The sequence below is a fragment of the Ranitomeya imitator genome, chromosome 2, assembly GCF_032444005.1.
Source record: "Ranitomeya imitator isolate aRanImi1 chromosome 2, aRanImi1.pri, whole genome shotgun sequence".
Taxonomy (NCBI): Eukaryota; Metazoa; Chordata; class Amphibia; order Anura; family Dendrobatidae; genus Ranitomeya; species Ranitomeya imitator.
Window position 1 is genome coordinate 190,765,206 of NC_091283.1, and position 144,179 is coordinate 190,909,384.

Genomic DNA, 144,179 nt, shown 5'->3' on the forward strand with positions numbered 1-144,179 from the left:
CACAGGAACTGAGGCTCAGGGCACCTGGCAGCGGTTGCAAGCCTGGACACACGTGGAAAGTCATGCACCAGCTGCAGAGGACCTTGCAACCCATGGATAGCTTCCACAGTGGCAGCCAGGGACCGCACATGCAGATGGTCATGCAGCGGAGCAAAGACACAACATATGTACAGCTACGCAGCGGAGCAGGGAACTGAGCAGCATCCATACAGGTAACAGACAACAGTATCCCTGCTAGTTAGGGGGAGAGGAGCAAAGGGTTAAAGCAGAGACATGCAGAGTAACACCGGAGAAACAAGGTACAAACCCACCGGCGTTATACCTGATTCTTAATTTCTCCAATGTCTGTTGTAAGGCGAAAGTTTGGCACTCCCCTATACTTTAGATGGTCGACTGTTGGGCTTTAGTAATTTTAGTAAATGTTTTCATTGTAACCTGGAAATGCTGGTAAACATCAAGATGTTTTCATACTTTCACTTTTTGGCCCTTGTGAAGTTGTTAAATCGGTCAGAGGCTGTCAGCTCATAATTCCAACCTTGGACCTAGTTGGTGTTAGCAACTTCGTCAGGTTGATTGCAGAAGAGGTCCGACTTTCACCCTTTGACCCCTATAGGAGGATTAGGAGTTACTATGGGGCTCCCTGGGTTGTGTCCACAGAGTGAGTGTTGGCCAGAGGCGTGTGTCTAAGGCAAGGAAGGTCAAATGAGACCGGGTCTGAATCAGTAGGAAATCAACTGACAAAGACAACACCATACTCAGTGGAACATCCAAGGTCAGAGAGCACAAAGTCAAACAAAAACAAGGTCAGACAGGCTGGGTTCAAAATCATGAGGGGTAACAGATAAGAAAAGGTTAAGAAATAGCACCAGAGATGTCTGAGGTTAACCTAGTGCAATATCTGCCAACTGCCATAAAAATACTGGAAGTTTAAATAGGGTGTGGTGCTGCTCCATTGGCTACAGCAGGGAGCTGAATACTATTGCCGAGTTGCAGGACAGAACACACCCATTCAGCATGGTTGCACAGAGCCACAGGTTCCAGCTACATAGGTATATCTAGCAGGACAACATCTCCAGTTCATAAAGATGCTGGCTGTAATGTCTCCATCATTAGTGCTGCCCGAAGACTGAAAATGGCAGTGCCTTCCGACAGAAGCAGATATTGCTTGAGCAGGTCTCTGTGGTGATGTGACAATCACATAATTCAGATCACCAGAACAACAACTTGAAAGGAGGTTTCAGAAAACCCCGTCCGCATTTCTGCAATTTCCGGCATGTGCCACTCAGAGCTGCTGAACTCAGTGATTGGCTGCAGCACTGACGACGTGACTTCAGTGCCTCAGACAATAACAGACATTGGGAGCAGCAGGGGTTAGACCTGTCCTGGGCATCCTGGGCTTCGCTTACTTCTGGGTCCGCTCCCCTTTTTCGTGCTCTACGTCAGGTTTCACAGGTTGCCCATTAACACACACACAATCTTGGGATTGAGTTTCTAGACCTCTATGTTTTGTGTGTTCCACCTTGTGTGCATACTGTGCTGAGCTTGCTTCCATCCTTGTTGGGTTCCTCTTCATCCGTCCTGCTACTCTTCAGATTCCCGAGTGTGCCAAGTTCTCACTGCCAACGTGCATTTCAGCTTGCTGCATCAACACTCAGGATCCTTGTGCCCACCTGGACCTGGGGTTTAGAGGATCTACTTCACCTGATGAGCCTAAACGCAATGTCTTTTTCGGGTTGCGCTAACGCAATGTCTTTTTCGGGGTCGCGTTAAACGTCCCCGCTCTCGCAGATCCCCGATCTGCGAGAGCGGGGAACGGACCTCGGGCACGCCGCAGACGCTGCAAGCAGCGTCCGAGGCGCACTACAAAAGAACGGCACATCGCTAGCGCGTGCCGAAAATGACACGCGCTAGCATTGCGCTTTAACATTGCGGGCAATGGGAGCGCTAACGGACGCGTTGCACGGCGTTAATTTCGCCGTGCAACGCTGTCCGCTAGCGCTCACATTAAAACGCAATGTGAACCTAGCCGTAGCAGGGAAGCGCTGGACCAAGGGAGGATGAGTAAACTGCAACGGGGAAATGGGGTTTCTGAAACCGTAAAGCCCCTTAAACCTCATGCTGAAGAATATTACACCTAAAGTTTATAAATAAATATGAAGTTTTAATTAAAAGTGCAGAAGTTTTCTTTGAAATATAGAAATCTTGTATTCTATAAATAGTACTTAAATTACTTTATAATGTGTTGGAATTTCCTCCACAACTAATGATTTTCGCAATCTCAACTTTTGGGAAAACGTGCTTTCCAAAATGACTTTTCATAAATGGGTTCCTCTGCCAGTGCTTTCACTGTCCTCGATAATTTCCCTCACTCTTGAGAACTTGGCACAACCATTTATTTAATGTTCATCCCTTGATTTTAATTGCTGCTATGCAATACGACATTTTACCAAGGGTATTGTTTCCAGGCTCCAGCAGGCAACCTCTGGTGATGATAGAAATGCTTGGATATGGCATTTGCTTATCTTATAAATAAACCCCAAATATACATTTATATAACTGTGTAAAACCAGGCCAAAATAACATCTGTATTCTTTAGAAAAGTCATAAACCTCTCTTGGTCCTCATCCATACAAATAGTGTCTTAAACATTATTATGGTGCGGCTTACAGCATCATGATATGGATTATTTATTTAGCAACGTTGCATTTTCAAGTGCGTTACATTAACAATCCGTGCTTACTTAAATGTAGAATTTCTGACTGAACAACTGGTTTGTGGCAGAATATTTTTTTTTGTTTGTACTGCAGGCTGCTGCTTTTTTATGTGAGCCTATACTACCACCTAGTGTAACTGTGAGTAATACTTCCGCAGAGGAAATGGTGGCCAGTGTTGGTTCAGCTTTTGCTAATCTTCCAAAATATATTGTGGTGCTCACTAAAATACCAATTCTGCATTATTTTGTCACCTCTTCGCCTTGCAGCCATTATCACTTATTTGCTTTTTTTTCCCATCTACACCTTTTAAGAGCCACAACTCTTATGTTAACATTTTTTTGGGCAAGATGAATTATATTTTTGTGAAGGCTAATTTATTATAGAATGTAATGAAGAATGGAAATGTAGGATGAAATAGAAAAAAAATAAAGACAACATTTTCGCCGTTGTTTTATTAAACGTTCATTTCATTCAATAGCGATGAAGTGAGCCATCTTAGAGAACCGATCTACAACAACCAAGATGACAGAGCAATTCGAGGAACAAGGTAGATCAGTGATGAAGTCCATAGCTATATGACTCCAAGGAACGGAAGGCACAGGCAGAGGATGCAGGAGACCGGAAGGAAGTTGCCTAGGGACTTTATTTTTTGCACAAGAAGGACAAGAAGCGATGAATTTGGTGACGTCTTGTCGGAGAGATGGCCACCAGTAGTACCGAGAGATCAGAGAAAGTGTCTTCTTGACTCCTACATGTCCTGCAATTTTGGAGGAGTGACCCCAACATAAAACTCTCTCCTTGTCTTGATTAGCCACAAGAGTCTTGTCAGGAGGAGTTGAGAACACTCTTAGAGGAGCAAGAGTGACGATCTTCGCAGGATCAATGATGTGAGCCGGAGAATCCTCAATGTCTTGAGGCTGAAAGGATCTTGAAAGAGCATCTGCCTTGACATTCTTATTTCCGGGTCGGAAATGAAGTTCAAAATCAAATCGTCCGAAGAATAAAGACCATCTGGCTTGTCGTGGATTTAGTCTTTGAGCAGACTGAATATAGGCCAGATTCTTGTGGTCTGTGTAAATGGTGAATGGATGAAGGGACCCTTCAAGGAGATAACGCCATTCCTCCAAGGCTAGCTTGATGGCCAATAGTTCTTTATCTCCTATAGAGTAGTTACGCTCAGGAGCGGAAAAGGTTTTAGAAAAAAAACCACAGGTCACCAAACGTCCGGACGAGGATCTTTGCAGAAGTACAGCTCCAGCTCCAATAGAGGATGCGTCGACCTCAAGGACAAACGGTCTATTAGCATCGGGACGATGAAGCACAGGGGCCGTAGCGAAACTTTGTTTAAGAGACAAAAAGGACTCTTCAGCCTCAGGGGTCCAAAGACTGGAGTTGACTCCCTTGTGAACTAGAGCAGAGATTGGCTTGGTCATAGAAGAAAAATGAGGAATAAATTGTCTATAGTAATTGGCAAAGCCAAGAAAACGTTGGATTGCTTTTGTTCCAAGAGGACGGGGCCAATTCAGGACAGCAGAAACCTTCTCTGGATCCATCTCTAAGCCAGACCTTGAGACAATATATCCAAGGAAGGGAAGGGAAGATTGTTCAAAGACGCACTTCTCAATCTTAGCGAACAGATGATTCTCTCTTAGCCTTTGCAGAACACGACGGACATCTCGCCTGTGAGTGGAGAGATCCGGAGAAAAGATGAGAATGTCGTCAAGGTAAACTACGACTGAGGAGTAGAGAAGATCCCGAAATACATCGTTTACAAATTCCTGGAAAACCGCGGGGGCGTTGCAGAGACCAAACGGCATAACTAAATATTCGTAGAGACCGTCACGAGTATTGAAAGCAGTCTTCCACTCATCACCTGCTCGAATACGAACCAGATTGTATGCGCCACGTAGATATAGTTTGGTAAAAATTTGCGCACCCCGAAGACGGTCGAAGAGTTCCGGAATGAGTGGCAGAGGATATTTGTTCTTCACCGTGATGTTGTTTAGGCCTCGATAATCAATGCAGGGACGGAGAGAACCGTCTTTCTTCTTAACGAAAAAAAACCCTGCTCCGGCCGGAGAAGAAGACTTGCGGATGAATCCTTTAGCAAGATTTTCTTGAATGTACTCAGACATAGCTTGAGTCTCAGCAGGAGAGAGAGGATAGATTCTGCCCCTGGGCGGATTAGTTCCAGGCACGAGATCTATGGGACAATCATAGAGACGGTGAGGCGGAAGCTCCTCAGCCTCCTTCTTGTTGAAGACATCAGAAAAAGCGCTGTAGACAGAGGGTAAGGCAGAAAAAGAAGAGGTAGGAGAATTAGAGGAAGATCCCACAGGACGCACCGGCAGCAGACAACGTTCCCGACAAAGCTCACCCCAGCGCAAGATATTACCATTGCGCCAATCTAAAATGGGCTCGTGGTTCCGTAACCAAGGAAGACCTAAGAGCATAGGATGAGACAGACCCGCTAAAACATAAAATGCAATTCTCTCCTTGTGCAGAGCCCCAACCTGAAGTTCCACCTCAAGTGCACTTGAGTAATGGTCTCCTGTAAAGGTTTACCATCCACAGATGCAAGAATCACAGGAGCCTCTAAGGTTTTGACTGGAACGGAGAATTTCAAAACCTCTTCCAACCTGATAAAATTCCCTGCAGCACCAGAATCCACATACGCATCCAGAGAAATGCCCTTGCCCGCAATATGCAACAGCACGGACAAAGTAAGGGGTTGAGAGGGATCACACACACCTAGGGAGGCCTCTCTTACCTGACCTAGGCGGAGGAGTTTTCCGGACGTTCAGGGCAAGAACGCAATAAATGAGCAGCACTCCCGCAGTAAAAACATAACCCCTGAGTGCGTCTCTCTTTACGACGTTGTTCAGACATCTTAAGACGGTCCACTTGCATAGGTTCCGGTGTGGACGCCTGAGAGGAAGCTCTAGGCTGTGGGCTGAGTGGCTTACGGGCGGCAGGAGAAGGACGAAGAAATCTCCGCTCGCGGGTGCGTTCTTGGAACCGAAGGTCAATGCGGGTAGCTAAAGAAATTAATTCCTCCAACACTGTAGGGGTGTCCCGACCAGCTAACTCATCCTTTATGCGCCCAGAGAGGCCCCGCCAGAAAGCACCTACCAAAGCCTCATTGTTCCAGCCCAAGTCAGAGGAGAGGGTGCGGAACTGAATAGCGTACTGGCCTACGGATAGCGATCCCTGCTGGAGAGAAAACAGCGCCTCAGTAGTAGAGACCAGACGTCCAGGTTCGTCAAAGACCAGACGGAAAGTCTCCAAAAATTCTGACAACCGGGAGACTAGGGGATCGTCTCGCTCCCAGAGTGGATTAACCCATGCCAAGGCGTCACCCTCCAGATGGGAAATGAGGAAAGCAACCTTGGACCGATCCGTTGGGTAATGCTGGGGCAGAAGCTCAAAATGAAGACGGCATTGGTTTAAAAATCCTCGGCAAGATTTAGGATCCCCATTGTACCGGGGCGGTTTAGCCAAGTGGGGTGGAGGGTGAGAAGCAGGAGCAGAAGTAGAAGCGGCCGTCTGGATAGAAAGCAGCCGATCGTCTATTGAAGACATATAACTAAGTATATGGGCCTGGGTGTCACGCTGCTGAGCTAACTCTTGCTGTAAGCCAATGAGTAGAGCGGCGTTGCCAGGATCAGAGGGCAGGAGCGAAGACAAGCGAGAGTCCATAGCTTTCAAAAAGGACATTATTCGGGACTGATTCTCCCGCAAAAAGAGTAGTTCTTTTTGCGCAGCAGAGGCCCCAGCGGGGTCCATGGCCTTTGCTTACTGTAGGGATTCGAACTGAAATCTAAGAGTGGACCCTCTGGGTCGTGACTCTAGAGCCCCTGGGGTCGAGCGGACCAGATGGAGTCACCCCCTATACAGGGAGCGTTAGGAGCAGGACCTCGGGGGAATGGAGACACAACAGCTAGAGCCAAAGGGACGACCCAAGATAGAGACTACAGAGCTATTAGAATGACGGGGAATAATAGGAAAACAGGACTTAACTGATAAAGACAGGAACACAAGCGATGACGGGCAAGGCTGGACCACAGGACTTGGCAGGAGACGGCAGGAACACGGAACTTGGCAGGAGACGGCAGAAACACGGAACTTGGTGGAATACAGCGGGAACACGGAACTTGGCAGAAGACGGCAGGAACACGGAACTTGGTGGAAGACAGCAGGAACACGGAACTTGGTGGAACACAGCAGGAACACGGAACTTGGCAGAAGACGGCAGGAACACGGAACTTGGTGGAACACAGCAGGAACACGGAACTTGGCAGAAGACGGCAGGAACACGGAACTTGGTGGAACACAGCAGGAACACGGAACTTGGTGGAACACAGCAGGAACACGGAACTTGGCAGGACAAAACACTGAAACAAAGCGAAGACTGAGCAGGGAAACAGGAATGGCGAAAGGGAGCCTAGGACATAGGGACACTGACGGCAGACAGTGCACCTACAAAGCAAAGGCGTCTTACCTAGGGAGACGCCGGGAAGAAATACCCGATGGGCGCCGCCATGTTGGGGCGCAGCCACCGGGTCGCGACCTCCCAGAGGGCTCAGCGGCGGAGGAGACGCGACTGCGCATGCGCAGGGAGACTGGACGCCGAGAGCCGGCGAAGGAGGAAGCAGAGCGGCGCTGGACAGGAGAGCGAGTGCGCCGAGGGATGTGAGAAGCCGGGTAACTATGCGCAGCGATCGTAACAGCCTTAATATGTTTAGGTAGTTTATGTTGTGTTTCTTCTAAGATGTTAAAAATAGCCCACTGTGGTGTGAGTGGAAAGCTAATCCCACACAATCCCTGCAGCTCATTATGTACGATGCCCCACACCTCCTGAATCTTTGAACAGCTCCAAAGATGATGATATATATATATCTGTATTTCGTGTTTTACATTTGGGGCAAAAATAGAGAGTTGAAGGAGACATCTTAGATTGCAAGTATGGGGTAATATAGGCCTTATGCAATATCAATAGGGCCATGTCCGTATAGCTACTATATGTCAGGATCTTTCTTTGTACTGTAGTGGCATCAAGGAAGTCCCCCACCCCAAAGCCTGGAATGTCTGCTGACCATTTTGCTAAACCTCCCTTCCCATGACCACCTTTTACGTAGTAGAGAGTACATGCTACTTGTGGACTCCAGCTGTGATCTTGTATTTCTAATGAAGCCGTCCAAGTTATTCCTCTACTCCCCCACACCTCCACCTGGTAGAGATTTTTGTACCAAGCTGCGTGCTTGAAGGAACAAAAAGGGATTGTTGTTAAACAGCGGGAAGCGTTATGATGCTATATCAAAAGAGAGCATGGAGAATCCAAAGTCCATCAAATCTATTGCTTGTACACATCCCTGATCTGCTAGATGTCTATAAAATGGTGGTGGAGTACCCCCTAGAAACCCAGGATTACCTAGAAATGGTTGAAATGGGGACCACTCAGTGCGTAATTTGAAAAGCCGTCTGCATCGCCTCCAGGTCTGTATCGTTTGCCACATTGTCGGGTGTTCCCGAAGTTCGATCGGAAGCCCCTCCCCGCCCAGATGTAGAACTGCTGATAGCGAAATGTGTGGACATATTTGTTGTTCTAGACTGATGTTAGCGAAATGAGAAACCCCCCGTATCCGTGACTTGCTTTTTTTGTGAAAAAAATCGGAGATTTGGCAAAAATTTGGAAAATGTTTGCAATTTTTAAATTTTAATTTTTATGGTCTAAATCAGAGAGTTATGTCACATAAAATAGTTAATAAATAACATTTCCCACATGACTACTTTACATCAGCAAAATTTTTAAGGGACATTTTTTTTTGTTAATAAGAGTAAAAAGTTAACCAGCAATTTCTCATTTTTCCAACAAAATTTACAAAACCATTTTTTTAGGGACTTCATCACATCTGAAGTGAGTTTAAGGGGCCTATATGTCAGAAAATACCAAAAAGTAACACCATTCATAAAACCACATTCAGTAAGTTTATTAACCCTTGAGGTGTTTCACAAGAATTAATGGAATGTTGAAGGGAAAAATGAACATTTAACTTTTTTCACACAAATTTTACTTTAGACATAAACTTTTTTATTTTCTCAAAGGTAACAGGACAAAATGACCCCCAAAATTTGTTCTGCAATTTCTCCTGATTACGCTGATTCCCATTATTAAGGGAAAACTACGGTTTTGGCGCACAGCAAAGCTCAGAAGGTAAGGAGCTCCAATTGATTTTTTCAATGTAAAATTTGCTGGAATAATTAGTGGACACGATTTCGCATTTGGAGAGCCCCTATGTGCCTAAACAGTAGAAACCGCTCACAAGTGACAACATATTGGAAACTAGACCCCTCAGGGAACTTATCTACATTTGTTGTGAGCACCATGAACCCCCAGGTATTTTACCAAAGTTTATAACGTTGAGTAGTGAAAATAAAAAAAAAAATTTCACACAATGTTTTTAGCCCCAAATTTAGAATTTTCACAAGGGTAACAGGAGAAATTGCACCCTACAATTTGTTGTTCATTTTCTCCTGAGTACTCCGATACCCCATATGTAGGGGAAACTACTGTTTTGGCGCACGGCAGGCCTCGGAAGGGAACAAGCGCCATTTGACTTTTTGATTGTAAAATTTGCTGGAATCATCAGCAGATGCCATGAGATTGGAGACCCCCTGATGTTCCTAAAGAGTGGAAACCACCCACAGGTGACCTTATTTTAGAAACTAGACCCTTCAAGGAACTTCAGAATTCAGGAGAAAAACATGAGAGTAACTCAAATTAAGATATGTAGAAAAAGTATAAATTTTATTTAAACAAATATTTTTTTAAAAACACACATAAAGTGTAGTAAAGATTCAGGATATACAGTATACGGTAATGTGCACATGTAAGTCAAGGAGAAAGTAACAATACCTTCAATTTTACAATAATTATATATCGGGTAAGTACTGATATAGTTATAATTATGGCTACAACCCGCAAAAAGCAGGTGAAATCTAGCAAATAGCCAAGTGCGGCCCTAGTAGGCATAGATTAAGCACATATTGTGCTGTGGTGCAGAGCCCTATATAATTAGCCATACATGCTAAGTGGCACAATGCTACAATAGTTATATGTCAGGTAAGTATTAATATGATTATAATTATGGCTGCAACCGGCAATGAGCGGTAAGGGCAACAGGTAGAATCTAGCAAATAGCCAAATGCAGCCCTAATAGGCATAGAATAAGCACATATTGTGCTGTGGTGCAGAGCCCTATATAGCTAGCCATACATGCGAAGTAGCATGTGAATAACACTGAAACAATGTCAGCAGAGCTTACCGCTGTGTGCACAGGAACCCTCACTAGATGGTGAGTGACCCGACGCGCGTTTCGTGTCCACGCTGGACACTTCTTCAAAGGGTATACTGTGTTAGTATGTGGAAGGACCTTTAATAGTCATGGAAACACATCACGTGACACATCACTGGGTCGAAATAGACCAACTAGGGGATGGCATTGATGGCGCATGCACGTGCGTACCCCAGGTCCTGGCATGGTAAAAACCGAGCGTCAAGCATCACAGCACATGGGAAGGGAGGTCCCTAGGCAGGCGCAGGAGGCAGAAAAGACGCCAGGCACCATGTCGGATCCGGGGACAACAGCGCGCACGCGCAAAACCGTGTAAAGGTATACGAACATATGATAAATGCAATGTCAAAAATATCTATACAAGTGAATATTAATTATACATGATATATACATTATATTATGGAGGCGCGGCACACAATCCGTAGTTATAAATATAAACAAAGCGTCATTATGACAATATTGCACCTAGATCCATACTAAAGCATAATCAATGACCGTTACATATTTTCGTCCTCGAGAGTGATAAGACATGGTGAATATCTGGGATATTACGCAATCTTCATGGCGCGATGGTAAGGAGGAACTCCGATAAAGGAATCTTGACCATACATAAATATCACTAAATAGAAGAAATATTAAAATTAAAAAGATTTTTAAAAACAAAAAATACACCATCAGAGGGAACTATATTGAGCATTATATGGGCAAATGAAGAATCGGCGTGGAACAGAAAGTTTATAAAAATGAAGCAAAGCTGAGAGATTCATTTAGACCTTTCGGGGTCATGGTGTCCAGTGTTACAATCCATCTAGATTCTTTTTGAGCCAATATATTTTTATAGTTACCACCACGGATCCCGAGATGAATGACCTCGATCCCTCTCACTTTGAACGTTGTAGGATCACAATTATGATAAGCCTTAAAGTGGCGAGGGATAGATTTAAGGTCGGAAGAGTCGGCCACTGTCTTGGCCGCGCAAATGTCCCGCACATGCTCCCGTAATCTAACTCGTAGTTCTCTTGAAGTGAGGCCAACGTATATCATGGGACAACCACATGTAGCGTAATATATTACGTTGGTGCTACTACATGATATGCGTTGTCATATTTGGAATTGCCTCAGACCATCAGATGATTGAAAAGTGGAGCAGCGCAGGACATTTGCGCAGGCAAGACAGTGGCCGCAAGAAAAACACCCCGGGGTGGGTCCCCTTGTACTGAATGGGTTAGATATTTTCGGAACATAGTGACTATTGACAAGTAAGTCATTAAGATTTTTAGATCTTCTTGATGTCATGGAGGGAAAGCTACCAATGGATGAGCCAAAGGAGGGTTCGGCGCCCAGGATAGCCCAGTGCTTCATCAAAATATTTAGCATATTACTCCACTCATGAGTAAATGTTGAGATAAAGCGAATCTTTTGATTATCAGTCTTAGTCTTTTTTACTCTATCGTAACCCTTCCTTATGCATCTGTTGCTGTATCTGCGATTTTGAAAACGGACTTTAAGATCCGCTGCTTGTTTTTCTAAGCAGTCATTAGTGGAGCAGATCCGACCAGGACGGCACTGATGGTGGCAGGATTATGTGAAGAGCTGGCATGTATAAGTGAATTAACTGATGTCGGTTTTCTGCAAACGTCAGTCGGCACTGACCTATCAGTGTTGATTGTGAGGGAGACGTGGTGGTATTGAAATTATAAGTCAGTTTAATATTGAGTGTATTTTCATTCAAAGCAGACATGAATTCCTCGAGCTCCTGCGCCGTCCCGTCCCACAAAAATAAGGAACTTATCTAGATGTGTGGTGTGTACTTTGAACCCCCAGGTGCTTCATAGAAGTTTTTAATGTTGAGCGGTGAAAATAAAAAAGAAATCACATTCTCCCCACAAAAATGTTTTTTATTCCCAATTTTTTATTTTCTCAAGAGTAGCAAGAGAAAATTGACCCAAAAATTTGTTGTGCAATTTCTCCTAAGTATGCAGATATGCCATACGTGAGGGAAAACTACTGCTTGAATGCACAACAGGACTCAGAATGTATGGAGTGACATTTGGAATGCAGATTTTGATGGAATGTTCATCATGGGTGTCATGTCGCGTTTGGATAGCCCCTGATGTGCAGTGAAACCCCCCACAAGTGAACTCATTTTGGAAACTAAACCCCTCAAGGAATCTACTATATAATTGTCTAAGGGTCACTTCCGTCTTTCTGTCTGTCCTTCTGTCATGGTTATTCATTCGCTGATTGGTCTCGCCAGCTGCCTGTCATGGCTGCCGTGACCAATCAGCGACGGGCACAGTCCAGAAGAAAATGGCCGCTCCTTACTCCCCGCAGTCAGTGCCTGTCGCCCACATACTCCCCTCCGGTCAGCGCTCACACAGGGTTAATTCCGGCGGTAACGGACCGCATTATGACGCGGGTAACGCATTTCGTTACCGCCGCTATTAACCCTGTGTGTCCCCAACTTTTTACTATTGATGCTGCCTATGCGGCATCAATAGTAAAAAATGTAATGTTAAAAATTATATAAAAAAAAAAACAAAACTGCTATACTCACCCTCTGTAATCGCTCGCGCCGGCCGCCATCTTCCGTTGCAGGTTCCGGTTGCAAAGATGGTATGGGAGAAGGACCTGCCTTGTCATGTGACCGCGACGTCATCACAGGCCCTGCGCGCCTGCGCGAGAAGGACCTGCCATGACGTCACGGTCATGTGACCGCGACGTCATCACAAGCCCTGCGCGCCTGCGCTAGAAAGACCTGCCATGACGTCATGGTCATGTGACCACGACATCATCACAGGTCCTGCGCTCATACCAACCCTGGGATCGGAAGCTGCCCTCGGAAAGGTGAGTATATGTTTATTTTTTATTTTTTAACCTGTGCCAAACCTGGCTGGACAATATACTACGTAGCTGGGCAATATACTATGTGACTGGCCAATATACTACGTGGATCTGGGCTGTATACTACTTCGCTGTGCAATATACTACGTGGCTCTGTGCTGTATACTACGTCGCTGTGCAATATACTACGTAACTGGGCAATATACGTGGCTCTGTGCTGTATACTACGTCACTGGGCAATATACTACGTAACTGGGCAATATACTACGCGGCTGGGCAATATACTACGTCACTGGGCAATATACTACGTCACTGGGCAATATACTACGTGGCTGAACAATATACTACGTCACTAGGCAATATACTACGTAACTGGGCAATATACTACGTGGCTGGGCAATATACTACGTCACTAGGCGATATATTCTACGTAACTGGGCAATATACTACGTGGCTGGGCAATATACTATGTCACTGGGCAATATACTACGTGACTGGGCAATATACTACGTAACTGGGCAATATACTACGTGGCTGCGCAATATACTACGCAACTGGGCAATATACTACGTGGCTGGGCAATATACTATGTCACTGGGCAATATACTACATGACTGGGCAATATACTACGTGTCTGGGCAATATACTACGTCACTGGGCAATATACTACGTGACTGGGCAATATACTACGTGGGCTGTGCAATATACTACGTGGCTGGGCAATATGCTACGTGGACATGCTTATTCTAGTATACCCGATGCTACCATCTAATTTATCTAGAAGTGTGGTGAGCACCTTGAACCCACATGCGCTTCACAGAAGTTTATAACATAATTATATTTTTTCCCCCAAAAAATGTTCTTTTAGCCCCAAGTGTTTTATTTTCCCAGGGTTGCAGGGAAAAATAGACCCCAAAATTTTGTGTGTAATTTCTCCTGAGTGCACCAATACCCCATATGTGGTTAAAAACTACTTTTGAGATACGGTGCAATGCTCAGAAGGAAAGAAGCGCCATAATTGAGATTAGATTTTGCTGGACTAGTTTGAGGCTGCCATGTCATTTTGGTAGAGCCCTTGAGGTGCCAGGACAGCAGAACCCCCATAAGAGACCCAATTTTACAAACTACACCTCTCAATGAATTCATCTATGGGTGCAGTGATCATATTGACACCACAGGTGTGCCACAGAATTTTATACCATTGGGCAGTGAAGAAAAAATAATTGCATTTTTACCACTAACATTTTGTTTTATCCCCAGATTTTTACATTTTCACACTGGGAAATGGATAAACATGGCACCAACATTTGTTCCACAATATCTGCTGAATATACAGCCCTATATGTGGCTGTACAGTACTGCTTAGCCATACCGTGAGACTCGGGAGGGATGGAGCTCTATTTTCCTCCTGGAGTGCAGATTTTGCAAGAATAATTTGTGGACTCCACATAGCGGTAAAAATAGTAACAGAGTCTCTTAGTGCTAGAAGAGCAGAACCCCCCTCAAGTGACCCCATTTTGGAAATTATACCACTTTGGGAATTTATCTATAGGTGTAGTGACGATTTTGACTCCAGAAGTGTATATTACTGAGTGGAAATTGCAAACTGCCATTGTAGTGACGAGTACATTGCAGTCACCAGTACGTTGTAGTGCCCAGTACATTGTGACAAGCTCATGCTTCTGGAGACATGCACCTGTAAATTAGGTGGACTGTCATCGCTACAGAAATGCCAAACACGTGAACGCTATATTCGGATTAAGCACACTGTGGGGCTCAGAAGGGAGGGGGCATTTGGAGTTGAGAGTGCAGAATTTGCAGAATTTCTTTTGAGCTATTTCCCTTTTCCAGAGCCTTTGTACTACCAGTAAAGTGGAATTCTCCTATATTTCCATTACCAGATGATGGACCTGAGGGGGACTTGCTTTTATTATGGATTGAGTTGAAGCTTTTGTTGGGAACATTTACATACCATAATCTTTGGGATCACATTTATCCTGCGCTCTACGCTGAGCACTTACGTACATCGGGTTTACATCTAAATCTCGTGATTTAGTGAGTGGCGTGATTTAGATGAAACCCCTGAGGAATCCATTCACTGACGTTTTTATTGGTGCCATTTTTGGGCACGTGACATTTTTTGATCGCTTTCTATTACGATTTTTGGGAGCCAAAATAAACAAAAAACAGCAATTCAGGAATTGTTTTTTTTGTGTGTGCTGTTTCACGTGTTGTAAAATTGATAAACCAGCTTTATTCTTCAGGTCAGTACGATTACAGTGATGCCACATTTATATAGTTTTTTTATGTTTTGGCACTTTTACGCAACTATTTTATAGAAAAAATAATTATTTTTGCATTACTTTATTCTGAGAGCTATATCTTTTTTATTTTTCCTCTGACGGAGCTGTATGGTCAGGGCCGGCGTTAGGGGCAGGCAGACCTGGTCAGGGGCCCCCAGCTAGCGCCACTTCACGCAGCCGCAATGGGCCCCTGTGAGGCGGGGGGCCCGCCTGCCACCAGCGCCGACTCCCCCACCACTGCATTGAACTATACCGGTGTCTGCCAGTACAGATCAAAGCAATGATGAAGGAGAAAGCGTCAGCTGATTCATCCTCTCTCATCATTGCCTGCTCTGCCCCTGACACTGAGGGTGCGCGATGACATAATTGCGCACTCACTGTATGCCAGGCAGTGCAGCTGCTGAGACAGGAGCAAGGAGTAGCGCGGGCACGAGGAGAGGTGAGTATTGTATGTGGTTTTTTTTTTTGCTTTTTTTTTACTATAACAGTGAATACTGAACTGTGGGGCCATTCTCGGGGGGGGAGATGTGGGCTGTACTATATACTATGCGGGCTGTGTAATAAACTATGCGAGCTGTGCTATATACTACGTGGGCTGTGCCATATACTATGAGGGCTGTGCTATATACTATGCAGGTTGTGCTATATAATATATATAATATGCGGGCTGTACTATATACTATGCAGGTTGTGCTATATACTATGCGGGCTGTGCTATATACTATGCGGGTTGTGCTATATACTATGCGGGCTGTGCTATAAACTATGCGGGCTGTGCTATATACTATGCAGGCTGTGAATATTCTATGCGGTCTGTAAATATTCTATGCGGTCTGTAAATATTCTATGCAGGCTGTAAATATTCTGTGCGGGCTGTGCTATATTCTATGCGGGCTGTGCTATATACTAAGCGGGCTGTGCTATATACTATGTGGGCTGTGTTATATACTATACGGGCTGTGTTATATACTATGCGAGCTGTGAATATTCTATGCGGGCTGTGCCATATACTATGCTGGCTGTGCTATATACTATGCGGGCAGTGCTATATACTATGCGGGCAGTGCTATATACTGTACTATGCGGGCTGTCCTATATACTATGTGGACAGTGCTATATACTATGCAGGCTGTGTTATATACTATGCGGGCTGGGCTATATACTATGAGGCTGTGCTATATACTATGTATAACGTTCGGAAAGGAGGAACAAGAGTGGACCCTCTGGACCGTGAAAAGACCTACCCCTGGGCAAGCGGACCTAATGATAAACTGACCCCTATACAGGGGCCGTCAGGGGCAAGCCCAGAGATCACTAAACCACAGTGAAGTACCAAGAGGGAGGGCTCAGAAAAGGAGGAAGAGGATGAGAAGGAACGGAGGACAGTGGACCAAAAAACCTGATAGTAGGTACCAAACGAGGAACCAGGAAGGCGGACGTCAGACCAGTGAGCAGGAGAGCCGGAACGGAGGAAGCTGCGGGGAAAAAAGGAGGAGTTAAGAGAGAGCACAGAAGGAAGATAAACAGAAGCTGGGAAAACGGAGAACAAGACACGGAGCTCAGGGAAAGCGTAATGGCCAGACGCACAAGCGAGGCTATGTGACAATCAGGCACCAAGATGCAGGAAGGACTGCCTCTTATAGCAGAATCCCTACCCGGATTGGTTACTGTGAATTACTAGCCCCGGCGTCCGCAGGAAGGAGAAATGGTGAAGGTCCGCCTGCGCCCTCTGAAGAGCCCCGAGTGCCTGCGCAGACACCGCCCCCCCGGGAGAGCGAGACACCGGAAGTAGCGAGGAGGAAGACTGAGCTTGGACGCACCTGGACCCGGAAGCAGACATTGCAGCAGGAGGAGAGAAGTCGACGCGCCCGGACCCGGAAGCAGAGCGGCGGGGAGGCGCAGTAGCAGGAGGAACCAACATCCTGGCGCGCGGGGACCCGGCAGCAGAGCGGCGGGAACACGCAGCTGCGGGAATGGTAACACTGCGGGCTGTGTTATATACTATGGGGGTATATTATATTCTATGGGGGAAGCTGTGTTAAATATTATTGGGATATATTATATTCTATGGGGGAGGCTGTGTTATATACTATGTGGCTGTGTTATATACTATGGGGGGTACATTATAATCTATGGGGGACGCTGTGTTATATACTATGGGAGGCTGCATTATATTCTATGGGGGGCTACATTATATACTATGGGGATGTGGGTTGCATTATTTTCTATGGGGGCTACATTGTATTCTATGGGGGGCTGTATTAGATTTTATGAGGGAGGATTGCATCATACTCTTTGATGGGGCTACATGATATTCTATGGGGAGATGGGCTGTATTCTACTCTATTCGGGGCTACATTATATTCTCTAGGGGCTGTATTATATTTATATTCTATGAGGGGTGATTGCATCATACTCTATGAGTGGGCTACATTATACTATATGAGGGGGGCTGCATTATATTCTATGGGGGTTACATTATACTCTGTGGGGTGGTTGCATTATACTCTGTGGGGTGGCTGCATTATACTATATGTGGGCTGCATTATACTGTATCGAGGACTATGGGGAATACATTATACTATTTGAAGAACTATGGGGTGCATTATACTATGGGAAGTGAATTGTACTACATGGATGACTATGGCGATGCATTATACTATATGGAGCACTATGAGGAGTGTATTATACTATGTGGAGGACTGGGCATTGTATTTTAATATATGGCAGACTATGAGGAGTATATTATACTATATTGAGGACTATGGGAAGTGTATATACTATATGAAGGACTATGGGGCATATTATGTTATATGGAGGACTATGGGGTGTGCATTTTACAATATGGAGGACTGTGGTGCACATTATACTATGTGGAGGACTACGGGGTGTATTATACTAAACAAGAAAATGCTGCATATTCATCAAGTAATTGGATTGTTTATGCCGGTACAAAAATCATTGTTCTCAGCAGCACATTGTCGGTGTAAACTGTAGATATTGATAACTGTAGATACTGAACATGGGCAAAACAGAATTCATCATCTTTCCCCCATCTCACTCTACCCTTCCACCAGACCTATCCATCAATGCCAATGGCTGCTCACTTTCCCCAGTCCCACACGCCCGGTGCCTCTGGGTGATCCTCGACTCTGCCCTCTCTTTCAAGCCACATATCCAAGCCCTTGCCTCCTCCTGCCATCTGAAACTCAAAAATATTTCCCGGATCCGTGCTTTCCTTGACCGCGACACCGCAAAAACGCTAGTGCATGCCTTTATCATCTCCCGCCTCGACTACTGCAACCTCCTACTCTCTGGACTCCCCTCTAGCACTCTGGCACCGCTCCAATCCATCCTACACTCTGCTGCCCGACTAATCTACCTGTCTCCCCGCTATTCCCCAGCCTCTCCCCTATGTCAAGCCCTTCACTGGCTTCCTATCGCCCAGAGACTCCAGTTCAAAACCCTCACAATGACATACAAAGCCATCCACAACCTTTCTCCTCCATACATCTGTGACATGGTCTCCCGGTACCTACCTACACGCAACCTCCGATCCTCTCAAGACCTCCTTCTCTACTCTCCTCTCATCTCTTCTTCCCACAACCGCATCCAAGACTTCTCCCGTGCTTGCCCCATACTCTGGAACTCTCTACCCCAACACATCAGACTCTTGCCTACCATAGAAACCTTCAAAAAGAACCTGAAGACCCACCTCTTCCGACAAGCCTACAGCCTGCAGTGATCCTGAAGTTACTGAACCGCCGCGCAACCTGCCCTACCCTTTCCTAGTGTTTCATCACCCATCCCCTGCAGACTGTGAGCCCTCGCGGGCAGGGTCCTCCCTCCTTATGTACCAGTGTGCCTGTTATCTGCTCATGTTTAATGTATTTGTCTATATTTGCCTCGTATTCACATGTAAAGCGCCATGGAATAAATGGCGCTATAAAAATGTATAATAATAATAATATGCTGCTGATAACATGATACTCTATGGTGATCTGTTAGTGATCTATTAGTGATCACTCTGTCCCCATCATTCTTTCTCAGACGGTGGAAAGAGGTTGGGAAACAAGCGTTGAATGTTCATTTAGCGGCCTGAACTCAGCGCATGTAAATACAACTGAAATGCTTGTGTGCGATGTGCAATATGTTAGCATTTGGGGCCCCATTTTAAACTTTGCCTAGGGCCCCACTTTGCCTAAAACCGACCCTGTGTATGGATGCTTGTTTTTTTTGTGGCAGAAATACCATTTTTATTTACATTGCTCTTTTTGATCGCGTTATTTTCCACTTTTTGTTTAGCAGCATGATGTAAAACACTGCTTTTTTTTGCCTAGTTTTTTATTAATTTTTTTAACGGTGTTTGCTGAAGGGGTTAACTAGTGGGACTGTTTTATAGGTCAGGTTATTCCGAATGCGCAATACCAAACATGGTGTCACGAAGTGACAGTCCTGGCGTGACACGACCCAATGGGTGGTCGCTCACAAAACGGCGAAACATACACAAGGGTACACCGGGGACACTTTAACAACGGTAAGCCCTGTCGGTAGGGAACGGGGAATGGACACCTCCTGCACTCACCTGAGGATGTGCCCTGCTCTTACTACCATCCCTATACGGGTTCTTTCAACCCCTCTCCGACCAGGATACCTAGTCCCTCACTTGCCCTGCACCTATCCCTAAGTAGGGAACTGGCAGGTGAGAGCACTGGTCCCACCGCTGCACTAATAAAACACAAAGGGAAAGTTTAGACAAACAAGGTAAGCAAACAACACTTAGCTTATTGCTGCAAAGCACAGCGGGAAAGAAACACCAGATACACCGGACTCAGCTGAAGAACTACTGCTCTCAGCCAGGTCTTTCTCCAACTTGGTTGATCTCCAGAAGGACCTGTATAACCAACAGTCGGCTGATGCATCAGATGACCTTATGAAGGATGGTGGGAGTGGTCACCACCAACATCAGCTGACCCAGCAGCAATGCAATAACACCAGCGGCCATCGGGGGGGAGGGGCTGGGGGGGTAAACTGCATTAAACCCTGATGACCAGAAAGGAAAAAAGGTTTTAATCAAAGGAAAACCAGATGTGCCACAGATCCAAACATGGATCACGACAGTACCCCCCCTTTCAATGAGGGGACTCTGGACACTCAACACCGGGCTTCACGAGATAACAACCTACGGTGAGGATGCCTCGATCCACCACAGTTTACCTCGGCAGTCACTTTACTCTCAGATTTATGGCAAACGCGGCCTGATGAAAATGCCAACAATGTAGGCTCCGGAGGCGCCACAAATCTCCAGAGCGCCGACCTGGGGAATGAGTTGTGTACATGCATAGCTGGGGTAACTCCAACTGAAAAGTCCCCGGGCTGAGAACGGCCGACACTCGATATGGCCCAATCACCCTGGAACTCCAGGTCCCAGTAGAACACTTCTGATGTTTTGGGTGGACACCCATACGTACTCATTCACACACAGGTCCGGACCTAAATGTTTAATTTCACGCATACGTCTACCACAAGACGGTGAATTCTTTGAGGCATTGACAACAGAGGCATCCCCCTGTGTCACCACAGTCACACCCCCACCAAGCTCAGGGGAAACCACCACCCTCCCCTGACCCCTACTCCTAAGGGGACTACGACACTCAGGGTTAGCATGTGGTGAGGGTTGAGTCTTGCCCCTACTCCCTGGCAGCACCTCTGCTGCCCCCACTGGAGAAGAAGGGGTAGGTTGTAGAAGGACGGCAGAGACAGTTGCCCCTGGGCAGCAGCCATCACAAGACTGATCCCACTTCCCTTGACCCCCAATCTATGACCAGGTTGTGTTTTTCCAACCAAGGGAGTCCTAAAACAATGGGTGTTGGCATTCCCCCCAAGACGTAACACGACAGGAACTCCTCATGATGAGTCCCTATACGCAGGTGTATATCATCCACGACTTGGGTTACCCACCCCTGGCTGAGAGGTACGGAGTCAATGGCCTGGACGCTTAGGGGTTTAGGTAATGTCCTACACCTCAGGTGGGTCTGGATAAAAAGAGCATCCACCAGATTGACACCTGCTCAACTGTCCACAAGCACCGGTATACACTCAATTACCCTGCCAACCACTACTTCAGCTGACAGGGTACACTGAGGAGAAGAGATGGAGGAAATATACACTCCCTGGTCGCCTCCCTCCACACGACCAGGGGGATGCGGCTTCTTAGGTGGTAAAGGTATTTTGGCGCGAGCTGGTCAGACACCGATAAAATAAAAAGTCTGCCCACAGTAAAAACATGCCCCCACACCACGGCGAACCACAGGCAACCCTGTTTGTGAAACAACTCCTCCCACCTGCATGGGTTCGTCCACCTGCTCAGGTGTGTCCCCCTCCCTAGCAAGGACTACCGGGGGCACATTTGGTGTATGTCTCTCCCTCAAGCACCTATCTACCAGGATGGCAAGGGACATGGCGGCCTCCAATGACCTGGGGGCGGCGTACTGCACCAGAGTATCTTGCAACCTTGGGGACATACCCTCCACAAAATTCCTCCAAAGGGCAGGGTCATTCCACTGTGTATCTGTGGCCCATCTCCTGAACTCTGAACAATACTCCTCAGCCGGCCGGCCCCCCTGCTTGATCTTACGGAGTGACGGGATTCCGCCAGAGTGACGCCATCAGGATCACCATCCAGCAGTGCCAGAGCCTTGAAAAACTCATCCACCGACCGTAGAGATGGAGAACCAGTTGGCAGGGAGAAGGCCCAAGATTGGGGATCACCCTTAAGAAGGGAAACAATGATTCCCACCCATTGTTCCTCACTCCCTGATGAACGAGGGTAGAGCCTGAAGTATAGCTTACAGGCCTCCTTAAAAAACAAAAATGTATCTCTCCCTCCAGAGAACCTGTCAGGGAGAGATATTTTGGGTTGTGGTTGAGCCGAGGCCCAGAACCCCAACAACTGCTGCAGCTGTTGCACCACCTCACAACGCAGCACCTTAAACTCGTCGGTGAGGGTCTGAAGCAGTTGGGCAAAGGCCTGCATTTGAGCCATGGTTCACCAGAAGAAATGGGACGGTTGGTTATAATGTCACGAAGTGACAGTCCTGGCATGACACGACCCAACGGGTGGCCGCTCACAAAACGACGAAACATACACAAGGGTACACCGGGGACACTTTAACAACGGTGGGCACTGTTGGTAGGGAACGGGGAATGGACACCTCCTGCACTCACCTGAGAATGTGCCCTGCTCTTACTACCATCCCTATACGGGTTCTTTCAACCACTCGCCGACCAGGATACCTAGTCCCTCACTTGCCCTGCACCTATCTGTTATGATCCGGTGACCTTGGAGCAGCATGAAAACTTTCACTGGAGTAGGTGGTCACTATACTGACCGCAATCCTGAACTTAGCATCGCAACTAGAAGTAGCCGTGGAGTGTACCTAACAATCCTAGACACCTCGTCACAGCCGGAGGACTAAATACCCCTAAAGATGGAAATAGGAATACTATCTTGCCTCAGAGCAGATTCCCAAAGGATAGACAGCCCCCCACAAATATTGGCGGTGAGTCGGAGAGGAAAAAACATACACAGGCAGAAAAACAGGATTTAGCACAGGAGGCCACTTCTAGCTAAATAGGACAGGATAGGACAGAGTTCTGCGCGGTCAGTATTAAAACCCTTCAAAAATATCCACAGCAGAATATACAAAAACTTCCTGCATCTAACTAAAGATGTAGGAGCGTATATCTGCAACTCCAGCGAATCCTACAATCAGAGCAGGAATACAAACAAAAACAAGCACACAGCAGTGTGCCACAGACACAAAAAAACAAACACTTATCTTTGCTGAATTTGGCAGCTAGCAGGAGAAGCCAGAAAGTGATCCAACACTTCACAAGGAACATTGACAACTGGCAAGGGCTAATGAATCCTGCACACTTAAATATCCCAGTCAGAACAGCAATTAGCAGATACACCTGGCCAGGACTGTGACTCGGAGAAAACTGCATTCCCAGCAACAACCACTGGAGGGAACCCAAGAGCAGAATTCACAACACCTATCCCTAAGTCGGGAACTGGCAGGTGAGAGCACTGGTCCCACCATGCACTTATAAAACACAAAGGGAAGGTTTAGACAAACAAGGTAAGCAAACAACACTTAGGGTACCGTCACACTATAACATTTCGATCGCTACGACGGTACGATTCGTGACGTTCCAGCGATATCGTTACGATATCGCTGTGTCTGACACGCAGCAGCGATCAGGGATCCTGCTGAGAATCGTACGTCGTAGCAGATCGTTTAGAACTTTCTTTCATCGCTGGATCTCCCGCTGTCATCGCTAGATCGGTGTGTGTGACACCGATCTAGCGATCTAGCGATGCGATCCAGCGATGCGTTCGCTTGTAACCAGGGTAAACATCGGGTAACTAAGCGCAGGACCGCGCTTAGTTACCCGATGTTTACCCTGGTTACAAGCGTTAAACTAAAAAAAAACAAACAGCACATACTTACATTCTGGTGTCCGTCAGGTCCCTTGCCGTCTCTGCTTCCCGCACTGTGACTGCCGGCCGTAAAGTGAAAGCAGAGCACAGCGGCTGTGCTTTCACTTTCACTTTACGGCCGGCAGTCAGTGAATGCGGGAAGGGACCTGACGGACACCAGAATGTAAGTATGTGCTGTTTGTTTTTTTTTTAGTTTAACGCTTGTAACCAGGGTAAACATTGGGTAACTAAGCGCGGTCCTGCGCTTAGTTACCCGATGTTTACCCTGGTTACCCAGGGACCTCGGCATAGTTGGTCGCTGGAGAGCTGTCTGTGTGACAGCTCCCCAGCGACCACACTACGATTTACCTACGATCACGGCCAGGTCATATCGCTGGTCGTGATCGTAGGTAAATCGTATAGTGTGACGGTACCCTTAGCTTATTGCTGCAAATCACAGCACAGCGGGAAAGAAACACCAGATACACCGGATTCAGCTGAAGAACTTCTGCTCCCAGCCAGGTCTTTCTCCAACCTGGTTGATCTCCAGAGGGACCTGTATAACCAACAGTCAGCTGATGCATCAGGTGACCTTATGAAGGATGGTGGGAGTGGTCACCACCAACATCAGCTGACCCAGCAGCAATACAATGCAATAACACCAGTGGCCACCGGGGAGGGGAACTGCATTAGCCCCCGATGACCAGAAAGGAAAAAAGGTTTTAATCAAAGCAAAACCAGATCTGCCACAGATCCAAACATGGATCGTGACACATGGAAACCATCGGCATAATGAGATTGCATTACGTTGTGCCGGAGCAGAGAGAGGAGCTCTCTCCCTCTGCAATTCTGCAAATGTCGCCCATGATCGGTGCTAGCATCGATCATTGGCGTTGCTACAGGATGTCAGCTCTCTGACACCCCCATTTGATCCAGTGAGCCTGCGCTATCGTGTATCTCAGGAAGGGATTAAAGTTGCTCTGTCAGCAGGTTTTTGCAATTTAATCTGAGAGCATGAGAGCAGCATAAAATAGGGGCAGATAGCCTGATTCCAGGGATGTGTTACTTATTAGGATGTGTGCTGTAGTTTCAGTGCAAGTGTTTTATGAACAGGAGATTATCACTAGAGTACTAGGTCTCACATGCCAGGGAGTCCACTAATGTGTGTAACCCCGCCCCCACCACTGATTAGCAGCTTGCTGACAGTGTACACAGGAATCTGCCAATCAGTGGTGTGGGCGGGGTTATATACAGCTCAGCATTCCGAGCTCTGCTACATCTGCAGCAGAGAAAACAGGGATTGTATCAAAACTGCACCAACCACCCCAGTAAGTGACACATTGATGGAATCAGGGTCTTTCCCTACATCATACTGCTGTCAGATTATATAGAAAAACCTGCTGGCAGATTCCCATTAAAATTATATTTTTAATTATATTTTAGTGCCATCTAACAACTTTGTAAATCTTCTCAGTCAACTCAGCATGGATTATTTATGGAAATATATAGGCATAATTCATAATTATCGTTTTCTAGGATTTAATTAGTTTTTCTTTGATTAACATAATGTATGTTATTTTCTTTCTTTTTTTTTTTTTTAACCTTGGGAGGTTAATACACATTTTCGGGTTTGATAGGAATGGTTAATGTGTTGTCTTTGGCTGTTGTGGTCTTTGAGAGATTCCTAATGATGTGCAAGACTATAGGGAGCTACACATTCAACTGTTGATAACACAGGATCCACTGATCGCAGTTGGTGCTGTCACAGCTCACCCTGCTCCCTCCATAACGACTTTTGCAGACATTTCCACAACCAATCACGCCTTATTTTTACTCTGAAATGTGCTTTTGTGATCTATTCATTGCAGCCCCCTATTGATCCCTAGGACGCCCTCCGATCAGCACTTCTGCCTATTTGTCCATAACTTGTCCTAGTTTTTGAGGCTGGAATTTGTCTTTAGTAAAGCCTTTTGTTTCTAAATAGATGCAATTGAAAAAAAAAGATTTTTCAACTTATATAATTATTATTATTACTACGCCAAGTCTAATAAATCCAAACACTTAGCTGTTGTTCCGGGTTCCCTCAATCTTTATCAGCAGGATCACTTCCACTTTTGAGTTTATTCTAAACTTTTTTTTTTTTTTAAATTGTACACAAGGACGTATAATTAATGGCCAATCGGTTAATTGTGACTTTACCCATAAGAAATAGACCTTAGTGGCAAGAGATTGGCTTCCAAAGTCAGCTCACTAATGGGTTTTGTTCTTCACAACCTTTTGGGCTTATTATTTGTGTCAGAATTTGTATCTCTTGGAGGATCCTTTGATACTTTAGTGGATCTGTCCTGTTCTATAGAGTCCATAATTCATAGGCTCGTGTCATGTCTTACACCTAACGCTTATACATACTCCTTTCAATATTCTTCCCCAGACATGTTCCTACCTTTCGTACCTTAGTCACACAGTTGCTTTTTTTGAGTGACGATGATGATAATCAACCTCCGAGTCTACCCAAGTGTCTTCCGTGTCCATCAGTCAGGTAGCTCTGGCATAACCCCAGCTTCATCCAGCATCCATTCTACCATGTCTATTGCCACAGGTTTGCTCCCTAAAAATTTTCCAGCTGTCATTGCTATTCTGCAAAAATCCGCACCCAATAACCCCTCAGCCTCTATCGAAATAAATACTTCGCTGGCTAAGTAGATGCTATATCTTCAGGTGCCAACTCATCACTTTCTCAACTGATGACAAACTTAGTCCATGGTTTATATGGTTATAGGCCACTCGAGAATATACTTGCACCAATAACACAGCATGTACTGATGCATTCAATTTGAGGATCATAAAACGTCCACCCCCGTCTTGTAGGGACAAATAAGGAAGTGGTTGCACATTGAATGTGTAATTAAAGTTATATTTATTTACTAATTTATTTTGAATGAGTAGCTAAACTGTTATTTATTTTCGTTTTTAATCAATTTGTCCTGCATGGAAAGTTATGAAACTTTGCACACCACTTTATTAGGACGTTTTCTTCATTCTTGTAAAAAAAAAATCCATGTAACTGACTTCCAAACACTGGCTTTTCCCTACTCTATTTGCCTACCTGTATTGATATGAATCAGAACACAGAAGCGACACCTGTAGCGCTCACACTAAAACAAAACCTGCAGCAGATAGTATCGCGGAACCACCCACCCGCGAGAAATAGATAAATCTAAAAAGAAAAGGAAAATCTGCGCTGGAAAAATACACACACACTAGAGGACCATAAAAACTATAAAATGTTAATACATAGAACTCAAAACATGTAAACAAATAGAGAATAAGAAATTAATAAATAAAATAAAAATAAAAATAAAACCGGTGTAACAGGCCAGATTATACCCCCAGGCCAGACTATACCCGGGGTTAAAGTGGCCTAGGCTAGATTATACCCCGGGTATACTTTGGCCTAGGCCAAACTATACCCCGGGGTATAAAATAGCCTAGGCCAAAGTATACCCCTCCAGGCCAGATTATACCCCCCAGGGTAAGCTGAGGGAAAGCTGCTCATTCTTCTAGGTAACAGCTCCCCCTCCCATCGGGCACTGCTCCTTTTCAAGCTCCTCCACCTCTGGTGACGCCAGGGATCTCCCTTTCTAAGCCCCACCCCCTCCCTATAGTCACATGTGACATGAAATCTTCAGCCCTGCTCGGGCCAGCTCGTTGTCTTGGCGCCTTGGATATGCTTGGAAAAGGGCTTTGTATACCTAGGGGGCACTGACGAGCACTGAGGGGTGGGTGGGGAACCCCTTTACTGGTTGCTATGGGATATAGCATGATCACTCTATCCTAGCAACACCTTGGATACGCTTGGAAAAGGGGTTTATCTATCTTGGGGGCACCATTGCAGCACTGCGGGTGGGTGGGGAAACCTTTTACTGGTTGCTATGGGATTTTACATGACCAATTTATCCTAGCAACGCCTTGTATACGCTTGGAAAAGGGGTTAATCTACCTTGGGGGCACTCTCGCAGCACTTAAGGATAGGTGGTTAACCCCTTAGGTGGTTGCTATGGGATTTTACATGACCACTTTATCCTAGCAACGGCTTGTATACGCTTGGAAAAGGGGTTTATCTACCTTGGGGGCACCCTTGCAGCACTGCGGGTGGGTGGGGAAACCTTTTACTGGTTGCTATGGGATTTTACATGATCACTCTATCCTAGCAACGCCTTGAATACGCTTGAAAAAGGGGTTTATCTACCTTGGGGGCACTCTCGCAGCACTTAAGGATAGGTGGTTAACCCCTTAGGTGGTTGCTATGGGATTTTACATGACCACTTTATCCTAGCAACGGCTTGTATACGCTTGGAAAAGGGGTTTATCTACCTTGGGGGCACCCTTGCAGCACTGTGGGGAAGCCGGGGAACCCTTTTACTGAGGAAGGAAACAGCACAAAAATTCAAAAGCTGACTTAGGCCATAGTATACCCCCGGGGGATAAACTTTATACCAGGGGGTATAAAATAGTTTTTATAGTATTTCTCTAGGCCATAATGTTATCACTTCACTGTTTTTCTCACCCTATTGCTTATTTGTTGAAAAGTGTGCAGATCTGAACTGACAGTAGATGGCGCTGTCCTGTCAGTGCATAGTTAATGATAACTTGTTTTGTATGTTCTCTATGACACCTCTCTGCTCTCTATGACACCAAATCTTTTCCAATTTTGACAACCATGGAAGATCAATTGTATGACCAGCTTTTGAGATTCTACACTGCAACAGAACAAAGGTACCCTCAGTATACCTACGATCTACCTCCTGAGAAACGTGCAAATGCCAAGTCCCAGTTTAGACAAACAGCAAAGCCATATCGAACCCAAGGAGGAATTGTTTATCATAGGGAAAAGGAGGTTCTTACTAAAAGTCGACTGCCAAATATCCTGAAGGCCTGTCATGACAACCCAATATCTGGGGGCCATTTTGGCAGAGATAAAACTTTAGCCAAAATCTCTGACCGGTTTTACTGGAAGGGAATGAAAAATGACGTTCACCAGTATGTGAAAGCCTGTCAAAAATGTTTTGTTATAAATCCCAAAATCACAAAGGAAGCTCCACCACTCAACAGTATATCAGTGCCTGGAAAAGTATGGAGCTTAGTTGGGATTGATATGATTGGCCCTCTTCAGGAAACATCAAATGGCAACAAATATATAGTTGCTGCCACTGATCATTTCTCCAAATGGACTGAAGCAACAGCTGTCCCAGATAAGAGTGCCAAGTCAGTGGCAAATTTTTTGTACTCCGTTATCTGTCGCCTTGGCTGTATGGAGACTCTGATTAGCGACCAGGGACGAGAGTTTGTAAACTCGATCATTGACAACCTGATGGAACATTTTCAAACAGATCACCGTATTTCATCTGCATACCACCCACAAACAAATGGCCAGCGGGAACGTGATAATCGGACACTTAAAGAAGCTCTTAGTAAGCTTGTCAATGACCAAGGAAACAACTGGGATCAATTCATCCCTGGTGTTCTGTTTGCCTATCACACATCTGTGCATGCTTCAACCAAGGTTACTCCATTTGAGGTCATGTATGGACGGAAGGCCAAGCTTCCCATGGACCTTAATCCCTCAAAAGATGATACGGTGGATCCCATGCCCATTTCAGATCATGCCACCCCTGATGTGCTAAATACACTGTCAAGCATTCTTAAAAAGCTGCACTCAGACGTCAGTACCAACATCCACTCTGCTCAAGAACACCAGAAGTGTGCCTTTGATCGCCGACACAAAAGTAACAAAGAAATCACTGCTGGTACCATAGTTTATATCAAGAATCAGCGCCGTATTCAACGCATAGGTTCAAAGATGGAACCACGCTGGATTGGACCTTATTTAGTTGTGGAATCCTTGACCAAGGGACGAGTAAAACTTAAGAACAACAAAACTGGCAAGATATTAAGCAACACATACCACACCAGCAACCTAAAGATTTACCAGGATAAAGAGGCTTCTCCACCATCCGATGATGATTATTCCAGTGACTCTGCCACACAGAAAAATAAGCAAACTAAGGCTTTCAACCTACTACCAAGTTCAAGAAGGAAGTATCTTAGCACCACTCTTGGCCTTACGTTTAGTAAGGTTGTATACTGTGGATGCAGACGAGACCTTGAACAACCACGGCGTACATATAAAACCAAAGGTGATGGAAACTGCTTCTTCCGGGCCATCAGCTACATCTTGACAGGAACAGAGGACAACCATTCCCTTCTCAGAGATAAAGTCATCCACCATATGAAAACTGACTTGACAAAAAAACTACAGGACTACTTGAACCAAAATGTGAATGAATATGTGAACATCTCTGGAATCTCTCGTGATGGAGTCTGGGCAACTGATGCAGAGATCATGACCACGGCGAATCTGTTGAGTTGCGACATAATAATCTACACAAACGTCGGTGACTCCATGGATTGGTTGACATATCCTGCAAGCTTCAATCTGCAGTCAACAACTGAACATGCACTGTATCTTGAAAATAAGCACGATCATTTCAATGTTGTTATCAGTGTTTAGCTTTAAACATTAATTTGGTAGCAAGGACATGCTAGACTAAATGTCATAATACACAGAATGACTGTTGGGCGATTTGTTGCCCCAGATAATTGCATTGCATGATAAGTGACTTATAGCTAATGAGAAATTATTGCCCCCCCTCCCAAAAGTTTTGTATAGTGGGAGGTACTCTTTAAGAATTGTCAGTTTGGTTTCTCAATAAAATGTTGAAGCATTAAGTAATTCTTGTGTATATCACTCAATGCAAATGATTTCATTGGGGTATAATATGAGCTGAGAGGTATAAATTGGGCTAGGCAACTTTAACCCCAGATTAGTTACATAATCTGGCCTGGAGGGGTATAGTTTTTTTTCCAAGCGTATACAAGGCGTTGCTAGGATAAATTGGTCATGTAAAATCCCATAGCAACCAGTAAAAGGGTTCCCCGGCTTCCCCACAGTGCTGCAAGGGTGCCCCCAAGGTAGATAAACCCCTTTTCCAAGCGTATACAAGCCGTTGCTAGGATAAAGTGGTCATGTAAAATCCCATAGCAACCACCTAAGGGGTTAACCACCTATCCTTAAGTGCTGCGAGAGTGCCCCCAAGGTAGATAAACCCCTTTTTCAAGCGTATTCAAGGCGTTGCTAGGATAGAGTGATCATGTAAAATCCCATAGCAACCAGTAAAAGGTTTCCCCACCCACCCGCAGTGCTGCAAGGGTGCCCCCAAGGTAGATAAACCCCTTTTCCAAGCGTATACAAGCCGTTGCTAGGATAAAGTGGTCATGTAAAATCCCATAGCAACCACCTAAGGGGTTAACCACCTATCCTTAAGTGCTGCGAGAGTGCCCCCAAGGTAGATTAACCCCTTTTTCAAGCGTATTCAAGGCGTTGCTAGGATAGAGTGATCATGTAAAATCCCATAGCAACCAGTAAAAGGTTTCCCCACCCACCCGCAGTGCTGCAAGGGTGCCCCCAAGGTAGATAAACCCCTTTTCCAAGCGTATACAAGCCGTTGCTAGGATAAAGTGGTCATGTAAAATCCCATAGCAACCACCTAAGGGGTTAACCACCTATCCTTAAGTGCTGCGAGAGTGCCCCCAAGGTAGATTAACCCCTTTTCCAAGCGTATACAAGGCGTTGCTAGGATAAATTGGTCATGTAAAATCCCATAGCAACCAGTAAAAGGTTTCCCCACCCACCCGCAGTGCTGCAATGGTGCCCCCAAGATAGATAAACCCCTTTTCCAAGCGTATCCAAGGTGTTGCTAGGATAGAGTGATCATGCTATATCCCATAGCAACCAGTAAAGGGGTTCCCCACCCACCCCTCAGTGCTCGTCAGTGCCCCCTAGGTATACAAAGCCCTTTTCCAAGCATATCCAAGGCGCCAAGACAACGAGCTGGCCCGAGCAGGGCTGAAGATTTCATGTCACATGTGACTATAGGGAGGGGGTGGGGCTTAGAAAGGGAGATCCCTGGCGTCACCAGAGGTGGAGGAGCTTGAAAAGGAGCAGTGCCCGATGGGAGGGGGAGCTGTGACCTAGAAGAATGAGCAGCTTTCCCTCAGCTTACCCTGGGGGGTATAATCTGGCCTGGAGGGGTATACTTTGGCCTAGGCTATTTTACACCCCGGGGTATAGTTTGGCCTAGGCCATTTTATGCCCGGGTATAGTTTGGCCTAGGCCAGTTTATACCCCGGGGTATACTCTGGCCTAGGCCAAATTATACCCGGGGTTAATCTGGGACGGGGTTACTTTGGCCTGTTACACCGGCACCGTCAGCAAATGGAAAAAAGGAGAGACAGCCCAATACCACCACACTATATTTACTTATAAACGATAAACACTATTGTGTCACTACCTGATGAAATCGTCCAAGGAAGATAAAAATAGCTGCGATATAGTCACTTGGAATGTCCCAAAAAGTCCATGCCTTGCGGCCGATGTACAGGAAGACGATAGAGCAGATTGTTCCGAAGTCTTGGATGCTTGCGGTGCCCGAAGAAAGTCAGATGAGATGAGTATCGCACGTTCCCCACGTGATTGTGACGTCACATTAGGTCCTGCGATAGCAGTACACCTAACGGCTCCATTCAGTAGCGCGGACGCGCCATTTTACACGCAGGCTAACGCTGCCACCGGCCGGGGCAGTGCCTGCCATCGTGATCCAGATCAGGAGAATTTGCGATACTCATCTCATCTGACTTTCTTCGGGCACCGCAAGCATCCAAGACTTCGGAACAATCTGCTCTATCGTCTTCCTGTACATCGGCCGCAAGGCATGGACTTTTTGGGACATTCCAAGTGACTATATCGCAGCTATTTTTATCTTCCTTGGACGATTTCATCAGGTAGTGACACAATAGTGTTTATCGTTTATAAGTAAATATAGTGTGGTGGTATTGGGCTGTCTCTCCTTTTTTCCATTTGCTGACGGTGCCGGTTTTATTTTAATTTTTATTTTATTTATTAATTTCTTATTCTCTATTTGTTTACATGTTTTGAGTTCTATGTATTAACATTTTATAGTTTTTATGGTCCTCTAGTGTGTGTATTTTTCCAGCGCAGATTTTCCTTTTCTGTATTGATATGAGTCTATAAAGGCACGGATGATTGACCTCGTGGAGACCAAAACATCCAACACCGCGGAGACACCATCACGTGTTTCTCAACGCAGGCAGTGAATAGCCAGGCCTTTCCCCGGGAAGGAACAACCAAGGGAAGGGCAGCATCCAATAAAGGAAAACATCCAATAAAGGAAAACCACCTATGCCAAGCATGGTATCCATCCACAGACAGCTGTTTCGGGGTTTTTTCCCCTCTTCAGTGTGGAGTAGGAAACTGGCTATCAGGAGCAGTGCCGTGATGGTGTCTCTGCGGTGTTGGATGTTTTGGTCTCCACGAGGTCAATCATCCGTGCCTTTATAGACTTTCTACTAGGCACTGCTCCTGATAGCCAGTTTCCTACTCCACACTGATGAGGGGCAAAAATCTCGAAACAGATGTCTGTGGATGGATACCATGCTTGGCATAGGTGGTTTTCCTTTATTGGATGTTTTCCTTTATTGGATGCTGCCCTTCCCTTGGTTGTTCCTTCCCGGGGAAAGGCCTGGCTATTCACTGCCTGCGTTGAGAAACACGTGATAATGTCTCCGCAGCTCCTCTACATGTATTGATATGAGAACATATTCATTTGGAGTACAGATGATGGCAGTGAAACGGTCAGCTAAGCCCCTGTATCTGTTTCGAAAAGACCACGTTCAGTATTGGACGAAAAATACAGAAGTGGTGACTTGTTTCTTTTCCTCTGATTGTTCCACTCCTGGTTTTGGCTTACAAATACTGGTGGAAAATACCGACCAAATACTGCTAGTGTGAACATGGCCTAAGCAGAACACTCAGCGGGGGAGACGGGCTTCCTCATCACTGCCATCATCTGTACTACAGAGTATCTACTGTTATTAATGCAGCTGAAGGCAGGAAAATAGACTAGGAAAAAAAACGAGGTTTGGATGCCACTTATACGCAATTTTTTTTTTACAGGAATATAGACAAAGCCCCTAATAAAGTAATTTACAAAAGTTTCAGAATTTTCCACTCTGGACCTAATTCTAAAAAAAGATAGTTTAGTTACTTGTAGTGATGAGCGAACGTGCTAGGATAAGGTGTTAACCTTATTGAGTCCGTAGCAGTTTTCATGTCACTTGCAATGTCTTTACCCATGATTAATATTGGTTTAATTCCAATTAATTTGGTAAAACAGAAAGGTTTATGAGACTGAGTAGTAAAATTATCATCTATAAGTTTATCAAGAGATCATGTCTAAGTATTACGTATATACTTAGATAAACTTTTCTTTATTACTTTGATGTTTTCGAGAAGGATTTTGTGTAATTGAAAGCTTCCTTTTGTAACTGAACCCTGTTGAGATAATGACGGGCAGAAAAATCAGGAAATTGAATGGTTGAGATCAATGTCTCTTTCTCGCACATAATCTATAGCTCTGAATGGTCCCACTTTACCTTGATTGGAGTCATCATTATGACCTTTATGTCAGTACTTTCCAATGCTATGTATAACTGCATGCCTGATGATAATCTTTAAAATTAAAGATAATTCTTTTAGTAAGAAAAGCTTTGATGGAGAAACTGATCGAAAAGTATTATTACAGGACTCCATCTGCGTTCCGACTCAATGTGTTTGATACAGAAACATTTTATATATCTTTATGTTGCTCGTTTAATGCCCCTGTAATTATAGAAGAAGCTCAATGTAAAGCTCAGATGGACTGTGAATGTTTTGTCCTTTAGATATTACATTTCTCAGCTTACTTTGCATTTCATAAAGATCTAAGGCTATCTTTCTTATAATATGGAGCAAAGGATAATTGAGGTTTCTGGTCCTTTGTCTGCAAAAGCTTCTAAATGGTAAAATGAAGAGTGAAGTGTCTTAGCGTTAAGTCCTCATTATATTTTTCCCTTTTTCGAAACCCGCACCTGTGATATCTTTCAGCAATGTCCACAATGATGTGATCACGACTGCCCCATTGTCATTAACCCTTCTCATTTTGTATCACCTTCTTGCATACTCACAATACAGGAATCCATATTTTATCATATAAATCACGGTCCTTGAGGCTTCCAGGCTTATATCTTTGTTAGGTTCTTTGTAGGGATTAATTTTTGCTTTGGGCGCCCGTGACTTCATTAATAAGGATATCCCATGGATCTCTGAAGCTGTATATTGCTAAATGTTTTACTTCCATATCATGTGGCAGAAGTTGTATTAGCACCATAGAACAGTTATTGATCGGTATCGATCATTTGTGAGTCATAAGTCACTGCCTGCATATTGGCTCATCTTATCTGTCCAAGGCTGTTTTTAATGACAGCTTGATCCTACATGACCTTTAAAGGGGTTTTCCAGTTTTCGAAAAACACTTGTCCACTGGTTGAAGCTTGTTTCTTAAAAAAACAAACAAACAGAGCTTTACCCACCTTACCCAGGTCCGGCGCGGAGTCTCCTCCATGTCTATTATTGTCTGCAGTGCTGATGCTACATCAACAGCGCTGCGTGCAATCAATGAGCTCAGTGTCTGGAGCCACTGAGCTTAGTTATTGACTGCAGCACTGTTGGTGTCACTGAGTGCTAGACCTGGGGAAGGAGAGAAATATGTTTTTTTGATTAAAACAAACTGCAGAGGTTTTCCAAAACCTGAAAGCCCCTTTAAATTTGTAGTCTTAGGCCAGGAGAGGTAAATCTCCAAGTATAAGTTTTCATCTAAAAATGTCGCCACCAGGTCAAAATTGCGCACTAAGAAACTAAAATTTACAACGTAAGTATAGTCTGTATAGCAGCAAGATAGAAATTAGTGGCTTATCGATTGTATTTCCTCCAGGAAAAGTTTAAAAGCCACATGGAAGTGAAGACACTTAGGTGAACGGTGCCCATGAGATGTCATCATCCAATTGTGGATAAAACAGTTGACTTAACCCCTTCCCGACCTGTGACACAGCGTATGCGTCATGAAAGTCGGTGCCAATCCGACCTGTGACGCATATGCTGTGTCACAGAAAGATCGCGTCCCTGCAGGCCGGGTGAAAGGGTTAACTCCAATTTCACCCGGCCTGCAGGGACAGGGGGAGTGGTAGTTCACCCCCCCGTGGCTACGATCGCTCTGATTGGCTGTTGAAAGTGAAACTGCCAATCAGAGCGATTTGTAATATTTCACCTAAAAAACTGGTGAAATATTACAATCCAGCCATGGCCGATGCTGCAATATCATCGGCCATGGCTGGAAACACTTATGAAACCCCACACCCCACCCCACCGATCGCCCCCCCCAGCCCCCCGATCTGCGGTCCGCTCCCCTCCGTCCTGTGCTCCGCTCCCCCGCCCTCCTGTCCGCTCCCCCCGTGCTCCAATCACACCCCCGTGCTCTAGTCAAACCCCCCGCACTCCGATCCCCCCCCGCACAGCGATCCCCCCGCACAGCGATCCCTCTCCCCGTGCTCCGATCCACCCCCCTGCACAGCGTTCCCCCACCCCGTGCTCCAATCCACCCCCCCGTGTTCCGATCCACCCCCCCATGCTCCGATTCACCCCCCCGTGCTCCGACGCCCCCCCGTGCCCTGATCTCCCCCCCCCTTATACTTACCTGGCCTCCCGGGATCCGCCCGTCTTCTTTCCTGGGCGCCGCCATCTTCCAAAATGGCGGGCGCATGTGCAGTGCGCCCGCCGAATCTGCCGGCTGGCAGATTCGTTCCAGAGTGAGTTTTGATCACTGAGATAGGTTATATCTCAGTGATCAAAATAAAAAAAATAGTAAATGCCCCCCCCCCCCCCTTTGTCACCCCCATAGGTAGAGACAATAAAAAAAAAAAATAATAATATTTTTTTTTCCACTAAGGTTGGGGTAAGAACTAGGGTTAGGGGTAGGGTTAGGGGTAGGGTTAGGGGTAGGGTTAGGGTTTCGGTATGTGCACACGTATTCTGTTCCTCTGCGGATTTTTCCGCTGCGGATTTGATAAATCCGCAGTGCTAAACCGCTGTGGATTTATCGCGGATTTACCGCGGTTTTTCTGCGCATTTCGCTGCGGTTTTACAACTGCAGTTTACTATTGGAGCAGTTGTAAAACCGCTGCGGAATCCGCAGAAAGAAGTGACATGCTGCGGAATGTAAACCGCTGCGTTTCCGTGCAGTTTTTCCGCAGCATGTGTACAGCGATTTTTGTTTCCCATAGGTTTACATTGAACTGTAAACTCATGGGAAACTGCTGCGGATCCGCAGCATTTTCCGCAGCGTGTGCACATACCTTTAGAATTAGGCTATGTGCACACGGTGCGGATTTGGTTGCGGATCCGCAGCGGATTGGCCATTGCGGATCCGCAGCAGTGTTCCATCAGGTTTACAGTACCATGTAAACCTATGGAAAACCAAATCCGCTGTGCCCATGGTGCGGAAAATACCACGCGGAAATGCTGATGTTTTGTCCTTTCATTGTATTTTGAGTGAAATAAATTATGGATTTTTCACTATTTCGTTGAGCTGGATCTCCTTCTCTTTCCTGTTGTATTTTCTGCAGCATGTCAATTCTTTGTGCGGATTCCGCAGCGTTTTACACCTGTTCCTCAATAGGAATCCACAGGTGAAATCCGCACAAAAAACACTGGAAATCCACGGTAAATCCGCAGGTAAAACGCAGTGCCTTTTACCCGCGGATTTTTCAAAAATGATGCTGAAAAATCTCACACGAATCCGCAACGTGGGCACATAGCCTTAGGGTTAGGGTTGGAATTAGGGTTGTGATTAGGGTTGTGATTAGGGTTATGGCTACAGTTGGGATTAGGGTTAGGGGTGTGGGGGCTTAGTGTTGGAGTTAGAATTGAGGGGTTACCACTGTTTAGGCACATCAGGGGTCTCCAAACGCAACATGGCGCCACCATTGATTCCAGCCAATCTTGTATTCATAAAGTCAAATGGTGCTCCCTCACTTCCGAGCCCCGATGTGTGCCCAAACGGTGGTTTACCCCCACATATGGGGTACCAGCATACTCAGTACAAACTGCGCAACAATTACTGCGGTCCAATTTCTCCTGTTACCCTTGTGAAAATAAAAAAATGCTTGCTAAAACATCATTTTTGAGGAAAGAAAAATTATTTTTTATTTTCACGGCTCTGCGTTGTAAACGTCTGTGAAGCACTTGGGGGTTCAAAGTGCTCACCACACATCTAGATAAGTTCCTTGGGGGGTCTAGATTCTAAAATGGGGTCACTTGTGGGGAGTTTCTACTGTTTAGGCACACCAGGGGCTCTGCAAACGCAACGTGACATCCGCAGACCATTCCATCAAAGTCTGCATTTCAAAAGTCACTACTTCCCTTCTGAGCCCCGACGTGTGCCCAAACAGTGGTTTACCCCCACACATGGGGTATCAGCGTACTCAGGAGAAACTGGACAACAACTTTTGGGGTGAAATTTTCTCCTGTTACCCTTGGGAAAATAAAAAATTGCAGGCTAAAAGATCATTTTTGAGAAAATAATTTTTTAATTTTATTTTCATGGCTCTGCGTTATAAACTTCTGTGAAGCACTTGGGGGTTCAAAGTCCTCACCACACATCTAGATAAGTTCCTTTCGGGGTCTAGTTTCCAAAATGGGGTCACTTGTGGGGGGTTTCTACTGTTTAGCCACATCAGGGGCTCTGCAAACCCAACGTGACGCCCGCAGAGCATTCCATCAAAGTCTGCATTTCAAAACATCACTACTTCACTTCCGAGCCCCGGCATGTGCCCAAACAGTAGTTTACCCCCCCAAATATGGGGTATCAGCGTACTCAGGAGAAACTGGACAACAACTTTTGGGGTAAAATTTCTCCTGTTACCCTTGGGAAAATAAAAAATTGCAGGCTACAAGATCATTTTTGAGAAAATAATTTTTTTTTTTTATTTTCATGGCTCTGCATTATAAACTTCTGTGAAGCACTTGGGGGTTCAAAGTCCTCACCACACATATAGATTAGTTCCTTTGGGGGTCTAGTTTCCAAAATGGGGTCATTTGTGGGGGATCTCCAATGTTTAGGCATACAGGGGCTCTCCAAACGTGACATGGTGTCCGCTAATGATTGGAGCTAATTTTCCATTTAAAAAGCCAAATGGCGTGCCTTCCCTTCCGAGCCCTGCCGTGCGCCCAAACAGTGGTTTACCCCCACATATGGGGTATCAGCGTACTCAGGACAAACTGGACTGCAACATTTGGGGTCCAATTTCTCCTATTACCCTTGGCAAAATAGGAAATTCCAGGCTAAAAAATCATTTTTGAGGAAAGAAAAATTATTTTTTATTTTCATGGCTCTGCGTTATAAACTTCTGTGAAGCACCTGGGGGTTTAAAGTGCTCAATATGCATCTAGATAAGTTCCTTGGGGGGTCTAGTTTCCAAAATGGGGACACTTGTGGGGGAGCTCCAATGTTTAGGCACACAGGGGCTCTTCAAACGCGACATGGTGTCCGCTAACGATGGAGATAATTTTTCATTCAAAAAGTCAAATGGCGCTCCTTCCCTTCCGAGCCTTACCATGTGCCCAAACAGTGGTTTACCCCCACATGTGAGGTATTGGTGTACTCAGGAGAAATTGCCCAACACATTTTAGGATCCATTTTATCCTGTTGTCCATGTGAAAATGAAAAAATTGAGGCTAAAAGAATTTTTTTGTGAAAAAAAAGTACTTTTTCATTTTTACAGATCAATTTGTGAAGCACCTGGGGGTTTAAAGTGCTCACTATGCATCTAGATAAGTTCCTTGGGGCGTCTAGTTTCCAAAATGGGGTCACTTGTGGGGGAGCTCCAATTTTTAGGCACACGGGGGCTCTCCAAACGTGACATGGTGTCCGCTAAAGAGTAGAGCCAATTTTTCATTCAAAAAGTCAAATGGCGCTCCTTCAATTCCAAGCCCTGCCGTGCGCCCAAACAGTGGTTTACCCCCACATATGAGGTATCAGTGTACTCAGGACAAATTGGACAACAACTTTCGTTGTTCAGTTTCTCCTTTTACCATTGGGAAAATAAAAAAAATGTTGCTAAAAGATAATTTTTGTGACTAAAAAGTTAAATGTTCATTTTTTCCTTCCATGTTGCTTCTGCTGCTGTGAAGTACCTGAAGGGTTAATAAACTTCTTGAATGTGGTTTTGAGTACCTTGAGGGGTGCAGTTTTTAGAATGGTGTCACTTTTGGGTATTTTCAGCCATATAGACCCCTCAAACTGACTTCAAATGTGAGGTGGTCCCTAAAAAAAATGGTTTTGTAAATTTCGTTGTAAAAATGAGAAATCGCTGGTCAAATTTTAACCCTTATAACTTCCTAGCAAAAAAAAATTTTGTTTCCAAAATTGTTCTGATATAAAGTATACATGTGGGAAATGTTATTTATTAACTATTTTGTGTCACATAACTCTCTGGTTTAACAGAATAAAAATTCAAAATGTGAAAATTGCGAAATTTTCAAAATTTTCGCCAAATTTCCGTTTTTATCACAAATAAACGCAGAATTTATTGACCTAAATTTACCACTAACATGAAGCCCAATATGTCACGAAAAAACAATCTCAGAACCGCTAGGATCCGTTGAAGCGTTCCTGAGTTATTACCTCATAAAGGGACACTGGTCAGAATTGCAAAAAACGGCAAGGTCTTTAAGGTCAAAATAGGCTGGGTCATGAAGGGGTTAAGAAGGTCATGGCGATCTATGGTTCCACACAGCTTATCAAATTCCTGCTGGTCTTGACACACTAGATATTATTATACACATTATATAGCTCCATCATATTTCAGTGCACTTTACAGACATTACCGTCACTGTCCCCGTTGGGGCTCACAATCTAAATTCCCTATCAGTATGGTTTTTGGTCGTGGGAGGAACATGGGGAACATGCAAAATCCTTGTAGATGTTCTCCTTGTTGGAATTTGAACCCGGGACCCAAGCGTTACAAAGTAACAGTGCTGACCACTGAGCCATTGTGCTACCCAACAACTGAGCAACAAACAGTGGTATCCACTGAGGCACTATGCTGTCTACCTAGCCAATCCCTGGCTACAGCGGTGACCCATCTTCATCTGTGATCGACTGAGTAGTCACTTCCATCCATTTCCATTGGGACAAGGTGAGAACTGGAAAGCAGAGACCAGCAAAGACCCAAAAAGCATCAATGCAGAAGCCAAAACACGTACTTCTTTTATTATTGTTTTTAACTTAATAATTATCTCCTGGACATCACCGTTACATTTCCCGTGATACAAAAGGCACGTCACCCCATCCTTCATAAATCTGAATTTGTGAAATGACCACAGGGAAACCTACATGCTAATGAGGCAACAAATATTTTCCTTAACCCCATTCCTAATTTTTTATTTCCTCTCTCCTTACCCATGTATATACGACTTTTTTAAAAAAAAAAAACAATAAAAATGATTGAAAACCAAATATTTTAGTTGTCCACTTCTTGGACAACCTCTTCTGAATCCCTATGTTTTCCCTCCCGTATAATAACACTCATACTCACCTCCGGTGCCTTCCAGCGGTGGCTCTAATGTCTCTAAATTTGTCATCAGAAATATTGTTCTAGTCAATAATAGATAAAGGAAGACGTGCCAAGGCTAACTAGAGCGAGCCATAATCTATCAATGAAGACATTTGGCTTGGCTAAACTATGGATGGTTGTAGGGACACCTCCAGCGCTGCTCATCCCTGGGGAATAAAAGAGTCAGTCAATTAATCCCAAAAGGCAAAACAGGTTTTTGTTCCAAGAATGAATAGTATGGTTTTCCAAAACTTCTTTATCTTCATTCTCTCTTAAAATATCTCCATTAATGGAGCATAAAGACATTTCCTGTACAATTATGTAAAAAAAACAAAACAAATAATTAGCATTTTCCTTGTTTAGTGTCACCTTCTCTTCTTTTAGCACAGTATTGCGGTCACAAGGTTGGTAAATTCTACAAGTTAATATCATTTTAAAACTCCTCTATAAAATATATCACCAGCAAGATATTTGAAGTTTTTCTTCAAGTTGTTAAAAATGTTGTTTAGCCATCTCTAAGTTACGGATGTGTCTGCCCACCTTTACGTTTCTATGAATTTCACTAGGAAATCAAGTTTCAATATCAATAAATCACTGCACCATGCTAAGAATCCACATCTCAATCATTGCGTACATATATAAATAAAACTTGGCACTCAACTTAACGAGAGAATCCAAAGGAAATGTTTATTGCAGTCTGTCCAAGATTGACAAGAGACGTTTCGGTCCTGCAAGGACCTTCGTCAGTCTTTCAGTCATACAAAAAAAAAGATTTACAATTAAGCGAAAAATTACAAAACAATAAAGTGTCATAAAAAACAAGTAAACAAGAACAACTATGAGGACAACCATATGAGGTTTCAGGCCTGCAAGGACCTTCGTTAGTCTAGCAGTCATACAAAAAAAGATTTACAATAAAGCGCAAAATTACAAAACAATAAAGTGTCATAAAAAACAAGTAAACAAGAACAACTATGAGGACAACCTCATATCCTAGAGCCAAAAAAGCCATGCCAGGAGTGGAAATAAAGGGTAAAAGGGAGTAAGGAGAAAGGGTACCTCCTCCTTTATGCAGTTGGGTAGGTACCCTTTCTCCTTACTCCCTTTTACCCTTTATTTCCCCTCCTGGCATGGCTTTTTTTGGCTCTAGGATATGAGGTTGTCCTCATAGTTGTTCTTGTTTACTTGTTTTTTATGACACTTTATTGTTTTGTAATTTTGCGCTTTATTGTAAATCTTTTTTTGTATGACTGCTAGACTGACGAAGGTCCTTGCAGGCCTGAAACGTCTCTTGTCAATCTTGGACAGACTGCAATAAACATTTCCTTTGGACTCTCTCGTTAAGTTGAGCGCCAAGTTTTATTTATATATTCACTGGCCTGGGAACCTACTTGCGCACCACTTGCACAGCTGTGCTACGTTTCACACCGCACAATCATTGCGTATAGACACATGTAGCATAAAGTACCGCTAAACTTTTTCTTGTTTTTTTTTGTTTTTTTTAAAGCTGGTCATCTCGTTCAACTCATCTCTGGATATGTCAAGTCAACAGAAAAGATGAAGAAGGATACCTCTGTAGAGCTCAGCCTTTTAAAGGGTTATTCCTAAAATATCAAACGATCCCATATACCCAGTAATAGGGGATTACTTTATAGTCCCTATGGGTCCAACTGCTGGGATCCCCAGTGATCCTGAGAACAGGGCTTCCAAGGTTCTGATCTTGGGATTGCTAAGGTTCCCAGCGGTCGGACCTCCCCCCCAGAAAGCAGGAAGTTAATTCCTATGCCTTGGGTAGGAGATTACTTGTTATTTTGGGAATAACCCTTTAAGCCTATGTACTTAGCCTAGAAACCCAGAGAGTATGTCTTCCCAGAAGCATAATAAATATTTTTGTTAAAGGTATTCCTATCTACTATGAGCCATCTATTGTACTTCAGGTGGTAGGGCTGGTTACAATTGCTATCTATTCACCCCTTATGGCAGGGTTCAGCAACATTTGGCACTCCAGCTGCGGTAAAACTACCACTCCCCGCATTGCCTGATAGCCACAAGCTGAGAGACGGCTGTCAGGAAACGCTAGGAGTTGTAGTTTCACAACACCTGAAGTGCCTCAAGTTTTTGATCCCTGCTCTATATCTATGTCCCTGGGTTTACCGTGATTCCCATTCTCACGCATTAATTACATTTTCCATGCAGGAGTGTGAACCCTTCTCATACATATAACATCTAAAATGGCAGTCATTAGTGTTTACCTTATGGATATCCGCAATAGAACATAGCAATATTTATAGTAAAGAAATAGCTGAACAGAACGTAACCAACGATGTGATTGAAGGGGAAAAAAAATCAAAAATTTCCATTACTTTGTGACTTTTTTTTTTTTTTACTGTAAATGGAAATGTTTCCATGAACTAAAATGGTTGTCTACGTGATAACTGATGGATTATACAACAGCTGCAGGCTTCTACTTAAGGGCCTACTGAGAGCAGACAGCAGATGGCGCTGTGTTGACTATTATAGATGCGAAGTTCCTCTATATACTATATTGTGTGGCCTCTCTTGTCTTTTTCTTATGTCAGTTTCTTCACTGTATCGTCCTTGTATTTAATGACGAAGATAATGTTTTAGATTTGATGATAATGGTTACTGTATGTCCTATGTAAAATAATTCCTTTTCACACAATAAGTGCTAATGATTCTGCTGAAAGCTGAAATCCGCAACAAAAACTCAGGTCTTAGATTCTATGTATAGTTCAGGCTTCCTAAAAGACACATGAAAAATAAATAATAATTCAAGAACATATATATATATTTTTTTAGTTATATATTCCTTTCACTAAGGTGGTAAAAGACAACTAAACAACTGATACATTCCTGTGGCGACACCAGAACTTAAGCCGATGAAGGAGTCACATAGTAGCAGCCAGTTCAGCCAGGGCCTTGGATTAAGGACACAAGGACCTGGCGCTTGAACCTCCTGCTGAAGTCAGAAGATGGCCCGGATATTGCTAAGCGTTCATCTTACCTCGCGCTGCCCCCTGGCTGCCAGTGTGGTACGTGACCGAGTTCTGCTAGTAGTGAACTTTTGTTTAGCAATATGGAATAGTTCAGAACTAGCGGAATTCCAATCAAGGACCCACAGAGAGAGGGCAAGGAGGTGAATGAGTACAGGCAACGACGATGCTAAATCAAAAGAAGGAAGAACGACATCTCTTATTTGGCTTGCAATAATATTGACATTACACAATATGAAATCTTCTGCTACTTTCTTCAGCTTAGATTTTTTTTCTTTTAATCTGCTTGTGTTACTTGACAGCCGTGGCCGCTGATTTCCTTCTCTCCTGCACATCAGAACATGTCAAACCTTGAGTAGACCGACAGTCACTTGATTGCACTTTTCCGTTCTCATGAAAAACTAAACTGAATGTTGCAGAAGTTGCATGTAATCCTCGTGTGCCAGGCTTTACGTCATTCTATAGCAAGGGCCTAAGTATAAAGGAAGCCGATTCTACTTTCAATTGGACATTTTTTAAAAATATTTATATATATTTTTTCCATTTAATAAATATTTAAAGCTTAAATAAAAGATTCTGGACTCCAGAGTTAAGGATGGATTAATAAGTGACAACATTTCTGCAGTTAATGATAATTTGGGTCCTAGTTAATAATTACTAGTGCTCATCAATGACCCACAGAGAGTCTTCAACTAACCTTAAAATTCAGCCGTTTAAATATAACTTATTCAAGTTATACAGTTTTCCCATATACCTTCTGCCGAAATCCTTGTGTTTTTTAAGATCTTTCCTTGCTGTCATTCTGTAATAACCATTTATTATTTACGTACAAAGTTTAAAAAAACAATGCACAGGTCCGTGAAGTTCAATCTTTCTCAGCCAATTTACAATATATATCTCAAGATTATTTATAATAACCCAAAACAAGTAAAGCATCAAACCCTTTTTTTAAATGCTGATGTTGTGTCTACCATTGCTACCTATTCCAGTAGGGCATCCCACAGTCTGACTGCTCTAACTGTAAATAACCCTTTCCTAGTCTGACTGCTCTAACTGTAAAGAACCCTTTCCTAGTCTGAATGCTCTAACCATAAAGAACATTTTCCTAGTCTGACTGCACTAACTGTAAAGAACTTTTTCCTAGTCTGACTGCACTAACTGTAAAGAACCCTTTCCTAGTCTGACTGCTCTAACTGTAAATAACCCTTTCCTAGTCTGACTGCTCTAACTGTAAATAACCCTTTCCTAGTCTGACTTCTCTAACTGTAAAGAACCCTATCCTAGTCTGAATGCTCTAACTATAAAGAACCTTTTCCTAGTCTGACTGCACTAATTGTAAAGAACCCTTTCCTAGTCTGACTGCACTAACTGTAAATAACCCTTTCCTAGTCTGACTTCTCTAACTGTAAAGAACACTTTCCTAGTCAGACTTCTCTAACTGTAAAGAACCCTTTCCTAGTCTGACTGCTCTAACTATAAAGAACTTTTCCTAGTCTGACTGCACTAACTGTAAAGAACCCTATCCTAGTCTGACTTCTCTAACTGTAAAGAACCCTTTCCTAGTCTGACTTCTCTAACCATAAAGAACCATTTCCTATTATGACTGCTCTAACTATAAAGAACCTTTTCCCAGTCTGACTGCACTAACTGTAAAGCTCTCTTTCCTAGTCTGACTGCTCTAACTGTAAAGAACCCTATCCTAGTCTGACTTCTCTAACTGTAAAGAACCCTTTCCTAGTCTGACTTCTCTAACCGTAAAGAACCATTTCCTAGTCTGACTGTTCTAACTGTAAAGAACCCATTCCTAATCTGACTGCTCTAACTGTAAAGAACCCTTTCCTAGTCTGACTTCTCTAACTGTAAAGAACCCTATCCTAGTCTGACTTCTCTAACTGTAAAGAACCCTTTCCTAGTCTGACTTCTCTAACCGTAAAGAACCATTTCCTAATCTGACTGCTCTAACTATAAAGAACCCTTTCCTAGTCTGACTTCTCTAACTGTAAAGAACCCTTTCACTAGTCTGACTGCTCTAACTGTAAAAAACCCTTTCCTAGTCTGACTGCTCTAACTGTAAAGAACCCTTTCCTAGTCTGACTGCTCTAACTGTAAAGAACATTTCCTAGTCTGACTGTTCTAACTGTAAAGAACATTTTCCTAGTCTGACTGCACTAACTGTAAAGAACTTTTTCCTAGTCTGACTGCACTAACTGTAAAGAACCCTTTCCTAGTCTGACTGCTCTAACTGTAAATAACCCTTTCCTAGTCTGACTGCTCTAACTGTAAATAACCCTTTCCTAGTCTGACTTCTCTAACTGTAAAGAACCCTATCCTAGTCTGAATGCTCTAACTATAAAGAACCTTTTCCTAGTCTGACTGCACTAATTGTAAAGAACCTTTTCCTAGTCTGACTGCACTAACTGTAAATAACCCTTTCCTAGTCTGACTGCTCTAACTGTAAATAACCCTTTCCTAGTCTGACTTCTCTAACTGTAAAGAACACTTTCCTAGTCAGACTTCTCTAACTGTAAAGAACCCTTTCCTAGTCTGACTGCTCTAACTATAAAGAACTTTTCCTAGTCTGACTTCTCTAACTGTAAAGAACCATTTCCTATTATGACTGCTCTAACTATAAAGAACCTTTTCCCAGTCTGACTGCACTAACTGTAAAGCTCTCTTTCCTAGTCTGACTGCTCTAACTGTAAAGAACCCTTTCCTAGTCTGACTGTTCTAACTGTTAAAGAACCCTTTCCTAATCTGACTGCTCTAACTGTAAATAACCCTTTCCTAGTCTGACTTCTCTAACTGTAAAGAACCCTTTCCTAGTCTGACTGCTCTAACTGTAAAGAATCCTTTCCTAGTCTGACTTCTCTAACTGTAAAGAACCCTTTGCTAGTCTGACTGCTCTAACTGTAAAGAACCCTTTCCTAGTCTGACTGCTCTAACTGTAAAGAACATTTCCTAGTCTGACTGTTCTAACTGTAAAGATCTCTTTCCTAGTCTGACTTCTCTAACTGTAAAGAACCCTTTCCTAGTCTGACTGTTCTAACTGTTAAAGAACCCTTTCCTAATCTGATTGCTCTAACTGTAAAGAACCCATTCCTAATCTGACTGCTCTAACTGTAAAGAACCCTTTCCTAGTCTGACTTCTCTAACTGTAAAGAACCCTATCCTAGTCTGACTTCTCTAACTGTAAAGAACCCTTTCCTAGTCTGACTTCTCTAACCGTAAAGAACCATTTCCTAATCTGACTGCTCTAACTATAAAGAACCCTTTCCTAGTCTGACTTCTCTAACTGTAAAGAACCCTTTCACTAGTCTGACTGCTCTAACTGTAAAAAACCCTTTCCTAGTCTGACTGCTCTAACTGTAAAGAACCCTTTCCTAGTCTGACTGCTCTAACTGTAAAGAACCCTTTCCTAGTCTGACTTCTCTAACTGTAAAGAACCCTTTCCTAGTCTGACTGTTCTAACTGTAAAGAACCATTTCCTAGTCTGACTTCTCTAACTGTAAAGAATCCTTTCCTAGTCTGACTGCTCTAACTGTAAAGAACACTTTCCTAGTCTGACTGCTCTAACTGTAAAGAACACTTTCCTAGTCTGACCGCTCTAACTGTAAAGAACCCTTCCCTAGTCTGACTGTTCTAACTGTAAATAACCCTTTCCAAGTCTGACTGCTCTAACTGTAAAGAACCCTTTTCCTAATTTGATTAAGGAATTGCCTTTCCTCCACACGTACTGAATATCACCTGATCCTTTGGTAGAAATAAATCACGCGCCAATCCTTTGCATTGGCCACACATGTGTTTATTATCTTTTTACTAATCTGATTTATATGCTACTGTCTGGTGATGATGCCTTCATATATATCTGAATGAATTACTTTTTCTGGCGGTGATGCCATCATCTATCTATACTGACGGATTATTATATCTCTGGCGACGATGCCCACAATTTTCTGGCGGTGATGCCATCACTTGTACATAATTATTGAATATGGTAATTCTGGCTTCATTTTGGCGATGATGCCTACATGATTCTGGCGGTGATGCCGATTTTTTTGATGATACCCAAATATCTGAGATTTTGTAAACTGACAACAACCAATTGATATGCTATTATGCGTATGTAACTATTGGAGTATCTTAAAAATGGCTCTATTGTGGCGATGATGCCTATATGACTCTGGCGGTGATGCCGATATTTTCTTTATGACTAAGCATCTGAGGTCTTCTCTGGTAATTTTACCATGATGAGTGTATATTATCCTTGTTACCAACATAAGACGTTCTCTGAACAGGTGATCATACTCTTCATCTATATACTCTTCTAGTAGAACGTTTTACAGCGCTATATGAGATGTGTTTCCTATTGAAGTGATAAATATTTTTTCTACCGTCTCAGACAATCAGCTAATGACGGAGATACTCATCTCTTTCTACAATTAGTCACTGCTGTATTTATCAATAATAACGATATTAAAAGGGGAGTATTGTCCATTGTCTTATCCATACATCTCTTTAAAAACCCTGCTGTTGTCTTCGGTCAAAAACGACCGACCTTGAACTTCAATATTCTTTAAAATATTCAAGATGCGGCTCTGAAACCCGTGGCCGACCGACCCATCCTCATTTAAGTCAATCAACCACAAGTTTCAGAACCGCATCTTGAACACCCCAAAAAATACCAAAGTTCAAAATCGGTCTCCCCAGACCGAAGACAACAGCAAGGCTAAATCACTTATTCTCCTAGAATTACATGTTCATTATATAACGTATGCAGATTATTTGCGGTTTTATAGCGTTTTTATAGCGCAAAAACGCTAAAAAAAACGCAAATAATCTGCAACGTGTGCACATAGCCTTAAACTGACTCTAGCTTTTCAATATTCTTTTTAAAATGTGGAACTCGAAGCTGGATTCCATATTCAAGATCTAATTTATAGAGGGGTAATAATGATACATTTTTGGAGGAGTAATATTGTATTTATAGAGAAGTAACCTTATTTGTATAAAGGAGTTATATTACCTTTTATAAGGGGGTAATATTACACTGGGATAACAACATTGTATCTCCCATTTTAAAAGCTATAAAATCTTGTTGCCTTTTGCAGCAGCTGCCTGACATTGAGTACAGTTTACTTGTATCCAGAATACCCAAGTCCTTCTCATGTTCTGTAATCCCAGGTATATTTCCATTTAATGTATATTAATTAATAGAATTTCTGTATATTACCCACCCATGCAGACTTCTTATCCAGGTCGTACTGTAATATTATACTATCCCACTCAATTTTTATTATCCTACAAAGTTTTGTGTTATCTACAAAGATTGACAATTTACTCTCATCCCCTCCACTTTCAGGAATAAAAATCCGTCTCGGTCATTCGTGATGGACGGACGGCTCCTCGATTTGTTACGAGACACAGCGCTAATCGCTGTACTGTAACGAGCCGCGTTACAGCGTATCCATCACATATGACAAGAACAGATTTGTATCCATTGGGTGTAAACAGTAAAGGTTTCTGTTGAATGACAGCAGGCAGAAAGCTTGAAAAAACTGTGGGGAATTGACAAAAAAAAAAAAAGTATAAAGGAAAATTGTTTAACTTTTCCGTTATAGAAATAATAACCTTCATTAGCGGAATCAAGAATACAACTTTAATCTTAATTAATTACGTGGTTGGATGAGTTCAGTAGCGGAGGAGATTACTACATATAAATAGGAATTATTATCTGTTGTTTGGCCTCCGACTCACTTCCTACTGTCAGATTAGGATCAATATGAAAAAATCAAGGAAATCTCTACATCTAAGAACCCAACCATAATCTTACACAATCATCATAACAGTCAGATATTAGCAGGAGCACAATTCCCCAAAAGACTAACATTGGCATTGCTGATGAGCCCATGACAAGAGTAGGTTAGACACAGGAATTTGTAAACTTAAAGGGGATCTTCCAGTTTTACAAAAAAAGTGTAATATTTTTTGAAAAATGCCTAATAAAGTCACCCAGTGCCCTCTTTTTTTTGTACGCTTATACTTTTCATCCCCCAATTCTTAGTCTTTTCTTGTTTTCCTCCAGATATTACTGTAGCACTTCTCAGACTTCTATCACTGTGCAGTGATAGTCCGAGACACTCCCCTCTGCTCTGATTGGCCAGTGCTGCTATGCTAAAACATGCTGGCCAATCTGAGAGCAGGGGGGTGTGTCTCAGACTCCCTCAGTACAGTGTACACTGTGTAGGATGAAAAGCGCTGCAGCCAGGTAGGGGAATGAAAGAAAAGTCAGGGAATAGGCAGATTGGTGCAAAAAGCAGGACTCCAGATAACTTTACTAAGCATTCCTCAAATAATAGTATATTTTTATATCAAGCTGGACGGTGGCTTTAAGTTCCAGGACTGAGTAAAAAAAGTAAAATGCATCATGGTAAAAGTGACCAATTTTATGTTAATTTGCTGCAAGTAAAAATAATTAGTAAATTGACCGCAAATGCCTATATATAGGAAAAGAATGGCTCAAATCTCTATGTCCTATAAATGATTTTGCAAAGGCGCCATCACACAATGTACTTTGTCAAAACCTTTTTTGGCGTTAAACACTATGTCATGGTGATATTGCACTTTTGGTGGCTTCCCACCTCTTACCATCACCTCTGGGGTCAGTCTTGTCCTTTTAACACAAGCTACCCCTTGTCTGCTGACTGTCATTTATGGCTACCAAGGTCAAAACCCATACGCCCATATAAATTCTTATTTGAAATACCAATTCAGATATTTTTTTTTATCTCTAGTCTTCCAAAAAGCAGGTTAAAATATATGTTCATCTATACGTCCTTAGTAACATCCCGGCTGCTGTGCATGTAGCTGCGCTGTATACCCCCGGTACATTCTGTCCTGACCTGCAGCTTTTAGCTGACCCTTCGCCACACAGACTCCCTACCTTGCCCTCCTTTATTCACTCTGTATGTAATATTGCTATAGAAGATCTGTCACAATTCAAACTCCATTCATTAGTTAATAGATTCCTTAAACCTGATGGGGCCAGAAAACTTATGTTGAAAATTCTTGTTAGAATGGCTTCATAATTCTGATTTTAGTATGAGCATTGTATCAATTTTTTTTTCCATTTGGACTTATTTCGTTATTAAGCGGCACAAAATCGATTAAAAAAAAAAAGATTATAGGGTCATTGTGATGTGGATTGTCTCAGTAAGTAGTTCAGCCTCTTCAGGTCTAAGCGATCAATTCAAAAATGTATGTAGTTTGTAAAGTAAAATCCAGCGATAGATCCAACTTTTATACTGAGAGCTCAGTTAAAGGGAACCTGTCACCCCGTTTTTTCAAGAAGAGCTAAAAATAGCGTTAAATAGGGGCAGAGCTGGGCTTTACATTAGTGTGTTTTGGAGCCTTTATTCCCCACCTATGCTGCCGAAATACCTTTGTAAAGTCGCCGTTTTGGGCTGTCACTCACGCTGGTCAGGTCAGGTGGGCGTGGTGACAGCGCTGTTTCTCCCCCAGATCTCCGTTGGTGGCGTAGTGGTATGCGCATGTCCAAGTGGCGAATCCACTGCGCAGCTTCAAGGAAAATAGCACGATCTGCGCTATTCAGCCGTTTATCGGTGGGCGCGGCCATCTTTGTGAGGCCGCGCGTGCGCAGATGGTTCTTCTCGGCTTCCCGGGGCTTCAGGAAAATGGCCGCGGGATGCCGCGCGTGCGCAGATGGCGATCTCGACGGCCATTTTCCTGAAGCCGAGTTCGCATCTCGGCTGCAGGAAAATGGCCGCTGCGATCTCCATCTGCGCACGCGCGGCATCCCGCGGCCATTTTCCTGAAGCCCCGGGAAGCCGAGAAGAACCATCTGCGCACATGCGGCCTCACAAAGATGGCTGCACCCACCGATAAACGGCTGAATAGCGCAGACCGCGCTATTTTCCTTGAAGCTGCGCAGTGGATTCGCCACTTGGACATGCGCACACCACTACGCCACCAACGGAGATCTGGGGGAGAAACAGCGCTGTCACCACGCCCATATGACCTGACCAGCGTGAGTGACAGCCCAAAACGGCGACTTTACAAAGGTATTTCGGCAGCATAGGTGGGGAATAAAGGCTCCAAAATACACTAATGTAAACCACAGCTCTGCCCCTATTTAACGCTATTTTTAGCTCTTCTTGAAAAAACGGGGTGACAGGTTCCCTTTAATTCCTCTACTTTGTAGCTTAGATACAGAACATAATGCTAAATTGGGGCTGTAACAGCCTTTAAGTCATAAATTCGGAATTATTATAATTTTTTTTTTTTACATTTCCATTTGACATTGTTAATAAAGGAGTTGTCCATTACAGATAACCCGTTAAACCTGAGTAATACCGCTGGTTTTCCTGGGGTAGTTATCATTCGATTATAATTTTCACTACAGACTGGAATGGCCGAAGAGGTTGCTCTTTTATTACTTACACAAACCAGGTTTACCAAGGTGACAGATGCTGCCTACTTAAGCGGTCCCTCTCTTTATCTTTTTCTTTTGGGGTGCAGAGTTGAGGACCCCCTTCTAAATGGACATATTCACAGTGGTTACCCTGATGGGATATCTCTTTGAAACCCTTCATACCCCCTTATTCTTTTTTTGGCATCCCTTCTTGGTTTTTTTTTGTCCACATTGATAATATTTATAATAATTTCCGAATATATTAGTCTATTATATTATTTATCGGCATGTTTTGTTTGGTTCCTTTACCATTTTAGAACCTCATGAATTGCACAGATCCTTTTTTTGCACTTTGTCACTTCATCTGGTATGTAATATGCTGTATTTTCTACACTACGGGTTTGCCAGTATTTTTGACCCTGACACTCATTATTGTGTTTTTGTTTTGTTTTTTTGTGGGTCTTGTTTTTAGATTTCTGCTGTTCTGCGATCTTATATGTTTTTAATGGTGCTTTTTTGTGTTCCAAGCATTATTAGAATTGATCTATCTAAGAAGATGTATTAATTCTTTTTCATTGTGCTTGACCCATTTTACCTTTTTTCTTTTTCCTGTGTTATTTCTCCTTTAAACACTTGTTTGATAAAAAAAAAAAATACTACATTGTGCCCTTAAAAGGAACCTTTTCAGAGGGATTTAGGACCCTGAAGTGACACCAATCTGTTATTTAGTAGGGGCCCAATGATTATCTCCTTTATTCTCTGAGATTCAGCATAGGGTGGAAAAATACTGCATAAAAAATGCAGTAAGAGGTCATAGGGGTGGAGCCTCTCTTTGAAGAAGTCGTGCAGGCTGGCCCCCACCTGAATTAACATCCCAAATAATCCCAGGCTACCCCTAGCACTGTTTAGTACACGTGCATTAAGATTTGGCTGGCATATTGACTTTTACTGCATTGGATGCCCATAGAAGTGGCTTGTGATGGTATATCTGACCTGTGGGAGTTCAGTAAAGACAGGAGGGGGTTAGCATGACCGTTCCGGAAAATGACTCCACCCCTGTGACTCTTTACCGCAGTTACAATACAATTAATGGTTTTCTCCCTCATACCAACTTTCTTAGAAGATCATCGCTGAGAACTTCTTATCATTAGGTGGGCGCTAGTTTGGAGGTCTCACATGTTACCTTCAAAATTTCACCAAGGACGGAAAATAGGAAGTTCCTATTAATAATCCAATTATTATGAGAATTGCGTATTATTGTTTAAAAAAAAAAGGTCCTTCCAATTCTACATGCAGCAATTTCGATATTTGAAGGCATTTTTTTTTGTTCTTAAAATGACATTTTATAATCAGTAATCATTAAGTTTTTACTTACAGGGGTTGTCCAGTGAAAGCAAGGTATCACTTATCTACAGGATAGGTGGTAACGTCTTGTTTGGTTGGCGTCCAACTGCTGGGATCCGCACCGATCGGCAGAACGGAGGATCGTTATCCCTTTTAGAATGGAGCCGGAGTGCGGATGTTTGACCGCCGCTCTATTCATCTGCCGTGCGATGCGCTTGGCTTTTTCCAGCAGCCCCATAGAGAATGAATGGACTGGCTGTCGGGCATCCAACCATTTTGTAATGTGGATTAATTAAAATGCCCTGTCAAGAATAAAAATTTCCTGTTTTACCGATCACTTCAGGTCCCAGCAGTAGGATCCCCCGCTAATCAGTAAGGTATCAACTATCACTTGTTTTCAACAGAAAACCCCTTTAATTAAAATGTTTTTTCGTTTTTTTACATGTTAGAATAAGTTGACTGATCAGAATAGTCATTAACAAAACATGATTATTAGTAAATGCTACACAAGTGAATAACACTCTGTACACACTGGCATCAGTGGATGCCCTGATAGGATCCAAAATCTGTGACGGTACTGTTATGATCTGTCTTATTGTACTGTCAAATTTCAATTCTATTCTTTTTTTAATTGAATAAAGCTGCACGTTACACTATTAAAACGCATTGGAAGCATAATGGGAAAAGAACTAACGCAATGTGAACAGAGCAGAGAGGGAGCACAACGCTATGATGAAATGGTGGCATATGTTTATATATCAAGTCTTCCATGGAAATAAAGTATATATATATATATATATATATATATATATATATATATATATATATATATATATATATATATATATATATATATATATATATATATATATATATATATATAATTCTGTGTGCATTATATTAAACTATGTATAGAAAACTCTATTACATAAACTCAGGAGTGAATAATGTATGATTAATAGATTAAAAAAGCATAATAATTATAATTACTAATGATAATAATATGAATATAGCAAACTAAAAGTAAACTTGTAAGACTTTATAACAAATAAAAAAATTCTATTCTGAATTTTGTGTAGAATAATTTAAATGATATACAGTATATATTTATATATATATATATATATATATATATATATATATATATATATATACTTTATTCTATATATATTTATAGAACATATTTATTATATATGTGCAGTATGTATAGAGACACTTAATTATTTTAATTATTCCATTTTCTATAGATTGCATCATTCTCTCAGTTTCAAACAGATTGTCTCAATTAAAAATCAAATTGGCGCCGTATAAAATGAGTTCACCTCGGACATGAATAGTCGTTATTCCAGTTAATTACATATATATATATATATATATATATATATATATATATATATATATATATATATATATATATATATATATATATATATATATCTGGAATAACGACTATCTTATTTAATTTCAACAATATGGCGCTATATAAAATTAGTTCACTCTTGTCATAAATAATTAGTCATTATTCCAGTTGATAAACGTATCAAGTGGAATAACGACTATCTATTTATGATCAGGGTGAATTCATTTTATAAAGCGCCGTATTGTTCAAATTAAATAATTTAATAGAACAATATAATAAAAGTAATATTAAATTACATAATCAACTAAAACTATAATTGAATATGAAGGAAGGTGGTTCCAAGAGTTGGCAATATTTCTTTTTTTTTAAATAGTGGATAGGAATATATAAGCTCAGGATATAAGCAAAAAGAAGACCAACGTCTATTTTCTACTTGAAGTTGGTAGAAATATTTTAAAGTGTTTTGTATCATTTAATATTATTACCACGATTCATATATCATTAAATATTATTCAATTTCTCTCTGAAAACTTTTCTGTGATTTAACGTTAAACACAAATTTGCAGAAATGGGTAAAACATCTAGAATTGCAATGACAATTCTTCTATAACTTAATATAAAATTATGCGATGTAATAATTCATTTTGCAGAATCCTGAATACTATAATTCAACCAATTCCCAGATTGTTTACTCAGTATTGGGGTTGTTTACTTACTTATTGTGATTTTGTTACCTTTCCAGTTATTGCCATTATTTCTGCAGCTTTGTACCTCCGTTCCAGCTGAGATACGGTAAGACTTGTCCGTTTTACTCATCGCTCCGCTTCCTTCATTGACATTTGCCGTACGATTTTCCTCTGCTTTTTCTTTGCTCTCTTGACTTAGCCTAAATTTTAGAGCCCACGTCTCCCCAGCATGGCAGATTAAAAATTTCCTTAATCTTCCTTCCCTGGTCTGAACCAAGAATCCTCGGGGGATTAGTGACACTCATGGACATTTGATGTCAGTCTCCATCAGTCACTTACAGAAAGTGTGACACGTTTATAAGATTTGGGGGTCTTTGCACTAACTAGTTCCTAGAACAGAGCAGAAAGCGGAGATAATCTCAGGTGCATCTGTCAAAAGACATCTGCTAAGACCTTGAATTAATTTACTCCATAAAATGAGAGTTTCTAAGTCAAGGTGAAACCCTCAACCATTAGATGGTCCTTTACCATTGCATAATATCCTATTTCACAACAAATAGTAGACAAACATTAAGGGGTGTTCGGGGGTCAACAGAAATAGAACTGGACTAAGCAAACATTGAAAGTGCCCTCATTTCCTAAAATATCACCTGTTCCTATTCGGTCGCTGAGATTCAGAGAGGCAAATTGGTGCGGACAATCTTTTAGGAAACATTTCTTTGGATCATTTGGTGTAATTTTTCTTGTCCTTGAAAACCTCCTTAGTGGAATTTTTTTTATCTGTCCCAATTAGCTATGCAATCTTTCAGCCACTGGGGGCACTCTATTATTTGAACCTATGAATTGTATATATTATTCAGGCCAGTCTTGAGTAGATCATTAAGTAGGTCAAGAAATTTGTGACTTTATCCACATTTTTCTGAACAAAAATGAGACAAGAAGAAACTTGATAATAGTTTATACAAAGCCAAACTGATCACTCGTGCCGAATGTGCACCTTCAAGACATTTACATTTCATCTCCTGTAAATTGGACCGGTGATATATCATGCTTAATACTCTTAGTGTCAACTTAAGTGTAATATTTGAGCTCAAAGCCACCTATATTTGACAATAAAGTCAAACAAGCTACACTTTCCTTCAAACTAGCCCTCGCCTCTGCTAAACAGACCTATTTCACAAACCTTGTATCTTCATTATCCTACAATCCAAAACAACTGTTCAGCACATTCAACTCTCTCCTCTGCCCACCACTGCCACCTCCGACTCCCCTCATCTCTACCGAGGACTTTGCCACCTACTTAAAAAATAAGATCGACAAAACAAGGCAAACCTTTACTGTTCCATCACCCCAACCACTCCAAATACCAGACCTCTGCCCTTCCCTATTAACTTCCTCTCCAACATCACTGAAAGAGAGTTTACTCACCTCCTTTCCAAATCACACCTCACCACCTTTGCACTTGACCCCATCCCTTCCCACCTGTTCCCCAACCTCACTAACACGCTCATTCCAGCCCTAACCCATCTCTTCAACCTATCGCTCTCTTCTGGTACCTTCCCCTCTGCCTTCAAACATGCCACCATCACACCCATTCCCCAAAAAACTAACCTTGACGCAACTGCTATTCCCAGCTATCTGTTTGCATCCGTATTTTTGGATGGGTCAATTTCTACTTTTCAACTTAATTAGTTAGAAAACAAGCAGTTTATTGTGGAACCCTACCGATATGAGAGGCATTAATCTTTCTTTAATGATAATTTCTAAAAAAAATTCCAAATGAAAGTTGATAATTTTAAGGAAAAAATAAGTATACCAAAAATGTTGAAAACATTATTACCAAATAACTTTACAGAAAAAAAAAAACTAAATCCGTTCCTTTCGTCACCGGAAAATTGATTTAGATTTAGACTGGGTTGTCCTATTTTCAGCATATGTAGGGCATCTAACTAGGCTTCACATTATATCTGCTCATTTTAAAGCCTTAATCCTCAGTCAAGAAAGTGGCACCACTGTCCTAGAAAAAGTAAATCCGAAGTCTGGACTTAATCTGAAGCGCCTCGCAATTGTGATAGTGTGCTCGATTTTCTTACAAAATTATCAATACAAAAACATTTTTCTGCAATTGCCAGACATGTTGGCCATACTTGGTTGACTTGTTATAGCAGACATGTAAATTTTGGGTCAAAAGTCACGTGGCCTTCAAAACTTTCCCTGAATGTGTCTTGTAGTTTCACCTTTGATTAATTAGACAGTGATCAATTATGCAATGGTAGGTGCTTTAAAAAAAAAAGTTTCAGAGATAGAGGGTCATTAGGTCTTATGTCTTGATTTCTATTTTATGCTCAAATTTCACTTCCCCTAATTAACACAGTGACCCCAATTTCACAAAGTGAAGGGTATTAGGAAATGGACAGACATGGAGAAGATGAGATAGGATTTGGTTGCTAAGAAAGCACAAGCCATTGCCCTTCCTTCTCTCTCTCTTTCATTTAAGCAAGCTCTTATCCTGTCACCCAAAGTGTCCAGAAAAGTCATCCTTAACCTGCTCAAGTGACGTAAGCCCACAAGACAGAGTCGTAAAGATTGAATGCGGGAAAGGAGGGGGAGTGAAGTTAAAACTCATATGCCAATTAAGAGATAAAAAGTTTAAGGGGGCTTGAGCTAGTCTGTGAGTGTCTTGGCTAATCCATCTCAGCTCGGTATATAACTGGAGAGAGGTCACCCAATCACCCAACTAAGTGACAGACGGTTTAGTGAGCAAAGGAGGAAAGAACTTAAGGAAATAGAAGGCAAAGAGTAAAAGAACCAAAACTAGATCAAAGATATAGGAGAACCTGGTGTGAGTAAGGCATGGCGGTATCATGGAATGAAGCAGTATATGCTGCCCGGAGAAAGCATGATGAGGAAGACTCCACCAGAAGTAGTATCTTTACGTACACAAACAGCAACAACACAAGGGGTGAGTAATCCATACCATCTATCGGTAATAGTTACAGTATCATTTTTTACTCTACTTTTTAATTATTGTGTACAGTGTACTTTGTAAAACATTAGTTGCTATCCAAAGCCATAAAAATGGAAAATACAGTTATAATTACCGAAAATGTTGCCACCTATTGAGTGCTTAGCAGATTAGTGTTTACAGTGTAGAATTTAGGTAAGGTAATATCGAGGTGCATATGAGGTTAGCCCCATTTATACATTTTATCTTGGAAGATAGACAAGATGTGGAGAAAACCCTCAAAATCGGTCAACACAGTTGGTTTTTCCAATGGTAAAATTAAATTGGATGTACAGTACGTGTTATGGAAAAAGCCTAGTGGATCCTTGGTGGATTCATCTTTAGTTATTGCGCTGAAGAATTGTTCTTCTACTGTCTATTTATAGACAAGACAATGAAAATTTCATACTGCTATAATAAGCTGTAAGTAAGGACATCGATTACCTAAGCCATATCTAAGGTGAAATAATGAGGGTTTTTTTGGTCAAGTTCAGCGTTGAATATTTGTCTGGCTGCCATTTGAGGAAGTGAATTTGTTTTAATGGGGTTGTCCGGTGATAGCTTATTGATCGAGGGGATCCAGCTACTGGTGCTCTCACCGAGTGGTACTTTATTCTCATTAAAATGGAGCAGCAGTGTTCATGCTTGACTGCCACGCAATTCATTCCCTATGGGGCGGTCCACAGCTGCAATTGCCTTTTCCCGGCAGTCCCATAGAGAATGAATGGAGTGGTGGTCTCATGTGCACAGTCCCGCTCCATTATAAAGGGGATAAAAGTGCACTGGTCTGCCAATCGGTACAGTTTCCCAGCTGTCCAACTCCCACTGATTTAGAAATTATCCTGTATATAGGTGATGACTTTTCTATAGTGTACCAAGTGTAACTAAGTAAAATTCTTAACAGTGACCTCCAAGCAGATACCACCATTACAGTTCACAAATTTCCATGATACTGAAATTGCAAAGGGATCACCACATTGGGGAGTGCAACTGAAAGCCTTGGTTGAAGATGACATTTTGAGCAAACATAACAAGAACATGTGCAAAGCTGGACCTCGTATGGAACAGTTAGTGATCGCTGATTTCGTTTTTTTGAAGGGGTTGTCCCAACTTAGCAAGTCCTCAAAGCAGGGCTCTGAAGTGCCCCGATTGAATGGAGAGATGGTCACTCCGTCCATTGTCTCTGGGACTGCTGGAGATCGCAGAGCTCTGTACTGAATGGTTTCATACTTGGCTTTAATTCAGTACATCTTGATTTTGAAACTTTGGGTTGCGATCAGTTTGTAAATCTTACAGTACATTGTTGATTTCAGAATGTTTTTTTTTATTTTTGGAAAATATATATCATTTTTGGTGTTGGTCCCATGCCATTTGGTTGCTGAATGTAAGAATTAAGATGACCACCCAAAGTTTCATGGAAAAATTGCATTTTCTAGTTCAAGGGACACATTGTCAGACTTAAATGGTTTGTTTCTATCATTGGACATTTTCTTTTACTTAAATGCATGTATTTGAGGCTGTAAATCATTTTTTCCATTAGGTTTCATTAAAAAATTTGCAGAGTCTAGCTTCTACAGCTCTTTTTATTCTTGTACTTTCAACTTTGATGTGGTCTGTGATCACAGATCAGCTGAGAGGAGCTAAACACAGTTAGAAACTTTACTATTGGACTTTCAGATTGGGTTTACTGACAGATTCTGAGTAAACTCATTTTGCTGCCAGAAAAGAAGGTAAATGGTGAAAATATGTTAATGATACCCAATTACAAGAATGTTTTTAAACCTAAAAATTCATGCAAATAAGTTAAGGAGAAAAAAAAACTATATCAATGACCACAACAAAGCGGTATTGCCATGTGAAATTTTTATGGTACATTGAAAGTATATGCCATAAATGCAAGATAGGTGGTAGTTCGACTTTCAGAATGCCCAGCTACTGGGAGAACGGGGGTTCACACTATGTTTACACTGAAGAAAGGAAGAAACCATGCACGCAGCATGAACAAAGCTACACAAATGCATGGTCAACTCTCTACCTTTATCTGTTTACTGAAGAGTCCTTCTTCTAATATATGGGGATCCAAGATCAAACCCTTCCACCGCCTGCACGCTGCCCTCTTCTTCCTCCTCTCCCCGACATTTAAAATATATCAGAGAAGCCACCAGATATAGACAAGTATGTTGGGTGCCATAGAAAATGGTATTATGGGTGGCAGAGGGTGGTAGAGGAGTTGTTGTGTAAAAGAACATGACCAGGACATAGTATAGAACTTTACTAAAAATTGTCACTGGAAATTTAGCCTAGATAAGAGGGTCGTTTTCTTGAATTAGGTGGTCATTTGAAGAGGTTCTTAGTTGGTATCTTATTATGAGAGTGCAGTAATCTCCGGAAAAGGTAGAGATGTCCTTGAAGCTGTCAGCCAAGCGGATTACTTTCTGCTCTGTTCACAACTGTTGACACAAGAGTCATTAGATTAATAAGTGTCTAGTGTCACCACTAATCCCAGTCCAGGAGCCTATGGATAAGTAGAAGTCATTGCTATTGTCTTCTTCACAAATGGTGAACTAACTAGACGAGATAAGTGAACCCGCCTCTGGCATGGAATACCAGGCTGGAAGATGAATGCAATTTAATAAATGTAATAAATTTATTGCAATAAACTGAATCTAATTTTTTTCTTTAACCATTTCTAGGTCCCTTTGAAGGTCCAAACTATCACATTGCACCTCGATGGATTTATAACATCACAACCCTCTGGATGATATTTGTAGTAGGAGCTTCTATCTTCACAAATGGTCTGGTCATAGTAGCTACAATGAAATTTAAAAAGCTTCGGCATCCCTTGAACTGGATCCTGGTGAACTTAGCTATTGCTGATATTGGCGAGACATTAATTGCTAGCACCATTAGTGTCTTCAACCAGATTTTTGGCTACTTCGTCCTTGGCCATCCACTATGCGTTATCGAAGGCTATACTGTTTCAGTTTGTGGTAAGTCATGATGACGGCACTAAGTGGGCTGTATATTAGCATGTGGCAGAATATTTACTACATAATGCAGGTTGAAATTATGATCTGGCATCCAGAGACGTGGGGGTGATAGCATAGGATGGGGTAGTAAGTAAGTCTATATTATTATCTTTCTAGGAGAAGCAAGGCTAAATTAAGACATATTTTTCGTCAATACCTTCTCAACTTTCCCCCGACCAACAATCTTGGGAAAAAAAGGATTTGGTATGTTGTACTTCAACATCCAATCTTTTTGGATGTTGAACCGCCACCAGAGGCTGAGAATTGAATTCCTTTTCTGTATGAGAAGTCTCTTTTTTTTATTTCCACTTTTCAAATTCCATACAGCTTTCCTGATGGACCACGTTCTCTTTTGAACATTCTCTACATATATAGTCATTCCTTATTTATTCTCTTAATGGCAACATGAATATTGTCTACAGGCATTACCGCTCTCTGGTCCTTAACAGTAATTGCTTGGGAGCGATGGTTTGTGGTCTGCAAACCCTTCGGAAACATTAAGTTTGATGGAAAATTGGCTGCTGGTGGCATCATCTTCTCCTGGATTTGGGCAGCTGTCTGGTGTGCACCACCAATATTTGGCTGGAGCAGGTAAATAAACCAAAATTTCCCATTTTTGTTACATTTAAAGGAGTAATATTGCAGATTGATAAACGTTGATGTCCTCATAAGATCCTATCATAACCACCCATACCGATGAATGCAAAATGACCAGGAGACAATAAGATATTGCAGCATGGAAACATTGTCTGCTATCATAGATTACTTGTAATTATAGACTTATTTTTACCATGAAGGACTGGCTTTATAGACTCAACCGGTTATTCTACCGTCTACCTATAGGTACTGGCCCCATGGCTTGAAGACCTCTTGTGGTCCGGATGTGTTCAGTGGCAATAGTGACCCTGGAGTCCAGTCTTACATGCTGGTGCTCATGATAACCTGCTGTTTTCTTCCCCTGTCTCTCATCATCCTCTTTTACATAGCTGTATGGTGGGCCATTCGTAAGGTGAGTGATGATGTGTGAGGTAAAGCCTTTAGAAGACCTCTAGAATAGCTACAGCTTGCCTTTATCTTCCACAATACAACAAAACTGATGTTGGTGCACATATCAGTCTAATATATATATATATACTTGAAGATACTTGAAGACACAAAAAAGCACATTGAGGTAAAAAATACTCTTATGAAAAAAAAATCACAGTAATAAGCAAGTGCTTGTCAAAAGATGGAAAAAAAAAACAGGGTATTCAGTTGATACGTTTTTTTTTGCAAAAAAATGTATACTAAGCTGCTCTACCAATCGTCAAGGTATACACATATAGAGCAGTCCTACCTAATGTATATAATCCCTATCTGATGTATTTAAAAACCTGATCATCTGTATAGTACCTGTATGAGCAGGGTTCAGTGAGGGAATATCCATGTGGACATGCAGGATGGAACAGCTTAAATGTAAATGACCCACAGAGGAGTGGTGGACGCCCCAGTCTTGTAGAAACAAGAGAACAATTATAGAACCAGAAACACACGGGCTACTTGCACATTCAACAAGTCTGTAGGAACCTGTTCACACACCACCAAAAAACTCGAAGACACAAAAAAGCACATTGAGGTCAAAAATACTCTGTTATAAAAAAAAATCACAGTAATAAGCAAGTGTGATTTTTTTTTTACAACAGAGTATTTTTGACCTCAATGTGCTTTTTGGTGTCTTCAAGTTTTTTGGTGGTGTGAACAGGTTCCTACAGACTTGTTCAATGTGCAAGTAGCCCATGTGTTTCTGGTTATATATATATATATATATATATATATATATATATATATATATATATATATATATATATATATATATATAATATAAATATATATATATATATATATATATATATATATATATATATATATATATATATATATATATATATATATATATATATATATATACTGTAAGAAATATCCTAATTCTAATGCTCTGTAACTAGCCTTCCACTTATTTTGAGTGGTTGGTTCTTATATTTCATCCTTCCTCCAGCCCTATAGGTGCGTGAACTTTCTTCGCTTTTTAAAGTTGATCAGGACAGAATTGCATTTTAATAAACATTTTATAACCATTTATATAAATATTTTTAATTTTCAAGGTTGCACAGCAGCAGAAGGAGTCAGAATCCACTCAGAAGGCTGAACGTGAGGTTTCCAGGATGGTGGTTGTGATGATCATTGCTTATTGCTTTTGCTGGGGACCATATACAATTTTTGCTTGCTTTGCTGCAGCCAATCCAGGCTACAGTTTTCATCCACTGGCTGCCTCATTGCCTGCATTTTTTGCTAAGAGTGCCACCATTTACAACCCAATTATCTATGTCTTCATGAACAGACAGGTTGGTCGAATGATTTGCTATTTTCCTAGTTAAGCTTGTTTAGGAGAAATAAAATAGTCACTTTACCTTCTAAGCTTTTCACGCGAATAGGTCAAACATATTTAGATTGATATTTTTTGTATTATATTGGGTCAGAAGATAAAATCAGAAGACCATTCATCATATTGAGTTCTTACGCTTGCTTACATTGCGCCACCATACAGACATTATCATCGCTGTCCCCATTGGGGCTCGCAATCTAGATTCCCTATCAGTATGACTTTGGAGTGTGGAAGGAAATCAGAAAACCCAGATGAAATCCACGCAATAATGGGGAGAACATAAAAAAATCCTTGCAGATGTCGCTCTTGGTGGATTTTGAACGCAGGAACCCTGCGCTGTTAAGAACCGTGCTAACCACTTGGGCTACTTTCACACTAGCGTCGTTTGGGATACGTCGCAATGCGTCGTTTTGGGGAAAAAACGCATCCTGCAAAGTTGTCTGCAGGATGCGTTTTTTCCCCATAAACTAACATTAGCGACGCATTGCGACACGTCGCAACCGTCGTGCGACGGTTGCGTCGTGTTGTGGCAGACCGTCTGAACAAAAAAACGTTGCTTGCAACGTTTTTTTGAACGTCGTGTCCGCCATTTCCGACCGTGCATGCGCGGTCGGAACTCCGCCCCCACCTCCCCGCAACTCACAATGGGGCAGTGGATGCGTTGGAAAAATGCATCCGCTGCCCCCATTGTGCGGCGCTTCCACAGTATGCGTCGGTACATCGGCCCGACGCACTGCGACGGGCCGAGTACGACGCTAGTGTGAAAGTAGCGCCACCATGCTGCCCATTGATTAGCAGATCTAAAACATTGGGTTTTCAGTTTTTGGAAGATGTATTCTTCCAAGATTAAATTTGCTATATCTCACAGATTAGGGGCAGTGTTATCTAGGTGTCCAAGGAAAGCATTTGCAATCACTAGTGGTGAAAAAATGTTATTTAAAGTTGCAGTAAAAGTTAAAGTAAGTGTTTTCCAGTAGCTATCATCCATGATAGGAAATATAGACACAATTATTAGGCTTCATGCATATGTAGTATTATGGATCGTTGCTGTATGGATCCATATTTCCTACAGTGTCTAAGAGTCTGCAATAAAAAGAATGTTTTGTTTTACAGTTCCGGAACTCTATCTACCAACTATTTGGCAAGAAGGTTGATGATGGCTCAGAAGTGTCCAGCACATCCCGAACAGAAGTCTCATCGGTCTCCAACTCTTCTGTGTCACCTGCATAAACGTCGGGGAACACGTCTTCCGAGCTTCTTCCTATGGTCTGCACATATTGTAAATACTCATTTGCAGGAGCTGCTGTGACTTTCTGTCTCCAATTGACACATGCATTGCTTGCCCGTTTTCACTGTATATTGGCACACTAATACCATGAAATCTTGTAATTAGCCTGAAAGTTACCTATTAAAAAAAAAAATGCAATGAAATACTTTGCAGACAGCGGGACTGTCCATATATCGCACATTCTTGGATATTCAGTGGGGTCTCTTAGTTAGAGCTACTGTTTCACGAATGAACTCTGTTGTCTGTGAATGTGCAACTTATCTAAGGACAAGGTGAATTCAGTGATGGGAGAGGTGACTACAGACGAGATGGCAACGTATTTAACAGCAAGTTTGGCCGATAATGCAGCAGCTTGATCTTGGAATATTTTGTAGGCTTTATCAAAAAGTTAAGGTAAATGAGGTTTTCTACCAGTGCTTCACAACTAAGTCCTGGTAATCGAAAATCTGCAGCAAGGTAGGATATGATGATTTTGGTCTCCTCTTGGAATAAGCATTTTGAAGGGGTTGTGCAGGTTATAGTGGTCTACAGTCGGCCAACTATCTAAGATAGTCAAAGCGGGAAACCTCCCCTGACTCATACATGTGAAATTTCTGCTAATAAAAGAGCTGGAAAAATATGACTGGGCATAATGACTTTCTACCTGTCTGATCAGGGGGCGGACATATCATTGGTGCAACCTGTGCAGCCACACAGGTGCCCACGGGCTAAAGGGGTCCACTGTCATCTCCAAAGCAGCAAGAAGCTCCTGTCATAGGCAAATCTATTGGACTAACAAGGGCGCCCATATACTGTTTTTGAATGGGGCCCTTTTCTGCCTGTGTCCGCCACTGGTCTGATCCATATTTACCATAATGGCAGACATTGGAGAACGTCTGCTGTTGTCTATAGCCCTGACATTGTAGGGGATCCTACTGAAATCGGTGAAATTTGCTAGCAAAAGTCTCCAGTCTAAATTGAGAAGAGTGAACAATGAATGAGGGCTTTCCTAATTCTAGGGTGCAAAACTTGCAGTCCGAGGGCCACATTGGGGGGCCGGCAGTGCTGCCCTGATCATAGACATTGTTGTCCATGTCTGATGGCTACTCATGTATATATTCTATATCAGTGAGAATAGGAGCAAGTACGGGTATTTATTATTTTACTTGCTCATATAGCGCCAACATATTCCGCAGCGCTTTGCAGACATTGTCATCACTGTCACCATTGGAGCTCATCATCTGAGTTCACCATCAGTATATGTTTGGAGTAACTACTGAGGGTACATCTCTATTATCAAAAGAAATGGGGTCTTTTGATCCCTGTGTGGAGCAAATTAGGTGGCGAAACGTCCATGTGCGTGTGTGGCCATATTCATTGGGATTAGTGACATTTTCTGCGGTTTAGCAACTCACAACTACAATGGAGAAGATAACATGCATGCATGGTCTCTGAACAGGGGAGAAGAAGACCCCTATTCACCCCAAAAGTTGGAGCCCTGGAAGTGGAATTAACACCTATCAGACAATTATAGCACATACTTTCTATATTCCAAAAATATTCTATACTGGTTCAAGCTGACAATGTGGCTTTTACTTTTTGCATCGATGTTCTAATCCAAGGACCACAAGAAGATAAGATCTGGGACTAAGAAACTGTAGATACACTGATTTTTTTAAGTTGGGCGCTTTGCAATGCAATATTTCAGTTTGATGGGTCAAGAATCAGACCTTATATGTGGAATTATCCCAAAATTCTGATGACATCATAGGCTAGATGTAATCATAAATGATGTAATTGATTCTCTAGAACATCATGTTGGGTCATGTGTTATGCATTTATAATCATTGTGGTTAATATTCAGAATGAATAATAAAATCAAGGTGAAGAGTATCTCCTATACTTCCTTGGTAGACACAATAGAAAAATAAATTGCGATTGTAAAGATTCAGTTATTAATTAGGGTTTTCTCCAATTAATCCTTTTCTTCAAGTAGCGTGACTTCTTTGCAGGTAATAACAGGCCCACCCTTGGGTAGGTGACTATGCTGGATCCCTGCTTTCCGATGAAGACCCCCTGTGTGACTCCTATTTTGCATCCTTTATCATATCCTCCTACTATGGCTTTTTTTAGAGGCTGAATTATAACCCAAAAGCAATGACATGGATGTTGCCATAAACTTTGCAATGGGAATTCTAAATAAAAGGTTGTTCGATTTTCCATTCAGAGCGCCACATCTGCCCAAAGGCTATTAATGGTATCGCAGCCTATCCACATTCAAGTATAAGGAGGCTACATTGCAATTCCGGGCACTGCCCTTTGACAAATGTGGCGCTATTTCATACAGCACAACAGACCTTTTTTCCTAGTCTTAGACAAGCAAATGTCATTGCAACATCATTTTTGGTCCAATGAAATGTTGGTGTGCAGGACGCACCAGGAGAACCACAAAATGTCCATTAATAAATGATACCGTTGATGATGGAATTTATCCTGCAAATAGATCTGATATTCTTCAGCAATTTTGTTTGTGGATTGATTTATTCCAACGTGTCCCCTGGTTTTCTGTCCTGACCTCATGTTTTGTTTATTTTATGTTTTGAACATAAAAAATAAACCAATTTTTGATTTATCTTTAAAAAAAATGAAATTTTATATAAAATTAAATTTGCTGTAATTTTTTTTAAGGAAAATTAGATTCATTTTAACTTTGTGAACATTTAATATTCTGCCAAAAATTTCCCTGGACAGGAACCCCCTGGCCTCTCCACAACTCCAGTATTAATACTCATACTCTCTACTCATTAGCTCTTTCCATATTCTGATTGGTCAAGTCAATGATTGAGATGTCAATTTACTAAGGCAACGTTCACACTAGCGTTGTGCTAGTGTGCGTCGGGTTAGCGTCGGGCGACGCAGCGGCGACGCACGCGTCATGTGCCCCTATGTTTAACATGGGGGACGCATGCGTTTTTGCTTGTTGCGTTTTGCGACGCATGCGTCTTTTTTGCCGCAAGCGTCGGACCAAGAAAACGCAACAAGTTGCATTTTTCTTGCGTCCGATTTTCGGCAAAAAACGACGCCCGCGTCGCAAAACGCAGCGTTTTTGCGTGCGTTTTGCCGCGTTTTTGCGTGCGTTGTGCGCTGCGTCGCCGACGCAGCGGCGCACAACGCTGGTCTGAACGTAGCCTAATCAATCTATTTTACTGTAATTCTTTCCATTGTTTCTCATTACCTACTACCCAAAACTTTTATCAAAACACAAAAAAAAATCCAAAAATCTACATTGTAAATTCAGATTTTAGTTTTCTTTTAACTAGTGTAAGCTTGGATTTGTGTAAACTATGGATCAAGCCAGAACCCTGAAGATGTTACCAATCTTCTATTAATGGCACGGGTGCAGTAGTTTTCCACCCAACTTCATCATCCAAATGGTTGCCACATGTCATTGGTGGGATTCTGTTCATAAAATTACTGAAAATGTACACAGTTTTAGTGATAAGCCAATCAAATTCATATTGAACGTTATAAAACTTGATTTGCCAAAAAATTGACTGCCATTCACAGTGCAGAAAATTACAGTCGTAGAATGTTTACATGATCTCAGGATGGTTTACACAGGTTTCCCCATATTGCATCTTATCCAGCCAATCAGGAGGGACTAACATAGCCTATATAAAAGTCAAGGCAGGGAATGCAGTAGTCATTTCAGGGTTATTTTGATAGTGAGGACATCAGAGCTCACAGCTCAGTAATAGAAATAGAGAGTGAAATCCCTAAACATTGTATAAATACTCCAGGACAATAATATGTTGTACCCCTGCAGCAGTGATGAAAATGAGTGTAGTACAGAGTGTAAATCATAGAATCAGATGATAGACGAGAGAGATAAGAGGGCTGCCAGCAGCAGTGCCAGACTCAGTGTGATTCAGACTCAGTGTTTTTTATCATCTATCCTATAAATAAATAATAATAATAATACCACATTTGAATTACACATTTTTAAAAAATTCTTAATGTCTTAGAAAGCGAAAGCAAGACGGCGCAATATTTTTTACAGGAAAAATAAAATATGAAATCAGTGTCTTTACTGAGTTTTTGCATTTCTTATGCAATCCTTCTCATGAAGACAGAATAATTGCTTTTTTTTAAATAGAAAATTTCCCAAAATCCACACATATAACTGCGACTGTGTACCTCACAAAGTATGCCTCGCCAAAAAAATTTTTTTACACATCTGTTTTACTAGTCAAATTTTACATCTGTACAAGCCATATCAATGCAGCACTGTATTGCAGTTCCTGGCTTTTTGTATGTGTTTCTACATTTATTGTTACACAATTTTTGGGAAGGTGGTTACATTTTGTTAATAAAAAAAGAAAAAAACTATTAAAAATATAGACAATTAACTATGCATATGTTTTTGCAAACATGTTTTGCTAGTTCAATTTGACAACTATACATGTCACACTTATACTGCAGTCTGTTGCCATATTTTAATTTATGTGGGTTTACCTACCTACCTAGCATTTCTTGCTATGTCCTTTTTGACAAAATTTTAATAATTAGGTTTAAAAACATTGTCAGTAGCAAGCAAAATATCCCAGCGCTGCTCATCCACTAATTTTGCCTTATGGTTAGTACTTTACAGCAACTAAATCCCTTCATTGTTGCTCAGCAAAAGTTAGACAGTCATCGAAAATAGCTTCATACCCGAATTAGGAAAACATAATGGACAACATGAAATGCATTTGCGGTTTGTTTGCTCTCCCTATTCTATCTATGTGCCTTAAGTAAAAGATGATTTATACACCTACAGTACATTTGGTGAGTGCTACAATTTATTTGTCCTTGTCCTAACCTAAGTTATTGTCAAAAGTTAATTATAGTGTTGTACAAAATGTATGGTAAAAGAAAAAGTGGCAATGGCAAGGAATGAGGTAGTGTAGAAGTAAAAAAAAAAACATACCATAGCTAAGAATGTGGGAGCTGCTTGCAGCATAGGTACCAACACCATCACGGGAACCAGCCATTCTGGCAGCACTACTAACAACCGCAGGTCACAATTGGTGTGGAAGGCATTATGGAATAAATGGCATATCGCTTTTCTTAATCACAGCAGGATAATGTTACCTCTGAAAGCGACACCATCAGTTTTAGTCAGTGATTTGTACAAAATGGTCTTCCTCATCATAAATGACCAAAATAGATAATTTTTAGACCATCTTTATATTAAAAAACATGACTAGTTAGTCAGTGCGCTATGTTATTAAATGGACTGATGGTTACTATTGAGTAGAGATCCATTTCTATGGTGAGGTCACTTTGACATTTCTAAGGCTGTGTTTGTGTCAAAGAGATTGAAAGGGTTTAGATACAGTCCTTGGATACCTCAGTGTTTTGCGTTTCTCTTTTCAGCACAAATGGTGTTTTTTAAGTATTTTGATTCACGGCAAATCAATTTGTGGCAAATCAAAATTCATCAAATCTAATTAATTCAAATTTTAAAAGATTTGATCATCACTACAGAATTGAGGAAAATTATGAAAGGTAATTTTGTAACATGGAGTTATAATGTAGCTAGTTGTAGCCTGCAGGATTCTGCCGGATCAATGTGCCTCAGGAACACTATCGAACTACTTACCCCAATTCAAAACGCTAAACTTGTGGGTTGTAAGTGGGACCTGATTCAAAATTGCTTCTCTCTGTCTATGTATCTGGTGGGGGAATATAACTTCAGGAACAATCTAAGGCACATTTGCTTCTGGGAGACTAAGAAAGGTTTAACCTTCAAAAAATAAGTCCCAAGCTTCTTCAAATGCAGACATAAAATCATAATCATTAATGACCACATGAAAAAGAAGCATGGCATGAGAAACCAGCCGAGACCTCTGAAGGGTTGCTTGCTTCTGTATAAGACATTGAAGAACAAGCTGTAGAGAAACAAGATCTGCTAAAGAGAAGCAACCAATCAATTATTCAGGTCATCCTTCCATGGTTGCTATACATTTTCCTACTATTTGTATGGGTAGATTCTAATTCTATATTATTTACAATATAATTTTGAGTTAATTTACTCAAATATCAATTCAGGCATAAAAAAGTAACACATAGCGATTAGTTACATTTTTCACAATTGAACCTAATAAAAAAAATCACCAGTAAATGTATGGAAGTTGTCCAAGACAGAAAAAAATCCACCAGTTATCGGATTTATGGTATCCCACATTCTGCCCCCTGCTGGTGGGGAGGGTAAGTCACAATGTAAGAGAATACAATGATTGGATGATATCACATCTGTCATGGCACAGTAGCAAGGTATCCCAGGGCTAGTGGCTCCTTATCACTAAAGCGAGGGGCACCCTAACTATCCCTGCCCCCAGATTACTTCTGATGGTGAAGACATCAGGGTCACATGCCTTACTAAGCTCCTGAATCAGCCCTTATCTGTCCCCTCCACCACCGAAGAAAGTGGGGAGTTGATTTGTACATTTATACACAAAACTTGACTAAAAAGGGAAGACGTACAGGGATAAATTAAATTATCAATCATACAAATATGCACTCACAAACAACAGAGTTGAATACTGGGAAGTAAAGGGAGGGAAAACCAAATAGGAGAAGATGATGGTATGCACACATACAAATCACTACACAACAGTCTCCTGAAAAATACTCGAAAATGCCTTGACAAACAACCAACACCTTCACTTCCAATTCCAATCAAGCAGTATAGAGCTAACACTGGCAATCCCTGATTGCCAAAGACATACTGATAGAGAATTTAGATTGTGAGCCCAATCAGGGACAGCGATGATAATGTGTACAACCTGTAAAGCGCTGCGGAATATGTAAGCGCTATATAAAAATGAAGATTATTATTATTCCATAACTCTGAGTCCCTCTGAGAAAGTAGGAGTGCACTCCATAGCTCCACCCACTTAGTGATGTCACAACCAAGGGGTATAAGACCTTGAGAGCTCATTTTTCACTAGCCTTTGACCAGGAAGCTAGCTGAGAGACGCTCTGTTAGGTGTCGAGTTCCCACCTCTGCACAGGGGCAATCTCGAACCATCTCTGCTGTGGTCTCCCATTCTTCTCCAGCCGAAGTAGAGTCTGCTTAGCGGAGACGTCAGTCCCAGCATCTTGCTCAGTCTCACTCTGTGCATAGGGTTACTGCTGCTTTTCCTGCTTCTGCCATTGAAGCCAGTGCTGGGCAGCAGCGAGCAGACGCTTTTGGGACTAAGTCCTGCTTTTCCCCTTCTGAGCATGCCCAGGGCAAGATCTCCCATTGGAGATCGAGTGTCACATGCTCAGATACTGCGGCAGATCCCATTGGTCCTCCAGGAAGGTCGTGAAGGTGCTCAACTTCTGTGGCAGCCTCCCATTGGTCCTTCTGGGAAGATCATGTACATGCTGCAGCTATATAAGGTTCGCATGGCCACACGGCCATGCGCTAGTAAACAATTGTAATCGTGTGTGTGTTGATGAGTGCAAGTCGTTCCTTAAAAAACCCATCCCTTGTGTATGACTGTTCGTGTAAGGTGTATGGCTGCAATCTAGTGCCCGGCTGAACTCACAGCGTTAACACACGAAACAGCGCCTACTGCTGTGACCGCCAGTACGGCGCCACGCGCCATTAGAGCGCTTCTTTAGCCCAAGTCTGGGTGGTTTGTGGTGTCCGCCAGTACGGCACAGTTAGCACTCTCGTGCTATTTAATTATTAGTTTTGTTACGTGCGGTACTGCGGCCCTGTGATGCAACAGGATTCGCTTCCTTCACACAGGGTGAAGTTAACCCGTGTGTGTATTCACATTGTACTGCCATATAGTCCGTCATTACTTGGCAGCAGGTTCCATCTCTGCACGGTGGACCCCGGGCTGCGAACGCATCTTATTCTATCTTATTATTTGGTGCGTTCCGCTAGCCCTAACATGCTCTGTAATGCTTTCTTATGTTCGCCCCTCCCCCAGCCACATGGGTTGCCATTATCTGAAATGATATGAGACAACTGTAAGTGTTTTTTTTTCAACTTTAATTCCTTTTTATTTGTAATTGTTTGTACATACGATACTTGTCTTCTTTTATAATTTCCTTTTACTCTTTTGTAAACACTGCCTACCTTTTTGGAGTAAAATATATAAAATTATTAGCTGCGTTTCTCCTTGCTCTATAACGTACTGTCACATCCTCTGAAGCGAATTACGCTACTAATTTGGATTGGCTCCGGACCCATTGTTAATTAAGAAATCGTAGCTGGAGGCAGCAGATTTGTCCTGTGCGTTTGGAAACCTGGTAGCGATGGACGGCATTGATAATTATTGTTCCCGCCTGAGTGGGAGTAGTTATATCACCCTCGCTGCAGTGTGCCCATCAGCCAGTACAAAGTAAGGCAGCCTTAGGTGTAGTACCTCGTCTGACCTGAGGGTAAGGGGGGCGACAGAGAGATGCAAGTTCCCAACAGGATCGGGAATTGGGATATAGATAAATTCCCTTCAGATAAGAACTGGGGCAACCAAACAACCCCGGTTCATGACATATTAGTGTGAGCGGTGAGGATGATAAAGATATCCTCCCTGTGATCCCTGACACATCCTCCTTTCAATATGGTGCAGTCGTCCTGTCCCCTTTGCAGAAAAGCACCCTCAAAGTATGATGTTTCCCCACAATGGTTCACGGTTGGGACGATGTTCTTGGGGTTGTACTCATCCTTCTTCTTCTTCCAAACACGGAGAGTGGAATTGGTGCCAAAAAGTTCTATTTTGGTCTCATCTGACCGCATGACCTTCTCCTATGCCTCCTCTCAGGGCCGGCTCCAGGTTTTCGTGGGCCCTGAGTGAAAGAGTCTCAATGGGCCTCTTTAACACATACCACAATTCATGATACACAGATACAGAAGAGAAATATAGGTATAGTACAATGCCCAAAGATTTCACTTCTCACATTACATGAGTGATATCTATTGTAATTCTACAATAGCTCAGAAACCAGATAGTATACAGTAGTCCTCCTTGCAGTATTATGGGCATCACATAGTCCTATACACAGAATAATGAGCCCCATATATTGCTCCACACAGTATAATGAACCCGTTATATTGCTCAATACAGTATAATGAGATCCAAATATTGCTCATACAAAATAATGAGATCCATACAGTTAGGGCCAGAAATATTTGGACAGTGACACAATTTTCGCAAGTTGGGCTCTGCATGCCACCACATTGGATTTGAAATGAAACCTCTACAACAGAATTCAAGTGCAGATTGTAACGTTTAATTTGAAGGGTTGAACAAAAATATCTGATAGAAAATGTAGGAATTGTACACATTTCTTTACAAACACTCCACATTTTAGGAAGTCAAAAGTAATTGGACAAATAAACATAACCCAAACAAAATATTTTTATTTTCAATATTTTGTTGCAAATCCTTTGGAGGCAATCACTGCCTTAAGTCTGGAACCCATGGACATCACCAAACGCTGGGTTTCCTCCTTCTTAATGCTTTGCCAGGCCTTTACAGCCGCAGCCTTCAGGTCTTGCTTGTTTGTGGGTCTTTCCGTCTTAAGTCTGGATTTGAACAAGTGAAATGCATGCTCAATTGGGTTTAGATCTGGAGATTGACTTGGCCATTGCAGAATGTTTCACTTTTTGGCACTCATGAACTCCTGGGTAGCTTTGGATGTATGCTTGGGGTCATTGTCCATCTGTACTATGAAGCGCCGTCCAATCAACTTTGCAGCATTTGGCTGAATCTGGGCTGAAAGTATATCCCGGTACACTTCAGAATTCATCCGGCTACTCTTGTCTGCTCTTATGTCATCAATAAACACAAGTGACCCAGTGCCATTGAAAGCCATGCATGTCCATGCCATCACGTTGCCTCCACCATGTTTTACAGAGGATGTGGTGTGCCTTGGATCATGTGCCGTTCCCTTTCTTCTCCAAACTTTTTTCTTCCCATCATTCTGGTACAGGTTGATCTTTGTCTCATCTGTCCATAGAATACTTTTCCAGAACTGAGCTGGCTTCTTGAGGTGTTTTTCTGCAAATTTAACTCTGGCCTGTCTATTTTTGGTATTGATGAATGGTTTGCATCTAGATGTCAACCCTTTGTATTTACTGTCATGGAGTCTTCTCTTTACTGTTGACTTAGAGACAGATACACCTACTTCACTGAGAGTGTTCTGGACTTCAGTTGATGTTGTGAACGGGTTCTTCTTCACCAAATTAAGTATGCGGCGATCATCCACCACTGTTGTCATCCGTGGATGCCCAGGCCTTTTTGAGTTCCCAAGCTCACCAGTCAATTCCTTTTTTCTCAGAATGTACCCAACTGTTGATTTTGCTACTCCAAGCATGTCTGCTATCTCTCTGATGGATTTTTTCTTTTTTTTCAGCCTCAGGATGTTCTGCTTCACCTCAATTGAGAGTTCCTTTGACCGCATGTTGTCTGCTCACAGCAACAGCTTCCAAATGCAAAACCACACACCTGGAATCCACCCCTGACCTTTTAACTACTTCATTGATTACAGGTAAACGAAGGAGACGCCTTCAGAGTTAATTGCAGCCCTTAGATTCCATTGTCCAATTACTTTTGGTCCCTTGAAAAAGAGGACGCTATGCATTACAGAGCTATGATTCCTAAACCCTTTCTCCGATTTGGATGTGGAAACTATCATATTGCAGCTGGGAGTGTGCACTTTCAGCCCATATTATATATATAATTGTATTTCTGAACATGTTTTTGTAAACAGCTAAAATAACAAAACTTGTGTCACTGTCCAAATATTTCTGGCCCTAACTGTATATTGCTCCATACAGAATAATGAGCCCTATATAATGCTCCATACAGTATAATGATCCTCATATATTGCTCCATAGAGTGTAATGAGCCCCATATATTGCTCCATACAAAATAATGAGATCCATATATTGCTCCATACAAAATAATGAGATTCCCATATTGCTCCATACAGAATAATGAGCCCCATTGTTATGGCTGGCAATCAGGCAACACAGCGTGCAGTAATCAGCGCACATACAGAGATCTGGCAATAACCAAAAACAATAGGACGAGCTCTGAGACGTGGAATCTCTGTAGACTTGCAGTACCTGATCTATCCTCACACAACTATAAGCAGCAGTGGATTGCGCCTATCACTACCTATGCAACTCGGCACTGCCTGAGGAGCTGACTAGCCTGAAGATAGAAATACAAGCCTGACTTACCTCAGAGAAATACCCCAAAGGAATAGGCAGCCCCCCACATATAATGACTGTTAGCAAGATGAAAAGACAAACGTAGGAATGAAATAGATTCAGCAAAGTGAGGCCCGATATTCTAGACAGAGCGAGGATAGCAAAGAGAACTATGCAGTCTACAAAAAACCCTAAAACGAAAACCACGCAAAGGGGCAAAAAGACCCACCGTGCCGAACTAACAGCACGGCGGTGCACCCCTTTGCTTCTCAGAGCTTCCAGCAAAAGTTAATAGCAAGCTGGACAGAAAAAACAGAAAACAAACTAGAAGCACTTATCTAGCAGAGCAGCAGGTCCAAGGAAAGATGCAGTAGCTCAGATCCAACACTGGAACATTGACAAGGAGCAAGGAAGACAGACTCAGGTGGAGCTAAATAGCAAGGCAGCCAACGAGCTCACCAAAACACCTGAGGGAGGAAGCCCAGAGACTGCAATACCACTTGTGACCACAGAAGTGAACTCAGCCACAGAATTCACAACAGCACCCCCCCCTTGAGGAGGGGTCACCGAACCCTCACCAGAACCCCCAGGCCGACCAGGATGAGCCACATGAAAGGCACGAACAAGATCTGGGGCATGGACATCAGAGGCAAAAACCCAGGAATTATCTTCCTGAGCATAACCCTTCCATTTGACCAGATACTGGAGTTTCCGTCTAGAGACACGAGAATCCAAAATCTTCTCCACAATATACTCCAATTCCCCCTCCACCAAAACAGGGGCAGGAGGCTCCACAGATGGAACCATAGGTGCCACGTATCTCCTCAACAACGACCTATGGAATACATTATGTATGGAAAAGGAGTCTGGGAGGGTCAGACGAAAAGACACCGGATTGAGAATCTCAGAAATCCTATACGGACCAATAAAACGAGGTTTAAATTTAGGAGAGGAAACCTTCATAGGAATATGACGAGAAGATAACCAAACCAGATCCCCAACACGAAGTCGGGGTCCCACACGGCGTCTGCGATTAGCGAAAAGCTGAGCCTTCTCCTGGGACAAGGTCAAATTGTCCACTACCTGAGTCCAGATCTGCTGCAACCTGTCCACCACAGAATCCACACCAGGACAGTCCGAAGACTCAACCTGTCCTGAAGAGAAACGAGGATGGAACCCAGAATTGCAGAAAAATGGAGAGACCAAGGTAGCCGAGCTGGCCCGATTATTAAGGGCGAACTCAGCCAACGGCAAAAATGACACCCAATCATCCTGGTCAGCGGAAACAAAACATCTCAGATATGTTTCCAAGGTCTGATTGGTTCGTTCGGTCTGGCCATTAGTCTGAGGATGGAAGGCCGAGGAGAAAGATAGGTCAATGCCCATCCTACCACAAAAGGCTCGCCAGAACCTCGAGACAAACTGGGAACCTCTGTCAGAAACAATATTCTCAGGAATGCCATGTAAACGAACCACATGCTGGAAGAACAAAGGCACCAAATCAGAGGAGGAAGGCAATTTAACCAAGGGCACCAGATGGACCATTTTAGAAAAGCGATCACAGACCACCCAAATGACCGACATTTTTTGAGAAACGGGAAGGTCAGAAATGAAATCCATCGAAATATGTGTCCAAGGCCTCTTCGGGACCGGCAAGGGCAAAAGCAACCCACTGGCACGTGAACAGCAGGGCTTAGCCCTAGCACAAATTCCACAGGACTGCACAAAAGCACGCACATCCCGTGACAGAGACGGCCACCAGAAGGATCTAGCAACCAACTCCCTGGTACCAAAGATTCCTGGATGACCGGCCAGCACCGAACAATGAAGTTCAGAGATAACTTTACTAGTCCACCTATCAGGGACGAACAGTTTCTCGGCCGGACAACGATCAGGTTTATTAGCCTGAAATTTCTGCAACACTCTCCGCAAATCAGGGGAGATGGCAGACACAATGACTCCTTCCTTGAGGATACTCGCCGGCTCAGATAACCCCGGAGAGTCGGGCACAAAACTCCTAGACAGAGCATCCGCCTTCACATTTTTAGAGCCCGGAAGGTATGAAATCACAAAATCAAAACGAGCAAAAAATAACGACCAACGGGCCTGTCTAGGATTCAAGCGCTTGGCAGACTCAAGATAAGTAAGGTTCTTATGATCAGTCAAAACCACCACGCGATGCTTAGCACCCTCAAGCCAATGACGCCACTCCTCGAATGCCCACTTCATGGCCAGCAACTCTCGGTTGCCCACATCATAATTACGCTCAGCAGCAGAAAATTTCCTGGAAAAGAAAGCACATGGTTTGAACACTGAGCAACCAGAACCTCTCTGTGACAAAACCGCCCCTGCACCAATCTCAGAAGCATCAACCTCGACCTGGAACGGAAGAGAAACATCAGGTTGACACAACACAGGGGCACAGCAAAAACGACGCTTCAACTCCTGAAAAGCTTCCACGGCAGCAGAAGACCAATTAACCAAATCAGCACCCTTCTTGGTCAAATCGGTCAATGGTCTGGCAATGCTAGAAAAATTACAGATGAAGCGACGATAAAAATTAGCAAAGCCCAGGAATTTCTGCAGACTTTTTAGAGATGTCGGCTGAGTCCAATCCTGGATGGCCTGAACCTTAACCAGATCCATCTCGATAGTAGAAGGGGAAAAGATGAACCCCAAAAATGAAACTTTCTGCACACCGAAGAGACACTTTGATCCCTTCACGAACAAGGAATTAGCACGCAGTACCTGGAAAACCATTCTGACTTGCTTCACATGAGACTCCCAATCATCTGAGAAGATCAAAATGTCATCCAAGTAAACAATCAAGAATTTATCCAGATACTCACGGAAAATGTCATGCATAAAAGACTGAAAAACAGATGGAGCATTGGCAAGTCCTAACGGCATCACCAGATACTCAAAATGACCCTCGGGCGTATTAAATGCCGTTTTCCATTCATCTCCCTGCCTGATTCTCACCAGATTATACGCACCACGAAGATCAATCTTAGTAAACCAACAAGCCCCCTTAATCCGAGCAAACAAGTCAGAAATCAATGGCAAGGGATACTGAAACTTAACAGTGATCTTATTAAGAAGGCGGTAATCAATACACGGTCTTAGCGAACCATCCTTCTTGGCTACAAAAAAGAACCCTGCTCCCAATGGTGACGACGATGGGCGAATATGTCCCTTCTCCAGGGACTCCTTCACATAACTGCGCATAGCGGTGTGTTCAGGTACGGACAAATTAAATAAGCGACCCTTAGGGAATTTACTACCAGGAATCAAATCGATAGCACAATCACAATTCCTATGCGGAGGTAGGGCATCAGACTTGGACTCTTCAAATACATCCTGAAAGTCCGACAAGAACTCTGGGATGTCAGAAGGAATGGATGACGAAATAGACAAAAATGGAACATCACCATGTACTCCCTGACAACCCCAGCTGGTTACCGACATAGAGTTCCAATCCAATACTGGATTATGGGTTTGTAGCCATGGCAACCCCAACACGACCACATCATGCAAATTATGCAGTACCAGAAAGCGAATAACTTCCTGATGTGCAGGAGCCATGCACATGGTCAGCTGGGCCCAGTACTGAGGCTTATTCTTGGCCAAAGGTGTAGCATCAATTCCTCTCAACGGAATAGGACACCGCAAAGGCTCCAAGAAAAATCCACAACGTTTAGCATAATCCAAATCCATCAGATTCAGGGCAGCGCCTGAATCCACAAACGCCATGACAGAATACGATGACAAAGAGCACATTAAGGTAATGGACAAAAGGAATTTGGACTGTACAATACCAATAACGGCAGAGCTATCGAACCGCCTAGTGCGTTTAGGACAATTAGAAATAGCATGAGTAGAATCACCACAATAGAAACACAGTCTGTTCAGACGTCTGTGTTCTTGCCGTTCTACTTTAGTCATAGTCCTGTCGCACTGCATAGGCTCAGGTTTACTCTCAGACAATACCGCCAGATGGTGCACAGATTTACGCTCGCGCAAGCGACGACCGATCTGAATGGCCAAGGACATAGACTCATTCAAACCAGCAGGCATAGGAAATCCCACCATTACATCCTTAAGAGCTTCAGAGAGACCCTTTCTGAACAAAGCCGCTAGTGCAGATTCATTCCACAGAGTGAGTACTGACCACTTCCTAAATTTCTGACAATATACTTCTACATCATCCTGACCCTGGCATAAAGCCAGCAGATTTTTCTCAGCCTGATCCACTGAATTAGGCTCATCGTAAAGCAATCCCAGCGCCTGGAAAAATGCATCAACATTACTCAATGCAGAATGTCCTGGTGCGAGAGAAAACGCCCAGTCCTGTGGGTCGCCGCGCAAAAAAGAAATAATAATCAAAACCTGTTGAATAGGATTACCAGAAGAATGAGGTTTCAAGGCCAAAAATAGCTTACAATTATTTCTGAAGCTCAGGAACTTAGTTCTGTCACCAAAAAACAAATCAGGAATCGGAATTCTTGGTTCTAGCATCGATTTCTGATCAATAGTATCTTGAATCTTTTGTACATTTACAACGAGATTATCCATTGAGGAGCACAGAGCCTGAATATCCATGTCCACAGCTGTGTCCTGAAGCACTCTAATGTCTAGGGGAAAAAAAAGACTGAAGACCGAGCTAAGAAAAAAAAATGATGTCAGGATTTCTTTTTTCCCTCTATTGGGAATCATTGGTATGGCTCCTTGTACTGTTATGGCTGGCAATCAGGCAACACAGCGTGCAGTAATCAGCGCACATACAGAGATCTGGCAATAACCAAAAACAATAGGACGAGCTCTGAGACGTGGAATCTCTGTAGACTGCAGTACCTGATCTATCCTCACACAACTATAAGCAGCAGTGGATTGCGCCTATCACTACCTATGCAACTCGGCACTGCCTGAGGAGCTGACTAGCCTGAAGATAGAAATACAAGCCTGACTTACCTCAGAGAAATACCCCAAAGGAATAGGCAGCCCCCCACATATAATGACTGTTAGCAAGATGAAAAGACAAACGTAGGAATGAAATAGATTCAGCAAAGTGAGGCCCGATATTCTAGACAGAGCGAGGATAGCAAAGAGAACTATGCAGTCTACAAAAAACCCTAAAACGAAAACCACGCAAAGGGGCAAAAAGACCCACCGTGCCGAACTAACAGCACGGCGGTGCACCCTTTGCTTCTCAGAGCTTCCAGCAAAAGTTAATAGCAAGCTGGACAGAAAAAACAGAAAACAAACTAGAAGCACTTATCTAGCAGAGCAGCAGGTCCAAGGAAAGATGCAGTAGCTCAGATCCAACACTGGAACATTGACAAGGAGCAAGGAAGACAGACTCAGGTGGAGCTAAATAGCAAGGCAGCCAACGAGCTCACCAAAACACCTGAGGGAGGAAGCCCAGAGACTGCAATACCACTTGTGACCACAGAAGTGAACTCAGCCACAGAATTCACAACACCCCATATAATGCTCCATACAGAATAATCATCCCCATATATTGCTCCATACAGTATAATGAGCCCTATATATTGCTCCATACAAAATAGTGAGATCCATATATTGCTCCATACAGAATAATGAGCCCCATATAATGCTCCTTACAGTATAATGATCCCCATATATTGCTCCATACAGTATAATGATCCCCATATATTGCTCTATACAGTATAATGAGCCCCATATATTGCTCTTCACAACATAATGAGATTCATATATTGCTCCATACAAAATGATGAGATCCATATATTGCTCCATACAAAATAATGAGATCCATAAATTGCTCTATACAGAATAATGAGCCCCATATAATGCTCCATACAGTATAATCATCCCCATATATTGCTCCATACAACATAATGAGACCCATATATTGCTCCGTACAAGATAATGAGATCCATATATTGCTCCATACAAAATAATGAGCCCCATATAATGCTCCATACAGAATAATGAGCCCCATATAATGCTTCATACAGTATAATGATCCCCATATATTGCTCCATACAGTATAAGCCCCATTTATTGCTCCATACAAAATAATAAGATCCATATATTGCTCCATACAAAATAATAAGATACATATATTGCTCCATACAGTATAATGAGATCCATATATTGCTCCATACAAAATAATGAGTTCCATATATTGCTCCATACAGAATAATGAGCCCCGCATAATGCTCCATACAGTATAATGATCCCCATATATTGCTCAATGCAGTATAATGATCCCCATATATTGCTCCATACAGTATAATGAGCCCCATATATTGCTTCATACAAAATAATGAGATCCATATATTTCTCCACACAGTATAATGATCCCCATATATTCATTCATACAGAATAATGAACCCCATATAATGCGCCATGCAGTATAATGATCCCCATATATTGCTCCATACAGTATAATGAGCTCTATATATTGCTCCATACAAAATAATAAGATCCATGTATTGCTTCATACAAAATAACGAGATCCATATATTGCTCCATACAGTATAATGATCCCCCTATATTGCTCCATACAGTAGAATGATCCCCATATATTGCTTCATACAAAATAATGAGATCCATATATTTCTCCACACAGTATAATGATCCCCATATATTCATTCATACAGAATAATGAGCCCCATATAATGCGCCATGCAGTATAATGATCCCCATATATTGCTCCATACAGTATAATGAGCCCTATATATTGCTCCATACAAAATAATAAGATCCATCTATTGCTTCATACAAAATAACGAGATCCATATATTGCTCCATACAGTATAATGATCCCCCTATATTGCTCCATACAGTAGAATGATCCCCATATATTGCTTCATACAAAATAATGAGTTCCATATATTGCTCCATACAGAATAATGAGCCCCGCATAATGCTCCATACAGTATAATGATCCCCATATATTGCTCAATGCAGTATAATGATCCCCATATATTGCTCCATACAGTATAATGAGCCCCATATATTGCTTCATACAAAATAATGAGATCCATATATTTCTCCACACAGTATAATGATCCCCATATATTCATTCATACAGAATAATGAGCCCCATATAATGCGCCATGCAGTATAATGATCCCCATATATTGCTCCATACAGTATAATGAGCCCTATATATTGCTCCATACAAAATAATAAGATCCATGTATTGCTTCATACAAAATAACGAGATCCATATATTGCTCCATACAGTATAATGATCCCCCTATATTGCTCCATACAGTAGAATGATCCCCATATATTGCTTCATACAAAATAATGAGATCCATATATTTCTCCACACAGTTTAATGATCCCCATATATTCATTCATACAGAATAATGATCCCCATATAATGCTCCATACAGTATAATGATCCCCATATAATGCTCCATACAGTATAATGAGTCCTATATATTGCTCCATACAAAATAATAAGATCCATATATTGCTCCATGCAAAATAATAAGATCCATATATTGCTCCATACAATATAATGAGCCCAGTATAATGCTCAATACAGTATAATGATCCCCATATATTGCTCCATAAAGTATAATGAGCCCAGTATAATGCTCCATACAGTATAATGATCCCCATATATTGCTCCATACAGTATAATGAGCTCCATATATTGCTCCATACAAAATAACGAGCTCCATATATTGCTCCATACAAAATAATGAGATCCATATATTGCTCCATACAGTATAATTATCCCCATATACAGTATAATGAGACCCATATATTGCTTCATACAAAATAATGATATCCATATATTTCTCCACACAGTATAATGATCCCCATATATTCCTTCATACAGTATAATGATCCCCATATATTGCTCCATACAGTAGAATGAGCCCCATATATTGCTCCATACAGTATAATGAGCACTATATATTTCTTCATACAGTATAATGAGCCCCATATAATGCTCCATACAGTATATTTATCCCCATATATTGCTCCATACAGTATCATGAGACCCATATATTGCTTCATACAAAATAATGAGATCCATATATTTCTCCACACAGTATAATGAAAGTATGGAGCAACCCTCCCCAAAGAAACTATAGGTAAATCCCCATAATGTGGTAGTAATGATGTCAGGGGGTCGGCAGATGCTTACCGTTGGCTGGGGTGGACGGGTCCTGGACTGGGTGTGTGGAAAAAGCCTCCCGACGCGCGTTTCGCGTGCCCTACTGCCCGCTTTTTTTCCCTTGAAAAAGCGGGCAGTAGGGCACGCGAAACGCGCGTCGGGAGGCTTTTTCCACACACCCAGCCCAGGACCCGTCCACCCCAGCCAACGGTAAGAATCTGCCGACCCCCTGACATCATTACTACCCCATTATGGGGATTTACCTATAGTTTCTTTGGGGAGGGTTGCTCCATACTTTACCCGGCAGGTACACTTACTAGTGTCCCATTATCCTTTTTGCACCTTAGGAGCTGATTACTGTGGGGCACATATGGACTAGGGTTTTGGCGGGTCCTGTCGACCCTGGTGTGTTATCCTCTGCACATGTGTTGTTTTTATATGCTCTTCCTACATTATTACATGTATATTTTGTGTATTTCCAAATAAACTTTGTTATATTTTATATATATACCCAGTAGAGCTCGTATCTTTCTCCTGTTTGAGTATCCATACAAAATAATAAGATCCATGTTTTGCTTCATACAAAATAATAAGATCCATATATCGCTCCATACAGTATAATGATCCCCATATATTGCTCCATACAAAATAATAAGATCAATATATTGCTTCATACAAAATAACGAGATCCTATATTGCTCCATACAGTATAATGATCCCCCTATATTGCTCCATACAGTAGAATGAGCCCCATATATTGCTTCATACAAAATAATGAGATCCATATATTTCTCCACACAGTTTAATGATCCCCATATATTCATTCATACAGAATAATGATCCCCATATATTGCTCCATACAGTATAATGAGTCCTATATATTGCTCCATACAAAATAATACAAAAATAGGGAAAAAGGAAAAAAATGGGAAGAAAACAAGTCAGCTCACCAATCCCTCAACAGTGCAATGATGTCCATGCACGGAGCCGCCTTGGTCAAGGGCGTAGTCCAGAGCCAGCAATGAAAAAGAAAAAATAATCTCCAGCATGGATCTTCTAAAAAAGTCAATTTATTGAAAACACTTTAAAATGCAAACATTTGCAAAAAAAAAAAAGATGGGGGTCCCAGGTGGTCAACGCCGACGCGTTTCGACCATCAGGTCTTAGTCATGGCATGACTAAGACCTGATGGTCGAAACGCGTCGGCGTTGACCACCTGGGACCCCCATCTTTTTTTTTTTCTGCAAATGTTTGCATTTTAAAGTGTTTTCAATAAATTGACTTTTTTAGAAGATCCATGCTGGAGATTATTTTTTCTTTTTCATACACAATAATAAGATCCATATATTGCTCCATACAAAATAATAAGATCCATATATTGCTCCATACAAAATAATAAGATCCATATATTGCTCCATACAGTATAATGAGCCCAGTATAATGCTCCATACAGTATAATGATCCCCATATATTGCTCCATACAGTATAATGAGCCCAGTATAATGCTCCATACAGTATAATGATCCCCATATATTGCTCCATACAGTATAATGAGCTCCATATATTGCTCCATACAAAATAATGAGCTCCATATATTGCTCCATACAAAATAATGAGATCCATATATTGCTCCATACAGTATAATTATCCCCATATACAGTATAACGAGACCCATATATTGCTTCATACAAAATAATGATATCCATATATTTCTCCACACAGTATAATGATCCCCATATATTCCTTCATACAGTATAATGATTCCCATATATTGCTCCATACAGTAGAATGAGCCCCATATATTGCTCCATACAGTATAATGAGCACCATATATTTCTTAATACAGTATAATGAGCCCCATATAATGCTCTATACAGTATAATTATCCCCATATATTGCTCCATACAGTATCATGAGCCTCATATATTGCTTCATACAAAATAATGAGATCCATATATTTCTCCACACAGTTTAATGATCCCCATATATTCATTCATACAGAATAATGATCCCCATATAATGCTCCATACAGTATAATGATCCCCATATATTGCTCCATACAGTATAATGAGTCCTATATATTGCTCCATACAAAATAATAAGATCCATATATTGCTCAATACAAAATAATAAGATCCATATATTGCTCCATACAGTATAATGAGTCCTATATATTGCTCCATACAAAATGATAAGATCCATATATTGCTTCATACAAAACAATAAGATCCATATATTGCTCCCTACAGTATAATGATCCCCATATATTGCTCCATACAGTATAATGAGCCCCATATATTGCTCCATACAGTATAATTATCCCCATATATTGCTAAATACAGTATCATGAGCCCCATATATTGCTTCATACAAAATAATGAGATCCATATATTTCTCCACACAGTATAATGATCCCCATATATTCATTGATACCGAATAATGAGCCCCATATAATGCTCCATACAGTATAATGAACCCAATATAGTGCTCCATACAAAATGATAAGATCCATATATTGCTCCATACAAAATAATGAGATCCATATATTGCTTCATACAAAATAACGAGATCCTATATTGCTCCATACAGTATAATGACCCCCATATATTGCTCAGTACAGTATAATGAGCCCCATATATTGCTTCATACAAAATAATGAGATCCATATATTTCTCCATACAGAATAATGATCCCCATATATTGCTCCATACAGTATAATGAGCCCCATATAACGCTCCATACAGTATAATGATCCCCATATATTGCTCCATACAGTATAATGAGCCCTATATATTGCTCGATACAAAATAATAAGATCCATATATTGCTCCATACAAAATAACAAGATCCATATATTGCTCCATACAGTATAATGAGCCCCATATATTGCTCCATACAAAATAATGAGATCCATATATTGCTTCATACAAAATAACGAGATCCTATATTGCTCCATACAGTATAATGATCCCCATATATTGCTCAGTACAGTATAATGAGCCCCATATATTGCTTCATACAAAATAATGAGATCCATATATTTCTCCACACAGTATAATAATCCCCATATATTCATTCATACAGAATAATGATCCCCATATAATGCTCCAGACAGTATAATGATCCCTGTTATGAACTGGTGATTTAGAACCACAATGGACCTGGTGGTTAAGAGCACTGAAAATGACCTGATAGTTACTAATAACATAGAACGAGCTCTGAGATGTGGGAACTCTGCTGACCGCAATCCCTAATCCTATCACACCACACTAGAGGTAGCCGTGGAGCGCTCCTGACCAGACCTAGGTGCCTCGGGCACAGCCTGAGAAACTAGCTAGCCCTGAAGATAGAAAAATAAGCCTACCTTGCCTCAGAGAAATTCCCCAAAGGAAAAGGCAGCCCCCCACATATAATGACTGTGAGTAAAGATGAAAATACAAACACAGAGATGAAATAGATTTTAGCAAAGTGAGGCCCGACTTACTGAATAGACCGAGGATAGGAAAGATAGCTTTGCGGTCAGCACAAAAACCTACAAACAACCACGCAGAGGGCGCAAAAAGACCCTCCGCACCGACTAATGGTACGGAGGTGCTTCCTCTGCGTCCCAGAGCTTCCAGCAAGCAAGACAAACCAATATAGCAAGCTGGACAGAAAAAATAGCAAACAAAAGTAACACAAGCAGAACTTAGCTTATGCAGGGCAGACAGGCCACAAGAACGATCCAGGAGAGAGCAAGACCAATACTGGAACATTGACTGGAGGCCAGGAACAAAGAACTAGGTGGAGTTAAATAGAGCAGCACCTAACGACTTAACCTCGTCACCTGAGGAAGGAAACTCAGAAGCCGCAGCCCCACTCACATCCACCAAAGGAAGCTCATGGACAGAACCAGCCGAAGTACCACTCATGACCACAGGAGGGAGCCTGACCACAGAATTCACAACAGTACGCCCCCCTTGAGAAGGGGTCACCGAACCCTCACCAGAGCCCCCAGGCCGACCAGGATGAGCCAAATGAAAGGCACGAACCAGATCGGCAGCATGAACATCAGAGGCAAAGACCCAGGAATTATCTTCCTGACCATAACCCTTCCACTTAACCAGGTACTGGAGTTTCCGTCTCGAAATACGAGAATCCAAAATCTTCTCCACTATATACTCCAACTCCCCCTCAACCAATACCGGGGCAGGAGGATCAACGGATGGAACCACAGGTGCCACGTATCTCCGCAACAATGACCTATGGAATACATTATGGATGGAAAAAGAAGCTGGGAGGGTCAAACGAAAAGACACAGGATTAAGGACCTCAGAAATCCTATACGGACCAATAAAACGAGGCTTAAACTTAGGAGAGGAGACTTTCATAGGAATATAACGAGACGACAACCAAACCAAATCCCCAACACGAAGTCGGGGACCCACACAGCGCCTGCGGTTAGCGAAACGTTGAGCCTTCTCCTGGGACAATGTCAAATTGTCCACTACATGAGTCCAAATCTGCTGCAACCTATCCACCACAGTGTCCACACCAGGACAGTCCGAAGACTCAACCTGCCCTGAAGAGAAACGAGGATCGAAACCAGAATTGCAGAAAAACGGCGAAACCAAAGTAGCCGAGCTGGCCCGATTATTAAGGGCGAACTCAGCCAAAGGCAAAAAGGACACCCAATCATCCTGATCAGCATAAACAAAGCATCTCAGATATGTTTCCAAGGTCTGATTGGTTCGTTCAGTTTGGCCATTTGTCTGAGAATGGAAAGCCGAGGAAAAAGACAAATCAATGCCCATCCTAGCACAAAAGGCTTGCCAAAACCTCGAAACAAACTGGGAACCTCTGTCAGAAACGATGTTCTCCGGAATGCCATGTAAACGAACCACATGCTGGAAAAACAATGGCACCAAATCAGAGGAGGAAGGCAATTTAGACAAGGGTACCAAATGGACCATCTTAGAAAAGCGATCACAAACCACCCAAATGACCGACATCTTTTGAGATCCGAAATAAAATCCATAGAGATATGTGTCCAGGGCCTCTTCGGGACCGGCAAGGGCAAAAGCAACCCACTGGCACGAGAACAGCAGGGCTTAGCCCGAGCACAAATCCCACAGGACTGCACAAACGAACGCAAATCCCGCGACAGAGACGGCCACCAAAAGAATCTAGCCACCAAATCTCTGGTACCAAAGATTCCAGGATGACCAGCCAACACCGAACAATGAACCTCAGAGATAACTCTACTCGTCCATTTATCAGGGACAAACAGTTTCTCCGCTGGGCAACGGTCAGGTCTATCAGCCTGAAATTTTTGCAGCACCCGCCGCAAATCAGGGGAGATGGCAGACAAAATTACCCCCTCTTTGAGAATACCCGCCGGCTCAGGCAAACCCAGAGAGTCGGGCACAAAACTCCTAGACAGGGCATCCGCCTTCACATTCTTAGAGCCCGGAAGGGAAACCACAAAGTCAAAACGGGAGAAAAACAGCGACCAACGAGCCTGTTTAGGATTCAACCGTTTGGCAGACTCGAGATAAGTCAAGTTCTTGTGATCAGTCAAGACCACCACGCGATGCTTAGCTCCTTCAAGCCAATGACGCCACTCCTCGAATGCCCACTTCATGGCCAGCAACTCTCGATTGCCAACATCATAATTACGCTCAGCAGGCGAAAACTTCCTGGAAAAGAAGGCACATGGTTTCATCACCGAGCCATCAGAACTTCTTTGCGACAAAACAGCCCCTGCTCCAATCTCAGAAGCATCAACCTCGACCTGGAACGGGAGCGAAACATCTGGCTGGCACAACACAGGGGCAGAAGAAAAACGACGCTTCAACTCCTGAAAAGCTTCCACAGCAGCAGAAGACCAATTGACCACATCAGCACCCTTCTTGGTTAAATCAGTCAACGGTTTAGCAATACTAGAAAAATTATTGATGAAGCGACGATAAAAATTAGCAAAGCCCAGGAACTTTTGCAGACTCTTCAGAGATGTCGGCTGAGTCCAATCATAAATGGCCTGAACTTTAACAGGGTCCATCTCGATAGTAGAAGGGGAAAAAATGAAACCCAAAAATGAAACCTTCTGAACACCAAAGAGACACTTTGAGGCTTTCACAAACAAAGAATTCGCACGCAGGACCTGGAACACCATTCTAACCTGCTTCACATGAGATTCCCAATCATCCGAGAAGACCAAAATATCATCCAAGTATACAATCAGGAATTTATCCAGGTACTCTCGGAAGATGTCATGCATAAAGGACTGAAATACTGATGGAGCATTGGAAAGCCCGAATGGCATAACCAGGTACTCAAAATGGCCCTCGGGCGTATTAAATGCTGTATTCCATTCATCGCCCTGTTTAATACGCACAAGATTATACGCACCACGAAGATCTATCTTGGTGAACCAACTAGCCCCCTTAATCCGAGCAAACAAATCAGACAGCAGCGGCAAGGGGTACTGAAATTTGACTGTGATTTTATTTAGAAGGCGGTAATCAATACAAGGTCTCAACGAACCATCCTTCTTGGCCACAAAGAAGAACCCTGCTCCCAATGGCGACGACGACGGGCGAATATGACCCTTCTCCAAGGATTCCTTTACATAACTCCGCATAGCGGCGTGCTCAGGACAGACAAATTAAACAGTCGACCTTTAGGAAACTTACTACCAGGAATCAAATCAATAGCACAATCGCAATCCCTATGCGGAGGTAGGGCACTGGACTTGGGCTCATCAAATACATCCCGGTAATCTGACAAGAACTCTGGGACCTCAGAAGGGGTGGATGATGAAATAGACAGAAATGGAACATCACCATGTACCCCCTGACAACCCCAGCTGGACACAGACATAGATTTCCAATCCAATACTGGGTTATGGACTTGTAGCCATGGCAACCCCAACACGACCACATCATGCAGATTATGCAACACCAAAAAACGAATATCTTCCTGATGCGCAGGAGCCATGCACATGGTCAGTTGGGTCCAGTACTGAGGCTTATTCTTGGCCAAAGGTGTAGCATCAATTCCACTCAATGGAATACGATACTGCAAAGGCTCCAAGAAAAACCCACAGCGCCTAGCATACTCCAAGTCCATCAAATTCAGGGCAGCGCCTCAATCCACAAATGCCATGACAGAATAGGATGACAAAGAGCAGATCAAAGTAACGGATAAAAGAAATTTCGACTGTACCGTACCAATGGTGGTAGACCTAGCGAACCGCTTAGTGCGCTTAGGACAATCGGAGATAGCATGAGCGGAATCACCACAGTAAAAACACAGCCCATTCCGACGTCTGTGTTCTTGCCGTTCAGCTCTGGTCAAAGTCCTATCACATTGCATAGGCTCAGGTTTATGCTCAGATAATACCGCCAAATGGTGCACAGTTTTACGCTCACGTAAGCGTCGATCGATCTGAATGGCCGAAGACATAGACTCATTCAGACCAGCAGGCATAGGAAATCCCACCATGACATCCTTAAGGGCTTCAGAGAGACCCTTTCTGAAAATTGCTGCCAGCGCACATTCATTCCATTGAGTGAGCACAGACCACTTCCTAAACTTCTGACAATATATCTCTACCTCATCCTGACCCTAACACAGAGCCAGCAAATTTTTCTCTGCCTGATCCACTGAATTAGGTTCATCATACAGCAATCCGAGCGCCAGAAAAAACGCATCAATATCACATAATGCAGGATCTCCTGGCGCAAGGGAAAATGCCCAGTCTTGAGGGTCGCCACGTAATAAAGAAATAATGATCTTAACTTGTTGAACTGGGTCACCAGAGGAGCGGGGTTTCAAAGCCAGAAATAGTTTACAATTATTTTTAAAACTCAGAAACTTAGCTTTATCTCCAGAAAACAAATCAGGAATAGGAATTCTAGGTTCTAACATAGAATTCTGAACCACAAAGTCTTGAATATTTTGCACTCTTGCAGTGAGATGATCCACACAAGAAGACAGGTCTTTAATGTCCATCACTACACCTGTGTCCTGAACCACCCAAATGTCTAGGGGAAAAGAAAGACAAAACACAGTACAGAGAAAAAAAAATGGTCTCAGAACTTCTTTTTTCCCTCTATTGAGAAGCATTAGTACTTTGGGCCTCCAGTACTGTTATGAACTGGTGATTTAGAACCACAATGGACCTGGTGGTTAAGAGTACTGAAAATGACCTGATAGTTACTAATAACATAGAACGAGCTCTGAGACGTGGGAACTCTGCTGACCGCAATCCCTAATCCTATCACACCACACTAGAGGTAGCCGTGGAGCGCTCCTGACCAGACCTAGGTGCCTCGGGCACAGCCTGAGAAACTAGCTAGCCCTGAAGATAGAAAAATAAGCCTACCTTGCCTCAGAGAAATTCCCCAAAGGAAAAGGCAGCCCCCCACATATAATGACTGTGAGTAAAGATGAAAATACAAACACAGAGATGAAATAGATTTTAGCAAAGTGAGGCCCGACTTACTGAATAGACCGAGGATAGGAAAGATAGCTTTGCGGTCAGCACAAAAACCTACAAACAACCACGCAGAGGGCGCAAAAAGACCCTCCACACGACTAATGGTACGGAGGTGCTCCCTCTGCGTCCCAGAGCTTCCAGCAAGCAAGACAAACCAATATAGTAAGCTGGACAGAAAAAATAGCAAACAAAAGTAACACAAGCAGAACTTAGCTTATGCAGGGCAGACAGGCCACAAGAACGATCCAGGAGAGAGCAAGACCAATACTGGAACATTGACTGGAGGCCAGGAACAAAGAACTAGGTGGAGTTAAATAGAGCAGCACCTAACGACTTAACCTCGTCACCTGAGGAAGGAAACTCAGAAGCCGCAGCCCCACTCACATCCACCAAAGGAAGCTCATGGACAGAACCAGCCGAAGTACCACTCATGACCACAGGAGGGAGCCTGACCTCAGAATTCACAACAGATCCCCATATATTGCTCCATACAGTATAATGAGCCCCATATAATGCTCCATACAGTATAATGATCCCCATATATTGCTCCATACAGTATAATGAGCACCATATATTTCTTCATACAGTATAATGAGCCCCATATAATGCCCCATATAGTATAATGAGCCCTATATAATGCTCCATAAAGAATAATGAGCCAAATATATTGTTCCATACAGTATAATGAGCCTCATGTATTGCCGTATACATAATGTGACCCATATAATGTTTTGTACAGTATATGATGGGCCCCATATAATGCTCCATAGATAATGGGACCCATGTAATACTCTATACAGTATATGATGGGCCCCATATATTGCTGCATATATAATGGGCCCCATATAATGCTCCATACATAATGCGCCCCATATAATGCTTCACACATAAAGAGCCCCATATATTGTTCCATATACTGTATAATTGGCCCCACATAATGCTCCATACATAATGGGCCCCATATAATGCTCCAATATATGATGGGCCCCATATAATGCTCCATACAGTATATGATGGGCCCATATAATGTTCCATACATAATGGCCCCCATATAATGTTCCATGCAGAATGGGCTCCATATAATGCTCCAGTATATGATGGACCCCATATAATGCTCCATAGTCTTCTGGCTGTCTGCACTGTGACTGTTCAGAGCAGAGGGTGCACTGCACAGTAGTGATGTCATCGCTCCCTCTGACCTGAAATGTCACAGAGTCAGAAGACGCAGCACCAGAGAAACAGGGAAAGGTAAGTATTGCAAATACCGGGGCCCTGAGCAAGGAGGGGGGCCCATTGACAGGCGCAGGCACTGGGCCACCATAGTGCACCAGTGTCTCCAATGGCGAATGAACCCCCCGTCTGCTTAGGGCCCGACACTTGCCTGGGTGCGCCAGGTTCTGACGCTGGCGCTGCTTCCTCTGGATCATGCAAATGGTCATTGGTGAACTTCCAATGGGCCTGGACTTGTGCTGGCGTGAGCAGGGGGACCTTGCGTGCCCTACAGGATTTTAATCCATGATGGCGTAGTGTGTTACTACCAGTAATATTTGAGACTATCTTCAGCTATCTTCAAGTCATTGACCAGGTCCTCCCGTGTAGTTCTGGGCTGATTCCTGACCTTTCTCAGAGTCATCCTTGCCTCACGAGGCGAGATCTTGCATGGAGCCCCAGACTGAGGAAGATTGACAGTCATCTTGTGTTTCTTCCATTTTTTAATAATTGCACCAACAGTTGTTGCCTTCTCATCAAGCTGCATGCCTTTTTGTGCTGTAGCCCATCCCAGCCTTGTGCAGGTCTAAAATTTTGTCCCTGGTGTCCTTAGACAACTTTTTGGTCTTGGCCATGGTGGAGAGGTTGGAGTGTGATTGAGTGTACGGACAGCTGTCTGTTATGCAGGTAACGAGTTCAAACAGGTGCAATTAATACAAGTAATGAACCCAGAGTAGGAGGCTTCTTAAAGAGAAACTAACAGATCTATGAGTGCTAGAATTCTTGAGGTTTTGGTCGATGATCAAATACTTATTTCATGCAATAAAATGCTATTACAGACTTCTCTATTATTCGACATTTCATCAACTTATGTGCTTCATTGTGGTTGTCTCGATAATTTCATTGATATATGCTCTATCCTGATATATGCTCTATTCCTCCTTTTCTTTTTTTACTCCTCTCCATGTCACGGAGTTTTGTCTGTTCTTATATATTGCATCCCCGCAGTTTTCATACTCACTGGTGCCCTCTGACGCTTGCCCACACTTTGTCCAGTAAGCAACATGGCCGCCGCGCCGCGCGCCTGCGCGGTGTAGTCCCGGATATACCCGCATCACTAAAGGCATCCTTAGGACCCGGCGCGGGTCTTTGACGTCAGAGGAAATGTTTTCCTTGACCCGCGCCGAGGCCCGGACGGCCGGATGTGGCGGCGGGCGCCGTGGGCAGCACTGCGCATGCGCCGAACCTCGCGCGGCGTCTTTGGAGCAATTAAGGCGGCGTCTAATTGTTCTATTTAAATCGGGCACCGGTGGTACATTTACTATGGTCCCCTGAGGAAGCCATCGTCGCGAAACGCGCGTTGGGGCCGTTCCATTCAGCCTGCCGTGGTCTCTCCCTGTCCTTTTCCCACATGGGTAAGCACTTTGCATGTAGTGTCCGATGAATGTAGTGACTTTAGAGTCACCAGCTAGGGTTCACATATACATAGAGGCTCTCTGGGTGATTACTTTTTATCTCTGTTTATGAGATGCCGGATTGTAACCCACATTCCTGAACCTACATATAGGGATGGACTTTTTTCGGTAGACTGACGCTGTTTTATATATGTGTGTTTTCCCTCGTCGTCTTATCATGTTTTTGTAACATTTGGGCTTTTTTTTAGCCGTTTTTTGTACTGTATTAAGAGCTATGTGTCTAATAAATATTCACTTTTGAACATTACTATTTGTAGACTGTCTGGCTCTATATATATATATATATATATATATATATTTTTTCTTCTATATTTATACCTTATGAGAGTATACTCCGGTTCTTTTGTAGGTTTAAAATGTTTGGTGGAGTCGCGGTTGCGCTCTCATTTTTTGGTCATACATTATAGGACCATATTTACTTGATGTATACCCAATATGTCAGTCCCTGTTAACCCCTTCCCGACCTGTGACACAGCGTATGCGTCATGAAAGTCGGTGCCAATCCGACCTGTGACGCATATGCTGTGTCACAGAAAGATCGCGTCCCTGCAGATCGGGTGAAAGGGTTAACTCCCATTTCACCCGGCCTGCAGGGACAGGGGGAGTGGTAGTTTAGCCCAGGGGGGGTGGCTTCACCCCCTCGTGGCTACGATCGCTCTGATTGGCTGTTGAAAGTGAAACTGCCAATCAGAGCGATTTGTAATATTTCACCTAAAAAAATGGTGAAATATTACAATCCAGCCATGGCCGATGCTGCAATATCATCGGCCATGGCTGGAAATACTAATGTGCCCCCACCCCACCCCTCCGATCGCCCCCCCAGCCCCCCGATCTGTGGCCCGCTCCCCTCCGTCCTGTGCTCCGCTCCCCCGTCCTCCTGTCCGCTCCCCCCGTGCTCCAATCACACCCCCCGTGCTCCAATCAAACCCCCCCGCACTCCGATCCCCCCCCGTGCTCCGATCCACCCCCCCTGCACACCGATCCACCCCCCCTGCACACCGATCCACCCGCCCGCACACCGATCACTCTCCCCCATGCTCCGATCCCTCCCCCCCCCGTGCTCCGACGCCCCCCCGTGCCCTGATCTCCCCCCCCTGTGCCCTGATCTCCCCCCCTTATACTTACCGATCCTGGCGGGGTCCGTCCGTCTTCTTCCCCGAGCGCCGCAATGTTCCAAAATGGCGGGCGCATGCGCAGTGCGCCCGCCGAATCTGCCGGCCGGCAGATTCGTTCCAATGTGAATTTTGATCACTGTGATATAATCTATCACAGTGGTCAAAATAAAAAAACAGTAAATGACCCCCCCCATTTGTCCCCCATAGATAGGGACAATAATAAAATAAAGAATTTTTTTTTTTTTCCACTAAGGTTAGGGTTAGGGTTAGGGGTAGGGGTAGGGTTAGGGGTAGGGGTAGGGTTAGGGGTAGGGTTAGGGGTAGGGGTAGGGGTAGGGTTAGGGCTAGGGTTAGGGGTAGGGGTAGGGTTAGGGGTAGGGTTAGGGTTAGGGTTTCGGTATGTGCACACGTATTCTGGTCCTCTGCGGATTTTTCCGCAGCGGATTTGATAAATCCGCAGTGCTAAACCGCTGCGGATTTATGGCAGATTTACCGCGGTTTTTCTGCGCATTTCACTGCGGTTTTACAACTGCGATTTTCTATTGGAGCAGTTGTAAAACCGCTGTGGAATCCGCAGAAAGAAGTGACATGCTGCGGAATGTAAACCGCTGCGTTTCCGTGCAGTTTTTCCGCAGCATGTGTACAGCGATTTTTGTTTCCCATAGGTTTACATTGAAATGTAAACTCATGGGAAACTGCTGCGGATCCGCAGCGTTTTCCGCAGCGTGTGCACATACCTTTAGAATTAGGCTATGTGCACACGGTGCGGATTTGGCTGCGGATCCGCAGCGGATTGGCCGCTGCGGATCCGCAGCAGTGTTCCATCAGGTTTACAGTACCATGTAAACCTATGGAAAACCAAATCCGCTGTGCCCATGGTGCGGAAAATACCGCACGAAAACGCTGCGTTGTATTTTCCGCAGCATGTCAATTCTTTGTGCGGATTCCGCAGCGTTTTACACCTATTCCTCAATAGGAATCCGCAGGTGAAATCCGCACAAAAAACACTGGAAATCCGCGGAAAATCCGCAGGTAAAACGCAGTGCCTTTTACCCGCGGATTTTTCAAAAATGGTGCGGAAAAATCTCACACGAATCCGCAACGTGGGTACATAGCCTTAGGGTTAGGGTTGGGTTGGAATTAGGGTTGTGGTTAGGGTTAGGGGTGTGTTGGGGTTAGGGTTGTGGTTAGGGGTGTGTTGGGGTTAGGGTTGTGGTTAGGGTTACGGCTACAGTTGGGATAAGGGTTAGGGGTGTGTTGGCGTTAGAATTGAGGGGTTTCCACTGTTTAGGCACATCAGGGGGTCTCCAAACGCAACATGGCGCCACCATTGATTCCAGCCAATCTTTTATTCAAAAAGTCAAATGGTGCTCCTTCCCTTCCGAGCCCCGACGTGTGCCCAAACAGTGGTTTACCCCCACATATGGGGTATCAGTGTACTCAGGACAAACTGGGCAACAATTACTGGGGTCCAATTTCTCCTGTTACCCTTGAGAAAATAAAAAATTGCTTGCTAAAACATCATTTTTGAGGAAAGAAAAATGATTTTTTATTTTCACGGCTCTGCGTTGTAAACGTCTGTGAAGCACTTGGGGGTTCAAAGTGCTCACCACATATCTAGATAAGTTCCTTGGGGGGTCTAGTTTCCAAAATGGGGTCACTTGTGGGGGGTTTCTACTGTTTAGGCACACCAGGGGCTCTGCAAACGCAACGTGACGCCCGCAGACCATTCCATCAAAGTCTGCATTTCAAAACGTCACTACTTGACTTCCGAGCCCCGACATGTGCCCAAACAGTGGTTTACCCCCACATATGGGGTATCAGCGTACTCAGGACAAACTGGGCAACAATTACTGGGGTCCAATTTCTCCTGTTACCCTTGAGAAAATAAAAAATTGCTTGCTAAAACATCATTTTTGAGGAAAGAAAAATGATTTTTTATTTTCACGGCTCTGCGTTGTAAACGTCTGTGAAGCACTTGGGGGTTCAAAGTGCTCACCACATATCTAGATAAGTTCCTTGGGGGGGTCTAGTTTCCAAAATGGGGTCACTTGTGGGGGGTTTCTACTGTTTAGGCACACCAGGGGCTCTGCAAACGCAACGTGACGCCCGCAGACCATTCCATCAAAGTCTGCATTTCAAAAGTCACTACTTCCCTTCTGAGCCCCGACGTGTGCCCAAACAGTGGTTTACCCCCACATATGGGGTATCAGCGTACTCAGGAGAAACTGGACAACAACTTTTGGGGTCCAATTTCTCCTGTAACCCTTGAGAAAATAAAAAATTCTGGGCTAAAAAATTATTTTTGAGGAAAGAAAACGTATTTATTATTTTCACTGCTCTGTGTTATAAACTTCTGTGAAGCACTTGGGGGTTCAAAGTGCTCACCTCACATCTAGATAAGTTCCTTTCGGGGTCTAGTTTCCAAAATGGGGTCACTTGTGGGGGGTTTCTACTGTTTAGGCACACCAGGGGCTCTGCAAACGCAACGTGACGCCCGCAGACCATTCCATCAAAGTCTGCATTTCAAAAGTCACTACTTCCCTTCTGAGCCCCGACATGTGCCCAAACTGTGGTTTACCCCCACATATGGGGTATCAGCGTACTCAGGAGAAACTGTACAACAACTTTTGGGGTCAAATTTCTCCTGTTACCCTTGGGAAAATAATAAATTGCAGGCTAAAAAATCATTTTAGAGAAAATAAAATTTTTATTTTATTTTCATGGCTCTGCGTTATAAACTTCTGTGAAGCACTTGGAAGTTCAAAGTCCTCACCACACATCTAGATTAGTTCCTTTGGGGGTCTAGTTTCCAAAATGGGGTCATATGTGGGGGATCTCCAATGTTTAGGCACACAGGGGCTCTCCAAACGTGACATGGTGTCCGCTAATGATTGGAGCTAATTTTCCATTTAAAAAGCCAATTGGCGTGCCTTCCCTTCCGAGCCCTGCCGTGCGCCCAAACAGTGGTTTACCCCCACATATGGGGTATCAGCGTACTCAGGACAAACTGGACAACAACATTTGCGGTCCAATTTCTCCTATTACCCTTGGCAAAATAGGAAATTCCAGGCTAAAAATCATTTTTGAGGAAAGAAAAATTATTTTTTATTTTCATGGCTCTGCATTATAAACTTCTGTGAAGCACCTGGGGGTTTAAAGTGCTCAATATGCATCTAGATAAGTTCCTTGGGGGGTCTAGTTTCCAAAATGGGGTCACTTGTGGGGGAGCTCCAATGCATAGGCACACAGGGGCTCTCCAAACGCGACATGGTGTCCGCTAACAATTGGAGCTAATTTTCCATTCAAAAAGTCAAATGGCGCGCCTTCCCTTCCGAGCCCTGCCGTGTGCCCAAACAGTGGTTTACCCCCACATATGAGGTATCGGCGTACTCGGGAGAAATTGCCCAACAAATTTTAGGATTCATTTTATCCTATTGCCCATGTGAAAATGAAAAACTGAGGCGAAAATAATTTTTTTGTGAAAAAAAAAAGTACTTTTTCATTTTTACAGATCAATTTGTGAAGCACCTGAGGGTTTAAAGTGCTCAATATGCATCTAGATAAGTTCCTTGGGGGGTCTAGTTTCCAAAATGGGGTCATTTGTGGGGGAGCTCCAATGTTTAGGCACACGGGGGCTCTCCAAACACGACATGGTGTCCGCTAACGATGGAGATAATTTTTAATTCAAAAAGTCAAATGGCGCTCCTTCCCTTCCGAACCTTACCATGTGCCCAAACAGTGGTTTACCCCCACATGTGAGGTATCGGTGTACTCAGGAGAAATTGCCCAACACATTTTAGGATCCATTTTATCCTGTTGCCCATGTGAAAATGAAAAAAATTGAGGCTAAAAGAATTTTTTTGTGAAAAAAAAGTACTTTTTCATTTTTACGGATCAATTTGTGAAGCCCCCGGGGGTTCAAAGTTCTCACTATGCATCTAGATAAGTTCCTTGGGGCGTCTAGTTTCCAAAATGGGGTCACGTGTGGGGGAGCTCCAATTTTTAGGCACACGGGGGCTCTCCAAACGTGACATGGTGTCCGCTAAAGAGTGGAGCCAATTTTTCATTCAAAAAGTCAAATGGCGCTCCTTCCCTTCCAAGCCCTGCCGTGCGCCCAAACAGTGGTTTACCCCCACATATGAGGTATCAGCGTACTCAGGACAAATTGGACAACAACTTTCGTGGTTCAGTTTCTCCTTGTACCATTGGGAAAATAAAAAAAATGTTGCTAAAAGATAATTTTTGTGACTAAAAAGTTAAATGTTCATTTTTTCCTTCCATGTTGCTTCTGCTGCTGTGAAGCACCTGAAGGGTTAAAAAACTTCTTGAATGTGGTTTTGAGCACCTTGAGGGGTGCATTTTTTAGAATGGTGTCACTTTTGGGTATTTTCAGCCATATAGACCCCTCAAACTGACTTCAAATGTGAGGTGGTCCCTAAAAAAAATGGTTTTGTAAATTTCGTTGTAAAAATGAGAAATCGCTGGTCAAATTTTAACTCTTATAACTTCCTAGCAAAAAAAAATTTTGTTTCCAAAATTGTGCTGGTGTAAAGTAGACATGTGGGAAATGTTATTTATTAACTATTTTGTGTCACATAACTCTCTGGTTTAACAGAATAAAAATTCAAAATGTGAATATTGCGAAATTTTCAAAATTTTCGCCAAATTTCCGTTTTTATCACAAATAAACGCAGAATTTATTGACCTAAATTTACCACTAACATGAAGCCCAATATGTCACGAAAAAACAATCTCAGAACCGCTAGGATCCGTTGAAGCGTTCCTGAGTTATTACCTCATAAAGGGACACTGGTCAGAATTGCAAAAAACGGCCAGGTCATTAAGGTCAAAATAGGCTGGGTCATGAAGGGGTTAAAATTATTTGTAGGTGAGAAAACTTTCAAAATCAGCAGTGTATGAAATAGTTATTGTCCACACTGTATATAGTGCTGGCAGAATGCTGATGTTTAAAAAGTGTGAATGGCAAGTTACAAAGCATGAGAATTGGGACAGTTCCTGGACATATTACATTGGTATGTGCACCAAGAGCATCGTTAATCTTGTGTGGGATAAGGGCAGCAAGATCATGCTTTTTAGAATTTTTTTCTTAAAGGATAACTTCCTGTGTTGAATTTTAATTACTGTCATCATATTTTGGTCCAGCATACATAATATAGAGTGACTTAATGTACGGACTGCCCATCATTTTTTTAAAAGGTCTGCTCTTTCCAGAATCAGTGCCGCTCTATGGGCCACGTTTGGTACTACAGCTGTACCTTTTGCCCCAATCTGAAACACCTCTTTACATTTCCTAATATTGTATCACTATGATGATCTTGTCTGTACACAGGAAATGATGGATAGCACATGTACACTGGATAATAACAGACTTTAATAAAATAATTAACGAACATGCAAAAACAGAACAGAGTAACGAAATAACGAGGGGTATGGGCTTAAGACATGGGGTGTCAGTGTGATTACTTGCAAGTGCATTGTTTTGGGTCATTCACTGGTTTTGTTTAGCCCTCAATTAGTAGTTCCCAGGCTTCTTCCAATGCAGATGAAAAATTGTAATTATTAATGAGTCTATTGATAAGATGCATGGCATGAGCAACCGGCCAAGACCTCCGTAGGGTGTCTGACACTGCGCTCCAGTGCTTGAGGACGCCATATACAAGGGTCAGTGTCAATGTGATGTAAATGGCAGGTGTATTGAAGGGGATGAAACTTATGGAGACTGCACATAGACATGTCAGAAGGACGATCACAGTGACAGTTAAGCAGATCATCATGACTTTGCAAAAGAGTATTTGGCTGATGTTAGTCAAAAGGGTTGGCAAAAGGTTCTTGACTTGGCAGCTGGCGTCTTTCCCCAATGACGAACTATTCTGCTTCTGCTCGGTCTCAATTTTAGAAAGGCGACTATGGAATAGTCCCATCTCATCCTGTAATAAGAGAGATATGTAAAAATATCATAGAGCCAAACTTCTCAGTCTGTGCTCCTTACGTGTACTCCAGGGCTACAAGCCTCGTCTATGGGGCCGATCAGCATTGAGCATGCTTTCCCCAGCTGCAGTATCAGAACGTACACATCTGGAGCGCAGATGCTGGATCCTTTTTACAGATGTGCTGTATATAGAGAATAGGAGCGGTGCACTGACCCAGATGTCTCTGCTGTGCTCAGTGCACTGGTAGGCTATATTTTCCTCCATGAAGAAAATCACCTCCTTCATATTTTCCATCTCCGCGTTCTGTTGCTCCTGTAGGTCGTTCATATTTACCAGTAGCTGGTTGTACCTTATTGAATGAGCAGGGAACAAATCTCAGCAAACTATATGTCAAATATCACAGCTGTGGGGGGTGAAGGGGGTCATGTTAACAGCCCTCTGTTGCCCCCTATCATAGTTACATAGTTATATAGGTTGAAAAAAGACCATAGTCCATCAAGTTCAACCTTCCTCCACCAATTGTACATTTTGTCACTAAATTAAAGGAACGCCGAGGACAGACAGTGGTAGGTAAGTATGTAGTGTTTTTTTTTTTTACTTTTAGGATGGTATCCAGGGTAAACATCGGGTTACTAAGCGCGGCCCTGCACTTAGTAACCCGATGTTTACCCTGGTTACCGGCATCGTTGGTCGCTGGAGAGCTGTCTGTGTGACAGCTCTCCAGCGACCAAACAGCGACGCTGCAGCGATCCGGATCGTTGTCTGGATCGCTGCAGCGTCGTTTAGTGTGAAGGTACCTTAAGTCCTATGTCGTCCTTTGTACTGACTATATTTATACATGTAAATGAGATCTCTGAGGCATCTTTTTTTCTGAGCTAAAGAAGCCCATCTTTTCCAACCTCTCACCATATGACGGGCCTCCATTCCGTGTAATGTTCTAGTTGCTTGTCTTTGAACTGACTCTATCTTCTGAATATCCTTTTTAAAATGTGGAGCCTAAAACTAATTCCCATATTCTAGATGTGGCCTCACCAGTGATTTATAAAGGGGTAATAATAAGTTGAGATTGCGGGATTTTATCTCTCTTTTTATACATCCTAAAATCTTATTTGCTTTTGCAGCTGCATCTTGACATTAAGTGCTGCTGCTTAGTTTACTTGTAACCAGAAGCCCCGTCCTTCTCCTGTTCTGTAGTCCCGAGGATTCTCCCATCTAATGTATATGCAGCAGTAGGATTACTCCGTCCTAGGTGCATTACTCTACATTTATCTACATTAAATCTCATTTGCTGAGTGTTTGCCCATCAGACATCTTATCTAGATCGTTTTGCAATATTGTAAAGTCAAGGTCAGATTTTAATATCTTACATAGTCTGGTGTTGTCAGCAAAGACTGACACTTTACTCTCAATCCCATCCACTAGGTCATTAATAAAGAGGTTAAAGAGAATCAGTCCCAGTACAGATCCCTGTTGACCCCACTGCTTCCTATATCCCATTTAGAGAACATACAATTTACAATGACTGTTTGTTTCCTGTCACTTAGCCAGTTCCTTTACCCATCTGCATATAGTTTCCCCCAGTCCTTGCTTCTGTAGCTTCAGTTTAAGTCTGTTATGTGGTACAGTAGCAAATGCTTTTGCAAAGTCCAGATAAATCAAATCAGCCGCATTACCAACATCCAGATTTGTACTTACCTCCTCATAGAAACCCAACATCAGACATGACTTATCCCTCATGAATTCCATGCTGGTTGTCATTTATTATATTATTCTCTGCAATATATCTCCACATGTCATCTCTTGTAATGCCCTCAAAAACTTTGCACACTACTGATGTCAGACTTACCTGATAGTAGTTGTCTGCATTCACCTTCTTACCTTTCTTAAATATCGGTACCACATCAGCCATCCTCCAATCCTGTGGCACCACCCCTGTTACAAGAGTGTCTCAGAATATGAGATACAGTGGTCTGTCAATTACTGTGCTCAACTCCCTTAACATCCGTGGGTGAATGCCATCTGTGCAGGGGATTTGTCAATATTTAATTTGCTTAGATGCATGTGTACTTCTTCTTGTGTTAAACTAGTTATATCAGATGGTGAACTTTGATTTTTGTTGAATGATCTTTGGAACAGTCAGTGCATTGGTGAACATGAATGAGAAGTTCCTGTTTAATATCTCAGCCTTTCTTTGTCCTCTATAATTATCTCATTATTATTGTCTTTTCAGGGGCCTACACAATCCATTTTTTTCTTTTTGGTATTGATATATTTATTACATTTTTGGGGATTTATGGTATTTTAATGTCGCTGGCGATTTTTTTCTGTAGATAACATTGCAGTTTGATTTCTTTTTCACATTTCTTAAGCTAGTTTCACATTTGCACTCAGAGAGGGCTGCGGATGGCTGCGTACTTCCTCCTTTCTTCCTCCCTGAAGCTCCGCCTACTTCTGTATGCATCCTGTGTACCTATCTTTAAACATTGGGTACGCAGGGACATGCGTTGCATGCGGATGCGTCCGCATGTGGCGATTTGACGTGTGCGGCGAACGCACAGAAACGCTAAATTTTGTGTTTTCATGCGGTCGCTGGGCACGTCAAATCGCCGCATGTGGAGGCATCCACATACAATGCATGTCCCTGCGTACCCAATGTTAAAGATAGGTACCCAAGGAAACGCAGGACGCATACAGAAGTAGGCGGAGCTCAGGCGGAGCTTCAGGGAGGAAGAAGGGAGGAAGTACGCAGCTATCCGCAGCCCTCCTGAACGCAAATGTGAAACCAGCCTTATTGAGATCTTTATTCTCCTCAAATACTATTTCTATATTCTCGGCCTTCTTTTTATTACCAGAGGGCATAAGTTTTCTACAGGACTCTAGTGAGTTGTTTAAATCCACTTTTGCTTTTTACTTATTTAGTTACAACAGGTTTTTTTTGCTTATTTTGTTTCTTGTAGGTTTTGTGCGCTTTATGGCCAATGTGAACATGCGTTTATGTGCTGCATGTATACCAACTTAATCATAGCTCAATTTTTGTGTTTTTCTTTGTATTTTTGCATTTTGTGCAAGCCGGGGCGTGGCCTCGCTTTTCTGAGCCGGAAATTACATTTAAAAGCTTCCCTAGACTGGTGTCCATAGATTGGGATCCAGTCCTTTTGTCTGCCCTTATTCACACACTGAGGTCAACGCTGACACATGGTAAGGTTTATAATATTAGACAGCGTAGGACCGTCCTGATCAGGGCACCTTGATGATGGTGGGATGGCGTTTATGCTATTTTTGATCAAAAACAGTATTACTAAGTTATTTAAATGCACTTGCTTTTTACTAATTTAGTTACAGCAGGGATTTTTGCTCATTTTGTTTCTTGTAGGTTTCATGCGCTTTATGGCTAATGTGAATATGCGTTTATGTGCTGCATGTATACCAATTTAATCCATGCTCATTTTTTGTGCTCATCTCTTTTACCCCCCTCAAAAACTTTGCACACTACTGATGTCATACTTACCTGACGATAGTTGTCTGGATTAACCTTCTTACCTTTATTAAATATCGGTACCACATCAGCTATCCTCCAATCCTGTGGCACCACCCCTGTTATAAGAAAGTCTAAGAATATGAGACACAGCGGTCTGTCAATTACTGTGCTCAACTCCCTCAACATCCGTGGGTGAATGCCATCTAGGATGGGGGATTTCTCAGTGTTTAATTTGCTTAGACGCATGTGTACTTCTTCTTGATTTAAACTAGCTATATTAGATGGTGAACTTTGATTTTTGTTCAATGCTCTTTGGAACAGTCAGTGCATTGGTTAACATGGATGAGAAGTGCTTGTTTAATATTTCAGCCTTTTCTTTGTCCTCTATAATTATCTTATTATTTTCTTTGAAGTGGCCTATAAAATCATTTTTTTTTCTTTTTGGCATTGATGTATTTATTTAATTTTGGGGGATTTATTGTAATTTAACCCCTTTACCCCCAAGCTTTTTTTGGTTTGGCATTTTAGTTTTTCGCTCCCCTTCTTTCCAGAGCCATAACTTTTTTGTTTTTCCGTCAACATGGCCATGTGAGGGCTTGTTTTTTTGTGGGACGAGTTGTACTTTTGAATGACGCCATTGATTTTACCATGTTGTGTACTAGAAAATGGGAAAAAAATTCCAAGTGCTGTGAAATTGCAAAAAAAGTGCAATCCCACACTTGTTTTTTGTTTGGCTTTTTTACTAGGTTCACTAAATGCTAAAACAGACCTGCCATTATAATTTTCCAGGTAATTACGAGTTCATAGACACCAAACATGTGTAGGTCTTTTTCTTATCTAAGTGATGAACAAAATTCCAAACTTTGTTAAAAAAAAATAATTTATGCCATGTTCCAATACCTGTAGCGTCTCCATTTTTCATGATCTTGGGTTGCATGAGGGCTTATTTTTTTGTGCGCCGAGCTGACATTTTTAATGATACCATTTTGGTGCAGATATGATCTTTTGATCGCACGTTATTGCATTTTAGTGGAATGTCGCGGTGATCCAAAAAATGTAACTTTGGCGTTTTGACTTTTATTCTACGCCGTTTAGCGATCTGGTTAATCTTTTTATTATTGATAGATTTGGCGATTCTGAATGCGATGATACCAAATATGTGTATGTTTGATTTTATTTGTATTGTTTTATTTTGAATGGGGCGAAAGAGGGGTGATTAGAATTTTTATATTTTTAAAAACATTTTTGTATATTTTTAAAAATATATTGTTTTTTACTTTTGGCATGCTTCAATAGTCTCCATAGGAGACTAGAAGCTGCTATAACCCAATCGGCTCTGCTACATAGAGGCGATGTTGAGATCGCCTCTATGTAGTAGAGTTGCTGACTTGCTATGAGCGCCGACCACTGGGTGGCGCTCACAGCAATCTGGCACTGACAACCATAGTGGTCTCCAGGAGATCTCGGGTTGTCATGCCGACACACCAGTGACCCGCGATCACATGACGCAGGTCACCGGTGTGCGTATTTCCGGCGCGATTGCTGGAAGCGCCATTTAAATGCCGCTGTCAGAGTTTGACAGCGGCATTTAACTATTTAATGGATGGCGATTTCACACACAGCTATTGCGGTCACATGTCAGCTATTCAAAACAGCTGACATGTCTCAGAAAAGATGTGGGCTCAGCGCCGGAGCCCACATCAAAGGGAAGGATACTGACATTGGTGTACTATTACGCCCGATGTCGGTAAGGGGTTAATGTCACTGGCGATTTGTTTTTTTCTGTAGATAACATTGCAGCTTGATTTCTTTTTTTACATTTCCTATTGAGATCTTTATTCTCCTCAAATACTATTTCTGTATTCTCGGCCTTCAAGATTTTGAATGCCCTTTGTTTATTAAACTTTGTGGTGTCTTATTTATCCATAATGGTTTCTTTTTATTCCTGGACTTTTTATTACCAGAGGGTATAAGTTTTCTACAGGACTCTAGTAGTATTTCTTTAACCCCTTAACGACCGCCGATACGCCTTTTAACGGCGGCAGTTAAGGGTACTTAAACCACAGCGCCGTTAATTAACGGCGCTGTGGAAAAAGTGAATAGCGCCCTCCAGAGTCAGATTTTCTCTGGCATCACGGTTACCGGGGGTAGCCGAGACCCCAGAGAACATGGTTCTGGGGGGTTTTACTGACCCCCGGGTTGCAATCACCGGTAATTAACCGTTTACCGGCGGTCACAAAGAAAAACAAAACGCGATTTCCCATTTAATTTCTCTGTCCTCCGATGTAATCGCACATCAGAGGACAGAGAAATGGGGTCCCCCATCCGCCCCCAATACTCACCTGTCTCCCCCGGTGCTCCTCGTGGCTCCCGATGGCTGCCGCCATCTTGTTCCGGCCAAAAAATGGCGGGCGCATGCCCGGCACTCGGAAAATCTTTGGGGTCTCAGCTGCCGGGGGTAGATGAGACCCCAAAGAACATGATCGGGGTCAGTTTTTACCGACCCCTGTTTTGCGGTCGCCGGTAATTAACTGTTTACCGGCGACCGCAAAAAAAAAAAGCGGTGTGTTATTCTCTGTCCTCTGATGTGATCGCACATCAGAGGACAGAGAAATAGGGGGATTCAGGGACCCTGTTATACTTACCGGTGTCCCTGGATCTTCCTGTGTCCCCTCCTGCCCGCCGGCTTCTTCATCCGGTAAGAAAATGGCGGGCGCAGCTAGAGGAGTTGGGGCTAAAATTAGGGTTAGGGTTGGGGCTAAATTTAGGGTTAGGGTTGGGGTAAATTTAGGGTTAGGGTTAGGGTTGTGGCTAAATTTAGGGTTAGGATTAGGGTTGGGGCTAAAGTTAGGGTTAAGGTTGGGGCTAAATTTAGGGTTAGGGTTGGGGCTAAATTTAGGGTTAGGGCTAGGGTTAGGGCTAGGGTTAGGCTTCTTTCACACTTGCGTCTGTACGGGGCCGTCGCAATGCGTACCGACGCATGTTGTGAAAATTGTGCACAACGTGGGCAGCGGATGCAGTTTTTCAACGCATCCGCTGCCCAGTCTATGTCCTGGGGAGGAGGGGGCAGAGTTACGGCCACGCATGCGCGGTCCGAAATGGCGGACACGACGTACAAAAAAACATTACATTGAATGTTTTTTGTGACGACGGTCCACCAAAACACATCGGATCCAGTGCATGACGGACGTGACGTGTGGCCATCCGTCTCGATCTGTCGGCAATACAAGTCTATGGGCAAAAAACGCATCCTGTGGGCACATTTGCAGGATCCTTTTTTGTCCAAAACGACGGATTGCGACGGATGCCACATGATGCAAGTGTGAAAAAAGCCTTAGGGCTAGGGTTAGGGCTAGGGTTAGGGTTGGGGCTAAAGTTAGGGCTAGGGTTGGGGTTAGGGTTGGGGCTAAATTTAGGGTTAGGGCTAGGGTTATGGTTAGGGCTAAAGTTAGGGCTAGGGTTGGGGCTAAAGTTAGGGCTAGGGTTGCGGCTAAAGTTAGGGTTAGAGTTGGGATAAGGGTTAGGGCTTGGATTAGGGTTGGCATTAGGGTTATGTTTGGGATTAGAGTTAGGTTTGGGATTAGGGTTAAGGTTAGGGTTGAGATTAGGGTTAGGGGTGTATTGGAATTAGGGTTAGGTTTGAGGTTAGGGTTGAGATTAGGATTAGGGGTGTGTTGGATTTAGGGTTTTGATTAGGGTTATGGTTAGTGTTGAGATTAGGGCTGTTTTGGGGTTAGGGTTGTGATTATCGTTAGAGTTGTGATTAGGATTTTGGATCGGGTTGGGATTAGGGTTAGGGGTGTGTTGGGGTTAGGTTTGGAGTTAGAATTGTTTTTTTCCCACTTTTTAGGTACATCAGGGGGTCTCCAAACACTACAGCCAATTTTGCGCTCAAAAAGTCAAATTGTGCTCCCTCCCTTCTGAGCTCTGCCGTGCGCCCAAACAGTGGTTTATCCCCACATATGGGGCAACAGCGTACTCGGGATAAATTGGACAACAACTCTTGGGGTCCAATTTCTCCTGTTACCTTTGTGAGAATAAAAACTTGGGGGCTAAAAAATCATTTTTGTGTAAACAAATGCGATTTTTTATTTTCACGGCTCTACTTTATAATCTTCTGTGAAGCACCTGGGGGTTTAAAGTGCTCACCACACATCTAGATAAGTTCCTTAAGGGGTCTAGTTTCCAAAATGGTGTCACTTGTGGGGGGTTTCCACTGTTTAGGGACATCAGGGGCTCTCCAAACGCGACATGGCGTCCAATCTCAATTCCAGCCAATTCTACATTGAAAAAGTAAAACGGCACTCCTTCTCTTCCAAGCTCTGCGGTGCGCCGAAACAGTGGTTTACCCCCACATATGGGGTATCGACGTACTCAGGAGAAATTGTACAACAAAATTTATGGCTAAATTTCTGTTTTTACACTTGTGAAAATAAAAAAAAAATGGTTCTGAAGTAAAATGTTTGCAAAAAAAAGTTAAATGTTCATTTTTTCCTTCCACATTGTTTCAGTTCCTGCCAAGCACGTAAAGGGTTAATCAACTTCTTGAATGTGGTTTTGAGCACCTTGAGGTGTGCAGTTTTTAGAATGGTGTCATACTTGGTTATTTTCTATCATATAGATCCCTCAAAATGACTTCAAATGTGATGTGGTCACTAAAAAAAAATGGTGTTGTAAAAATGAGAAATTGCTGGTCAACTTTTAACCACTCCCTAACAAAAAAAATTTTGTTCCCAAAATTGTGCTGATGTAAAGTAGACATGAGAGAAATGTTATTTATTAACTATTTTTTTTACATATCTCTCGGATTTAAGGGCATAAAAATGCAAAGTTTGAAAATTGCAAAATTTTAAAAATTTTCGCTATATTTCTGTTTTTTATAAATAATTGCAAGTAATATCGAAGAAATGTTAACACTAACATGAAGTACAATATGTCACGAAAAAAAACTATTTCAGAATCAGCGGGATCCGTTAAAGCGTTCCAGAGTTATAACCTCATAAATTGACAGTGGTCAGATTTGTAAAAATTGGCTCGGTCATTAAGTACCAAATTGGCTCTGTCACTAAGGGGTTAAACACACCCCATTAATGGTCGGTATCCCCAATTACCATGACATGGTTCCAGTCTACACAATTAAGCTCTTCCCTTAATTTGTTGAAATCAGCTTTCCTAAAGGTACAGGTTTTTGCATTTCCCCTTTTGTGGGTTTGTTTGAAAGTGAAACTTACCATATTATGGTCACTGCTTCCCAAATGCTCCTGGACCTGTAGACCTGAAATTGTATCTGGTCTACTTGAGTCACGAGTATCTCACGCCAACCTGGGAGATCTGGGATTAGAAGATTACTACGTATTGTGAGTCGCAGATATTCCGTTTAGTCTGTGTGCTTGTGTGCCATATTAGATGAATTTGGTTTCCTTTGGTGCTGAAGAGGTTAACGACTCTTTCTATGCTGGTCAGAAACATGCAGCTCCATTTCAGCTGTTTCTGAGCTGGTCATTAACTCTTCCTATAACACCTGACCATACCCTCTCTGTCTTGCCAGTGAAAGCTTTGCTTCCTTGCCCTTAGGAGACACTGTGCTGAATAGGAGGCTGTTGCTATTTGAAATTTGTCTTTCTGTGCGGTGTACTTAAGCTCAGTGTTTTGGAGAGAAGTTGTTGTAGAGGTGTTGTGTATTCTATGTGTGTTCATCTCCTCATCCCTGTTTCTCGTTTAGTTTATTCCTCCCTGTCCCTATCCTCCTTCCTATTGTTGGTTACTGCTAATGTGTGATAGAGGATTTCTGTTATCCCTGTTCTATCTTGTGTGTCTTATTCACATTACATTTCCATGAGGGTCGATGGGGGTGGGGAAGGGGACAGACCAGGGATTAACAGGAGCACAGTAACGTCGGAGATACGGTCCTTTCTACCATCAAGAGTACCCCCGGGGCAGGGATAGTTAGGGTCCCAGTTGCAGGGACAGTTTGAGGCCCCCCTTCCTTAGGGTACCGTCACACATAACGATATCGTTGCTTTTTGTGACGTAGCAACGATATCGTTAACTAAATCGTTATGTATGACAGCGACCAACGATCAGGTCCCTGCTGGGAGATCGTTGGTCGCTGGGGAAAATCCAGCACTTTATTTCGTCGCTGGATCTCCCGCTGACATCGCTGAATCGGCGTGTGTGACACCGATTCAGCGATGTCGTCACTGGTAACCAGGGTAAACATCGGGTTACTAAGCGCAGGGCCGCGCTTAGTAACCCGATGTTTACCCTGGTTACCGTTGTAAATGTAAAAAAACAAACACTACATACTTACATTCCCGGTGTCTGGTCAGGTCCCTCGCCTTCAGCTTCCCGCACTGACTGGTCAGCGCCGGCCAGCCGTAAAGCAAAGCACAGCGGTGACGTCACCGCTGTACTTTACGGCCGGCGCTCAGTCAGTGCTGGAAGCTGAAGGCGAGGGACCTGACCAGACACCGGGAATGTAAGTATGTAGTGTTTCTTTTTTTACATTTACAACGGTAACCAGGGTAAACATCGGGTTACTAAGCGCGGCCCTGCGCTTAGTATCCCGTTGTTTACCCTGGTTACCCGGGGACGTCAGGATCGTTGGTCACTGGAGAGCTGTCTGTGTGACAGCTCTCCAGTGACCAAACAGCGACGCTGCAGCGATCGCCATCGTTGTCGGTATCGCTGCAGCGTCGCTTAGTGTGACGGTACCTTTACTGAAGACATCACAGCGTGACAATTAGACAGAACCAGATCCAGCAGATTATCTCTCCAGTTGGATGATCTACCAGCGGAGAGAGGTAATTATCTTGAATTGTTGATAAGAACTTACAGCTTTTAGCACGACCAGAAGATTCTATGTCCCACTGAATGTTTGGATAGTTAAAATCCCCTATAGTAAGGACCCTATTATAATGTGCTGCATTTTTAATTTGTTGTAGCATTTCATCTCTACCTGTTCAGCTTTATTAGGAGACCTAGCATCAATATCATCCGAACCATGAGCATTAGTCAATAGATATCTCACTTGGCCATAAGCCTCAAAACTGACCAGAACAAAATGTCCAGACGGACACTCCTAAATGAATAGTTCCTACAATGGACAGGGAGTACAAGTCCACTACTGTGTTCAAAATTACATAAAACATTTATTGATAATTTATAAAAAGACAGGATGAATCACATAACATAGATTAAAAAAGTCCTATTGCAAAAACACAGTTGTTTATAGCCAAAGGTCCATAACAAAGTAACAGGCATGGACAGTGCAGATCCTTATCCCCTTAACAACCATGGGTATTTCAGTTTTTGAATTTCTGTTTTTTTGCTCCCCTTCTTCCCAGGGCCATAACTTTTTTATTTTTCAGTCAATATGGCTGTATGAGGGCTTATTTTTTGCAGGACAACACCATTAGTTTTAACATATCTTGTACCGGAAAACAGGAGAAAAATTCCAAGTGTGGTGAAATTGGAGAAAAAAGTGCAATTCCACAGTTGTTTTTTTTTTTAAATCATGTTCACTGACCTGCAATTATTATTCTCTAGATCATTTAGGTTCCTTTTATTTAACCCCTTTCTGACCTTGGACAGGATAGTACGTCCGAGGTCAGAACCCCCGCTTTGATATGGGCTCCGGCGGTGGGCTGTTTTGTACAGCTGACATGTGCCCGCAATAGCAGGGGGTGGAATCACGATCCACCCGCTGCTATAAACTAGCTAAATGCCGCTGTCAAACACTGACAGCGGCATTTAACTAGCGCTCACGGCCATCAGGCCAGAAATGAGCACATCGCTGACCCCCGTCACGTGATCGGGGGTCAGCAATGCGTCGGCATGACAATCAGTGGTCTATTGAAGACCTCTATGGTTGCTAATGCTGGATTGCTGTGAGCGCCACCCTGTGGTCGGCGCTCATAGCAATGCAGTAAATCTACATAGGAGTGATTTGAGCATCCCTCCTATGTAGCAGAGCCGATCAGGTTATGCCAGCTTCTAGCCTCCTATGGAGGCTATTGAAGCATGGCAAAAGTTAAAAAAAATGTTTTGAAAAAAATAAAAAAAATAAAAGTTTAAATTACCCCCTTTCGCCCCATTCGAATTAAAACAATAAAAAAACCTACACATATTTGGTATCGCTGCGTTCAGAATCGCCCGATCTATCAATAAAAAAAGGATTAACCTGATTGCTAAACAGCGTAGGGAGAAACAAATTTGAAATGCCAGAATTACGTTTTTTTTGTCGAAACGACATTGCATTAAAATGCAATAACGAGCGCTAAAAAGATCGTATCTTCACCAAAATGGTGTCTTTAAAAACATCAGCTTGGCATGCAAAAATTAAGCCCTCACCCAACCCCAGATCACAGGGGACCTTCATCAGTTACGTACTAATGTGGTTGATAGAAATACGTGAGGATTAATCATAAATCTGTAGCCTTATGCTCTGATTACTTAGAGTTAACTGTCCATCTAGCCAGATGGATGAAAAGAACTGTGCTTAGTGGTGAAGAGGTCCAGTGTAAAATGCCTAGTCCACCGCTTGTCTACCTCAATGGCATGTGCATGTTCATTGCTCACAGCAGGTCCTCTTTCTTCCCCCACAACCTCGGTCTTCTGGCTACCGGTGTTCTGCGCTTCAGCGTGGAGGGAGCTCAGTCGCAGCTTCCCTGCAGCTCTTTACTCTCCTGTGCCTCTCTTCCCCTTTCAGTCTCCTACAGACTGCTGTGTTCCTCTCTCCTTCCAGGAGCTGCAGATCCACTCATCTGCACGGCTGTTATGATCTGGTGGCCTTGGAGCAGCATGAGACGTACTCTGGAGAAGGTGGAACCTGTACTGACCGCAAACCCTGAACTTAACAGCGCAACTAGAAGTAGCCGTGGGGGGTATCTAACACTCCCTAGAACCCTCGACACAGCCTAAGAAATAACTACCCCTAAAGACAGAAACAGGAAACCTATCTGCCTCAGAGAAAATCCCCAAAGGAAAGACAGCCCCCCACAAATATTGACTGTGAGAGGAGAGGGAAATAACATACGCAGAAATGAAAACAGGATTTAGCATAGGAGGCCATACTAGCTAAAAAGAAAGAATAGAACAGAGTACTATGCGGTCAGTATTAAAACACTAGAAAATATCCACCACAGAAAATACAAAACACCACATCTGACTAAAGACATGGGTATATCTGCATCTCCAGAGAAATAGCTAGGCTGCAAAAAATCCTTCACAGACTAAGCTGGAGGAGACAAAAACATGAAAATGCACAGAACTATGAGGTCCACAGCAGGTGGACAGCAAAAACAAAGCCAGGACTTATCTTTGAAGAAAAGCACAGCAAACAGGAGAGACCAGAAGGGATGTGGATCCTCCAAAAACAATGGACAACTGGCACTGACTAAAGGATCAAGCAAGGCTATATAGCCCAGCCCAAATTGAAAAAAATAGATACACCTGATAAATGCTGCGATCCAACTACCGCAGCACTACCACTCATAACCACCGGAGGGAGCCCAAGAGCAGAATTCACAACACACGGCCTCAGCTTTCCGCTCTCAGACTCTCTCTGTCTGCTTCCTCTCTTCTCTGTCCCTCTGACAGAGTCCTCTCACAGACTTTCTAAGTTACTCCTCCTCCAGCCAGAATATATAGGGAAGATCCACTGAACCCGGGCTCCACCTTCTGGCCTGGAGTCAGAACAGTGTTGCATGTACTGGTTACTTGTTAAAGGGATCCTTCTTTGCTTCTAAGCATGGCATCACCCTCCCCGAGAGGAAGGCAATACCACTTTAACAACCGGTTACCTGGGGTGTTACACATAATTCTGGTATTTTGAATTTTTTTCTCGTTACGCCATTTAACGATCGGGTTACTTTTTGTTATATTGATAAATCGGATGATTCTGACAATACCATATATGTGTATACTTGATTTTTTTAATTGTTTTATTTTAAATGGGGCGAAAGGGGGGTGATTTGAACTTTTATATTTTTTATTTTTTAATAATTTTTAAAAATATTTTTTTTTTACTTTTTGCATGCTTCAGTAGTCCCCATGTAGCCATGGGAGTCTAGGATCTGCAATACTTCGATCATTTCTGCTATATACAATATATATATAGGCAATAATCAGATCGCCTGTGTGTATCAGAAACACTCACTTGCTATGAGCGCTAACCACGGGGCAGCGCTCATAGATATCTGGCAATGACAATCATAGAGGGCTGCTGCAGACATGCCGACCCATTGATAACCCACAACCCCATTGGTAACACATGCATTCATGGGAGAGTAAGGTAAAAGAAATGGTCAGGTATTTCTGTAGTAATAGTCCATATATTACCATATTATGGAGGGATCAATAAATAAAATGCTAGTGCATAAACTATAACGTCATGTTTTGAATATGAATAAATCTAATAACATAACTGTGTAACAACATAATTCTATATAATCAACATGATACACCAAAAGCCACTAATCCCTCATATATACACCGTGTTCCAAATTATTATGCAAATTGGATTTAAGTGTCATGAAGATTTAATTGTTTTGTTTTTCAAATAAACTCATGGATGGTATTGTGTCTCAGGGCTCAATGGATCACTGAAATCAATCTTAAACACATGTGATAATTAGTTTTCCAGGTGATTCTAATTAAAGGAAAACTACTTAAAAATGATGTTCCACATTATTAAGCAGGTCACAGGTTTCAAGTAACATGGGAAATAAAAAGGATCTCTCTGTTGCCGAAAAGCATCAAATAGTGCAATGCCTTGGTCAAGGGATGAAAACATTAGATATTTCCCAAAAACTTAAGCTTGATCATCGTACTGTTAAGAGATTTGTGGCTGATTCTGAGCACAGATGTGTTCGTGCTGATAAAGGCAGAATGAGGAAGGTTTCTGCCAGACAAGTCCATCGGATATAGAGAGCAGCTGCTAAAAAGCCATTACAAACCAGCAAACAGATATTTGAAACTGCTGGTGCCTCTGGAGTCCCTCAAACCTCAAAGTGTAGGATCCTTCAAAGGCTTGCTATGGTTCATAAACCTACTATTTGACCACCCCTAAACGGTGTTCACAGGCAGACACGGTTGCAGTGGGCCCAGACATACATGAAGACTAATTTTCAAACAGTCTTGTTTACTGATGAGTGTCGAGCAACCCTGGATGGTCCAGATGGATGGAGTAGTGGATGGTTGGTGGAGGCCACCATGTCCCAACGAGGCTACGACGTCAGCAAGGAGATGGAGGAGTCATGTTTTAGGCCGGAATCATGGAGAAAAAGCTGGTAGGGCCCTTTAAGGTTCCTGATGGTGTGAATAATAATAATAATAATTTTTATTTATATAGCGCCAACATATTCCGCAGCGCTTTACAAATTATAGAGGGGACTTGTACATACAATAGACATTACAGCATAACAGAAATACAGTTCAAAACAGATACCAAGAGGAGTGAGGGCCCTGCTCGTAAGCTTACAAACTATGAGGAAAAGGGGAGACACGAGAGGTGGATGGTAACAATTGCTATAGTTATTCGGACCAGCCATAGTGTAAGGCTTGGGTGTTCATGTAAAGCTGCATGAACCAGTTAATTAATTTTTTTTTTTTTTTTTTTTGTGAAAATGACCTCTGCAAAGTATACAGAGTTTCTGACTGACAACTTTCTTCCATGGTCTAAAAAGCAGAAATGTGCCTTCAGGAGCAAAATCATCTTCATGCATGACAATGCACCATGCTGCAAAGAATACCTCTGAGTCATTGGCTGCTATGGGCATAAAAGGAGATAAGCTCATGGTGTGGCCACCCTCTTCACCTGACCTCAACCCTATAGAGAACCTTTGGAGTATCATCAAGCACAAGATCTATGAGGGTGGGAGGCCATTCACATCAAAACAGCAGCTCTGGGAGGCTATTCTGACTTCATGCAAAGAAATACAAGCAGAAACAGAAACTCTCCAAAAACTCACAAGTTCAATGGATGCACGAATTGTGAAGGTGAAATCAAAGAAGGGGTCCTATGTTAACATGTAACTTGGCCTGTTAGGAGGTTTTGGAGTTAAATAGCTTTTTTGTTCAGAGAATGTGACCTCCTAATGCTGCAAATTCCACAAATGAGCATTTTCAGTTCTTTAAAACATATCAAATGTTTAGAAATTCTACTGTGCCTAATAATTTGGAACAGTGCATTTTGAGTCTTTATTCATTTTGGAGATTTTACTGTTATCATTGGGAGGTTTCTTCAATAAAATTCGATGTATAATCTAACGCAGAGGTCTCAAACTGCATTCCTCGAGGACTGCAAACAGGTCATGTTTTCAGGATTTCCTTGTACTGCACAGGTGATAATTTAATCACCTACACACATAATGATTCCAGCACCTTGTGCAATGTGAAGGAAATCTTGAAAACACGCATGGTTTGCGGCCCTCGAGGAATGCAGTTTGAGACCCCTGCTCTAACGGGTGATGACTTTTATTAGACTGAGTGTCATTTGCACCGACCATTTAGGAAAATCCGAGAAAAATATAATTTGCTTAATAATTTGGAACATGGTGTAGGAACATAGATTAGAATATAAATGCGGACAGCGAAAAGACAATTCTTAGTCTAGATACATACAAGGAGTCACTGTGTCCATCATTTGCCTGCACAGATCTGCTATGACAGCAGCCGCTGTCATTGCAACAGACTTTTTAAATATGTGTTATGTGATTCAGCCTGTCTTTTTGTAAATTATCAATACACTTTTTTGTATTTTTGGAAACAATAGTGAACTTGTACTCCCTGTCTATTACATTAGGAGGATTGTAGTAAACTCCAATTAGCAGTTTTCCATTATTGCCATCCCCATGTACATTTTCCCATAGTGACTCTATATTGTCGCAGCTGCCCCCAGTGTCATCATTGAGGATAGATCTTAAGCTGGCTTTGACAAAAATACACACCCCTCCAACTTTTTGTCTTTCCTGTCCTTTCTAGATGTAGTGTAACCCTCTACATTTGTCAACCAGTCAGGCCTTTTGTCAAGCCAGGTTTCCGTAATGCCCACCACATCGTAATCTGTGGCCGGCATATGGGTCTCCAATTAATTCATTTTGTTTGCTAGACTTCTTAAATTTTCCTGCAGACATTTAATACTATTAGCACATTTGTTACTCATACTAACCTCCCTACTGTCCTTGCATATCCCAGCCACTCCTAAACCCCTACTGTCTCACTCTCTCTGCCTACTCTAGTTATCCCCTTTTTAGCACATATACCCTCGCTTCCCCCCAGATTCTAGTTTAAAAGCTCCTCCATCCATCTGACCATTTTTTCCCCAGCACAGCTGCACCTTTCCCATTGAGGTGCAGCCCGTTCCTGCACCTATAGCGGACAGAGACGTTGGCCCAGTTATCCATGTACCCAAACCCTTCCTTCCTGCACCAATTCATAAGCCACTTATTTATCTCCATAAGCTCCCGCTGTCTTTCTAGTGACGCTCATGGCACCGACAGTATTTCTGAAAACACCACCTTGGAGGTCCTAGCCTTCAGCTTCTGTCCTAGTTCCCTAAAATAATTTTGGACCTTTCACCTCTCTCTAACTTTGTCATTGGTACCAATGTATACCATGACTGCTGGGTTTTCTACAGACCCACCCAGCAATCTGTCTATCCGATCCGCAATATGCCGAACCCGAGCACTCGGTAGACAACAAACTGTTCAGCATTCAGAGTTCTCATTATAGAGTCCTCTGCCACCAACATCTGTCTGGACTTTGCCGCACTGCTATCTCCCGTCATCCTACACCAGCTGTTTTCCTTGTTGCTAGGAGCATTGTCCTGCTATAGTGATCATAGTCCAGGTCCTGCTGTAGTAATCCTGGTCCTGAGCTTGTATTCCTAATATCAGCCAGACAGACATTTTTACTAGCTTGTATCAGATCAGGCCTGGGCTCAATGGCACTTTTCCACCTACCCCATATTCTGTTACCAAGCTACCCACTGATCTTCCACACCTCCACCCTCCTCCATATCACTGGCCCCAGCCAACACATGCTCAGTGAGCTATAAACACTCCAGTTTGCAATGGTCATTAGTGTTGCCAGCAGCACATTTAGATCCATTACCTGGGCTTCCAAACTGATAACTTGCTGACATCAAGCACAGATATAGTTACCCTCAAATGGCTGTTCAAAGCATGTATATATGTCACAAGATAATTTACAAATTTCCAGATAGCAAATAGACCCTAGCTAAAAATTCTGAGATTTAAAAAATTTAAAAAATAACTTTTATTGAAAGAATAATAATAATAATAATAATGTGTGCTGATTTAAAAATACAGAGTCCACATTGGATAGTAATGTCCTAACTTACGGTATTAGCCATTTGGGGTAAATATGATTCCTCCTCTCACAGTGAAATTGATGTTCCAATTGAATTTGCATCCTCATTTCCCTGAGGAAGCCACCAATGGTGAAACATGTCAGGGAGGAAACTGTTTAATTTTTACAGCAGTCAGTCCACATTAGTGATAAATGCCATAGAGTATTCCATGGCCACCAGGGCTAATACACAATTAATATTAACAAACAATATCCTGTTGCTGTTGATAGGCCTTACATGGGGAAGCATTGAATAATATTTACCCCCCTAAGGCTAACTAGCCAGTGAAACTGATCACTACAATTATCACAAGGGGAGGGATTGAATAATATCTACCCCCATGTTAGAGAGCTTATCAAGATAAAATCTATCAAAAGGGGAAGGATTGAATAATACTTGCCCCAATAATAGCCATTAGGCAGTGGAAATTGGAACAGCAATTTCACTGTGAGAGGAGGAATCATATTTACACCGAATGGCTAATACCGTAAGTTAGGACATTACTAACCAATGTGGACTCTGTATTTTTAAATGAGCACAAATTATTATTATTATTGTTTAATTAATTAAAGTTATTTTTTAAATTTCAGAATCGTTAGCTGGGGTCTATTTGCCATCCGGTAATTTGTAAATTATATAGTTAAACCATACGCTGATTCTGTATGAACATATTTTGGGTATATCTCACAAAATGCGCACCTATTAGCATTGACCATAGACCGCATATTAAATGGGGATAAACAGTACACATAAAAGCAGAAAAACAATGGAAAACTAGTAAGGAAAACACCAAACTATGCGCTTGTGTTAAACTATGATATTGTGTTTAACTATGCACTTATCTACAGCACTGCACTTCAAATGCAACCCTCGTTCCGCTCAGCATCCTCGCTTAGAGTCCTTGGAACTTGTAGCCCTCCAATCAGCACAGTACAATTACACAATTGATCGACGATTAACAGAGGAGGCTGCTAGAGGCTGTTACCACTACTAGGCCGATTATTGGAGAACTCACAGTGAGCATATGATAAATATTGTGTACAATCGATTCCAACTCAGACACCATACCAACTACCAAACCAAACATGTAGCTTATTGTTCAACCTCTTTTGGTATCAGCCTCTTTGTTGGGCAGAAATTTGCTACAGATAGCTCAAAGTAGGCAGAATATTTCAGGAGCCCAGTCTCCAGTCTGTATGCAGGTTTGTGTATTAGGGATGCCACCTGCAGAGAGGAACAAAGATTCACAGGTCCCCACTAGATGCAGGAGAGAAAATGCTAATGTAGGCCTGATTACAGTATGGTCCCTGAAAAAAGGCTGGGGGCTGACACTCTGCTACAATGGGTTCAGGGACAGGTAGTGATTCAGACAGCAAGAGTTTCATTAATAGGTTCTGGTTGGACCTGGCAACTGACTAGTTGCGCAAAACTAATTAAATCAAGGTGGTTGCTCGGGTACCTCCCTACTGGGGAGCATCCCTTATATGCTTGATACCTCCGAGCTCTTGGCTGTGGTAATTTCCAAAGTGTGCGAGCTGGTCCTTTAAGAATCAGGGAGTGTGTTGTTATGACCTGGTGGTCAGGACAATAATGGACCTAGTGGTTAAGAGCACACGGAATGACGTGATTGTTACTGATAAATAAGGACGTGCTCTGGGATGTGGGAACTCTGCTGACCGCAATCCCTAATCCTATCACGCACACTAGAAATAGCCGTGGATTGCTCCTAACGCTCCCTATGCAACTCGGCACAACCTAAGGAACTAGCTAGCCCTGAAGATAGAAAAATAAAGCCTACCTTGCCTCAGAGAAATTCCCCAAAGGAAAAGGCAGCCCCCCACATATAATGACTGTGAGTAAAGATGAAAATACAAACACAGAGCTGAAATAGATTTAGCAAAGTGAGGCCCGACTTACTGAACAGACTGAGGATAGGACAGGTTGCTTTGCGGTCAGCACAAAACTCTACAAAAAGACCACGCAGAGGGCGCAAAAAGACCCTCCGCACCGACTCACGGTGCGGAGGCGCTCCCTCTGCGTCCCAGAGCTTCCAGCAAGCAAGACAACAATAAAAATAGCAAGCTGGACAGAAAAATAGCAAACCAAAGAAAATACAAGCAGGAACTTAGCTTCTGCTGGGAAGACAGGTCACAAGAACGATCCAGGAGAGAAATAGACCAATACTGGAACATTGACAGGTGGCATGGAGCAAAGATCTAAGTGGAGTTAAATAGAGCAGCCAGCTAACGAATTAACCTCGTCACCTGTGGAAGGAAACTCAGAAACACCCACCAGAGGAAGTCCATGGACAGAACCAGCCGAAGTACCATTCATGACCACAGGAGGGAGCCCGACAACAGAATTCACAACAGTGTGTGTACTAGGTGCGCCACCGAGAAACCTGCAAGGCGTGCACAGGCCCAGATTTGAGAATCACAGTGCATGCTGGGATACTCAAACGGTCACTGCCGCAGCCTCCCTAAAACAAAGCTTCATCAGTAACATTCGTTTCAGGGGCTGGGCTAATCTCTGTGCGATGTTGTCACTGTGTGGTGTGCACAAAGACAGTGCCCTCTCTCGCTGGCTCAGATCAGTATTCTGCTACAGATGGATCTGGATAAGTTGGAAACTTGGGCTGAAAGGTGGCAGATGAGGTTTAACAATGATAAATGTAAGGTTATACACATGGGAAGAAGGAATCAATATCACCATTACACACTGAATGGGAAACCACTGGGTAAATCTGACAGGGAGAAGGACTTGGGGATCCTAGTTAATGATAAACTTACCTGGAGCAGCCAGTGCCAGGCAGCAGCTGCCAAGGCAAACAGGATCATGGGGTGCATTAAAAGAGGTCTGGATACACATGATGAGAGCATTATACTGCCTCTGTACAAATCCCTAGTTAGACCGCACATGGAGTACTGTGTCCAGTTTTGGGCACCGGTGCTCAGGAAGGATATAATGGAACTAGAGAGAGTACAAAGGAGGGCAACAAAATTAATAAAGGGGATGGGAGAACTACAATACCCAGATAGATTAGCGAAATTAGGATTATTTAGTCTAGAAAAAAGACGACTGAGGGGCGATCTAATAACCATGTATAAGTATATAAGGGGACAATACAAATATCTCGCTGAGGATCTGTTTATACCAAGGAAGGTGACGGGCACAAGGGGGCATTCTTTGCGTCTGGAGGAGAGAAGGTTTTTCCACCAACATAGAAGAGGATTCTTTACTGTTAGGGCAGTGAGAATCTGGAATTGCTTGCCTGAGGAGGTGGTGATGGCGAACTCAGTCAAGGGGTTCAAGAGAGGCCTGGATGTGTTCCTGGAGCAGAACAATATTGTATCATACAATTATTAGGTTCTGTAGAAGGACGTAGATCTGGGGATTTATTATGATGGAATATAGGCTGAACTGGATGGACAAATGTCTTTTTTCGGCCTTACTAACTATGTTACTATGTTACTATGTTACTATGATCAGCAGTAACAAACTGGCACCATAGCACACTGTCAGTGCGGTTTATCAAAATACACAACATGCAGAGACCACTGCTGCTCACATGAAGTCACTTGCAGAGACAACCCTGGACTCTATATGCCAGGTATTCTAACAAAGCACACTGACAGTGCACTCTGTTACCGGCTTGTCAGTGCTGATCTGAGCCGGTGAGAGAGCGCATTGTCTTGGTGCACACACGCACATCCACACGGCATTGTTATGCCACCTGAGCCTTTATCGAGTCCAGTAGCGGCCCCTGAAACAAAGTTCACTGATGACAGTTCATTTCAGGGAGGGGTAGAGGCTGCAGCAGTGACCACAGCCTGTGCTCCTGATGACGGTTTGTTTGAGTATCCCAGCATGCACTAGGATTCTCAAACAAAGCATCATAAAAAATGAAGTAGGTCAAAAATAAAAGAAAAGCAGTTAGATAGTGTAGTTAACGAAGAATGGGGAATTTTTAAGTCAAGTATATTATACAAATAATTTAGATTATGGCACTAAATATATAGGGATTCAGGATGAAAATTAATTTGTATTTCAGACCACCCCTTTAAGACTTGGGAAACATCTTGAGATAATTCTTTTGCATATGCGGATCACCTGCATCCATGAGGATGAGACTGGAGCAGTGAGTAACAATGCTAACAGAGTGGTATGTAATAGTCACACTTTAAAAATAATGCATCAATGGACAATTTGCCACGAAAAATGCACTTACTCCATATGCAGCTGCTACATCCAGGGCTTTATTGGTGACCATACCAGGGATTGCTGCTATGGGAAGAACCAGGTCTATTTAGGGTAATATTTCATTAGGCAAAAATCTATATAAGATGGCAGTGGCATCAGACATCATGGATACAGGAGAAAAGTCACTCAGAAAACTATGGTTTTCACCAGAGTCTTCTATTAATACCATTCCAACCTACCTGAGATGTTGTTCTCGAAGTAACTCCCTAATAATATTATTGTCCGTGTATCTACTACTTAGTTGTAGACACTCATTTTCTAGGAAATCTTGTCTGTTCTTCACGGCAGTGATTTCCTTCATGAGAGTTTCATTATTGCAACATTTCCTATCCAATGGTCCAGATATCGGTGTTCCTCCCACTAGGTTGGGTAATGCGGGGGATTGGATCACTGTCAATGATGATTCTTTATCATGAGTGTACGAAACCTTGTCTTGCACTGTATCAGACAAAGTCCCTTCACTCGAGGTGAGCTGGGTAGAAGGGTTTTGAAGACCGTCTACTGATTTCAGGTCAACATCTTCTTCATCTACGGCTTTGTTAATCTTGGATATCTTGTTGTTGAGGTAGACTTCTTCTTGTTCCATAGGCTTTTCCTGACGAACTTCCAGATGGGCAATCTCTACATCCATTGGATTGTTCACTTTTTCCAGTTCTGGTTGAACTTGAGAATCCTGATACTGATAAGCATTAGGCAACACATGCAGATAATCAGCTTTGTTCTCTAATTCAATAGTCTCTTCCGTGGGTAATTGTCCCGATAGATCTAACATCTTCTGCATAAAATATGACTTCATGGAGACATCCTCAGCCCATCCTGGACCGTGCAAGTTGTCGAGATGATTGGTTACTACCTGGGATGAAGTGGTCCGATTTACTGCAGTTTTGCTTGTTCTATTCTTAAAGGGTCATATCTAAAAGTAGCAAACAAAACTTTACTTTTCTACACTACAGCGAAATAAAAGAATCCAAATCTTTTGATTAAGAAAAAATAGCGTCAAAAGATGAAATAGCCGTTGCTGCACTCTCACTTTTTCCAATTGTCCAACATTCGTCTGGGGAAAGTGAGAGCGCAGCAGCTCAATAGCAGGCACTGATTGGCCGCAGAGGTCACATGGCTTAACAAGGCCACATGGACCCTGGCAGATAGAGAGCCGACATTGCTATAACGGCGTGGATGTGAGAAGTAAGTAAGTGTCCTTTTTATTTTTCAAGGAGGACAGCTTCATATAGCAAGGGTTTGTCCAGGCAGTTTCACAAGATGCTTCCATATTTTCCAAAGTGTCAAAATATTTTTCATCTTTAGAGCCACTTTTTATGCCGTCCCCTACTGAGATTAGAATTGCAACCTTTTTTGTAAGTTTTTATAAATCTGCAATTTATAAATCAATCGAAGTTGTTATTCGGATAGTTGATCATGCCCATACTTTACCCACTTATAAAAAGTGTCAAGAGGAGGCTTGTAAGTTCTCTGATGTATGTGCATTTAGCCTTAAGGTACCGTCACACTAGACGATATCGCTAGCGATCCGTGACGTTGCAGCGTCCTCGCTAGCGATATCGTCCAGTGTGACAGGCAGCAGCGATCAGGATCCTGCTGTGCTGTCGCTGGTCGGGGAAGAAAGTCCAGAACTTTATTTGGTCGCTGGACTCCCCGCAGACATCGCTGAATCGGCGTGTGTGACACCGATTCAGCGATGTCTTCACTGGTAACCAGGGTAAACATCGGGTAACTAATCGCAGGGCCGCGCTTAGTAACCCGATGTTTACCCTGGTTACCATCCTAAAAGTAAAGCCGTCTGTCCTCCAGCGCTGTGCTCTGCACTCCTCCTGCACTGGCTGTGAGCGTCGGTCAGCCGGAAAGCAGAGCGGTGACGTCACCGCTCTGCTTTCCGGCCGCTGTGCTCACACAGCCAGTACAGGAGGAGTGCAGAGCACAGCGCTGGAGGACAGACGGCTGTAGGTAAGTATGTAGTGTTTGTTTTTTTTTACTTTTAGGATGGTAACCAGGGTAAACATCGGGTTACTAAGCGCGGCCCTGCGCTTAGTTACCCGATGTTTACCCTGGTTACCAGCATCGTTGGTCGCTGGAGAGCTGTCTGTGTGACAGCTCTCCAGCGACCAAACAGCGACGCTGCAGCGATCCGGATCGTTGTTGGTATCGCTGCAGCGTCGCTAAGTGTGACGGTAACTTTAATATTGTAATCACTTTAGTAGTCTGTAGTGTGACCACATGTCTGAAATCCTCTTTGTTTCACTGAAACCGTATGGCTAAGGCCTTATGGTGTGACCACCTAGTGGGTTGGAGTCGACCATTATAAATGAGTGCACATTTTTTGCCCACAAAACTGCAAAACCATTACAATTCAATTTGAAAATCATGAGAGCGGAATTTAAGATTGCTTCACAGATGTGTCTCACTGACCCTGAAGACGCTAAATAGAGCCTTACACTTAGGCCGGGGCAGGGGTGGATTAAGGGTAGCCAGGGCCCCGGGCTGTTCAGACACTGTGGGCCCCCCCCCCAGTCATGTGACGGGGGTCATGTGACGGGGGTCATGTGACGGGGGTCATGTGACGGGGGGTCATGTGACGGGGGTCATGATATACCCGAACCAGATTATTCCAGAAAAATGGCCGGGCCCTACTCTACTGTAACCTATTAAATATTTGGTAGAATCTGCAATACAATTTAGGTATATTTTGACCAATAATATCACATACAAGGAACAAATACCACCGCAACATGACCAGACCACAAATTACAACCACAGTGATCGAATAATATCACATACAAGGAACAAATACCACCGCACCATGTCAAGACCACATATTACCACCACTTGGTGACGAAATATCACATACAAGGGACAAATACCACAACACCATTTCCAGACCACATATTACCACCACATAGTGACTGAATACTACAATACTGATCAGTAAAAAACAACAACACAATACTATCACCATAAGTGCCAGTATTCACAGGAGATCTGTACTTAGTATGCAGTGTCTGTGTAGAGGTAATACAGAGATCACTGGTGACATTATACACAGGACCTCTATATAGTATACAGTGTATAGTGTCAGTGTATAGGTAACACTGACTCACCAGTGACGTCTCTAGGTGAAGTCCTTCATCTTTCATCCAGCACAGACCGCCATCATTTCTTCCAGCCAGGACTCGTTTCTGCAGGAAATAACACAGTTATCTCGAGCTCCGCTTGTAGAACACATTACTTAATTTTTCACAACTTCTACATTACACCACATGAAGAAAAAAAGGCGATATAGTGTCACTCTGCACAGTAACAGGACCGACCCCCATTTAAAACAGTATACTCAAAAAATAAAATAAATACATCACTGCAGTAATAATATCCCTTAATTAGCCCCTATGGTAATAATATTCCACATCCTGGCCCCGTGTGTCTCATTCCTGGCTCCAGCCATATGTTCTCGCATCCTGCCCTCATGAGTATCCATTCTACCCCATATGATCTCCACATCCTGCCCCATATGTCTCCATCGTATCCATCCTGCCCCATGATCCAATCCTGCCCCATGTCTTTCATTCTGCCCCGTGTCTCCAATCATGCCCCGTGTCTGCATTCTGCCCATGCCTCCAGTCGTGCCCCCTGTGTGTCCAGCAATCTGCCCCAGTAAGTCCAGCATATTGCCCCAGTGTCCAGCAATCTGCCCCAGTGTCTCCAGCATATTACCCCCAGTGTGTCCAGCATTGCCCCCAGACAGTGTGTCCAGCAATCTGCCCCAGTGTGTCCAGCAATCTGCCCCAGTGTGTCCAGCATATTACCCCCAGTGTGTCCAGCAATCTGCCCCAGTATGTCCAGCATAGTGCCCCAGTGTGTCCAGCATATTGCCTCCAGACAGTGTGTCCAGCAATCTGCCCCAGTGCGTCCAGCATTGCCCCCAGACAGTGTGTCCAGAATATTACCAACCGTGTGTCCAGCAATCTGCCCCAGTATGTCCAGCATTTCCCCCAGTGTCTCCAGCATTGCCCCAGTGTCTCCAGCAATCTGCCCCAGTGTCTCCAGCCATCTGCCCTAGTGTCCTCCAGCCATCTGCCCCAGTGTCCTCCAGCCATCTGCCCCAGTGTCCTCCAGCAATCTGCCCCAGTGTCCTCCAGCAATCTGCCCCAGTGTCCTCCAGCAATCTTCCCCAGTGTCCTCCAGCCATCTGCCCCAGTGTCCTCCAGCCATCTGCCCCAGTGTCCTCCAGCCATCTGCCCCAGTGTCCTCCAGCCATCTGCCCCAGTGTCCTCCAGCAATCTGCCCCAGTGTCCTCCAGCAATCTGCCCCAGTGTCCTCCAGCAATCTGCCCCAGTGTCCTCCAGCAATGTGCCCCAGTGTCCTCCAGCAATCTGCCCCAGTGTCCTCCAGCAATCTGCCCCAGTGTCCTCCAGCATTGCCCCAGTGTCCTCCAGCATTGCCCCAGTGTCCTCCAGCATTGCCCCAGTGTCCTCCAGCATTGCTCCAGTGTCCTCCAGCAATCTGCCCCAGTGTCCTCCAGCAATCTGCCCCAGTGTCCTCCAGCAATCTTCCCCAGTGTCCTCCAGCCATCTGCCCCAGTGTCCTCCAGCCATCTGCCCCAGTGTCCTCCAGCCATCTGCCCCAGTGTCCTCCAGCCATCTGCCCCAGTGTCCTCCAGCAATCTGCCCCAGTGTCCTCCAGCAATCTGCCCCAGTGTCCTCCAGCAATCTGCCCCAGTGTCCTCCAGCAATGTGCCCCAGTGTCCTCCAGCAATCTGCCCCAGTGTCCTCCAGCAATCTGCCCCAGTGTCCTCCAGCATTGCCCCAGTGTCCTCCAGCATTGCCCCAGTGTCCTCCAGCATTGCCCCAGTGTCCTCCAGCATTGCTCCAGTGTCCTCCAGCAATCTGCCCCAGTGTCCTCCAGCAATCTGCCCCAGAGTCCTCCAGCAATCTGCCCCAGTGTCCTCCAGCAATCTGCCCCAGTGTCCTCCAGCAATCTGCCCCAGTGTCCTCCAGCAATCTGCCCCAGTGTCCTCCAGCAATGTGCCCCAGTGTCCTCCAGCAATCTGCCCCAGTGTCCTCCAGCAATCTGCCCCAGTGTCCTCCAGCATTGCCCCAGTGTCCTCCAGCATTGCCCCAGTGTCCTCCAGCATTGCCCCAGTGTCCTCCAGCATTGCTCCAGTGTCCTCCAGCAATCTGCCCCAGTGTCCTCCAGCAATCTGCCCCAGAGTCCTCCAGCAATCTGCCCCAGTGTCCTCGAGCAATCTGCCCCAGTGTCCTCCAGCAATCTGCCCCAGTGTCCTCCAGCAATCTGCCCCAGAGTTGTCCAGCATTGCCCCAGTGTCCTCCAGCATTGCTCCAGTGTCCTCCAGCAATCTGCCCCAGTGTCCTCCAGCAATCTGCCCCAGAGTCCTCCAGCAATCTGCCCCAGTGTCCTCCAGCAATCTGCCCCAGTGTCCTCCAGCATTGCCCCAGTGTCCTCCAGCATTGCCCCAGTGTCCTCCAGCAATCTGCCCCAGTGTCCTCCAGTAATCTGCCCCAGTGTCCTCCAGCATTGCCCCAGTGTCCTCCAGCAATCTGCCCCAGTGTCCTCCAGCAATCTGCCCCAGTGTCCTCCAGCAATCTGCCCCAGTGTCCTCCAGCATTACCCCAGTGTCCTCCAGCAATCAGCCCCAGTGTCCTCCAGCTATCTGCCCCAGTGTCCTCCAGCCATCTGCCCCAGTGTCCTCCAGCCATCTGCCCCAGTGTCCTCCAGCCATCTGCCCCAGTGTCCTCCAGCATTGCCCCAGTGTCCTCCAGCCATCTGCCCCAGTGTCCTCCAGCAATCTGCCCCAGTGTCCTCCAGCAATCTGCCCCAGTGTCCTCCAGCATTGCCCCAGTGTCCTCCAGCATTGCCCCAGTGTGTCCACCGTTATAAAAAAAACAAAACAAAAAAAAAACAAGCAGTCTCCTCACCTGTCCGCGCTCCAGGTGGCGAGCTCCCTGCAGCAGAGCACACTCGCCGGCAACTGACAATGACGTCAGACGCCGGCGACGTGTGCGCCTGTGGCCGACATCAGCCGCCAGCCTCCAATTGGCTGGCGGCTGTTGTTAACTATTGACGTGCGGGAGCGCGCCCGCACGTCAATAGGAAACCGCCGCAGCGCCGGAAGGGGCCCGGTGAGCAGATGAGAAGGGGCCCGATGCGGCGGCCGCCGGCATTCACAGATGATTATCAGAGGGTCAATCTGTGCGGTAGCCCAGGGCCCCCCCAGACCACTGGGCCCTGGGCTACCGCCCATATTGACCCTCTGATAATCCGCCCCTGGGTCGGGGTCACACTTGCATGTGCAATGCAAGAAACTTGCACGAGTCTCTCGCATCAATACCCAGCATATAGAAATACATGCAGCCGCATGCTCTGGTCCCAAGTGTGACCCCGGCCTTAGGGTCATCTACATCATTGAAAATCTGTGGCTAGACCTCAAAATAGCAGTGCATGCAAGACAACCCAGGAATCTCACAGAACTGGAAGAATTTTCCAATGAAGAAATGATGAAAATCCCTCAAACAAGAATTGAAAGACTCCTGTGTGGATACAAAAAGTGTTTACAAGCTGTGATACTTTCAAAAGGGAGTGCTACTAGGTACTAACCATGCAGGGTGCCCGAACTTTTGCATCTGCCTATTTTCCTTTTTTTATAATTTTTAAAATGTAAAAGATAAAACAAATTTTTTTGCCTAAAATACAAAGGAAATATGTCATCTGTACCTTTAGCCCTTTCAGAGATAAATTCATCTTCAACTTATTTAGCTCTTTACAACAGTAATTTTGACTGGGGGTGCCCAAACTTTTAAATGCCACTGTAAGTCCAGTTCAATGGCATCACAGGATTGATTGTCAGAGCATTGGTCTATGGAGCTGATAAAAAAGTTCCATATTTCTATTGGGCAGTTTAGTGTAAAGCTTTGCTGTGTAGACTAAGTCAGGGTCAACAGAGCCATCTCATTATTGTCACGCTTTCATATCGGAGGGTGGCCTAGGGTCTCCTTGAGTGACAGCTCATCCACCCTATTGGGTCTCAAGAGTGCTGGACTGTCAATTTTGTGAATGATGGTCCCATCATCCAATGTGATCCTGGAGCGTGTGTTGTGAATTCTGTGGCTGAATTCACTCCTGTGGTCACAAGTGGTACTGCAGCTTCTGAGCTTCCTCCCTCAGGTGTTCTGGTGAGCTCGTTAACTGCTTCATTACTTAACTCCGCCTGATGCTGCTATCCTTGCTCCTTGTCAATGTTTCAGTGTTGGATCTGAGCTTCTCCTGATTGTTCCTGTGACCTGCTGCTCTGTATAGCTAAGTGCTTTTTGCTTTTTTTCTGTCCAGCTTGTCTTTTGTTTTGCTGGAAGCTCTGAGACGCAAAGGGTGTACCGCCGTGCCGTTAGTTCGGCACGGTGGGTTTTTTTTTGCCCCCTTTGCGTGGTTTTGCTTTAGGGTTTTTTGTAGACTGCAAAGTTCGCTTTACTGTCCTCGCTCTGTCCTAGAATATCGGGCCCCACTTTGCTGAATCTATTTCATCCCTACGTTTTGTCTTTTCATCTTACTCACAGTCATTATATGTGGGGGGCTGCCTTTTCCTTTGGGGAATTTCTCTGGGGCAAGTCAGGCCTATTTTTCTATCTTCAGGCTAGCTAGTTTCTTAGGCTGTGCCGAGTTGCCTAGGTAGTTGTTAGGCGCAATCCACAGCCGCTTTTAGTTGTGTTTAGGATAGGATCAGGTGTGCAGTCTACAGAGTTTCCACGTCTCAGAGCTCGTTCTTGTATTTTTGGGTATTTGTCAGATCACTGTGTGCGCTCTGATCGCTAAGCACACTGTGTTTCTGGATTGCCTTCATAACACCTGTCATTAGCAAACATAACAGTACAAGGAGCCTAACTAATGATTCTCAATAGAGGGAAAGAAAAAGTTCTGACATTATTTTTTTTTTTTTTTTTTATTCTGCTCTGTGTTCACTTTTTTTTTTTTTTCCCCTAGACATATGGGTGATTCTGGACACAGGTGTGGACATGGATATTCAGGGTCTGTGCTCTTCAATGGATAATCTCGTTATAAATGTACAAAAAATTCAAGATACTATTGATCAGAAATCTATGTTAGAACCAAGAATTCCTATTCCTGATTTGTTTTTTGGAGATAGAACTAAGTTTCTAAGTTTCAAAAATAATTGTAAGCTATTTCTGGCCTTGAAACCTCATTCTTCTGGTAATCCTATTCAACAGGTTTTGATTATTATTTCTTTTTTGCGCGGCGACCCTCAAGACTGGGCATTTTCTCTTGTGCCAGGAGACCCTGCATTGAGTAGTGTCGATGCGTTTTTCCTGGCGCTCGGATTGCTGTACGATGAGCCTAATTCAGTGGATCAGGCTGAGAAAAATTTGCTGGCTTTGTGCCAGGGTCAGGATGATATAGAAGTATATTGTCAGAAATTTAGGAAATGGTCAGTACTCACTCAGTGGAATGAATCTGCGCTGGCAGCTTTGTTCAGAAAGGGTCTCTCTGAGGCTCTTAAGGATGTCATGGTGGGATTTCCTATGCCTGCTGGTTTGAATGAGTCTTTGTCTTTGGCCATTCAGATCGGTCGACGCTTGCGCGAGCGTAAATCTGTGCACCATTTGGCGGTACTGCCTGAGGTTAAACCTGAGCCTATGCAGTGCGATAGGACTATGACTAGAGTTGAACGGCAGGAATACAGACGTCTGAATGGTCTGTGTTTCTACTGTGGTGATTCCACTCATGCTATTTCTGATTGTCCTAAGCGCACTAAGCGGTCCGCTAGGTCTGCCGTCATTGGTACTGTACAGTCCAAATTCCTTCTGTCCATTACCTTGATATGCTCTTTGTCGTCGTTTTCTGTCATGGCGTTTGTGGATTCGGGCGCTGCCCTGAATCTGATGGATTTGGATTATGCTAAACGTTGTGGGTTTTTCTTGGAGCCTTTGCGGTGTCCTATTCCATTGAGAGGAATTGATGCTACACCTTTGGCCAAGAATAAACCTCAATACTGGGCCCAGCTGACCATGTGCATGGCTCCTGCACATCAGGAAGTTATTCGCTTTCTGGTGTTGCATAATCTGCATGATGTGGTCGTGTTGGGGTTGCCATGGCTACAAACCCATAATCCAGTATTGGATTGGAATTCCATGTCGGTATCCAGCTGGGGTTGTCAGGGGGTACATGGTGATGTTCCATTTTTGTCGATTTCGTCATCCACCCCTTCTGAGGTCCCAGAGTTCTTGTCTGATTATCAGGATGTATTTGAAGAGCCCAAGTCCGATGCTCTACCTCCGCATAGGGATTGTGATTGTGCTATCAATTTGATTCCTGGTAGTAAATTCCCTAAAGGTCGATTATTTAATTTATCCGTGCCCGAACACGCCGCTATGCGCAGTTATGTGAAGGAATCCCTGGAGAAGGGACATATTCGCCCATCGTCATCACCACTGGGAGCAGGGTTCTTCTTTGTAGCCAAGAAGGATGGTTCGCTGAGACCGTGTATTGATTACCGCCTTCTTAATAAGATCACTGTTAAATTTCAGTATCCCTTGCCATTGTTATCTGACTTGTTTGCTCGGATTAAGGGGGCTAGTTGGTTCACTAAGATAGATCTTCGTGGTGCGTATAATCTGGTGAGAATCAGGCAAGGAGATGAATGGAAAACTGCATTCAATACGCCCGAGGGTCATTTTGAGTATCTAGTGATGCCGTTCGGACTTGCCAATGCTCCATCTGTGTTTCAGTCTTTTATGCATGACATCTTCCGTGAGTATCTGGATAAATTCCTGATTGTTTACTTGGATGACATTTTGATCTTCTCAGATGATTGGGAGTCTCATGTGAAGCAGGTCAGAATGGTTTTTCAGGTCCTGCGTGCTAACTCTTTGTTTGTGAAGGGATCAAAGTGTCTCTTCGGTGTGCAGAAAGTTTCATTTTTGGGGTTCATCTTTACCCCTTCTACTATCGAGATGGATCCAGTTAAGGTCCAAGCCATCCAGGATTGGATTCAGCCGACATCTCTGAAAAGTCTGCAAAAGTTCCTGGGCTTTGCTAATTTTTATCGTCGCTTCATCTGTAATTTTTCTAGCATTGCCAAACCATTGACCGATTTGACCAAGAAGGGTGCTGATTTGGTTAATTGGTCTTCTGCTGCTGTGGAAGCTTTTCAGGAGTTGAAGCGTCATTTTTGTTCTGCCCCTGTGTTGTGTCAGCCAGATGTTTCTCTTCCGTTCCAGGTCGAGGTTGATGCTTCTGAGATTGGAGCAGGGGCGGTTTTGTCACAGAGAGGTTCTGATTGCTCAGTGATGAAACCATGTGCTTTCTTTTCCAGGAAGTTTTCGCCCGCTGAGCGTAATTATGATGTGGGCAATCGAGAGTTGCTGGCCATGAAGTGGGCATTCGAGGAGTGGCGTCATTGGCTTGAAGGAGCTAAGCATCGCGTGGTGGTATTGACTGATCATAAGAACTTGACTTATCTCGAGTCTGCCAAGCGCTTGAATCCTAGACAGGCCCGTTGGTCGTTATTTTTTGCCCACTTCGACTTTGTGATTTCGTACCTTCCGGGCTCTAAAAATGTGAAGGCGGATGCTCTGTCTAGGAGTTTTGTGCCCGACTCTCCGGGTTTATCTGAGCCAGCGGGTATCCTCAAGGAAGGAGTCATTGTGTCTGCCATTTCTCCTGATTTGCGGCGGGTGCTGCAAAAATTTCAGGCGAATAAACCTGATCGTTGTCCAGCAGAGAAATTGTTCGTCCCTGATAGGTGGACTAATAAACTTATCTCTGAACTTCATTGTTCGGTGTTGGCTGGTCATCCTGGAATCTTTGGTACCAGAGAGTTAGTGGCTAGATCCTTCTGGTGGCCATCTCTGTCACGGGATGTACGTACTTTTGTGCAGTCCTGTGGGATTTGTGCTAGGGCTAAGCCCTGCTGTTCTCGTGCCAGTGGGTTGCTTTTGCCCTTGCCGGTCCCAAAGAGGCCTTGGACACATATTTCGATGGATTTCATTTCTGACCTTCCCGTTTCTCAAAAGATGTCAGTCATTTGGGTGGTCTGTGATCGCTTTTCTAAAATGGTCCATCTGGTGCCCTTGGCTAAATTGCCTTCCTCCTCTGATTTGGTACCTTTGTTCTTTCAGCATGTGGTTCGGTTGCATGGCATTCCTGAGAATATTGTTTCTGACAGAGGTTCCCAGTTTGTTTCAAGGTTTTGGCGAGCCTTTTGTGGTAGGATGGGCATTGACCTATCCTTTTCCTCGGCTTTCCATCCTCAGACTAATGGCCAGACCGAACGAACCAATCAGACCTTGGAAACATATCTGAGATGTTTTGTTTCTGCAGACCAGGATGATTGGGTGTCCTTTTTGCCGTTGGCTGAGTTCGCCCTTAATAATCGGGCCAGCTCGGCTACCTTGGTTTCTCCATTTTTTTGCAATTGTGGGTTCCATCCTCGTTTCTCTTTAGGACAGGTTGAGTCTTCGGACTGTCCTGGTGTGGATTCTGTGGTGGATAGGTTGCAGCAGATCTGGACTCAGGTAGTGGACAATTTGATCTTGTCCCAGGAGAAAGCTCAACTTTTCGCTAATCGCAGACGCCGTGTGGGTCCCCGACTTCGTGTTGGGGATCTGGTTTGGTTATCTTCTCGTCATATTCCTATGAAGGTTTCCTCTCCTAAATTTAAACCTCGTTTTATTGGTCCGTATAGGATTTCTGAGGTTCTCAATCCTGTGTCTTTTCGTTTGACCCTCCCAGACTCCTTTTCCATACATAATGTATTCCATAGGTCGTTGTTGCGGAGATACGTGGCACCTATGGTTCCATCTGTTGAGCCTCCTGCCCCGGTTTTGGTGGAGGGGGAATTGCAGTATATTGTGGAGAAGATTTTGGATTCTCGTGTTTCTAGGCGGAAACTCCAGTATCTGGTTAAATGGAAGGGTTATGCTCAGGAAGATAATTCCTGGGTTTTTGCCTCTGATGTTCATGCTTCCGATCTTGTTCGTGCCTTTCATGCGGCTCATCCTGGTCGGCCTGGGGGCTCTGGTGAGGGTTCGGTGACCCCTCCTCAAGGGGGGGTACTGTTGTGAATTCTGTGGCTGAATTCACTCCTGTGGTCACAAGTGGTACTGCAGCTTCTGAGCTTCCTCCCTCAGGTGTTCTGGTGAGCTCGTTAACTGCTTCATTACTTAACTCCGCCTGATGCTGCTATCCTTGCTCCTTGTCAATGTTTCAGTGTTGGATCTGAGCTTCTCCTGATTGTTCCTGTGACCTGCTGCTCTGTATAGCTAAGTGCTTTTTGCTTTTTTTCTGTCCAGCTTGTCTTTTGTTTTGCTGGAAGCTCTGAGACGCAAAGGGTGTACCGCCGTGCCGTTAGTTCGGCACGGTGGGTTTTTTTTTGCCCCCTTTGCGTGGTTTTGCTTTAGGGTTTTTTGTAGACTGCAAAGTTCGCTTTACTGTCCTCGCTCTGTCCTAGAATATCGGGCCCCACTTTGCTGAATCTATTTCATCCCTACGTTTTGTCTTTTCATCTTACTCACAGTCATTATATGTGGGGGGCTGACTTTTCCTTTGGGGAATTTCTCTGGGGCAAGTCAGGCCTATTTTTCTATCTTCAGGCTAGCTAGTTTCTTAGGCTGTGCCGAGTTGCCTAGGTAGTTGTTAGGCGCAATCCACAGCCGCTTTTAGTTGTGTTTAGGATAGGATCAGGTGTGCAGTCTACAGAGTTTCCACGTCTCAGAGCTCGTTCTTGTATTTTTGGGTATTTGTCAGATCACTGTGTGCGCTCTGATCGCTAAGCACACTGTGTTTCTGGATTGCCTTCATAACACCTGTCATTAGCAAACATAACAGCGTGCTGGGCTGGCAGCATTTTGATTGACAGCCCTGCTGCTCAATCTGGTCTAGCCTGCAGGCATTTCCCCAGGTGCCTCCCATCTTTCATTACTTACAAGCTATTTAGCTGGGTTGCTGTTCACAGTCCAGTGTCAGCTGTAGCTTTGCTTAAGTTAGGCATGTGTACTTGCTCTCTGTCTGACTTCTTGATCTTGTTGATGACTTCGGATTTGTTGTGACAATTCATGTGGATTATCCCTTTTGCTTTTGACACTCTCTGACTTCAGATATCTGACCCTGAACTTGGCCTCTGACTACGCTTTTGTTCCACTTCCTGGTCATGCCGAACCCTCCTGGCATTTGACCTCGGATTGTTAAATTTCTACGCCTTTATCTTACTCCTCTGTACTACGAGCTCAACTGGTATCTGACCTCAGACCTCCTGACTACCCTGTCTCATGGCTTGCCCTTGAGTAGTGACTCAGCGTCACATTACAGCTGACCCTATACATTTTCTTTTTCACCAGTATGGATGGAGCCTGTTCACATGTTTTGTGACCAGGTGGCGAATTTGAGGCAAATGACATAGAATCTGGATAAGGAATGCCAGAGTCTGGAATTCTCACAGTACCAGTTGCAGGGTCAGATAATTAGTTTATTGATTACTTCCTCTAGCCCTTCACTGCTAGCGGAGACTGCGATGTCTGTCTGCTATGAGTTTCAGTCGGTCCCCACTTAGCCAGTAGTGGCCCTCCCTGATAAATTTTCAGAGGAGAGAACCCAGTTTAGGGTGTTCAGGGAGAGGTGTAGGCTATTCTTTACCCTACAACCCCGGTCTTTGGGTGATGAATCCCAGCGGGTGGGAATAGTTATGTCCCATTTGTAAGGGGGCACTCTGTTGTGGATTCTGTGGCTGAATTCACTCCTGTGGTCACAAGTTGTGCTGCAGCTTCTGGGCTTCCTCCCTCAGGTGTTCTGGTGAGCTCGTTGGCTGCCTTGTTATTTAACTCCACCTGATTCTGTCTTCCTTGCTCCTTGTCAATGTTCCAGTGTTGGATCTGAGCTTCTGGATCTTTCCTGTGGCCTGCTGCTCTGCTTAGATAAGTGCTTCTTTTTTTTTGTTGCTGTTTTTTCTGTCCAGCTTGTCTATTCGTTTTTGCTGGAAGCTCTGAGACGCAAAGGGTGTACCGCCGTGCCGTTAGTTCGGCACGGTGGGTCTTTTTGCCCCCTTTGCGTGGTTTTTTGCTTTAGGGTTTTTTGTAGACTGCAAAGTTCTCTTTGCTATCCTCGCTCTATCTAGAATATCGGGCCTCACTTTGCTGAATCTATTTCATCCCTACGTTTTGTCTTTTCATCTTGCTAACAGTCATTATATGTGGGGGGCTGCCTTTTCCTTTGGGGTATTTCTCTGAGGCAAGTCAGGCTTGTATTTCTCTTTTCAGGCTAGTCAGTTCCTCAGGCTGTGCCGAGTTGCATAGGTAGTGTCAGGCGCAATCCACAGCTGCCTTTAGTTGTGTTTAGGATAGGTTCAGGTATTGCGGTCTACAGAGACTCCACGTCTCAGAGCTCGTTCTATTGTTTTTGGGTTATTGTCAGATCACTGTATGTGCTCTGATTGCTCGCACACTGTTACTGGATTGCTATCATAACAGCACTCAGACTTGGGCATTTTTCTTGTCCCATTGGAGACCCAGAACTGTCTTCAGTTAACTCCTTTTTGATGCCTTAGGGGCTGTCTATGATGAACCTATCATAATCCATGTCGCTGAGGCTAAGATCATGAACCTGACACAGGGTAGCTGCACCACTAAGCACTACTGTACTGAATTCCGACAGTGGTCCACTGAGGTTCAGTGGAGTGATGCGACCCTTAGGTGACAATTTCATAGAGGTCTGCCTGAATTCCTTAAGGATGCTCTGGTTCTGTATGATCACTCTTGCTCTTTGGTGGAAGCCATAACCCAGGTCGTAAGGATAGACCGTAGAATTTGTGAGAGGCATGGTGAGCTGCAAAATGCCTTGCATACTTCCCCGGAACATGTTTACTTGCGGTAGAGTCAATGGAGGTTGGAGCTGCCAGTTTTTGTGCCGTGGAGAAAAAAATGGAGACTTTTTTTTCTACTGTGGTCTCCCAGGACATTTTTTAAAAGACTTTTCAACTAAGCAAATAAGCCTTCGGGAAAACATCTAAGTCTGGGTGATGTTCGAAGACTTCCAGGTAGCCTTTTAAGTTTATATGTCACAGTACACACGAAATTGGAAAATATGGAAAGATAGCCGGTCTAAAGAAAGACAATTCTGAATATATATATATATAAAAAGAACCACCCGGGTGTACTGTGCAAAGTTACAGTGAAACCCACTGTGAGGAAGAGACTAAAAATCAACACAATACCACATGGATCGAAAATACAAAAGAATCATGCATAAGCATAGGGTAAGTAATATACTGGGGTGCCAATGATTAACAAAAAATCTGAAGAAAATAAAAGATTTTTTCTTAAAAACATAAATAGAACATGCGCAATAACAGGATATAATAAATTGAATATATATAATACAAAAATAGAACCACCACAAGATCAGGATTTTTTTCAAATCAACAGGCTATACCAGGGTATGAAAACAAAGGGGGGAGGGGAGGGATATTAGCAAAAAATAAAAAATAAAAAATAAAAATAAAAACTACATGTAGATACGGCCTCCACTAGATAAAGTGACTATGTGCCAATAAATAAATTACTCTCTAACTAGTTATTACAACGCTCACATATATAATATAGTGTGCAAATATAGCCGTATGCAAAAAATGCCTCCACTGCAAATAAAGTGATAATGTGCGACGAAGGAAGGACGAAGGAAGACATACGTTCCGAAACGCGCGTCGGGTGAGCGCGTATTCAGGATCTAACCCCCTCAGGTATATTATACTTCCTGGCTATACCAGTACAGGTTTCTATTTCACTATGCTGTGTCTAATTATGGGTCACTGCACTTATGCACTTTAGTTCCTTTATAAATACGATTTCTCCCAGGGTTAATTTACTCCTCAGCCCCCTTTTTTGATTATATTTGCACACATATGCACTGTGTGTATGAGTATATATTATAATTAGTTTTTTCTTTGAATATTACTCCTGAGCACATTATCACTTTATTTGTAGTGGAGTATTTTTTGCACACGGCTATATTTGCACACTATGTTATATATGTGAGCGTTGTTATAACTAGTTTGAGAGTAATTTATTTATTGGCACATAGTCACTTTATCCAGTGGAGGCCGTATCTACATGCAGTTACTATTATTTATTTGCACTTTAGTTCCTTTATAAATACAAATTTTCCCAGGGTAAATTTATTCCTCAGTCCCCCCCTTTTTTTTTAATTATATTTGCACACATATACACTGTATGTATGAGTATACATTATAATTAGTTTTTTCTCTGAATATTACTCCTGAGCACATTATCACTTTATTTGCAGTGGAGGCATTTTTTGCATACGGCTATATTTGCACACTATATTATATATGTGAGCGTTGTAATAACTAGTTAGAGAGTAATTTATTTATTGGCACATAGTCACTTTATCTAGTGGAGGCCGTATCTACATGTAGTTTTTATTTTAATTTTTTATTTTTTGCTAATATCCCTCCCCTCCCCCCTTTGTTTTCATACCCTGGTATAGCCTGTTGATTTGAAAAAAATCCTGATCTTGTGGTGGTTCTATTTTTGTTTTATATATATACAATTTATTATATCCTGTTATTGCGCATGTTCTATTTATGTTTTTAAGAAAAAATCTTTTATTTTCTTCTGATTTTTTGTTAATCCTTGGCACCCCAGTAATAAAGCCGTATATTACTTACCCTAAGCTTATGCATGATTCTTTTGTATTTTCGATCCATGTGGTATTGTGTTGATTTTTAGTCAGGTAGCCTTTTAGTAGTCAGATAATGTACTGGTCCAAACAGTTTTGACTTTCAAGAATCAGGTATTGCTTGCTTTGGCTTTCATTGACTGCAGGTCTGCAGCTAACTTTATTGTTTCTGAACGGATTTGGAAATTAGGATTAGGCCACTTTCATATGCTCAGTATTTAGCCAGTATTTTACATCAGTATTTGTATAGTAAAATCCAGAGTGAATGCAAAATGCAGAAATGGTGCCAAAATTTCCATCACACTTTTCCTCTAGTTATTCCACTTCTAATTTTGGCTTACAAATACTTATATAAAATACTGTCCAAACATTGAACATGTGAACGTGGCCTTAGGGACAATTAGTCTTGCAAAACCCATTCAAATTTTTGCCATTGACAAAACACTGCTACTTTAGGAGCACTTCAATCAGAATCCATTTCTTGTTTTGTCTTGGATAAGTTACCTCCTGGGGAGGTATTGTGTTATAGACCTGGTGGTTAGGAGCACCTGGAACGACCTGATGGTTAAACTAACACAGAACAAGCTCTGGGAAGTGGGAGCTCTGCTGACCGCAACCCCTAATCCTATCACACACACTAGAAATAGCCGTGGAGCGTACCTAACTCGACCTAGACGCCTCTTCACAGCCTAAGAGCTAACTAGCCCTAGAGATAGAAAATAAAGCCTACCTTGCCTCAGAGAAATTCCCCAAAGGAAAAGGCAGCCCCCACATATATTGACTGTGAGTTAAGATGAAAGTCACAAACACAGGAATGAAACAAGTTTCAGCAAAGGGAGGCCAGACTAACTAAACAGACTGAGGATAGGAAAGGTATCTTTGCGGTCAGCACAAAAAACTACAAAAGACCACGCAGAGTGTGCAAAAAGACCTCCGCACTGACTCACGGTGCAGAGGTGCCACTCTGCATCCCAGAGCTTCCAGCTAGCAAGGCAAAGAACAAATAATAAACTAGCAGGGACTTAGCTTCTGGTGGAGTAGACAGGTCACCCGAAAGATCCAAGAGCGAACTGAACCAGTACAAGAACATTGACAGCTGGCATGGAGTAACGATCTGAGTGGAGTTAAATAGAGCAGCAAGCCAAAGAATAAACTACGTCACCTGTGGAAGGAACCTCAGAAGCAGCAGCTCCACTCACAGCCACCAAAAGGAGTCCATAGACAGAACTCGCCGAAGTACTATTCATGACCACAGGAGGGAGTTCGATAACAGAATTCACAACAGTACCCCCCCCTTGAGGAGGGGTCACCGAACCCTCACCAGAGCCCCCAGGCCGATTAGGACGAGCCAAATGAAAGGCACGAACTAGATCGGCAGCATGAACATCAGAGGCAAAAACCCAGGAATTATCTTCCTGACCATAACCCTTCCACTTGACCAGGTACTGGAGTTTCCGTCTCGAAATACGAGAATCCAAAATCTTTTCCACCACATACTCCAACTCCCCCTCGACCAACACCGGGGCAGGAGGATCAACGGAGGGAACCATAGGCGCCACGTATCTCCGCAATAACGACCTATGGAACACATTATGGATGGCAAAAGAAGCTGGAAGGGCCAAACGAAATGACACAGGATTGAGAACTTCAGAAATTTTATACGGACCAATGAAACGAGGCTTAAACTTAGGAGAGGAAACCTTCATAGGAACATAACGAGACGACAACCAAACCAAATCCCCAACACGAAGTCGGGGACCAACACAGCGCCGGCGGTTAGCGAAACGTTGAGCCTTCTCCTGGGACAATGTTAAATTGTCCACCACATGAGTCCAAATCTGCTGCAACCTGTCCACCACAGTATCCACACCAGGACAGTCCGAAGGCTCAACCTGC

At 43.1% G+C, this 144,179-nt stretch overlaps 2 protein-coding genes and 1 long non-coding RNA gene across 4 annotated transcripts; 1 reads left to right on the forward strand and 2 right to left on the reverse strand.

The window, feature by feature from the left end:
• Nucleotides 1–9,505: 9,505 nt before the first annotated feature.
• LOC138667301 (uncharacterized) lies at nucleotides 9,506–56,334 on the reverse strand. Of its 2 annotated transcripts, XR_011318698.1 has the most exons (5): nucleotides 56,189–56,334; nucleotides 54,144–54,414; nucleotides 41,309–41,493; nucleotides 16,630–16,691; nucleotides 9,506–10,688 (listed from the first exon to the last, which is right to left on the reverse strand). It is a non-coding gene; the product is annotated as an uncharacterized lncRNA (long non-coding RNA). The 2 variants fall into 2 exon arrangements; XR_011318699.1 differs by lacking the exon at nucleotides 16,630–16,691.
• Nucleotides 56,335–58,889: 2,555 nt separating this feature from the next.
• LOC138662593 (red-sensitive opsin) lies at nucleotides 58,890–67,773 on the forward strand. The gene is made up of 6 exons (XM_069748405.1): nucleotides 58,890–59,120; nucleotides 61,856–62,152; nucleotides 62,614–62,782; nucleotides 63,035–63,200; nucleotides 64,333–64,572; nucleotides 65,727–67,773. Exons 1-6 carry the CDS (start codon nucleotides 59,012–59,014, stop codon nucleotides 65,841–65,843), a joined length of 1,098 nt encoding a protein of 365 aa, XP_069604506.1. The 5' UTR covers nucleotides 58,890–59,011; the 3' UTR covers nucleotides 65,844–67,773.
• A 35,244-nt stretch (nucleotides 67,774–103,017) lies between these two features.
• LOC138666317 (transmembrane and coiled-coil domains protein 2-like) lies at nucleotides 103,018–126,354 on the reverse strand. Its single transcript, XM_069754544.1, has 3 exons — nucleotides 125,738–126,354; nucleotides 103,660–103,795; nucleotides 103,018–103,443 (listed from the first exon to the last, which is right to left on the reverse strand). The coding sequence occupies exons 1-3, from the start codon at nucleotides 126,352–126,354 to the stop codon at nucleotides 103,018–103,020; spliced, it is 1,179 nt and encodes a 392-aa protein (XP_069610645.1).
• Between the last annotated feature and the right edge of the window lie 17,825 nt (nucleotides 126,355–144,179).

Coding starts and splice junctions, on each gene's coding strand:
- LOC138666317 (XM_069754544.1), bottom strand. CDS start 126,354: ATGAAGTCATATTTTATGCAGAAGATGTTAGATCTATCGGGACAATTA. Junction 103,796..125,737: donor CTTCGAGAACAACATCTCAG/GTAGGTTGGAAT, acceptor TCATTCAATAAG/GTACAACCAGCTACTGGTAA. Junction 103,444..103,659: donor AGCACAGCAGAGACATCTGG/GTCAGTGCACCG, acceptor CTCTTATTACAG/GATGAGATGGGACTATTCCA.
- LOC138662593 (XM_069748405.1), top strand. CDS start 59,012: ATGGCGGTATCATGGAATGAAGCAGTATATGCTGCCCGGAGAAAGCAT. Junction 59,121..61,855: donor AAACAGCAACAACACAAGGG/GTGAGTAATCCA, acceptor AACCATTTCTAG/GTCCCTTTGAAGGTCCAAAC. Junction 62,783..63,034: donor CCAATATTTGGCTGGAGCAG/GTAAATAAACCA, acceptor GTCTACCTATAG/GTACTGGCCCCATGGCTTGA.